Source organism: Thalassophryne amazonica, chromosome 1 (assembly GCF_902500255.1).
Source record: "Thalassophryne amazonica chromosome 1, fThaAma1.1, whole genome shotgun sequence".
NCBI lineage: Eukaryota > Metazoa > Chordata > Actinopteri > Batrachoidiformes > Batrachoididae > Thalassophryne > Thalassophryne amazonica.
Genome location: NC_047103.1, coordinates 34,844,815 through 34,988,993, shown reverse-complemented (window position 1 = coordinate 34,988,993; position 144,179 = coordinate 34,844,815). Strand labels below are relative to the sequence as shown.

The window sequence follows — 144,179 nt, the reverse complement described above, 5'->3', positions numbered from 1 at the left end:
TTTGTGGGACTGTGTTGGGTTTTTGCGTTTGGGAGTTTTTCTTTTCCTTCCGGGGTTTGATGGGACGGTCCCCTGGGGAGGTTTTGGGTGGGTTTTATGTTTTTTGTGTGTGAGTGGACTTGTTCTGGGGAATGTTTTGGGGCTTTTGTTGATTCCAGCCGGCCTTCCAGCTGCGGTGCCTGTCTTGCCATCTGCTTCCTGACGTGGACCCCGGAGGGAGGTGCTGTTCTCGGGCCTGGTCTGTTCGGTCGCCGGGAGGCTTCCCGTTGATGGGGGAGTACTGTTGTGTGTTGGGGGGGCGTGGCTGGATGTTTTGGTGTTCTTTTCTTTTCTTTGCTCTCCAGGTGGCATGAGGGCTGATTTGTCTGTGAAGAAGGTGCTGGCTGAAGAGTCTTCACCCTCATCAACATCATGGAAAGCACCTGTGATTGGTGCTCACGTGCAACCTGGACGACTTGCAGCTGAAGCAGATAATTGGATGGCGTTCTGCATTTAAGTCATGTGTGATTTGAGCAGAACTGCCGGGAACTCGACCTTGTGACGTTCGTTTGTGAGACGCTGAGGACCGCGCCTGGGTTTTGACACATTGAGCCCGTGAAGCAGGGAGGGGTGAGGACACATGCTGTCAGCACACACTAAAGGTAATTAAGTGTTTAAGTAATTGTTGATAGTAACTTGGTGTTTTGTTACACAGTATACTGGAATTGTGAAGAGAATTGTGCAGTTTGCTTCTCACTGCTGTGGCGTGAAGGATAAGTGATCCTCCATTTGTTGTGAGAAGCTGCTCATTTGCATAAAGTAAAAAAAAGGACACTGACCTGAGTGTGTTGCTGATAGCGTGTGTTTATTGGAAGATATAGTTGTATCTGTTGACTTACCTCACCTTCTCTTTGCTTCACAGAGAATCAGTTTGTCGTGTCCACCTGGGGGGTGTTTGGCGGTGGTAGGAAGTCCAGGAGCGCCGGCTTTAATCCTTGCGGGCGCTGGAGAGCGAGCCACGAATCACTCCACCAGAGGGACGTTGTTTTTATGTTTTTACACTTTTAAGCACAGGTGAATAATAAATAGTTTCTGTTTGGAACCGCTTTCTGGTTATTTTTAGCGCTGGGTCCTGTCTGACGCAGGTCCGCTCCTCAACCCGCGTCGACACATTTCAAATGAGCTGGGGCCCAGAGAAGGCGGTGGTGTTTTTTGATGTTGTTGATGTATGGCTTTCATTTTGCATGGTAACGTTTTAACTTGCACTTGTAGATGTAGCGACGAACTCTGTTAACTGATAATTGTTTTCTGAAATGTTCCTGAGCCCACGCGGTAAGATCCTTTCCACAATGATGTCAGTTTTTAATGCAGTGCCGCCTGAGGGATCAAAGGTCACGGGCATTCAATGTTAATTTTCGGCCTTGCCGCTTACGTGTATGTAAAGTTCTCCAGATTCTCTGAATCTTCTGATTATATTATGGACTATAGATAATGGAATCCCTAAATTCCTTGCAATTGAACGTTGAGAAACATTGTTCTTAAACTGTTGGACTGTTTTTTCACGCAGTTGTTCAAAACAGACTTTTGGGGATGCTCCTTTTATACCCAATCATGACACTCACAATTAGTGTCCTCAGTTTCCAAATGCTTATTGAGTGTTGTTAGAAGGAAAGGTGATGATGTAACACAGTGGTAAACATACCATTGTCCCAGCTTTTTTGAAACGTGTTACAGACATCCATTTCAAAATGAGCAAATATTTGCATGAAAACAATAAAGTTTATCAGTTTGAACATTAAATATCTTGTCTTTGTGGTGTATTCAATTGAATATAGGTTGAAGAGGATTTGCAAATAATTGTATTCTGTTTTTATTTACATTTTACACAACATCCCAACTTCATTGTAATTGGGGTTATACAAAACAAACAACAAAGGCCTAAGGACTGAGCCCTGGGACACCCCACAAGTACACTTCAAAAATTCAGAATTTATCCCACCAACATGAACACACTGATGACTATTGTGCAGATAACTTCCTATCCTATCATGAGCTAATCCTCTGGTACCATACTTCCAAAGTTTACCCAGTAATAAGGTGTGATCTATGGTATGAAATGCTTTCTGTAAGTTGAAAAAAAAAAAAAAAAGCACAATATATTGCTTGTTTTCAATTGTGTTCGTAATATGTTCCATGAAATCATTTACCACCAATGAAGTAGTACAATTTTTTTCTAAATCCATATTGCTGTTCATTTAGTATGTGATGTTGGGATATAAAATCATTTAACCTCTTAATGAATACCTTTTCCAGAATTTTTAAAACTGCGATAACAATGAGATTGGCCTGTAGTTTGAAAAAACATGTTTGTCACTGGATTTGAACAGCGGTACCACTTTAGCAATTTTCATTTTGGAAGGAAATCTTCCGTTCTTTAATGACAAATTACAAATATAAGTTAAAGGCTTAGCGACACAATCAATAATATTTTTTTATCAAAAACATATCAAAATTATCACAATCAGATTTTTTTTTTCATTTTAGTTTATGAGCTATATAAATTATTTCATATTCATCAGTTTGTCTGATAAAAATGATCTTTTAAATGATCTGGTTTCACCTTCATCATGAGTGACCTTACAGTTCAGTGTCCACAGCAGCCCTCTGGATCATGGAAGTAATTGTGATAGCTAGATCGTACAGTTGTCAGATCATGTACCTACTTACTAGTGCTAGTTGCTAACCTTCTGAAAGTTTCCCTCCAACTACTAGATCCACTTATTCTTACTTCATTGCCGTTATAAATGCCAACAGTGAAAATACACCTCACAATGTTGCCAGTCTGAGGAAAAATCTGCAGCTGTGAACAGGGCTATAACTAACAGTTATTTTTCTAATCAAATCTATCAATTATTAATTTTCAGATTATTCAGTTATCCTTTGGTTAAACTACGGATAAATCAGAACCATAAATTCCACCAATAACATTCAACCTTGCATTTAAATATTTTGTTATAAAAAGTTTTTATTTCCATCCATTTTCTATACCCACTTACTCACTGGGAGTTTTTTTGTTTGTTTGTTTTGTTTTTTGTTGTTTTTTTTTTTTTTTCAAAAAACAAACAAACAAACAAAAACAAACATATAAAATTTAAAAAAAAATCTCAATCAAAAATGTCCCCACATGTAAAAGTCCCAAAAATTCAAACTGCATTCATGGAAAAAGATATGAAAGAAAACCTTCCATAGCTTTCCAGCTCATCCTGACATGCAAACAGAAAATGAAAACAAAAACAAAAATATTATAATCATCATCATCATCATCAATTAACCATTATCAATTAACTGATCATTTTCTAGATTTCTGGATCATTTTCGAGTGGCCGGCGATCACCTTAGTATTTCTTCTGTTTTTCTTGTTGCTTAATGGTGACAAATTATACTGTATTTGTTGTCTTTCCGATGCCTGATCCTCTTTTTTTTCCCTCTGTTTGAGGTGTGGCTCCATCCAGAGATGGGTGTGTTGTCTACTTCTGCAACCCTACCGTCCTGTGCACTGGCAAAAATTCCTATATATTAGTTTTGTAAAATTTTTTGTCAATTGTGTCGCTAGCATGGCCCAAGCAGAGGATCACCAGTCTGGTCTGCTTGAGGTTTCTTCCACAAATCATCAGAGGGACTTTTTCCTTACCACTGTCACCTGTGTGGTTGCTCTTGGGATTGGTAAGGTTAGACCTTAAAGTAGACCTGCACTGAAATAAATGCAGTCAGATCTTTGGACCAAAAAATGACTTATATTTACACATAAGATCCTTCTGAATGTAGTAAAGTAAATCTGCAAGCCCAGATCTGTCATTCAACAGAGAAATCTTCATTTAAAAATTACAAATTTACAGCTAAAATTTAGCCCTCCGCAAAACTGTCATCACATCCGGGACGCTGCCGAGACGTCAGGGAAAAGACCCTATCCCAGCATGCATTGCACACGCCAACTGTAATTTGTGGATTTACGTCAGTTTGCATCTGCACCTTTTTCTTGTCTTATACGGAAGGATCTACTTTTTTTAAAACTTCATACTGTCTTGCGGCACGTTTGGTGAGTACACATTTCTTTTATTTGTGCTTGAAAATTATTTTGGGGGACTTTTTCATATGCCCGTTTGATTGAGTGGCGTCGCATTGAAAATCTACTGTCTTTCGCCTCCGGTGTTACCGTTGCGGGGTACGGAGGCGGGACCCACAAAGAATTCAAGTCATTAAAAAGATATAAACCTCTCTCAGCGGCCACGGAGCTCTGAGGCTCTGATTACCGAGACGTGCGGCGCTGCGGAAAGTCTGTCCTTGCAGCAACAGGTGTCACCGGCCGCTCCACATCAAAACAGCGAGCGTATTCTCTGGACTTTTGCCAAGTTGGCTACACCTCCATTCAGTAGACAGGGACGTGGTGCCGGCTGCACAGCAGACACGGGCGATGTGAGTGGCCCGCTTCGGCGGTTACCAAGCACGACTCGGCAAGCGCAGCGGAGGCAGAGAGCGAGGCGTCAGGGAAGAACGTCGCCTGCTGTCGATGTCGCCGCTGATCTGAGCATGCAGAGCTGTATCTCACATTCATTGCAGCTTACTTTTGGATGTTGAAAACAGTAACATTACTAACAGATAAAATCAATTTCAATGCGGGATCGGACTGAAGGCGGGAGTGCTCCGTCTTCTGCCGGATGTCACTGCAATGACCCGGATGTACAAACAGTTTTCGCTGAGGGCCAAATTTTAGCTGCAAATTTGTCATTTTTAAATGAAGATTTCTCCGCTGAATTACAAATCTGGGCTTGCAGATTTACTTTACTGCATTCATAAGGGTCTTATAAATACATATCAGCTATTTCTTTCTGAGATCTGACCACATTTATTTCAATGCAGGTCTACTTTAAATGTGTGATGCGCCTTGAGGCAACTTTGTTGTGATTTGGCGCTATATAAATGAAAATAAATTGAAAAAATGAATCTATTCGTTGTTTGGGCCATAAAATGTCAGAAAATGGTGAACAATATCAATCACTTCCCAAGTATTATCCACAGCACAAAGATGTTTCATTTTACTGTCAGAGAGGCGCAAAAGAAACCACAAAAATGTTCACATTTGAGAACCTGAAAGCAGACCATTTGGACATGTAAAAAATAAATAAATAAATAAAAATACTCAAAAATGATTCATTGATAACCAAAATAGCTGGTGATTAATTTGATAATTGATGAATTGTTGTAACTGTAGTTGTGAAGCAATTCTAGACAGGTTGGAAATACTCCCTAATTATCCCTTTATTTACATTACAGTGTCAACGCTACGGTATTCAAGCACATACTGCAGCAGATTATGTGGTAATAAACAGTTAAGTTGAAGAAAGCCACATCTTCTTTTTATCTTTCCTGAGAAAAATACATAAATGATTGGCCAAAGCATATGGAAAGGTCAATCACACCTGTTTTTATTGGCTTGTTTTTAAATGCCATATGAGCAAGGTAAATGTGATGTGACTGAATTTGAAATGTATTATCTTGGACAACATCCAGGATGCAATGTGCCTGTCACAGCCGCTCCACAATCTCTGTCAAACCAGATGAACAAGTACAGTAGGTAACAGCTGACTAGTTAGGGGACTAAGGACATTTAGAAAAACAAATCCAGCAGTTACACATGAAAAGAGGATGTGGAAACCTGTGTGTGTTTCAGGTGTTTTTGTATATATATTTTTTATTATTATTAACATCTTTGTGACTTCATCATGAATTCACTCAAACCAACTGATCACAAATATTTTTAATGATCAATGTGAGCTTTTGAGCAAATCTCTAGCCACACTGACTGCAGATATATTATGGTAAACATGTTTTGGGGATATATTTTGCTTGACCAATCTGTTCCCAGAGTTAAATCATCTGGAGACATGAACACAAGTGATATTCCCAACAAGTTTGGTCAAAATCCATCCAGCCATTTTTTTTCCCTGTTGGGTTACCTACCGGTAGGCTGCTAGCCCTATGTCGTGGTGCGGTGTCCGCCGTAGTCGTTGGTATGGTCCGTTTATTATGATATCTCAAAAACTGACTGATAACTGATCATTTGGAAAGGACGTAATATAGATCATTGGCATTGTCCCGTCAAAAAATCATATTCGTATATTCATTTGTTTGGAATTGGTGGCCATTTTTATGGTAAAAATAGCCATTTTGAGCACTTACAAGCAATTTTCTCAAAAACTGTCTGACAAATTTTTTTCATATTTGTCAAGGGTGTAATATGGGTAGTTGACATATTTCATGTCAAAAAAATATAGCCATAGATTTGTTCATTTGGAAATGGCGGCCATTTTTATGATGAAAATGGCCATTTTGCCTTGAGCTTTAATTGAGCTGGTGACTCACAGGGCGCTTGACACTCCAGTTTTTAAGTGATTTTGTTCAAGCGGACACGCACACAGAAGAGAATAAATACCATCAGCTGGAATCAGTTAGCTTTTCAGTTATTATAGAAAGTCAATATAGTTTTAATTTCAGTTAGCTTTATTTTGTTTGAAATTTGGTTTTTAAAGTGTCAGCATTTCAGTAAGCTTCATATTCCGCTAGACTTATGCTGAGTTAGCTTCAGTCAACTTTAAATTCTGTTTGTTTTAGATTCTGGTAACGTTATAGCTAGGGCAGCAACTAACGATTATTTTCATAACTGAATAATAGTTAGGGCCATAAAATGTGAGAAAATGTTGAACAATGTTTTCCAGGGTCAAAGATGATGCCTTTAAATATATCTAGTTTTGTCCACAACCCAGAGATATTCTGTTTTCCTGCCAAAGAGGAGTAAATAAACTAGCAAAATAAACCAGGAAGAATTATGGGGGGTTTTTGAATGACAAAACAATTGATCATCAAAACAGTTATTGATTAAAATAATAGTAGATTAATCATTGCACATGTATCCACATAGATCTACAGTATATAATGTTAGCTTTACATTCAATAGCTTTCAATTAGTTTTATAATTACTTTGTTTTATACTCAATTTTAAAATTACTGGTAGCTGACTTTCAATTGACTTAGCTTTTAAGACAAAACACTATTAACACGTCTCATCCTGACCTCGTTTTGAAACATCAAACATGCAGACAACAGCAATACAAGAAAGCTGCAGCACAAAATACTAAATTAAATTTGTTTAAATCCCAGGTTACTATATCATGAAATCATTTTAAATAAGCACATTTATATTATCATATAGTCTTTAACATTTTAACTGTTTTGGGGTTTTTTTGCTTGTAAATACTGTACTGTATATATTGTTATTCCAGCATATTACTTGCCTTCTTTGTTTTTTGGTACTAATTTGTATTTTACTTTATCTTCTTATTTATTACCTATCACTTAGCATACTTTGCACAATTGTTCTGTAACTGTCCTTTTGCTGCTGTAACATTGTAAATTTCCATCGTGGGACAAATAGTTTTGATGGCCACAAAATGAGGTTTAGAAAATGAAAACATAACTTGCATAATTTGGAGGGGAAGGGTTCACTTAACTATGTATTTACTCATTTAGCTATCTTAGTTCCACACAGTTTGCAAACTAAACCAAAGTACTTTTTTATCACAAATATGACTGTCATTTCTGAAAGTGTATCAGGTGTCTGAATAGGGCTCTAAACCCATCTCAGCTGTCTACCAACTGTCTGAAATGTTTAGGATTAGTGTTAGAATAAGGGTCTGGGTTAGGGTATAATATTGTAAAATACATTTGGAAAAACAAACACACATTTGAAAAAAAATTGCAAATTCAAACAATATTTCTGCTTCTGGACCACGGCGTTGCACACCAGCACACTTCTGATATGGTCCAGGTCCCATTCAGGAATGGTTCAGGTTCACAAAATGCGGGAAACAGGACCTGGACCATGTTGACACTGTGCTGTTATGCAAGACTCCAGAAGATATGTGAAACCATGGTCTTAACTCCAGAACTGGGAGAATTGTTTGAATTTTCAAACATTTTATATTAAAAGTTAAGCTTCTCTCTTGTTTTACTCGGAGTTGCCACAGCAGATTCGAGGGGAATCTGATGGCCTTCCTCACATGGAAGGTTTACAAAATTTATATCCTAACCCAGACTCTTATTTTAATCCTAATCCTAAAACATGCAAAATAAAATAATTTGCAAAGTTGCTCGGAATGGGACACTGGTTCATAGCGTCATTCTGACCCTGGAAGCACTTCCAGAAATGGCCGCCAGATTCAGAATTAAAAAAATAAATAAAAAATCCCCACATCAGTGTGGCAAGCTCTCTCTCACTCTGTCACACACACACACACACACACACACACACACACACACACACACACACACACACACACAATTCCAGACTCACAAATGAATCAATAAAAGACTAGAAAATAAAAAAATAAATACATAAAACAGATATATATATATATATATATAATACAAATAATGGATGCTAAGTCATCCAACATAGATAAATATTGGATGAAGAAAAGTTATATTGGATGAGGCTACTTTTCTTCATCCAATATTTCTCTGTTGGATGACTTGCCATCCATCAATTGTTATGTTCTCAACCCCCCTCCAAAATTAAGCAAACAACAAAGAGTCAAGTAAATTAGATCAATTTATTTTGTTGTGAACAGCATATGAGTGATTCTGATGCGATGAATGCTTCTAAAACGTCAGTAGCGTGGTTGCTTTGGTATCCTTGGAGTTTAATATTTCCACCAGTTCCTGCTCTGTGAACTCAGCAAACCTCGCTGGCAGACGATTTTCTGCTGTTGCTGACATGTTTGTTGCCATTTTTTCAACCAGCGTCTGTCAGCTAGTTCCTGACCTTCGTATGCTGCGCTCTAATTGGCTAGCTGTTGGCAGTAAGCTCTAACGCTATTGGTCAGTGGGAACCGATCCAATATAACTTTTGGTCCTAGCCTTTTTGGATCCTTCTGGATCCAACATAACTTTCTGGCGCCAAGCATGCCAAAATACAGGTAAATGATGGACAGAAAGGCTAATCTGTGACTGGCTATTGCAATCTGAGTGGAGAACGTTCTCCACTATTGCAAATTGATCTACAAATTGATCTGATATTACAAATTGATCTAATTTACTTGACTCTTTGTTGTTTGCTTAATTTGGGAAGGGGGTGGAGAACACAACAATTGATGGATGGCAACTTTTCTTCATCCAATATTTCTCTATGTTGGACTCCTTACCATCCATTATTTGTATTATATATATATATATATATATATATATATATATATATATATAAATTCAAAAAATTTACAGGTGACTTAACAAACATTATTTAGGTTTATTTATAAATATAAATATTACACTCATATTAAACGTTTCTTTAAATATTTATATTAAATTTATATTGGACTCGCTACACCTCGTCCAATATAACTTTTCTTCATCCAATATTTCTCTATGTTGTACTCCTTACCATCAATTATTTGTATTATATATATATATATATATATATATATATATATATATATATATATATATGTACATAAAAATTAACAAATTCTAAAAATTTACAGGTGACTTGTCAAACATTATTTAGGTTTATTTATAAATATAAATATTACACTCATATTAAACGTTTCTTTAAAAAACGTGTAACTGAACAAATTGAATTTTCTAAATTATCAACTATACTTCCATAAGTCAATGTTCTTCTGTATCGTAATAATAGAAAAGCCTATATTTTTATTATGTACATTTATAATACACTTTTAGCCAATTCTGTTGGGTAGAAAACTTCTGTTTTCTTCTATAAAATAAAATAAAAAATTCAGACAGACAGTGTTGTATTATTTCAGCTGTTCGTGCTGTGTTGTGTGACATATCCCAAACATCAACCTGTCGTGTCGGTGCCTCATTTCGCTCTCACCGCTCCCATGAAGCTCCGAAACAGCGCATCCAGCAGCATCAGCTTCCACGGCTCACTCACGCCGCTCGGAAGCGGAAGATAAACGTAGTAGGCGACCGCCGACAGCAGCACGGCTCCAGCCCAAAGGAGCCTCATCACGGCCAGTTTACCTGGAACCTGCCGTTCACAAGGGGCTCCCTCCCCGGTACAGCGACCACTCACCTCCGCCAGGGAGCGTCGACGGTCAAACACGAATGAAGGAACGCGATTTCAAAATAAAAGAAGATTAAAGGGGTTTTGCGTAAATCCAGTCACTAGTAAATAACATGAGAAGAATGTGGTCTTGCTTTGAAAATATCTTCCGAGGAAGTACAACTCGCATAACTCGTTTTGTGGCCGATGGGAAATGTAGTCGTAATTGCATAGCACTGATTGTGATTAAAACAAAACAACAAAAAAATTGTCAGCTTTAAAAAACAAACCTTACAAATAATAAAGGATTTGCCAATTTAATACAAAAATTTAGAGAGCAGGAAAGAAAACCTAATGAATATCGCACATTTTAAATAAAGCGGTTGCTTACACTGAAAAAAAAAAACAACTAATTTCTATAAAACAAATATACCGGATTAAATACACAAAATAACCTATGGGGAGGGATAAGAGATAGAAAATAAATAAATAAATAAATAAATAAATTAAAAAAATAAAATGGTTAAGCTTTAAAAAACAATACTCAAATTCCAATTTACAGAGGTTAACCAAACAATATCATGTTACTGGTTCCTAAATGTGGGGGCCCTGTCAGACATCGAGCTGCAATGTTGAAAAGAACTGGGCATGATTTTAATGCCTCAATATAATTTTACTTATTCCCCCAGTGTGTCCTGTAATTGTGAAAGAGGATTGGTGTTGATGCTCAACAAGGAAAGCTTGTTATGGCCTTTTGAAATAAATTCCTTATCACACTCAAGGATTTCATTCTTAAATATGAATAAACTCTTTGTCAGCCTTATTGTGATGTGACGTGAACATTTCCTGTAAAATAATGAGGCACACCTGTGTTCAACCAATCGCACCTGTGTCTGATTAAGCAACAAGGAATGAGAGAAAACTTTAAATAAGAGCTGAAGAGCAGGTGTGAGTTTTCAGGCGGGTTCAGTGTGTGGTTTGGTAGGTGTTGGGAAATGTGTCTATGTTTGTCTGAGAAGCTATGGGTGTTTTGTTAAAGTGTTCAAGCAATCTTTTGTTTTGTGTTACCATCCCAGTAGTACTGCATTTAACCTGTGGAATGTCTTTAGGTTGTTGCTGTTGTCCTTCCTAGCTGTAGGATTGCATGCATCTGGTAAGAGTGTTCTCTGTCTTTTTTCCCCAAATGCTTTATGATGCACTAACATTGTGGTTTTAACAGACTATAGAGCTGGTCCTGCAGCCAAGCTTAAAAATGGATATAAATTTACAAACTATCAGACAGAATTGGGCAACTATAATTCTACACAAAATACTGATAGTTCCCAGCAGCCTCGTTACCCACTTCGCTACACAATCAAGCTCCTCCAGAAACCAGCTGTGGGTGGACCCAATGCAAGCAACCAACCTTCACAAAACGCTATGATGGACTGTGTGTCCAAGGGTGTCCAGCAGCTAGTGAAGGACAGCCAAAACACAAGGGGGCATCCTGCACAAAGCCTGAAGCCTCAGCAGCCTAGCTACTTGTCGGCGTATGCGCCCGACTGTGACCAGCAGCCTAGCTACCCCGCCGGCGTCTGCGCCCGAGGGTGACCAGCAGCCTAGCTACCCCGCCGGCGTCTGCGCCCGAGGGTGACCAGCAGCCTAGCTACCCCGCCGGCGTCTGCGCCCGAGGGTGACCAGCAGCCTAGCTACTCCAGACAACCATATTACCATCTCTTTGCCCGAAGGAGTTTTGAGCCTACTGACACAGAATAGTGAGTAACATTCTTGTCTTTCTTGCCCTCTGACTTCTTCCTCTCCTAAAATGTTTTTTTCCCCCCACAGGGGCTGAACACCTCCTTACGGATAAGGATTCTACTTGATCCCAGAGCACCTGTGGAAACAGAACTGAATTTAGAATGATAAAGTAGTGATGCTTAATGGACCAAATGACAATTTCAATTGGGTGTTGACACTGAATCTGCACAAATAAACTAAAGTCAAGTCCTGGGTTTTTGTGACATACCTTTTTTTAATTCAAGTTTTTAATTTTTCTTTTTCACACAAGCAACATAACCCAAAAAAGTAAAACAAACTTTAAAAAAACATACGTGATGTGTGTAAAATAATCAATGGCACAATCATGGTATTTTGATAACAGCAGTCTTGTTCTTTAAGAAATGATATCAAATATATCCACATTTTGCTGGTTTTATCATGGACCTTATGTATTTTGGAGATGAATGCCTCATAAGCCGCAGTCTGACATCAGTGTAATCCAGTCAAGTTTAGTCCTATGGGGGCTCTTCTAAATCTGTAGAATTGATCTGGTGGCCACTATAAATGCAGCCATCAAAAATCTGAACAGTTCTTTCGTAGATGGAGGCAGGAAGGACTAATCTCCCCAACAGGCACAATTGTGGTACTGCTGGGATAGTTATCCCAGTCCATTGTTCCAGGTTTTAATGACCGCCGTCAAAATGAAAAGCCCAATGGACATTCCCAGAGACAGTGAAGGTACATTCCTATATCTGCCACATTTCCAACAAACACTACTTTGAAGTAGTCCCATTTTGAACAGCTTTGATGGTATAAAATATCGACGTATCGCTTTGTAATGGATAAACTTGCTTCTGACATCTCCAGTTGCCCAGCCTATATTTGAAATTATATTACGCCACCTTTCTTCACTAATTTCAATTTGTAAATCCCTTTGCCAGATCAGTTTTAAGCCATTACAAAGTGCACCTTGATTACCCAAAGTCTTATAAAACATTGATGCAGTTTGCTGAGTACCTGGCCTATTCAACCAATCCTGTAATGTACTCTTTCTGTATCTGATTTAAACAAAACACTGAGCCCACGCTACTCCTAATCTGTAAATATTTCCAGAAGTCCCCTTTAATAGCCAAATTAAATGTTTCTTATGTTAAATGACAGTTATCCTTTCTATATAGATGTTCTATTTTGTGCACCCCTTGTTCAAGCTATTTCTGCCGCAGAAAGGGAGAGTTTCCAATACCCACTAAAGGATTATTCCATACCAAAGAATAGATATGTTTGTATGGAGAGATTCAGAATATTTTGTCTTTGCCCATGCCCACTTTGAGTGTTGTATGACTGGGTTCTGTTGTACTGAATTTGTAGCTTTTTGGGAAAGCAATTGAATAACATTAAACGGGGCCGCAATTTCCTTTTCAAGTTTAATCCACCCTGCCTCCAGTTGCTTGCTTTTCCAATGATTAGATAATTTATTCATTTCAAATGCAAGATTATATAATTCCAGGTCTGGAAGAGCCAGCCCTCCACGTTCCATCAAACCTGTGAGTTTTATTCCAATTCTTTTTTTTTTTTTGCCATTCCAAAGAAAATCTCTAAATTATCATTTAAAAAAGTTACCTATTGTTGTTGGTAGACATTTTAAGTGTTAATTTTACCCCAGAGTAAGATTCAACAATTTCCACTTATCTAAATTAATCTTCAATTTTTGTAGTAATGGCTCTATATTTATTGAAATTATGTTGGTCAGTTCTGATCATAACCTAATTCCCAGATACTTCATTTCGACTGGAACCCACCTAAACTGCAATGGAGAAAAGAGGTTGGAGACATCCCTTTGACACTGGCATAGCTATTGACTTTTGCCAATTTTGAATAATTTATTTTTTGCCTGATAGCCCTGAAAATTTGTCAATTGTGCATAAAACCTTTGGAACTGAAGAGGAAGGGTCTCTTATGAAGAGCAAAACACCATCAGCATACAGAAACATTTTATGCTCTTCTGAGCCATGGATTACTCCCCTGATGTTTCTATCATTTCTAACTGCAGCCGCTAAAGGTTCTAAAAATATGAATAATAGGGGACTCAGAGGATCCCCTTGCTTTGTCCCCCTCTTTAATCTAAAGTATGGTGATACTAATCCATTGTTAAAACTGCTGCCCTTGGGTCAGAATAAATAACTCGCCCATCTAATTAATCCCTCGCCAAACTCGAATGCTTTAAGAGTATATTTAAGAAAGCTCCATTCTACTCCATCAAAGGCTTTATGAGCATCCAATGATAAAGCTGCAATTGGAGTGCTGTTATTTCTACTCGCCCACATAAGATGTTGCAGCCTTCTGACATTCAGATGAAGTTCTTCCCTTCACAACACCCACTTGATCTGAGTGAATCAGGCTTGGCAATATATTTTTTTTTTCCATTCTATTGTAAGAGCAATAACCTTAGTCACTATTTTGCAATCCACATTATTCAAAGTCACTGGCCTGAAACTACCTGGATCCATAGGATCTCTATCCTTTTTGTAAATAAGAGAAATCAAAGCCTCATTAAATGTCTGGCATCTTTCCCGATGAAAAAGACGCTTGATAAACCTCAGAACAGGAGCCAGTCTATCTGCTAACTTTTTTTATAGTATTCAGATGGAAACCCATCTAATCCAGGTGATTTTCCTATTTTCATTAGGGATATAGCCTTTTTCACCTCTTCCACTGTTAAACTGTCTAAACCTTTCTGCTGATCTTCTGTCAATCTTGGCAAATGAAATTTAGAAAATAATTTGTCACACATCTGTTTATCATATACTACCTCTGACTCATAAAGTTTCTTATAAAATGTCAGAGACTTTGTTTATGTCACTACTACTGGTCTTAAGTACCACAGTCTCATCTTTAATAGCAGGTATTGTATAACTAGTCTCATTCTTTTTAATCTGCCTGGCTAACAGCCTACCTGTTTTGTCACCACTCTCATAGAAATTACTGTTTCGTCTAAGTAGCACATATTCAACTTTTTATTATATATGTCATTTATCTGTAATTTTAGGTCACAATGTATGTTTCAATGTATCGTCTGAATAATGCGCTGATAGCTTCCTTTCCAGTTCCTTATCCTCCTAGGGCCTGGCATCCACATATGTGGACATGACATTTTTGGTTGTCTAGTGCATAAACTAAGTTTGTTTCATGAGAACCTCCGGGTCTTAGGAGGTTAAGTTTTGTTTCCAGTGTAAACTTTTTTGAATGTTCCCTTTTTTGTCTGCTGGCATAAGCAATAATCTGCCCTCTCATATAAGCTTTTGATGCATCCCAAACTGTTCCAATCTTTTCTGTTGAGCCTATATTCATTTTGAAAAAAACTATCCAACCCATCTTCCAGCAGCTTAAGAAATTCAGGGCTTTGCAACAAAGACACATTTAATCTCCATCTACCCCTTCTGCCTAGATATGGCTCCAAAATCACTCCCAGGTGCACAGGGGCATGATCAGTTAAGGCTGTTGGTCCCATTATACAACCTGACACATTCCTAACCAGATTACGTATTAAAAAGTAATCAATTCTGGAATGTGATTTGTGTTTATGTGAATAAAATGTATACTCTCTTTCCCTCAGGTTGACTACTCTCCATATATCCAATAGTCCAAGTCCATCATTAGTTTAATAGCATTCTTTCTTTTGGTTTATTTCTGGTGAAGGTGGTCTTGTCTAATGCAACATCTAAAACTTGATTAAAGTCTCCCGCAATTATTGTATGATCCCCTGATAAGCCCCCCATTATTTTGTTTAATACCCCTGTGTGATAGATACCTGAGCCAAATGCTGGTAACTTACTGTTGAGTTCTTTACTTAACTTGTTCAATTGCTTTACCTCCAATAGTTCCTTTTGTGTTGACTAGTAGATCAGACTTATCAAACCCTGATCTTGGACAGTACCCATACTGCATCTTTTAACTCTTGAGTTAAACCCGGGTGGCGTCCTGTAATAAAGACCTACTTGGGTACTACAGGGTTGCACACCCTTGCTGTTACGAATGACTGACTTCATATTAAACTTTCTACAATTTCAGTGAATTTTAAAACTGTTCCTGGTCTCATCAATTCAGAACAAATGGCATATTAATCACAGGAAGATCAAAATTGAAGTGCACACATGGTTTCAGACTTGGTTGTCTTGTGTATAGGCTGAAATATTTAAGTTGGTGTTTCATCAACAACGGCATAACCTGCTGAACCCAGGAATCTCCCACAGGGTAGACATGGGACATTTGGCTCAAATTTAGCAAAATGGGGTGCATGATTACTGTCTTGTCAAAACAAATCTTTGAATGTTGGGCTTGTGTGGACAGTCAATGAAGTGGAAACTAGCCCAATCAAATTACCCCAGTCAAAACTAACTGTATCCTTGACAAATTGAATACTTATGATGCTTATGTCTGGAAATTCAAAAATAATGCGGTAGTCAAATCAGTAAAACAAGTGACTGCATCTCAGCATCACCCATAAATTTGTGATGGCATTCAAATTTTGTGGTTTTCAAGCAATAAAATCAGTGACTGACTTTATGCAACAGGTTGGCTGCTATCATGTGCTGATGGTCTTGAAATGAAGCAATATCGCCACCTGGTAGACTTTTACCATTAATGCAAGTACAACAGAATGAAGAGCTCTACTACATACTGGTTTTAACACTACAAATGCTGCCAGTCTGGATTTCAACAATACTTTTGGGCCATAACTTCTAACAAGTGATGCCTCTTTCGTTACACTTTCTGGTCAAACGTCTTTGAAATTGGAACTTGGTAAACTCAAGAACTCCCAAACAATACTAGAGCTGCTTGTGAACCACCCTTTTCTGGTAAAATAATGTGGACTCTGTTATTAAGAAATTCACTGAGTTGCAATTCTAAAGCTTCATTTATATAGCGCCAAATCACAACAAAGTGGTCTCAAGGTGCTTCACATAAGGTCGAACCTGACCAACCCTTAGAGCAAGCACACAGGTGACAGTGGTAATGGAAAAACTCCCTCTGATTTGAGGAAGAAACTTCAAGCAGACCAGACTTAAACGGATGACCCTCTGGTTGGGCCATGCTACTGACACAGTATGAATATACAGGAAATTTTGGGAGTCCATGCTGTTGCACAGGATGGGAGGCTTGCAGAAAAAGACACCACTCCCATCTCTGGATGGAGCCGCACCTCAAACAGAGAGAAAAAACAATCAGGCATTAGAAAGACAACAAATACAGTATCATTTGTCAGCATTAAGCAATAAGAAAAACAGAAGAAATACTAAGGTGATCGCTGGCCACTAGCCCAAAGCTTCACTAAAAGACCCAGACTTTAGATAACGTTGAGGCCGCGGCCCGCTCACTTTACTAATAGAATTGAATTTAAAAGGGTAAAAAGCATAGTAACATACTATGTCAGTAAAATAAGTGCATCTTAAGTCTGGACTTGAAAAGCTGCACAGAATCTGACTGTTTTATTGATGCAGGGAGATCATTCCACAAAGCAGGTGCTTGATAAGAGAAAGCTCTGTGACCCGCAGACTTTTTATTCACCCTAGGGACACAAAGTAGTCCTGCAGCCTGGGAACGTAGAGCCCGGGCCGGTAAGTAGGGTTTAATTAGGTCATTTAAGCAGGGAGGCGCTAGTCTGTGAATAATTTTATAGGTTAGTAACAGAACCTTAAAATCTGATCTCACAGGAACAGGAAGCCAGTGAAGAGATGCCAAAATGGGTGTAATATGGCCAAACTTTCTGCTTCCTGTCAAAAGTCTGGCAGCAGCATTTTGAACCAGTTGGAGACCCCTAATGGTGGACTCCGGTAAACCAGAAAATAGAACATTGCAGTAGTCCAATCTAGAAGAAACAAATGTATGAATCAAGGTCTCAGCATCAGCCAGAGACAGGATGGGACAAATCTTCGCTATATATCACTGGTGGAAGAAAGCAGTCCTCATAATATGTCAAATGTGGAGGTCAAAGGACAATGTCAAAAATTACCCCAAGTTTCCTCACTTTGTCAGTGTGATGTATGACACATGAGCCTAGGCTAAGCGTTAGCTGGTCAGATTGATGCCGATGTCTCACTGTCTCACCATCATTTCAGTCTTATCAGAGTTTAAAAGTAGGAAGTTTTGAGACATCCAGCTTTTCACTGATGCAAGGCAATCTTTTAAGGATTTTATGTGGATGAAACCAGCAGTTATCGGCATGTATAACTGAGTATCATCAGCATAGCAATGAAAGGTAATCCCAAAACACCACAATAAGTGCCCAGGGGGTGCTATATAAAGGGAGAACAGCAGGGGGCCTAAGACTGACCCCTGTGGAACCCCAAATTTCATGTCACTAAGGTTAGAGGTAGTGTTATTGTACAAAAAACAGTGAGAACGACTGGTCAGGTATGATGTCAACCATGCAAGGACATTCCCAGTAATCCCAAAATGATTCTCCAGCCTATCCAGTCGAATATGATGATCCACGGTATCAAATGTGGCACTAAGATCTAACAGCACCAGAACCATAGTGGTGTCCGAATCCACTGCAAGCAGAAGATCGCCTCGGCTGGCGCCTAGCAGCTGACTTAGAACTGGTGCAGACCAGGGGAATCTGACTGTTTAATTAAAACTTTAGTGAGAGCGCTCTCTGTGGAATGGTATTTTCTAAAAGCAGACTGCAATGACTCAAAAAGATCATTCTCAGTAAGGTGGTCCACGAGCTGCTGTGAAACCACCTTTTCCAGAATTTTAGAGTAAAATGATAGATTTGATATCAGCTTATAGTTTTTCAATATACTAGGGTCAAGATTAGATTTCTTAAATAACGGTTTAATCACTGCAGATTTGAAACATTTAGGAACAGATCCACAGGTTAATGAGAAATTAATCATTTCCAACACAGTCGGCCCAAGAGTGGGCCACAGGTCCTTAAACAGTTTTGTTGGTATAGGATCAAATAAGCAGGTTGTGCTTTTTGTTGACGTTACGAGTTTTGCAAGCATGCCTCGAGAGATACACTCAAATTCTGTAATTCTAGGTAATACCTCAGTAATGGCACCCACCTCAATAGCAGGGTGCAGTGGCTGGGTTAAGGTATGCTGGGATATAATTAACCTGATGTCGTCTATTTTCTTCTCTAAGTAATCCAATAAATCTTGTGCTGTAAAAGGAGAGCGAACTACAGGTGGTTGTCCATGAATAAATGTTGCTACCGTGTCGAACAAGAACTTTGAGTTATGCTTGTTTTTGCTGATCAAATCAGAGTAATAGGTCCACTTTGTAGCCAGTAATGCATGCTTATAGTCTAAGATAGCATCATGCCACGCAAGGTGGAGTACTTCTAATTTTGAACTACGCCATTTCTGTTCTAGACCTCTAGCCTTATGCTTGAGGTCACGCAGGTAATCATTGAACCACGGTGACTGTGTTATGGGGGATTGCGGTTTAACAAAGGTGGTGCAATCATGTCAAGTGTAGTTTTGAGCACTGAGTTTAAACTGTCCACAAGACTGTCTACTGATTGGGTATTTGCCAAATGTGAAGCTAAGACATCAGGCAGTCTAGCTTCGAGTTCAGTCTTAGTTGAGGAGTTGATGCATCGCCGTAGTGATATATAAGGTTATTGTTCCACTAAACACGGCAGCGAAACTGTAAACTTAATAAGTGAGTGATCAGAGACCACTGATGTAAGAGGTATGATGTCAATATTCATGACAGCAATACCACGTGCGAGAACCAAATCCAGGGTATTCGTCGAGTCCCGAATGCATTGCCGAAATCCTAATGCATCCACAATTTCCATAAATGAATTGCAGAGGGGATCAGAAGGCTTATTTATATGAACGTTAAAGTCACCAATGATCAGAATGTTATCTGCACTAGCTGACAAGTTAGAGATGAACGCACCAAATTCATCTCAGAATTCAGAATATGGGCCAGGAGGCCTGTATACAGTGACAAAGTAATACAGCTGATTTTTATTCTTCTGACCTTGGCAATGCGTAGTATCCTGAGCAAAGCAGAGAATCGGATGCTCAAACGAGTTATATTTATGATCCCCTACAGCTAATAAGCTAATCCTAGATTTATAAATCAAGGCAACACTCCCGCCTTGCTTCACATCACAAGGGACATGACTAAATGTATATGCTGGTGGGCAGGCCTCATTTAAGGGGAGGACAGCTGTAGGTTTAAGCCAGGTTTCACATAACCCAATCATATCTAAGTGATGATCAATAATTAGATCATTAATCAACAATGATTTTGAGGATAGTGATCTTATGTTAATGAGATCCAGACTAAGGACCTCAGTGGGGTTGACAGTTGAACTGTTTGGGTTTAAGGGTGGTTCCAGAGTAGCATATATAAGATGCCTAGGAGTAGGTTTAAGTTTGAGACATTCCACACGAGTTGTAGGTAGCAGACAATTTCAACATCATCCAATGTAGCAATGGGTATTAAGTTTGCAAAGCATATCCCTCTATGATTTGTATGGTCACATCACATTAATGCAGGGATATTTTATTTGGTACCCTGTCAACCGGAATAAACATGAAGGAGAAGCAGCACACATACACACACTGAATGCGCCATCGCTGACAGTATGTGACATCACAACTATACACACACATTTATTGACAAATACTGAACACAGGGAGACAATCGGGGCTTGTTAAGAAGCTCTAGCTTCACCATCAACAAACAAAATAATAAGAACAAAAAACATACTTGGATGCACACATGCTCAAATGTGCCCGCGCTAGTTTCATTCGGAACAATAACATGAATAAACTATTTACTCATCGCACACACGAAATATGGAGCACGTAATATGGGATAAAACGCATCGGGGGGGGAGTCTGGGGGAGTTATGGTTAGGTTTAGGGGAAGGGAGACAGTTACGTTAAGGTTAGGAGAAGGGGTTAGGGTTAGAAATAGTAAAATAAAAAACACATCACGGAAGTGTCACTCATTTCATGACGGGAGCATGAACAAAAAAGACTGTTAGTCAGGTTGAATGAGTCATGTGTTGAACCAGGCCACCTAGCCACGATGTTAGATGCATTTTCGCATCACGTATGACTTGAACATTGATGGACTGGAAATGTTTCCTATTAAAACAACTAATTCATCATGTGATGGCACCTTTATACCAATATGTGTGTAGTCAGTAACTCCAATTACACTAGGGAAACCGATGTCGCAGACCAAACGGTCCCCCCTTAAAAACTGGTCTGCTCTGCCTTCACTGCACATGTTATTTGGGACCACAGCAGCTCGTCTGAGACTGAGTCTCTACACCCAAAGCGATCAAAGGGAAAATTGTGATCATTAACCATCAGCTGACAAGGTAAAATCTCTTCAATCATCGCTACTGACGCTTTAAAACAGGGGTGGGCAACTTGTTCCAGAAAGGGCCAAGAGGGTGCAGGTTTTCTTTGCAGCCACTGACTCCACCCGGTGATTTCACTCATTAACTGATTCCATCTGCTCAAAGTGATATTAATGAGTGAAATCACCGGGTGGAGTCAGTGGCTGCAAAGAAAACCTGCACCCTCTTGGCCCTTTCGGGAACAAGTTGCCCATCCCTGCTTTTAAATGACAGAGGCACAGTGAACGCAGCAGCAAGCAGCTCATCTGACTGCGGTGCTCTGATTGTTTCCTCCGTCTTTTATTATTAAATAATGCTGAATTTAGGTGGAAATGATTATTGTACAAAAGCTTCAGATACCACCCCAATTCCAATGAAGTTGGGATGTTGTGTGAAATGTCAATAAAAACAGAATACAATGATTTGCAAATCCTCTATACCAATATTCAATTGAATACACCACAAAGACAAGATATTTTTGAACTGCATTGCAGGCATCCATTTCAAAATGAGCAAATATTTGCACAAAAACAATAAAGTTTATCAGTTTGAACATTAAATATCTTGTCTTTGTGGTGCTGGCAGCATGGTGGCTTAGTGGTTAGCACTGTTGCCTCACAGCGAGAAGGTCATGCGTTCAATTCCTGCCTGTGGCCTTTCTGTGTGGAGTTTGCATGTTCTCCCCGTGTTTGCGTGGGTTTGCTCCTGGTGCTCCGGTTTCCTCTCACATCCAAAGACAAGCGGGTTAGGTGGATTGGAATCTTTAAATTGTCCGTAGGTGTACGTGTGGGTGTGACTGTGTTTGTTTGTCTGTTTGTGGCCCTGCGACAGACTGGCGTCCTGTCCTGGATGTACCCCGCCTCACGCTCTATGATTGCTGGGATAGGCTCCAGCCCCCCGCGACCCTTAATTAGACTCAGCGGTTGAAGATGTGTGTGTGTGTGTGTGTGTGTCTTTGTGGTGTATTCAATTGAACATAGGTTGAAGAGGATTTGCAAATCACAGTATTCTGTTTTTATTTACATTTTACACAACATCCCAACTTCACTGGAATTGGGGTTGTATCTGTCGCTCAGATAGATGATGACTGGAGTGCAGTCTTAAGCAGAAACAAAGTGATAATCGGTGAACTGCGGCTGACGCACAGAAATGACACATGCACAGTGAAGGCAGGGCAGACCGATTTTTAGGGGGGATTGTTCGGTCAGCGACAGTGGCTCTCACTGCAAATTTCACTTTAATGTTGGAATGTGATGTACCTGGATGACATTTGATGATTGCGTTCCACACAGCTGGCATGGCTTGGCACAAGGTTGACTAGTACACTCCTGACTGACTGGCCAGCTCACGCTGGAATGCCCCTGTTGCCAGGAAGTCCAGCATGGTCCATGTCTGTGTGTGTACAGATAACCCTTGGCTCCTCGCCGTATGGCACTCTGTGCCAGCCAAAGTGCTGTGCGCAGCTCCAAGAGCAGTAGCCTTGGTAAAGGAAATTAGCTTAACGCAGCCACTGTTGATGCCATTTTACACATCACTTTACACATGCTTTTATGTCCACCCATATAATTGCAAACACTTGGGTGTGTTAATTGCTCATCAGTGTGTCGCTGATGTGCGCATTACTCTGATGACTTCTTGTTTACACACTATTCACAGTGTCCCAGCGTCACCTCTACATGTCGGCAGTAGAACAATAGCTGTAGGTACATGCGTACGCCAGCCAGGATTTTTGTGTGACACACTGCACATTTCCACGGTCATTTCACTTTTGATACATGTGATCATTAGCGTGGAGAGGACTGTATGCCACGTTTTGGTGTGTATGCATGCTTTGTACATGAGGCCCCTGGTGTTTCCTGTCATACTGCATGGTTTTGAGACTTTGATGGTGACCAGTGACCTAAGGTGATAACTTGATGTCTTTGGTACTTTGTCTCTTTGGAGGATCCTTGGTTACTACTGGAGTGACTTTGTGTTATATGACTGGTTACTTTGTGAGACTCAGATGAGGAGTATCATCAATCAAAAACCCTGGATGACAAAAGAGGTCAGGTCCCTGTTTGGGAACAGAGACACCGCCTTCAGGTTTCATGATGTGGATCTGTACAGTACAGCCAGGGTGAACCTGAAAACCTGAAAAGGGGCTTCAGACAGGCCACGCTGGATTACCAAAACAAAATTGAGGACCACCTCCACAGTAACAACTCGAGGCAGGTGTGGCAGGGGGTCCAAAACATCACAAACCCAGACCCAACGCTGTGGATGGTGATGCTGTGCTGGTAGAGGAGTTGAACTGCTTCTTCACTTGCTTTGAACCAAAAACACCAGGTGTAGCTACAGCACATCCATCATCGAACACCAGCCACATCTTCAAGGTGAAGGCGCATGTTAAGAAAAGGGAACCCCAGAAAAGCAGCAGGACCTGATGGCATCAATGGACGGGTGCTAAAGAACTGTACAGACCAGTTCACAGGGGTCTTCACCAAAATGTTCAATCTGTTCTTGGCAAAGGCCACTGTCCCACCCTGCTTGAAGTCATCAGTGGAGACTGTGTGGAGAGGGTCTCTAACTGCAAGTTTCTGGGACTGCAGCTGAATGATGACCTAACCTGAAAACCAACACCACTGCACTAATCAAGAAGGCACAGCAGTGTCTTCACTTCCTGATGGTCCTGAAAAACAATGCCCTAGCCAAGGAGCTGCTGGTGTCCTTCTACAGATGCTCGATTGAAAGTGTATGATGTACTGCATCCTAGTGTAGTTTGCCAACTGCACAGTTCAGGAAAAGACAGCACTCCAGAGGGTCATCAACACAGCACAGAAGATCATCGGCTGTGCTCTCCTCTCCTTACAGGAACTGTAATAGACCCCCCTGCAATAGAAAAGCTGGCAGCATCCTGAAGGACACATCTCACCCATCACTTGTTCCAGCCACTATCCTCAGGGAGGTGGTACAAGACAATAAAGGGCAAAGAAAAACAGCACATATCCCAGAGCTGAACACTGAAGAGTATGCCCCTTCACCACCCTGCACAATAAATACTCTTCAGCTGTATATAACTGTGCAATGATTGGAACTGCATGCAATTTTGTTATAGCTTTTGTATAATGGCAATAAAGATTCTGATTCTGACTTGCATTGTGAGGGAATGTCAGCTATGACATTTAGTCCATGATGTGATGATGTATCACTTGTGATGATGTGATGATGTATCACTTTACCTCCAGCATAAAGTGATACATCATCTGCATATAAAACAAGGTTTTTATGTTTTACTTGCTTTTTTCTTGTGGTAGCATTTTCTGATTAAAAATAAACAATATATTAACTATAATTAATTTAATTATTTCTTGCAGTCATTTGCACTTTTTTGGCATTTGATAGGATGGCTTGCAGAGCTGCTGCTGTTTTATCCTATCCATTCACTTGTATGTTTAAATCATTTTTAATTTTCAGATTTATTGGTGTCACTTATGCAAAATTGTTAGCTTTCTGTGATATTTTAAACTCTCAGACTTTATTTTGTGGGTTTTTACCTTAATTTTATGTATTAAATTGTATGTGTACTGTATGTTGTAGCCAGTAAGAAAGTGTAACAAACTCAGCTAAAGGTGCTTTATTTTGAAAATTGGCTGGCTACATTATGCCATTCAAATTGGCTTCCTGTATGGGTCTGTGCAGTGTGATTCAACCATGTCTACTTTTGACAAATCGTCATAAACAATGTGATTAATTAAACACAATGCTTGGGTAAATTAGATTTTATTATTATTATTATTGTTATTATTATTATTACCTTTCAGCCCCAGTAAATCCTTAAACACAAGAAAATAACTCCCAACTGTCACATCTGGTAAGTAATTACTCTTGCTGGTCAAATAACCTGGACTCTGTGTTCAATTATTAGTTGTGGTTTTAAATTCTCAATCTTTGGTGCATCAAATGCAATAGAACTGTCTGGATTACTATGCTGATAGTGTTGGTTTTATTATAGTAAAGCAGGAAAAGCATCTAAAATAATAACAGTAACAACAACAATTAAAACAAAACTTTCATCCTACGAAATACTCAAATTATTCACAAAAAGTGTTAGCTGTGACCTTGAAAAGTCAAATAAATGGTAATTGAGATATGTATATATATATATATATATATATATATATATATATATATATATATATATATATATATATATACACACACACGAGGTCTGTCAATAAAGTAACGGACCTTTTATTTTTTTTTAAACTATATGGATTTGATTCATATGTTTTTACGTCAGACAAGCTTGAACCCTTGTGCGCATGCGTGAGTTTTTCCACGCCTGTCGGTGACATCATCCGCCTGTGAGCACGCCTTGTGAAAGGAGTGGTCCCACCCCCTCGTCGGATTTTCATTGTCTGGAAATGACGGAATGATTTGGACTTTTTTTCCATCAGAATTTTTTCAGAAGCTGTTAGAGACTGTCAGCTGGAAACCATTTGAAAAATTTATCTGGCTTCGGTGAAAATTTTACGGGCTTCACAGAGAATAAAGACTGTTACTACAGCTTTAAGGACGGCTTTAAGGACGCTCGGCACGCCGCGCTCCGAGCTGCGACGACGAGGCAGAAAACGCCAGATCATTTCTAAACGGATGGCTCTGTGGATACGAGACCGTCGTGTGCACTTTCTCTGGTTATCACAAGAGCTGGACATCACCCATTTTCCGGCAGATTTCACTTTTGACAAGAGATTTTGTCATGGAAAGCCACGCGGAGGCTTTGTGCGTAACGACCGATTCGCTGTTTGAGCGAGACAAAGAATACCTCCGTTTCGGCGTGTCAGAGGACAAGTTGGGACATGCCTATCTCGGCTTTCAATGCTTACCAGTCCAGTAAGTATCAGAGAAATTGTGGAGAGCTGGGCTTGTCCCAACTTGTCCTCTGACACACTGAAATGGAGGTGTTCCTTTGTCTCGCTTCATCAGCGAATCGGTCGTGACGCGTGAAGCCTCCGTGCGGCTTTCCATGACAAATTCTCTTGTTAAAAGTGAAAATCTGCCAGAAAATGGCTGATGTCCAGCTCTTGTGATAACCAGAGAAAGTGCACATGACGGTCTCGTATCCACAGAGCCATCCGTTTAGAAATGATCTGGTATTTTCTGCCTCGTCGTTGCAGCTCGGAGCGCGGCGCGCTGAGCGTCCTTAAAGCCGTCCTTAAAGCCGTCCTTAAAGCTGTAGTAACAGTCTTTATTCTCTGTGAAGCCTGTAAAATTTTCACCGAAGCCAGATAAATTTTTCAAATGGTTTCCAGGTGCCTGTCTCTAACAGCTTCTGAAAAAATTCTGATGGAAAAAAGTCCAAATCATTCCGCCATTTCCAGACAATGAAAATCCGACGAGGGGGCGGGACCACTCCTTCCACAAGGCGTGCTCACAGGCGAATGACGTCACCGACAGGCGTGGAAAAACTCACGCATGCGCACGAGGGTTCAAGCTTGTCTGACGTAAAAACATATGAATGAAATCCATATAGTTTTTGAAAAAAATAAAAAGGACCGTTACTTTATTGACAGACCTCGTATATATATATATATATATATATATATACATATGAGGGTAGGCTGAAAAGTTCTAAGGCTCACTATAATGCAGTTAATGCATTACTCCTTCATGGGGAGCCTTAGAACTTTTCAGCCTACCCTCGTATGTGTGTGTGTATATTTCCAAAGTAACTTGTACCTCCTCAAGTGTGTCCAGATATATAGCTATGAAAATTGTGAGACAAGAGGGGGGAATATTTTTAAAATTAGATTTTTTTTTTTTTTTTCTGCACTCATTTATTGACTTCCAACTGGGCTTCTTGGGAATTAATAGTAAAGACTCTTGTCTTTGAAGTTGGATATTAAATTCAAGGCTCTAAATGAAACAGAGTTCACCAAATATAATTTAAACAGAGAAGTATAGATATTTCATTATAACTAATTATTCTTACATTATCACAGTCAAGGTTTTAATTCTTAAATATCAATAAAACACTCCACGTCTTTTCTATGATTTGCTGTGAAACTTTGCTGTCAAATAAGGAGCCACACTTGTCTTCAATTACTCGCACCTGTGTCTGATTCATTAATGAGGAAAGAACTGGGACATTATAAAGAAGAGCTTCAGAGCTATATGTTTGACTTTTTTAGTTTGGTTCAGTTGTATGGTTTTTGGTAAGAGTTGGCAAATGTGTCTTTGATTGTTTTGGAAGCCATGGGTGTCCTAATGAGGTAAACTTTGAAGAAATATTTTGTATTCAGTGTTGCTGCCGCATGAGTGATGTTTAATCTGTGGACTGTCTTGTTTAGATTATTGCTGTTGTCCTTGCTGGCTGTAGGACTTCATGAATCTGGTAAGCTTGTTTGTAGATGGAGTAATATGGTATGGCTGAAATCTTAAAAGTTGTCTGGTTGATAGAATACTTTCAAATTTTTGCATAATTCTCAATAATACACTTGTTTTTATACTTAACAGTTTATAATTCTGTTCTTGCAGCCTATTTTGAAAATGGATATAAACTTGCAAGCTACCAGCCTGACTCAAGTAGCTATAATGCAACACACAGTTCTTCACAAAACATAGTGGGCCACCAGCAACCACTTGTGGGTCGATGCAATGCAAGCAAACCTTCACAAATAACTATGCCCCAGTGGCCAGTGTACAAGCCCAGGGGTCACAATCAGCCTGGGTACCCAATGGTGTATGCACCCAAGGGCAGCCTGGAGTCTAGTTATATCCCAGTTGATGCACCAGAGCACACCCAGCAGCCAGGTGGGGGTAGGCACAATGCAAGAGAATATCTTGTCCAAAACACAAAGACCCAGGGGCCTAGCTATCTGCCCAAGGATCCCCAGTATCCTAACTACCCACTAGCGTACATGCCCAGGGGTCACCAGCAGCCTAGCTACCAGCCAGCGTACATGCCCAGGGGTCACCAGCAGCCTAGCTACCAGCCAGCGTACATGCCCAGGGGTCACCAGCAGCCTAGCTACCAGCCAGCGTACATGCCCAAGGGGCAGCAGCAGCAGCCTAGCTACCAGCCAGCGTACATGCCCAAGGGGCAGCAGCAGCAGCCTAGCTACCAGCCAGCGTACATGCCCAAGGGGCAGCAGCAGCAGCCTAGCTACCAGCCAGCGTACATGCCCAAGGGGCAGCAGCAGCAGCCTAGCTACCAGCCAGCGTACATGCCCAAGGGGCAGCAGCAGCAGCCTAGCTACCAGCCAGCGTACATGCCCAAGGGGCAGCAGCAGCAGCCTAGCTACCAGCCAGCGTACATGCCCAAGGGGCAGCAGCAGCAGCCTAGCTACCAGCCAGCGTACATGCCCAAGGGGCAGCAGCAGCAGCCTAGCTACCAGCCAGCGTACACGCCCAAGGGCAGCAGCAGCAGCCTAGCTACCAGCCAGCGTACATGCCCAAGGGGCAGCAGCAGCAGCCTAGCTACCAGCCAGCGTACATGCCCAAGGGGCAGCAGCAGCAGCCTAGCTACCAGCCAGCGTACATGCCCAAGGGGCAGCAGCAGCAGCCTAGCTACCAGCCAGCGTACATGCCCAAGGGGCAGCAGCCTAGCTACCAGCCAGCGTACCCGCCCAAGGGGCAGCAGCCTAGCTACCAGCCAGCGTACCCGCCCAAGGGGCAGCAGCCTAGCTACCAGCCAGCGTACCCGCCCAAGGGGCAGCAGCCTAGCTACCAGCCAGCGTACCCGCCCAAGGGGCAGCAGCAGCAGCAGCAGCCTAGCTACCAGCCAGCGTACCCGCCCAAGGGGCAGCAGCAGCAGCAGCAGCCTAGCTACCAGCCAGCGTACCCGCCCCAAGGGGCAGCAGCAGCAGCAGCAGCCTAGCTACCAGCCAGCGTACCCGCCCAAGGGGCGGCAGCAGCAGCAGCAGCCTAGCTACCAGCCAGCGTACCCGCCCAAGGGGCAGCAGCAGCAGCAGCAGCCTAGCTACCAGCCAGCGTACCCGCCCAAGGGGCAGCAGCAGCAGCAGCAGCCTAGCTACCAGCCAGCGTACCCGCCCAAGGGGCAGCAGCAGCAGCAGCCTAGCTACCAGCCAGCGTACCCGCCCAAGGGGCAGCAGCAGCAGCAGCAGCCTAGCTACCAGCCAGCGTATCAACTAGAGCAGACTCCTTTTGGCCAAAGACCCTCTGCCCCTATGGGTTCATACTGGTGAGTAGTAATTATTTTTAGTGGGAAAATTTAGCCCACATTTTCTTACCGATCAAATTTTCTTACAGGTGAGGCAGTATTGGTGGTTCATCTACTTGTCTGGACATGGACTGGACTCAATAGCCCAATGGAAATGGCATCCATTTTGTCAAATTACTGGGCAGTCACAATGATTATACAGAATAAAAGTAACCTGTAAAAGCTGCAACCTCTTCTCTTTTTATTTTGGGGAAACTAACTTTTTCTTTTAAGTCAAATCACTGAAATGATGGCTAGGGGTGAAATTAATGCCTCTTGTACCACTTCTGTGCAGTGTATTGCCTCAAACAATTAACACTAGGTTATCTGACTATTGGGTAACAAATGTCAAGATGGCTGTGTGTGTGTGTGTGTGTGTGTGTGTGTGGGGGGGCGGCTGTCAGTCTATAATGTGCAGTCTGACTCTGTATCTTGTTCTGTCCAGGAGTGACTCTGGTGTGTCTTTACCTTGATACTAATGGTTGCTCTTCACTACTGTACCCACTGTGCTTGCTCTGGGTGTGTGGCTAAGGTTTGACCTTAGTCTTTTAAGTTGCCCCAAGCTGACTTGTGCTGTGAATTGGCACCCAACAAAACTGAATGCAGAAGCTAGCTGAGATGAGCGTAACCTGATCAAATCAGTTTGGGCAATAACTTTGACGCTAAAACATAACTGGTCTATTTAATGCATGGTATATGCTTTGACACCTTTCTCAAGTTAAGAATTTGACTTGAATATGACTATGGTACTCCTGAACACTACATTTGGTAGTAAACGTTTTGCTGGGTAAACCATATAAATTATCAGGTAGGTCAATGAATATAATTCTTACTTACTGTCTGGGTTCCTAATTCCCATTTAAAAATGTTAAGTTAAATTGACTTTAAAGGTTTGTTAAATGCAGACATGTTGAACTTAACATTTTGCTGTGGTCAGTGGGCCTGATGCAAGTAGTCAAAATGTAGAATGACAAACCAGACATGCATTACACAAAATGGCCTAAGCAAACATTTAGGTTTTGAAACATTATTATGAAAGGAAAAGCTCTTGAGAGTTCTACTTGGCTTAACTGACATGTTAAAGGGGCCCTGAAACTTGACGCTAGCAGGTGCTGACCAGAAGTAACGGGCAAGGGTAAAATACCAATGAGAAAATGATGCAAATACATGACAAAAATAAACTAATATAAATGGACTAGAATTTGAAACAAAATGCTTACCATGCTAAGAGTTAAATTTCTCAAATCTCTACAGCCTTAATTACAAAACAAATGGATCAATGATAAATCGAATGGTCGAGTTGTTGACCTCCACTCCAACAGATGGCGCTACAGTTATGATCCGGTGGCTTGAGGGCGGTGCTAGAGAAGCTGACCAAATGATTAGTCTCGTTTCTCCAATTAAATTACAGAACTGTGATGCCGCCACCAATGAAATCATGTCATGGAACTTGTTCCGGCCAGCAGAGGAAGCGGTTGTTAGCTGACAGGTGGAACCGAACGCCTTGACTTTTCAGTCGTTTTCATGAGTTGTTTTATTTCTAATCAGTCTAAACGCCTTCTGGAGGAGACTGTTTTCCGTTTGATCATTATACTCTTCTTTAGGTAAGCCGCCGTTAGCATGAATGCTAAATCTGTGGGTTCCTCCCTGTAACATTCCTGACAAGCTAACTCAGTTGGCTGCATTAAAATGATCACGCATTGACGGTTACTGAATGCGTCTGGAAGATTAGCTTGCAGGCTTTAGAGGGGACAGACAGGGGCCCCTAATGCTGCCTTCAGGACCAAACGGAAGGTCGGGATTTCTAAATTACACAAATGAGATCTGTAAGTTCATAGGATATTGGTTTGCATTCATATATCTATTTAGCGCTCAGTGTCACTCAGTTTTAGGTAGGTTCGTGGTTCAAACCCCAGCCCTGCCACATTTTTGTGGAGTTGTCAGGAAGGACATCTGGTGTAAAACTTGTACCAAATCAACATGCAGGTCCACCTCGGATCTGCTGTGACCCCAGAGTGAAAACAAGGGAACAGCCCTAGAGTCTTACTTTTACATTGCACATTAACAGTACACAGCTCCTTTATTTTCAGATCCATAACATGTTCTGTAGCATTAAAAAAACATTTTCTACCCTTGTGTTTCAGTGCCTTAGTATTTTCTCCTCTCAACATTAAAAAAAATAATTACAATTTGAACATTTTGTTCTCCACGTCTGTTAATCATTTAGCAAATACCTGAATTAAAGTGATGACCTACATGTATTTAACAAATATATATTAAAAGTGAATTATCTCCCGCTCACAGCTTTGGATCACAATTAGTGTCCTCCATACAGATGATCTTCAGAGTGTGCTACCATTGTGTAAGTTTTATTTAGAGCTGCAGCTATTGAATATTTTTGGAATCAAATATTCTATTTTTTATTTTATCGATTAATCGAGTAATCGGTAAAAGTACCTTGTGTTTTTAAACAATATCAGTAGTGGCAGGGCTCTCCCTATAAGCACTGGCACAAGTTGCTGTGCCATCATGCAGATTTTTAAGTTAGGGTGTTCCCTCTCTGTTTTGCTGGGTTATTTATTTTTTTCATATTAAGAGTTTTAGAGCTTTGCCAAACCATAAGATCAGGTAGTCTGTGAAATCTTCAGTCTGCGGACAGGACATTCTTTTTTTCCTTCTTATTGCGTATTTCATTTGCACTTTTATTACTGTAATTTATTCAGTGTTTAGTGTATATTTATACGTGCTGTACAGAGTGTAACAAACCAAAGTCAAATTCTTTTTCTGTGGATACTTGGTGAATAACACAGCCTTTGAAACACGGCTGTGGATTGCAGCGTTTCCACAAAAGCTGCCTGTTGATAAAACTCTTACCAAATCTGAATTAAAGCTTTTTTTAATCATTAAACATGACTCATTTAAAGTGCGCGTCCTTTCACTTCATCTGCGGAGGTGGAGAACGACCAATGGAGCAAACGTGTTTTTTTAAATAATATATACAAAAACACTGCTTCACTTTAAATGCGCAAGAACTCCGTTTCAGACGATCTGCGCAGACCCTTTCTCTTAAAGCTTTATTTTACTCAGCATATGGCTTTGTAAACTTGTAGCATCGCCTGCTACATTGATTAGCGCTATGGTCTTCTTCTGTGTTTTTTGTGGATGCGTTACAGCGCCACATACAGGCCCGGTGTATGTACTGCAGCTTTAAACAAAGCCTCGAGGCCCTTTCGGCTGTCCCCAGTTAGTCAGGGTCACCACAGCGGGTCCAGTACAGATTAGGGGTGCCGGAAAAAAATCGATTCACGTCCGAATCGCGATTCTTATTTATTACGATTCTGAATTGATCCCAAAATGTCCAAGAATCTATTTTTGAAAAGCATTTTTAAAACATTTTCTTGCTTAATTGCTGCGTGTACCGTTTGTCAGGCAACGGCTTCCGTACTACAGCGTCCCCGCGAGGGGAGGGTCTGCTCTAGTGATGGCAATTTCGAAGCCTCATGAACCAATGAGCCACTGCAACACAACTGGCTGAAAATCGACACACTGCTTCGACGCGTTTGATAGTTTGAAGGGTGACATCTGCTGGATTGCTTTGAGAATTACCTTGAGCGAGTGCCCTGACAAATGTTTGCATTAATTCATGACTGATGTGGTTTGTTCTTGAAAAATAATAATAAGAAGAAGAAAATGTCATATGTGGGTGATTCTTAGACTACGGGCACTTATGTCCTTTGATCATATTGTATGAAAAACAGAAAAATGGGAAATTTCACACTTTTATAGTATCTTTACAATGAAAGTGTGTTGAGAAATTTGTTCTAGTAGTCTATAATGACTTTTTCACCTTTTTCGGCATCATTATATGCAAATATTGTCGTTTTGTGCTTGTCCCACACCCAGACTTTTGATCTTCAATGATAAAAATGAATGGTAAAGAAACGTTTTTTCTAATGTTTTAAAATGTCTGAATAAAATATCAGTAAAATAATCAAAACATAATTGGGATATTCAATGTTATACAACTGTTGTGATTTTTTTTAAACAAAATGTAGTTGTCCCACACTATTGCTGTAATTTCCACCACAACACTGTAATGTCCCTAAACAGTTTGTATGAAAGATTGTTTGGGTAGTTTCTATGGAGATAAACAGTGACATCAGAGCACATGTATATAGTGCCAAATCACAAACAGTTTGCCCCAAGGCGCTTTATATTGTAAGGCAATGGTGTGGTGGAAATTACATTTACAAGGCCAATAGTGCCTGTAGTTAAAGAATCACCCATGTATTATGTGTCTTCTTAATGTAATAAATAGTCCCTACAGATGCACACATAATAGTTATGAAAGCCTTTATTGTAGCCTATATGTAGGTTTGTGTTATCATTCCTCAACTATATTTGGATAAAATGTGACGGAAAAGTGAGGAAGGCATGTGCTTCTGCAACTGGTGCTTATGTTGCTGTAATTTGTAAATTAGAATAGAGGGGATAGGAGACGGGTGATTGTGCAACTTTCAACAATTTTTATTCAAAAAAGAATGTCAACGGTGCTGGGCTTTAATCGGCTCCTTTTCTGCCTCACCACCTCTCCAGCTTTGGAAAAGACCCGCTCGCAAGGCACTGATGTTGCTGGCATCGACAAATATTTTTTGCCATTCTCTGTAAATTGGGATAGACTGCGACTCGTATCGCCCAGTATTGAGCAGGTCTTCTCCTCTGGAGGTGGGAATATGTTGGGTCAAACCTTTGTAGCAAAGCCCTGAAGGCTTTGGTCTCCACTATTTTGAATGGTTGTGCATCTTCCACAACATAGTCCACCAGTGCCTCATCCAAATCAGCTTGTCTGCCTTTAATGGAATACAGTATGACATGCTGAGCTATTTTTATGAGTATGTTTTAATCTTAGATAAAGAATAAAATATAGCTTACATGGCCTGATTCCTGCTCCAGGAGCAGCAACAGAAGCAGCAGCCATTGATGTCTCGGGATGTTTGGACCTCAGGTGTCTCAGCATTGAAGACGTATTGTTACACTACCTCAACTCTTGAGCACAAATCAAGCACTTCACCTTTTTGGTGCTTATTAGATCAAAGTGCTCCCAAGCAATTGATCGTGCTCTTTTGGAAGTGGCTCCTCCATGTCCCTTCCTCACCACTACTCACTCTCTCTCTCACACACACACTCACCTTTCTCACACCTTTCACTTCAACAAAATCACAGCTCTTCAGTCACTCAGCTTAGTCTCTGATCTACCTATAATATATAGTCTAACCTATAACCTATGTTGATGTACTGTGTGAATAAATGTATATGAATGGATGCCTGTTGTGTATGGTGTGTGTCTGTCTACGTTAGATCCTATGTGTATGTACTAAATGAACTCTAAACTAGACCTAAATATAAACTAATGCTTCCTTGGCTTCGATTCACGTGGTAATTGGCAATAACAGTTAAGTGTCGCTAGCAATCTCCTCCTCTCAAAAACCCACGGTTTGAGCTGCGATTCAGATCTCATTTAATACTTGGCAAGATTATGCGAAGCTCGACACGTGGTGTGACGTAACGAGGCCTCGCTCGCAGTGGTCACGTGATGGGGGCGTGCTCGAAACGCTGCTCACTAACACTTATGGTTCAGAAAGCTCGATGCTGTGTCGAGCAGACTGACTCGAGCTTAACATCACTAGTCCGCTCTGCTTCAAACATTCGTGAGCTGCAGCTTAGCATGGCGGACAAAGAGCTAGCACCGTCTTTGCTGAAGGCAAATGTTTGGGTGCATTTTGGATTTTTATTATTTGCTGCATAAGAAGGAGCTTGACATGACTTATGCAGTGTGCAAAATCTGCAAAATGAAAGTCAAGTACTTGGGAAACACTTCAAATCCGCAAGCCCACATGCTTCGCCATCACCCGGAGCTAAAAGAGGGGAGCAGCGGTCTCTGCCAACTACTGACCAGCGCTTCGCTAAACTGCCAGCCAACTCTGAACGAGCAAAGCAGATAAGTAAATTTACATCTAGAATCACTTGATTAACCTTGTAAAGCTGCATTTTCTTAAACATAAACACTTTTAAGTAACTATTTCTCAGAGCTCTTTGAATCAAAAATAGATTCTGAATCGAATCGTCGCCCCAAGAATCAGAATCGAATTGAATCGTGAGTACCCTAGTACAGATATTGGTATTTTACACCGGCTGCCTTTCTTGACACAGCTTCAGTTCCACATGGAGAAACCCAAGCAAAGGGTCACCCCTTTAAGTCTGGTCTGCTTCAGGATTCTTCCTCAAATCATCAGAGGGAGTTTTTCCTTACCACTGTCATCTATGTGCTTGCCCTAGGGGTTGGTAAGGTTAGACCTTACTTATGTGAAGAGCCTTGAGGCAGCTTTGTTGTGATTTGGCGTTATATAAACGAAATCAATTGAATTGAATTGAGAAACACATGCACAAACAGCCCCTTGACTTCCTAAGTGAGGACTTCCCAGCCAAGTACTAATCAGTTCCTAGTCTGCTTCACTCCTGGATTTGTCGGGATCAGGTGCACAAAAATCAGATGGACTGCATGCGTCAATCTATATACATACGAGGTCTGTTAGAAAAGTATCCGACATTATTTTTTAAAAAAAACATATGGATTTGAATCACGTGTGATTGCGTCAGACAAGCTTGAACCCTCGTGTGCATGCGTGAGTTTTTTCATGCCTGTCGGTTGCGTCATTCGCCTGTGAGCAGGCTTTGAGTGAGGTGTCGTCCACCCATCTCGTCTATTTTTTATTGCGAATAAATGTCTGAACGATTTGGAGCTTTGCTGCGTCAATTTTTTTCCAGAAACTGTGAGAGACCTCCAGGTGGACACCGTTCGAAAAATTAATATGACTTTCAGGGACGATTTTATGGGGATTAAACAGATTACGGGGTGTTACTGCCGCTTTAAGGACGGCCCACAACTGTTGAGAGCGCGGCGCACTCCCAGCCCCCATCGACAGGCTGACACCCCGCTGGAACAACCAGATCATTTCCAACGTGAAGGCTTTGTTGATCCGGGACGTCATTTGCCTGTGAGCACGCCTTGTGGGAGGAGTGGTCCAGCCCCCTCATCGCATTTTCATTGTCAGGAAATTGGCTGAACGACTGCCACTTTGCTTCATCAAAATTTTTTCAGAAAGTGTGAGAGACAGCCAGGTGGAAACCATTTGGAAAATTCAGATGGCTTTCGGTGAAGATTTTATGGGGATCACACAGATTAAGGACAATTACAGCTGGATTAAAGACGGCCCACAGCGGTGGATGGCGCACCGAGCGGCGATCGACAGGCTCAGATGACCAGATCATTTCCAAAGTGAACGCTTTGTTGATCCAGGACGTCGTCCGAGAAATTGTGGATGAGCTGGACATGCCACAACATGTCCTGTGAGGCTTCATCACGGCGTTGCTTTTTTGTTCTGTGCCCTGCGCCTCCGTCCCGACGCGCAAATTTCTTTTCTAACAGACCTCGTATTCTGAATCCCCATGACATGGGGAACAAACTGGTACCATTTTTTAAAAAAAAGTTTAACTGGAAATTACCCCCAAAATAGCCGGCTGTGGGTATGACCAGGCAGATTCAAATTTCCAGCGCTGTATATGTGTTGGCCATCTCTGTTTATTTAATCCCTTTCTACAGCACAGCCACAGCACACTCAGCAAACAACAACATGCTTAGGCTGAGGCTGTGGGTATGACCAGGCAGATTCAAATTTCCAGCCCTGTGTATGTGTTGGCCATCTCTGTTTATTTAATCCCTTTATTCATCTACTTTGTTTTCAACTGTTAAGCACCTGACTGTCCTGTATAACCCAGTTTGCCTTCCTGTCTAAATACAGTACATTCATTTTATGTTTGTAAAATTTCAATGTATAAACAGTGAAATACACCACTCCCTCAATTTTGATTGATATTTACATTTACTGTTACCTACCTTTTGTAATTTTGTTATAAAGTTGATTGTAAAACAAAGTCTGCATGCAGGATTTCAAATGTGTTTGTCTTTTAACCAAGTATTTCCACTTAGTTTGGGGAGTCCACCTCTTATAGTTCTGCTGGACAAACTTTAGCCCATTAACTATTGTATTTCTAAGATATCAGCATTACAAAAACAAATGTTGGGCAACTGTTTTGATTAAAATGATTGGCATTTGGCTTATGTCTAAAACAGGTTAACTCGGGCAGCGCCGGGTACCCCAGCTAGTCAAACATAAATGGTTTAATGGGCAGGTAGATAGACAATTATAGCTGAGGGGCTCGCTGCTGTTGTAAACAGAAGAAAGGGCCCCTCATCAGCAGTTGACTTGTCATGACTTAGAGGACAGCAGCACTGCAGAATGAAAAGTGCACTAAGCTGCTAACTGTATAATGCCTCTTAACTTCTAACAAGTTTTTCTATTTGGGGAGATAAACATGCACATGTGCCTCCCTAGGGATTCTACCAGCCACATCTGATGTTTTCGGTCAGCCAAGAATCCTGACTGTAAAAGTGATTTTTATATTGAAAATAATCCTGACACTTAAGTTTGTCCAATTACTTATGGTCTCCAATTACAAAAATCAGTTTAGTGAAAACCTGCAAATTTTTGGTTATCCATATCATGATTTACAATCTTTGCCTTCAAAGTTGTTAGCACACAATGCTTAAATGTTCATTTTCAGTGCTTCATAAAATGAATATGGATACCTTCATTTCCATGTCTCAGAGTTGGAGGGTCTGTTTACACAGTTATTGTTGGAGAATCCTGATTGGGTTATTCAATTTAGTGTGTGTTTGGGTGTTTTTTGTTTGTTTTTTTGAAGCCACTTTTCAGTGTCTGTTTGCTGTTTGTCTCCTCAGCGGTCATGGGGGAGGTGGAACTGTCCTGTCGTGCTTACGTGAAGATGTACCTGCACTCGTGTCTGTTTCCACGCTGCAGCATTAATGGGTTGCTGTTGTCCTCCAGCTCAACAGGCGGTGCCGTTTGCGTTACAGATTGTATACCTCTGCTGCACTCTCACCTGTCTCTGGCTCCCATCACTCAGTTGGCCCTCACACAGGTACAGTGGGTACTGAGCCCTGCCCCCCCAAAATTAGTACTTTAATTTAAATAATTCTCAGATGACTGAGTTGGGCTCAGATCTGTGACATGTTTGAATGATCTTGTGTGAGATTTGTCCAGTTTCCTCCAAGTCAGATATCCACAACCACACACAAAATAATATAATCATTAGCATGTCTGAGTTGTAGTACTGCACAGAGGCATTTAGAATTTGATTTGGTTCTGCTGTTTCAGGTGGATGTCTGGTGTTCACAGACTCAGCAGACGATTGTGGGATACTACCAAGCCAATGCCTGTGCAGGAGATAGTAGGTTAGTTTACAATTTAAGTGATCAGAATGACGGTCCTTTTGTTGCTTTGTTTCTCATATCTGCATGTAGTAGTACATGTAAGGATATTGTGTGTGTGTGTGAGAGAACAAATTAAATAGACTAAGGGGTTAGATCCAATTTCAACCAGACTTGTCAGAATGACATTTAGAGGAAACTCTGTTAAAAATCAAGGTCACAGGCTCAAGGTCATAGGCAAAGGTCAAACATTTTGCTCCAGTGCTTACAACTTGCAACAATTAATCAATTATTAATCTACAACTATTTTATCACCTTAAGTCCATTTTTGTTTTACTATACGAATTCTCTGATTTCAGCTTAAATATGAACTTCATGGTTCATTTAAGTAGGGTTTTTTTTTTTTCTTTTTTTTTCTTTTAGTCATCTCTGGCAGTAACCTAAGTATTTTTGTGTTGTGGACAAAACAAGACATTTGAAGGAGTCATCTTGTTTCCAGAAAAGAATGATCGACATTTTTCACCATTTTCTGAACTTAACAACTAATTGGCTACACACACTCATCTTCAACCACTTAGTCTAATTGAGGAAAATCTGAAAATAATTAATTGCCCTATTAAATACAGGGGATATTTAGATTTTTTTTTTCCCAGCGGCTTTGTTAAATATACACACTTGTGGTTAGTAGTTAACGCTACTAACAAGTATCACCTTAATATTGGTAACATGACCAGGTGATGTTGAGTGACTCTGAAAGGTCAAACTCAAGGCATAACAGTTAACTCAAAGTCTGGAGCCAGTGTCCTGGGTAACTAACTTTACAAAATAAATGTAACCTTGTGATGTCATTTGTTGATTACATAGTAACTGAGTAAATAATAAATGTAGCTGACTGACTTACACTAAATAAGGAGCTTAAAGTAACTAACTAACTGGTTAACCTGCGGGTAAGTAAGTAGGTACCGGTCACAAAGTCCTTTACTTCTGATCAAGCTGCTGTTCAGACTAAATGTCTACATTACAAGCACGTGTGTTCTTTTGTTTCTACAAAGTCACAGTCCAAATACTTACGAATGATTTTATGTTTCAGTGGTTAAGTTTTTAACAGAATTGATCAAAAGTTGAGGTCAAACAGAAGCATGGTACAGTATCACTGAATCACAAAATTAATTTGCATGAATCTGCGATATGATGCAAAAGTTTTAAAAATGGTATGCTTCCATCCTTCAATCATGTCTTTTGTTTGACAGCCCAACAACGTGCGCACTGAAGATAGCCGATAAGATTGCTGAGCAATTTGACAGTGCAGTGTTGTTAATGGTAAGCTTTTTGATGCCACACCTGTTTTTAGTAAAAAAACAAAAAGAAATGTCATGCTGAAGCTGTGAGGGTAATTATTTATTTGATTAATGGGTCATTTGTCCCGGTGTTTGCTGATCTGTTCTGTGACAATATTAAAGTAGTTTGAGCTTTGGCCATTTGAGAAATTTTAGAAACCTTATTTAGTTTTGCTCCATGCGGCTGGAAGTCTGTCCTTCTGTTATATTTGTAAAGAATTTAATTATAAAGTCTGATCCGTTGATCCTCTGATATCTTAGGTCCTCCTTTCCTTTGTTTTACTCCACAGCTTGACGGTAGCAAGATGTCTCCAGACTATCGGGTTCCTCCTATTGTGATATACGAGCGTAAAGACTCAAGGTGGACGCTCAAAGACAAACACACGTAAGCTCCAGCTTTTCATTATTATTACTACGAGGTCTGTTAGAAAACTATCCGACCTTTTTATTTTTTGCAAAAACCATATGGATTTGAATCACATGTGATTGCATCAGCCAAGCTTGAACCTTCGTACGCATGCTTGAGTTTTTTCACACCTGTCGGTTGCGTCATTCGCCCATGAGCAGGCTTTGAGTGAGCAGTGGTCCAGCCCCCTCGTCGGATTTTTATTGTGAGGAAAACGTCTAAACGATTTGGAGCTTTGCTGCATCAAATTTTTCCAGAAACTGAGAGACAGCCAGGTGGACACCATTCGGAAGATTCAGACGGCTTTCAGGGACAATTCTATGGGGATCACACAGATTAAGGAGTGTTACAACTGGTTTAAAGATGGCGCACAATGGCGGAGGGCGCACCGCGCGCCGAGCGGCAGGCTGAAATGACCAGATCATTTCCAAACTGAATGATGTGTTGATCCGGGACGTCGTCTGACTACTACAGAAATGTCAGAAGATGTGGACATAGCACTTTTTCGGCACATTCCACTGTTACAGGAGTTTTTGTCATGAAAAGACGTGCAGAGGAATTCGCGTGTCGGGACGGAGCCGCTCATGGCGCGGGACAAAAAGCAACGCCATGATGAAGCCTCACAGGACATGTTGTGGCATGTCCAGATAGTCACACGACTGAAAAGCCACCGAAAGCCGTCTGAATCTTCCAAATGGTGCAAGAGCTGGGCATGTTATAACATGTCCTGTGAGACTAACATGGAGGTGCTTTTTTCCCACGCCATTAGCGGCTCCGTGGCGAATTCCTCCGCTCCTCTTTCCATGACAAAAACTCCTGTAACAGTGGAATGTGCCGAAAAAGTGCTATGTCTTCTGCCATTTCTGTAGTAGTCAGACGACGTCCCGGATCAACACAGCATTCAGTTTGGAAATGATCTGGTCGTTTCAGCCTGTCGATGGGAGCGCGGCCCGCCCTCCGCCATTGTGCGCCGTCTTTAAACCGGTTGTAACACTCCTTAATCTGTATGAGCCCCATAGAATCGTCCCTGAAAGCTGTCTGAATCTTCCGAATGGTTTCCACCTGGCTGTCTCTCACAGTTTCTGGAAAAATTTGATGCAGCAAAGCTCCAAATCGTTCAGACATTTTCCTCACAAAAATCCGACGAGGGGGCTGGACCACTGCTCACTCAAAGCGTGCTCACAGGCGAATGACGCACCCGACAGGCGTGAAAAAACTCACGCATGGTTCAAGCTTGGCTGATGCAAGCGCACGATTCAAATCCATAGTTTTTGCAAAAAATAAAAAGGTCGGATAGTTTTCTAACAGACCTCGTATTATTATTATGATGGTGTTTGTTTTTCTAACATCCTCCCCCCTGTGCCTTGTTTCATCCTGCACAGGATAATGCTGAGACAGTGGGAGGAGACTCGAGAGATAGCCAATCAGATGCTCGAGTCTGGCGATCAGTTACTATTAGTGGATTTTGACAGCCACTTGGATGATATCACAAAGGACTGGACCAATCAGAAACTTAATACCAAGATAGCGGAGCTCGCCTCACCAGCAAATGGAAGCATCTAGACTGAAGAGTCGAACACAGATCTTTGTTTTCCCTCTTTGACCCACATCGTTATCATGTACACAACCGATACAATGTTTTAGGAATACATTTATTTTTAATGCATTTTCTTGAATAAACAGAATAAAAGAACCATAAATAAGAAAATATTACAGCTCGGTAAGTCTTCCACACCCCCTCAGTGTGCCTTGGTCCAGCCCCACACCCCACTCACTGAAAGGAAACATCAACCTAAACAATCTTTGAACAGTGACACAGATGTCTGTGGGATTTCTGGGTCTCTCGTATTTTTTTTAATGCTACTTGACAAAATGATACTTGAGGGTCGGTCCAAATGTGATGTTTCTTTCCTAGGGCAGGCTAAATTAGTTTCGCAAACATCTGAGTAAAAATGTTCGGCTTTTGTTTTTTAAGACATAAGTTACAACAATAGTTTTCTTTGGCACCACTATTATTCCTTAGTATTTAAATAAGGAATTCATAATATGACATTGCCAATATGATCAAAATTGATACTGTTTGAAACTTCAACCCCGATGGGTAGAAAATCAAGCCATCACACGCCATGACCTTCATTTTGTAGTGATGTCATAGATCACGTGCAGGCTCCCGATCTGCACAAGGACGCTGGGAAGGGCACTGCAACAGCCAATCAGAATAAAGAACGGCAGTATGACGTCAGGTGGGTGCTTGGTCGAACAAAATAAACCAAAATGGCAGAAAATGCTCAGAAATGGCTATTTTCTGTATAAATCCAATATGTTTCTCATATTTTGTAAAATTTTGCAAGAAATAAACACTTCTAAAAACACTATTTTTGTAACCAGATAACACCCCTGAAGTAATTTAGAAGACATGTTACAGATGTTTTAGCATGGACGCCCTGGGACAACACACAAGTAAATGGGTCAGGTAACAATCTCAAAACTTAACACCTGCGCACACATGCTTCCTCCTGTAGATGGCGTAAGAATTAAATGCAAATATTCCCTATGGATTTCCACTCAGGTAAATATGTCCTCTTCATTAAAATGAGCTGTAATTTTGCAGCACGTTACAAAAATAACCCTACTTTATAATAGTTGGATTTCAGTAGAAATTAAATTACGTCAGCTTTGTGAAATTTCAAAGGTTGTACAGCTTTGTGTAAATAGACTTAAAATGAAATTTCAGCTCAGCCTGGACATCTTTTGACTTGCAAATCAGTTCTCGATAAGCTACACTGCAAGAGACGTACTGTGAAAACTTGGATAAATGTAGATGTTTAGTTTGCTGGTCGGTTAAGGTGGAATTTTATGTTTCCTCCGTGCACCACTGTGACAGAACAGGATTAAGACCAGTTTATTGCATAATGTAATAAGAATTTAGAAATGCAGTTCAGATCTTCTGGGACCCAAGTTGTGGACTTTCAGAAATAAAGTCATGTCATCTGTATAAAGTTCAATTGTAATGCTTAAAGACACAGATGAGAAATAAGTTCAAATCCCAAAAATACCGATGAGAAACAAGTTCAAATGCCTCAGATTCACTGTTTGAGTTCCATGATGAAAAGTGTTACACAGACATTAAACACTTCTTAATATTGACATTTGTTTTGTGCCACATTGGGAGTGAGCAATATGTTACCAACAAAAACAGTTATGACATTATTGTTCTGATTGTATGGTTTTGCATATTAAGAAACCATCCATGATAAAGTGAACAAATGAGAAATATTTACATTAGAGCTCAGCCCTTCAGCCTGATCAAGTTATTTACTGTAAATGATGTAAACGGCTCAGACGCTGCCACAGGTGATCTCAGGTGTCGGTATAGTGACCAGGTTCAGAGTTATCTCTCCAAGCGGAGACTGGCTGGCCAGAGTCTGCAGGAAGGAAATGGACTGAAGAAAGGACTGTGCGTTCTGGACCTGCTCTTCAGCCCACGGTAAAGTGATCTGCAGAGGAGTGAAACATACACTCAGTCTTCACAACTGCAAACTCTTACTCTTTCAGTTCTGAAGTGTTGCGTAAACATTGACTTTCTGTGTAGGAGACAGCAAGGACATGCCTGCAAAATTCAGTTTTACACCAAGTTACACTGAGTTCATGTTTTGCTTTTATTATCTAAACTTATGTTCAGTTAAATTAACAACTGTTCATAATTGATTTATTTCAGCCAAGGAGATTGTTTTTTTTTTTGCTCTTAGTGAGTTAGCTATTCAGTAGGATATCTCAAAGAGAAAATCAAAATTTGGTGGAGATGTAAAATTGGGTCAAGGAGTGGCTGATTAAAATTTGGTCCAGATCTGGATTAGCGTGCAGGTCTTACCTCTGACCTTTGTTTCTGGCCCCTTAAATCCTGATCCTGCATTTGATCTCTGCTTCTTTGATCCTGATCCTGTTCATCTGAGTTAGTATCGTTGGTAAATGTAACGGAGTAAAGAAAACGGTGAATTTGAGTAACCGTATCCGAGTGATTTTAGCATGCTAAGGGAATTAAAGTACCAGTATCTATAACTAGTTGACCAAAGAGCAACTGACTAACTAGACCCATGTAAGTGAGCAGAAGTAGAAGGGTCAGTGAATTGATTTTGGGCAACTATAAAAGTAACTAAATTATGTAATTGTTTTGTAAATAACACTAACTGGGAAACCTTTCTGCAATGAAAACTGACAGAGTAACTGCTTTATCAGATGATAACTAGGTATCTGTAACAGAGTAAGCAAAAGACTACTTTAATTCTGATCAACAGGCAGATATCGCCTTTGATCTGTGATATTTGATCCTGATGCCTCTCAATCTGCTTGCCGGATCAAAGCAAGACAGAAACATGTTAAGGAAAACAACCACTGTGGCAACATTCAGTGATCACTCACCAACACCAATAATGGGTGACTGATCAAAGATAGATGATTGGGATCAAAGGTCACAGGATCAAAGCTCACCATTCAGATAAATAAAATGGTAAAGGGACTGCATTTCTATTGTTTTCCCCTCAATTCAATGCCTCATATTCACACACACACTGATGTCAGCATGCACTCACTGCACCGGGAGCTACTTCAGGATTTCTTAAGCTTGTTCAAGTTTTGATAAATTTATATGTCCTGAGATTATGATTAGTCTGTGATTTAAAATGTGTATTTTTTTACAACCCCAATTCCAATGAAGTTGGGACATTGTGTATAATGTAAATAAAAACAGAATACAATGATTTGCAAATCCTCTTCAACCTATATTCAATTGAATACACCACAAAAACAAGATATTTAATGTTCAAACTGATAAACTATTGTTTTTGTGCAAATATTTGATCATTTTGAACTGGATGTCTGCAAACGTTTCAAAAAAGGTGGGACAGTGTTATGTTTACCACTGTGTTACATCACCTTTCCTTCTAACAACACTCAGTAAGCATTTGGGAACAGAGGACACTAATTGTTGAAGCTTTGTAGGTGGAATTCATTCCCATTCTTGCTTGATGTACGACTTCAGTTGTTCAACAGTCTGGGGTCTCTTTTGTCGTATTTTGCGCTTCATAATGTGCCATACATTTTCAATGGGCGTCAGGTCTGGGCTGCAGGCAGGCACCCACACTCTTATTATGAAGCCACGCTGTTGTAACTTGTGCAGAATGTGGCTTGGCATTGTCTTGCTGAAATAAGCAGGGATGTCCCTGAAAAAGACATTGCTTGGTGGCAGCATGTGTTGCTCCGAAACCTGGATGTACCTTTCAGCACTGATGGTGCCATCACAGATGTGTAAGTTGCCCATGCCATGGGCACTAACACCCCCCCATACCATCACAGATGCTGGCTTTTGAACTTTGCGCTGGTAACAATCTGGATGGTCTTTTTCCTCTTTTGTCCAGAGGACACAACGTCCATGATTTCCAAAAACAATCTGCAACATGGACTCATCAGACCACAGCACACTTTTCCACTTTGCGTCTGTCCATTTCAAGTGAGCTCGTGCCCAGAGAAGGCAGCGGCGTTTCTGGATGTTGTTGATGTATGCCTTTTGCTTTGCATGGTAGAGTTTCAACTTGCACTTGTAGCTGTAGCGACGAACTGTGTTAACTGACAATGGTTTTCTGAAGTGTTCCTGAGCCCACGCAGTAAGATCCTTTACACAATGACGTTGGTTTTTAATGCAGTGCCGCCTGAGGGATTAAAGGTCATAAGCATTCAATGTTGGTTTTCGGCCTTGCCGTTTACATGTAGAAAGTTCTCCAGATTCTCTGAATCTTCTGATTATATTATGGACTGTAGATAATGGAATCCCTAAATTCCTTGCAACTGAACATTGAGAAACATTGTTCTTAAACTGTTGGACTATTTTTTTCACAGCTGTTCACAAAGTGGTAATGCTCACTCCATCTTTGCTTGTGAACGGCTGAGCCTTTTGGGGATGCTCCTTTTATACCCAATCATGAGACTCACCTGTTTCCAATGAGGTGTTCTTTGAGCATTCATCAACTTTCCCAGTCTTTTGTTGCGCCGTCCCAACTTTTTTGAAACGTGTTGCAGGTATCCATTTCAAAATTAGCAAATATTTGCACAAAAACAACAAAGTATCAGTTTGAACATTAAATATCTTGTCTTTGTGGTGTGTTCAATTGAATATAGGTTGGATATGATTTTCAAATCTTATTCTGTTTTTATTTAGATTTTACACAACGTCCCAACTTTATTGGAATTAGGGTTGTAAATACAGCCCCAGATTTTTACTAAACCAAAGATTCAGCCATGAAAACTGCTGGTAGATGAGGTTTTGATGGGACAAAGAGAGAATCCTTACCTGAACAATAATGAGTTTTTCGGACACGTCGTCATTGTCACTCAGCTCTTCTCCAAAACACAGAGTGATGCCGCACTGAGGAGGCTTGCCCCCATTTGACCTGTAGTGTTCCAGCTCTGTGCAAAAACAAACATCACAGTTGTTTGTTCCCAGTCAAATCATTTACTGCTTACAGATTGTTACCAGGCTTATGAGCTAAGAATTCCAAACCATAATGCCATTTACCAAAAACACAAACTGCTTAAACTGTGAATCCCATCACCCTGTTTTCTTAGTTTTCTCAAAAATGCATTGAATTACTATCTCATATACAGTCAGAAATGTGGAGTTAATGTATGTTCTGGTTTTGTAAATAGGAGGCTGTACATTTACAGTATCCCATCAGTACTTCTGTTTTTATAGACAACCTGGTGGAGGCAGGTGATGGCGGTTTTCCGAGAAGCACGAGAGAGAGACCAAGACATACAGTAGTGTTCAGAATAATAGTAGTGCTATGTGACTAAAAAGATTAATCCAGGTTTTGAGTATATTTCTTATTGTTACATGGGAAACAAGGTACCAGTAGGTTCAGTAGATTCTCACAAATCCAACAACACCATGCATTCATGATATGCACACTCTTAAGGCTATGAAATTGGGCTATTAGTAAAAAAAAAAAAAAAAGTAGAAAAGGGGGTGTTCACAATAATAGTAGTGTGGCATTCAGTCAGTGAGTTAGTCAATTTTGTGGAACAAACAGGTGTGAATCAGGTGTTCCCTATTTAAGGATGAAGCCAGCACCTGTTGAACATGCTTTTCTCTTTGAAAGCCTGAGGAAAATGGGACTTCAAGACATTGTTCAGAAGAACAGCGTAGTTTGATTAAAAAGTTGATTGGAGAGGGGAAGACTTATACGCAGGTGCAAAAAATTATAGGCTGTTCAGCTACAATGATCTCCAATGCTTTAAAATGGACAACAAAAAAAAAACCAGAGACGCGTGAAAGAAAATGGAAAACAACCATCAAAATGGATAGAAGAATAACCAGAATGGCAAAGGCTCATCCATTGATCAGCTCCAGGATGATCAAAGACAGTCTGGAGTTACCTGTAAGTGCTGTGACAGAAGACACCTGTGTGAAGCTAATTTATTTGCAAGAATCCCCCCCAAAGTCCATCTGTTAAATAAAAGACGTGCAGAAGAGGTTCCAATTTGCCAAAGAACACATCAACTGGCCTAAAGAGAAATGGAGGAATATTTTGTGGACTGATGAGAGTAAAATTGTTCTTTTTGGGTCCAAGGGCCGCTGACAGTTTGTGAGACGACCCCCAAACTCTGAATTCAAGCCACAGTTCACAGTGAAGACAGTGAAGCGTGGTGCAAGCATCATGATATGGGCATGTGTCTCCTACTATGGTGTTAGGCTTATATATCGCATACCAGGCATCAGGGATCAGTTTGGATATGTCAAAATACTTGAAGAGGTCATGTTGCCTTATGCTGAAGAGGACATACCCTTGAAATGGGTCTTTCAACAAGACAATGACCACAAGCACACTAGTAAATGAGCAAAATCTTGGTTCCAAACCAACAAAATTAATGCTTAACAGATGTGAAGAAATCATGAAAAACTGTGGTTATACAACTAAATACTAGTTTAGTGATTCACAGGATTGCTAAAAAAGCAGTTTGAACATAATAGTTTTGAGTTTGTAGCGTCAACAGCAGATGCTACTATTATTGTGAACACCCCCTTTTCTACTTTTTTTTTTTTACCAATAGCCCAATTTCATAGCCTTAAGAGTGTTCATATCATGAATGCTTGGTGTTGTTGGATTTGTGAGAATCTACTGAATCTACTGGTACCTTGTTTCCCATGTAACAATAAGAAATATACTCTTTTTAGTCACATAGCACCAGTGGTGGGCACAGATAACCAAAAAATTAACTTCGATAACAGATAAATGGATAACTGAAAAGTTATCTTTGATAAAGATAAACCAACCAAAAAATTAACTTCGATAACAGATAATGGATAACTGAAAAGTTATCTTTGATAAAGATAAACCACCCAAAAATGTATCGGAAGTTATAGATAACCGATAAATTCCAGTATTGTCTCTGGTACATTTGCAACTACTAACCAGCTAAATTTGAGTTTTAACACCACAATCCCTTTTGGAAGCATCTTAAGGGACCAAAGACCCAAACAATGAGCCAGCACTTCTATGTTTAAACATGCTGCCCCCTGCTGGAAGCTACATAGCTACAGCATAGAAGCAGCCTGAGAGCAGCCACAAAGCCAGCTCTCTACCAATCACAATGCTCCGGTTAGGCGGAGGTCTTGAAAAATAAAGGCATACTGACTTATGGTTTTGTGTGAATACTGATAGAATAATTCCATTAATGTCAGGTCTGTCATTTGTACAAAGTTTAAATATAACATATCTTTTAATGTTGAATAATACACTAATTATGAGGTTTTGTAACAAACACAGACAGATCGCAAAGGATTCTGGGTAAAAGTGCCTCTACTAAACACTGATTGGTTCAGTCATTCATTATGTAAACCAACACGTTAATGTGACGTGTGTTGGTGTTTACAGATAAATGTGCTTTTGTAAAATATTCCATTTTTTATTTGTAAAAACAGGCATTTTTACGGAGCCCTGGAAGTGTCATCACAAATGTTTTGCATGTGGAGAGAATATGCGCTCATTTTATTATATTGTTCCATGCGGATGTTTTATGATGTTGAAAACATGCACTCAATATTGTCTTGACACATAAATGTTGGCTTTACACTGTGCGAGTTTTGGCCCTTTTTCAGATGATTTTTCATTCGTGCGAGAATTTTTTGGACTGAGTTTCAGGTTAATCACGCGTCCTGCATCGTGTAGTATACAAGGAGTAACAAGCTGCGTTCAGCATCTCACGACCACCTCCTGATCGGCAATCGTATGAATAAAAAAACAAATCGTCGAATGAAAATCAAATCTGTTTGATATTATTCTGGTCTGGCTGCTGAAGAGCTACAAGCATCCAACCACTCGCACTGTGCATGTGCAAAACCGCAGAGCTGTCTTGTAGTTTTTTTTGTTGTTGTTTTTAAACTTAATTTGTAAAAAAAAAAAAAAAAAAAAAAAAATCCATTTGCAAAGCCAAAAGTTGATTTGACAACCATGTGATATAACCGGGGTCAAAATAAATAGAACACTGCCATCTACTGGTGCCCAGATGCTTAGTACTTAGGGAGAATACTGCCATCAACACTACTGGCCAGTAGATGGCAGTAGAGGCCTTGAAAACTTGCCAAACCAAAATTCCAGATAATCCGTGTCTGCTACATTTAAGATGCGTGGAATTTAACAAACGCAAATACAATAACGTCTATAAACCCAGAGAATATATTCACAAGAGTTTTATGCACTAGAGTTTAATGCTGTTGTCCGTGGAGCCTGAACAGAGTGTCTGAAATGCATTTGCCCTGTCATGAACGTACTGAGATTACACTATCCTACCCATAATGCACTGCTGGACACAGCATGTGGTCACAAAACCTTAAAAATTAGCACATTACTTTAAAACTAAAACATACACCTGATATTTTCACTTTATAAAACTTCAGACATGACAGTAATTTTAGATAACTTGTCCAAAATTAGTTTGGTTAAAATTTTAACCATAAGTTAAAAATGTATGCCTCAGGATGACTTGGGTGATATTGCCAGCATATCAGTATGGTGTTAAAGAAAATGATTTTTGATGATTTGTCTGATGCTGCGTCACATTTTTATGCTGATGACACTAATTTACTGTTTCGCTTCCTCAGCCTTAAAATCCCTCGAGTTGTTGCAGTCGGCCTTTGACACTGTTCAGCTCCGTTTGAAACAGCTCAAGTTGGTGCTGATAAATCAAAGACTATGCTGTTTTCAAATGGTAAGCAGCTTCCATTTTCCCTTCCTAAGTTGTCAACCATTTACAGAGCAGAAATTGAAACGGTCACATCTTACAAATACTTGGGTATCTTAATTTATGATAACTTGTCTTAAATCGCATATTGATAAACTTGTTTTTAAACTGAAACTGGGTTTCTTTTTTAGAAATAAATCACGTTTTTCGTTGCAAGCTAGAAAAAACTGATCACCACGGTCTTTCTGCCCTTGTTGGTCTATGGAGACTTGCTCTTTATGAATGCTCCTCATCAGTTTTTATTGAAATTGGATGCTGTATACCATTGTGCTTTACGTTTTATTACTGGCTGCAGTTATTGTGTACATCACTGCTCACTATATGCCACTGCACATTGTTCATCCTTGTCTATTCGTAGACGCTCTCATTGGCTGATTTTTATTTATAGATGTATTCTTGGACTTCTGCCTTCATATTTGTGTTCATATATGTGTAGAAACCTCAGTGCTTATAGCCTGCGCTCTCAGGACATTATACTGATGCAGGTCCCAAGAGTTAGAACTGAATTGGGCAAAAAGGCTTTTAAAGTTGCTGCCCCGTCCACATGGAATATTTTGCAGAAGGACCTCAAATTGACACATCTTGTAACTTTGGGAGAATTTAAAACAATCAAAGGATAGAGAGTTAAGGACAATTGGACTGTGTAATTGCGTTCTGTAACTATGTATTGCAATTCTGTTTCTTGAATGTGTGTGTTTTGTGTTTGATGTAACTACTTTTCTTTTGTGTTGCCATCTTGGCCAGGTCACTCTTGAAAAAGAGGTTTTGTTAAAGATTTTGTATATATGTTATCACTGTTAAACATTTGTACCTTTGTCTTCTTTCTCATGAAAACGGTGTTGTGCTGTTTTGCACCTAACCCTGAGAATGTACGTGTTATTCAACCTTGTTTTTAGCGTGCTGGGGTCAATCTGAACTGGGAATGAAGAGCTGGATGTACTTATTATTATTATACAACTTTGTTTTCGTAGCCGCTAACGACTGGGAGTGAAGCATGACGGGGTCAGGCTGAACTGGGAGTAAAAGAACTGAAGGTTGTTTTGACTGTTGTGATGTGATGCTTAGTGTGAAGACCAGGACACTCCAGGCAGATGCACAACAGCTGATAACTGCAACAGACGAACGGGATGTGCTGACCTTCGACGATAAGAGTAAAAGAAAGAAACTGTTTTTCCTTACAGCTGCACTTATTGACGTATGTGTTTATGTTACGGGAAGAAACTTGTCTCGCGTTGTCCCCCCCCCCTTAGGACAAGTTTTATGATGTAATGAGGGCTTCTCTAATAAAAAGAGCGGGAGCACAGGCCAGACTTTAGTGTAGCCTTGGTGTACAGCCTGGCTGCACTCCGCGCGAGATTAATTTGACTTTCTGTCTCACTGGTGTTTCTTGACTCTGTTTGTCTTATCAAAGGTTTTAAGAATGTTTGGAGGAGAAAATACCCAACATTGACTGGGGGCTACGTCCGGGATCTCAACAACACCGGAGGTGTCCGGCGGGGGTCGCCAAGTCCAGACGTAAATCCTTGGCCAAGGTCCGATCGATTGATCGTGTCTGCAATTGTCGACCACCGTTGGCATCGTCTGGCTGACGAGATTTTCCCAAAGAAGACAGACAGGAAGTCGAGTCAGTGAGTAGAATTTCTTTGTAACAGTACTGAGTGAGTGGTGATCAGATCACATAAAACAGTTAAACTCCGTAAGCGATGGTGTGGAATCGTCTGTTAATGTAAAGCAGTTAAAATCCGCGAGGAGGGCGGACTCCTCTACGGTTGTGAGGGACGCACGTAGTTAAATTCCGAAGGAGGGTACGGACTCCTCTGTTTTAATACGTAAGGGAAATCCCGGGTAGAAATACGTGCACTGTAAAAAGGCAGTTAAATCTCGCAGGGACAGCGGAGTCCCCTAATGCAGGACATTAGTTAAATTTCACGGGAGGGCGAGCTCCCCTGGCATAAGAATACCTGTACGATTATTAAAAGTGTTTCTATGTGTAAATAGTGTTTTGTGTAAGTGTAAATAACTGTGTGAAAGTGTAATACTTTGGACAACGTTAGTGACAACCGTGTGTGTGGATGCGGAGGCAAGTGATTCCGCTTCCTACGGGGAGGTGAAAGGAATCAACCACACGACGGCAAATTAATTGTCACGTCCAAAGAAAGTGAAAACTTCAGATTTAGAACACCCTAGGTGTGCCCCCGTCTGAAGTCCAAATTATAACAAGGGATAATAAAAATGGGGGGTAAGACGTCTAAAAATAAGGAAAATTTATCAACTGACGACTGGAAATTTATGGAAGCAAAAAATCCAAAAGCAACAAAGAAATTGGAGACCTGGATAAATAAACATGACTTTGACGGACGACTGAACCTGATCAGTATACAGAAGCTAAAGAAGGAGTTAGAACAGGAAGATAAAGGTGATGAGAAAAAGATGCAGAAAGTAGGGGCCAATTTAGTGGCATTTTGGGAGGAGGAAGCAGAGAACAGACGGAAGGGAGCAGAGAAGCGACGATTAGAGAAAGCAAGGAAAAAGAAAGCTGTAGGTAAGGCAGAAGAAGATGTGATAATTCAGCACAGAGAACCAGAACAGCCTCAACAACCACCGCCGGCTGGATCGTCGGTGACAACAACACCTTTATATCCTCCTCTACCAGAGGATGTGCCGCCACCACAGTATGATTTGGCAGTAAAACCTAAGGTAAAAAGTGAAAAACAAGAAAAACCACAAACACGCAGTCAAGCGAAAGTGCCCACAGCCCCTCCCATGGTGGAACACAGTGACCAGGGAGATGCCTATCCTATGATAGAAGTACCAAATCCTCGTGCAGGAACAGCAGGACAGCGATCAACCATGCTCGTATATCGAACATGGAATGCTGATGATATCAAAGCAGCAGTCGACATGATACCATCGCCACATGTCGATATTGAGGGATTTATGCAGGATATAGAAAACATTAGAAATTCTTACCACCTTAATGGACCTGAAGTCCAACAGGTGTGGATGAAAGCATGTGGCCCTAAATGGAGTCAGATACGCGGAGACTGGAATCCTGCAGACCAACAAGGCGTACCACTGACACATGATGATCTAGTCTTGAAAACAAGAGTGGAAGCTATGATTACACGTGCAAAAGGTGTGTTAGGACCAAAGATAAATTATACTGAAATTACCAGGACAACTCAGAAAGAAGGAGAACCATGGACAGAGTTTAGATGCAGATTTGAGAGTGTATTTAGAGTCCACAGTGGCATATTGCCAGGAACACCAGTGTATGAAAACAAATTGAAAAACATTTCACCTGTGAAGCTGACAATGACCGATTTGATTCATGATGGCAACTCAACAGCTGTCATAACAGTGACAGGTGCCACTGAAGACGTTTTAAAATTGAGATTCACAGGTATGCCTTTGCATGTGTCACTTTGTAAGCCATATTTGACAGAATGGCAAGAATTGGGACTGACAGTCATAACAGCTTTGTCAGCCACTGATTGGAGCAGAGTTGGACCACGAACGGAGTTCAGTCCATCAACTAAATTGTATAAAGTGCCAGTTAATGTCTCATTGGTGCTGACAGCTGGAACACACATTGATGTGTCCACTTCACAATCCTGAGTGTTTCAGTTGAGTCCTGAAGAGGATGATCTTCTCTCTTCTGTACCATCAGGATTGTGGACAACAGGTCCTTCAAGACGTAGGACTGATAAAAAATGCACAACCTGTAGTTATAAGACCAAAAACAGAATACAGACCATGTGTAAGACAGTATCCATTGAAACCTGATGCAATTGAAGGAATCAGGCCAGTAATAGAGAATTTATTAACAGCAGGAGTAATAGTGCCATGTCCAGATTCACCATGTAACACACCCATATTTCCTGTAAAAAAGGCTCCGCCCTCAGTAGGGTGGAGAATGATTCAAGATCTGCAGGCAGTAAATGCTGCTGTGATTAAAAGAGCACCATGTGTTCCAGATCCACACACCTTGTTAAATTCGCTGAGACCAAATTCTAATAGTTTCTCAGTAATTGACATAAGTAATGCATTTTTCTCTGTGCCAGTACACCCAGATAGTCAATTCTGGTTTGCTTTTACCTTTAGGGGACAACGATATACATTTACCAGATTACCGCAGGGTTACGCAGAGAGTCCAACTATTTATTCTCAAGTCATGTCAGCATGTTTAGCCAATTTCGTTCCACCGGCAGATAGCCAACTATTGGTGTATGTTGATGACATCTTGATTGCCTCTGACACACGAGAAAACTGCATAACTGACACAGTAGCATTATTATGTTTCTTATTTGATAATGGCCACAAAGTGAGTAAAAACAAAGTTCAGTTGTGTAGGGATAAAGTAAAATATTTAGGACATGAATTATCAGCCACTGGGCGCACGATCCTGTCTGACAGGAAGGAAGCAATTTGCACGCTCCAAAACCACAAACCAAAAAGCAGATGATGTCATTTCTTGGACTGACAAATTACTGCAGGGCATGGATTCCCTGCTATGCAGAGTTGACTAGTCCACTTTCTGATTTGATGTACAAGGATGATATTTCAATGTCAACTGTGTTGGAATGGAACAAAGATGCTGAGGAAGCCTATGTAAAAGTCAAACAAACATTAGTGTCATCCACAGTTTTGGCACTACCAGATTATAGTAAACCATTCATTCAAACAGTTGATTGTAAGAATAAGTTCATGACTAGTGTTTTGGTTCAAGTGTATGGCTCAAAATTGAGGCCAGTTGCCTACTACTCATCTAAATTGGATGCAGTAGCAAGTGCTCTACCACCATGTGTACAGGCTGTTGTTGCAGCCTCTATGGCTGTTCAAAGTAGCAGTAATGTTGTTCTATTCCATCAGCTGACATTGAAAGTTCCACATGCAGTTTCTGCACTTCTGTTGCAGACAAACATGAGCCTTTTGTCCCCAGCAAGACATCTTTCGTGTATGTCCTTGCTATTATCACAACCACATCTTACGGTAGAGCGCTGTACAACATTGAATCCATCCACATTGATACCTTTACCTGAGGATGGTGAGCCGCACAATTGTCTTGATGTAGCTACGGTCTGTACGAAAGCACGCCCAGACCTCCAGGACACACCCATCCCAAACAGTACAATTGTGTATGTGGATGGTTCTTCCACTAAAAACGCTTATGGACAAACACAATCTGGATATGCTGTTGTCACAAATTCAGAAGTATTGGATTCTGCTTCATTGCCATCCTCATTTCAGCACAAGCAGCTGAATTAGTTGCTTTAACTGCAGCTTGCTATCTGTTTAAAGGTACGGCTGTAACAATTTATACAGACAGCCAGTACGCTTTCAGCACAGTGCATGTGTTTGCAAACTGTGGGAAGAGCGTGGAATGGTGACATCATCTGGAAAGCCAGTGACTCATGCCACTCTCCTAACTGCACTACTGAAGGCTGTGAGATTGCCTAAGCAAATTGCTATATGCAAATGTGCGGCTCACACCAAAGGCTCTGACAGTGTTTCACAAGGAAATGACTTTGCTGACAAAACCGCAAAGGCAGCAACAGCTCTTTCTATTTTTCTCCTATATGACACCCCTCCGGATTTGCATTTAGGTCATACACTGCTTGCTGACATGCAACAGCAGGCAACTGAAAGAGAAAAACAAATGTGGATAAATAAAGGAGCTACGTATGCAAATGATTTGTACGCATGACCACAAAAGAAACCCATATTGCCAAAAAATATGTTTAAATGGGCAGCTATTATGAGCCATGGCGTGACGCATGTCTCATCAGGGGGTATGATATCGCAATTGCAATCTATTTTTTGTCTTTATGGGTTCGATGCATATGCAAAACAGCATTGTAGAGCATGCATGATATGTGCAAAACACAACTCACAAGGCAATTTGAGACCCCAAAGAGGCAAATTTCCAACACCACAATATCCCTTTCAAGTGATTCATATGGATTATATACAGCTGAGCAAACATGAAGGGAAGGAATTTGTTTAGTCATAATTGATGCCTTCTCAAAATGGGTAGAATTGTTCCCTACAAAACATGCAGATGCACTTACAGTGGCTAAGGCATTGTGCAAAGACATTATTCCACGATTTGGAATACCAGAAACAGTCTATTCAGATAATGGAGCGCATTTTGTTAATACAATAGTGCAATACGTAGGAGAAGCGCTACAGGTTAATCTCAAAAATCATTGTGCTTATCATCCACAAAGTGCCGGATTAGTGGAAAGGATGAATGGAACAGTAAAAAACAGACTTAGAAAGACAATGGAAGAAACAGGCAGACCATGGACACATTGTGTAGATTTGGTAAAAATGTATATAAACATAACTAGTACCATGGGGTTGACACCGTATGAAACATTGTTTGGCAGAAAATATCGATTGCCATATTATGGGCAAATTTGGGATGTACCTGAGGAAGCCAATTTGGCAGATTACATGAGAAAGATGTTAGAAAGACAACGAGGGAGAGCTCCAAACACTGATGATCCCATTTCTCCACAGGAAGACCCTAAAGTGGTACCTGGAGACTGGGTGTTGATAAGAAGCATCAAGAGAAACACTGGCATTCACCTAAATGGGAAGGGCCCCATCAAGTACTACTCACAACACCCACGGCCTTGAAAATTGGGGAAAGAAGTACATGGATTCATTTAACTCACTGTAAGAAAGTCATTTCTGCAGACACAGACAAACAGTAAGAACAGTAGGACAAGATAGTAATAGTGTGTGAGCTTGGTGTTAAGATCCAGGTTAGACACGAAAGCTAGCAGAAGACATTGAGAAGCCACTGTTCTGAACATAGGTGTGCTGTAGTGTGCAGAAATGGCGAAGGAAAAAAACAAAAGAACAAGGGTTTCTGGACCCCATGGACAGTCCTTGTTATGCTACTTTTCTTTTTTGGATTGGGCTTATTATTAAAAGCCATAAGCACGGGACATGATAATACCCATGACCACTGAAGACGTCACGACATATGCAGCCTCTCTTATTCCTGAAGATTGGCAGAAAGGCATAGTCAGACATAGAGTAAAAAGAGATTGGAAAGGAGTGGGAAATCCAACATATATTGATGCAATAGGAGTCCCCAGAGGAGTGCCTGACGAGTATAAACTGGTTGATCAAATAGCAGCTGGATTCGAATCTCCATCTGTTGGTGGTGTTCAATTAATAAAAACGTGGACAGAATAAACTACATCCACTACAATGTACAGAAATTAGGAAATTGGACTGAGGAAGGATTTAAGGCTGTCCATTCACAGTTAGAAGCCACGTCCCTTATGGCCTTCCAGAATCGTATTGCTCTGGATATGTTGTTGGCAGAGAAAGGAGGTGTTGTGCCATGTTCGGAGAACAATGCTGCACATTCATTCCCAACAACACAGCTGCAGATGGCAGTCTCACTCAAGCCATCGACGGGCTGAGGACGTTGAACAGGAAGATGAAAGAGCACAGTGGAGTAAACACCGAAGGCTGGGATTGGTGGCTGGAAGGGATGGGAAGATGGAGGTCTTTGATTTATTCACTATTAGTGTCTATAGCAGTATTTGCTGCAATTCTAACATTGTGTGGATGTTGTGTATTCCATGTCTCAGAGGCCTTGTAAATAGAATGATAACCACAGCAATAAGTCCAGGACCAGGAGGGGGTCCAGCATCATATCCGCTCCTGGGGCAAGACGACAACGAACAGGAAGATGACTCTCATGACCTGTACCCAGACCAATGAACGTATGATGACCCAGACACCGATGATGATGACAATGATGACGTCACCTCTGGGGTGTAAGCCTACAGAACATACCATGATGAACCTCTTAGTGAAAATCTCAAAAAGAAGTGCTAAGCTGGGGTGATGCCTACTATATGTTTAACAGGCGATAAACAGGAGGGGAATGTTAAAGATTTTGTATATATGTTATCACTGTTAACATTTGTACCTTTGTCTTCTTTCTCATGAAAACGGTGTTGTGCTGTTTTGCACCTAACCCTGAGAATGTACGTGTTATTCAACTTGTTTTTAGCATGCTGGGGTCAATCTGAACTGGGAATGAAGAGCTGGATGTACTTATTATTATTATACAACTTTGTTTTCGTAGCCGCTAACGACTGGAGTGAAGCATGACGGGGTCAGGCTGACTGGGAGTAAAAGAACTGAAGGTTGTTTTGACTGTTGTGATGTGATGCTTAGTGTGAAGACCAGGACACTCCAGGCAGATGCACAACAGCTGATAACTGCAACAGACGAACGGGATGTGCTGACCTCGACGATAAGAGTAAAGAAAGAAAACTGTTTTTCCTTACAGCTGCACTTATTGACGTATGTGTTATGTTACGGGAAGAAACTTGTCTCGCGTTGTCCCCCCCCCCCCTTAGGACAAGTTTTATGATGTAATGAGGGCTTCTCTAATAAAAAGAGCGGGAGCACAGGCCAGACTTAGTGTAGCCTTGGTGTACAGCCTGGCTGCACTCCGGCGCGAGATTAATTTGACTTTCTGTCTCACTGGTTGTTTCTTGACTCCGTCTTATCAAAGGTTTTAAGAATGTTTGGAGGAGAAAATACCCAACAGGTTTAATCTCAATGAGTTTTTTTACCTGGTTAAATAAAGGAAAAAGAAAAAAAAAAAGCACTTAAGTTTCTTATGCCGTTTACTACCACTATCTTTGTGAAACTGGATCTTCAGCACTAGTGGCACTGAAAACAAAGTACAGAAACAGACTAAACGTGAGCCAGATCTCTGTCTAAACTATCTCCATTCAGCCGGACATTGAGACACTGGCAGCCGCGAAACAGCATCATCCGTCTCATTAGGTGAGCAAATGTGGCAACTCTGATGTTTTATTGCTTCGGTGGTGAAGTGATTGTAACACTGTTCGCTTTGGTTCAAATACAAGTGACTGAATTTTGCACGTTTGTGCTTATGCGGGCCATCACATTTAGATAATTGGCTATGGATTAATTCAGGCATTCCCTTAAAATATTATGTGTTCATTATGTTCAAACAGATGTCGAATATGGTGCTTTGACCTGATTACACTTAAGTATTTACATTTTCTACATTACAAATAAATTAAACCAGGTTTGTACATTGGATTTTTGCTACGGATGTTTTATCCGACTTAAATAAATGATCACAAAAATAGACTGTGTTGTTGTTTGTGCTATTTTATAGTCAGTACCGCTGGGGGGCCACAGAGACTTGTCAGGTTTAGAAGGGGGCCGTAGCACTGTTGACTTTGGGAATGGCTGCCTTAGTAGATTTTGAGCAGTGTTTAGGGTCGTTGTCTTGTTGAAAGAGCCAGACCCGGCACAACTTCAGCTATGTCACTGATTCATGAACACTGTTCTCAAGAATCTGGTGATATTTACTGGAATCCATGTGACCCTCAACGTTAACAAGATTTCCAGTACTGCACTGGCCACACAGCTCACAGCATAACAGAACCACCTCCAAATTTTACTGTAGGTAGCAAGTGTTTTTCTTGGAATGCTATGTTCTTTTTCAGCCATGCATACTGCCCCTTGCTATGTCCAAATAACTCAATTTTAGTTTCATCAGTCCACAGCACCTTATTCCAAAATAAAGCTGGCTTGTCCAAATGTGCTTTAGCATACCACAAGTGACTCTGTGGCGTGTACAAGAAAAGGCTTCCTCTGCATTACAGCATCATACAGCATCTCTTGTGCAAAGAGCGCTGTATAGTTGAACGATGCACAGAGACACTATCTGCAGCAAGATCATGTTGTAGGTCTTTGGAGCTGGTCTGTGAGTTGACTATGACTGTTCTCACCATCCTTCCCTTCAGCTTATCTGAGATTTTTCTTGGCCTGCCACTTCAGGCCTTAACTAGTACTGTGCCTGCGGTCTTCCATTTCCTCACTATGTTCCTCACAGTGGAAACTGACAGCTGAAATCTCTGAGATACCTTTTTGTATCCTTCCCCTAAACCATGATGTTGAACAATCTTTGTTTTCAGGTCATTTGAGAGTTGTTTAGTGGCTCCCATGTTGCCACTCATTAGAAGAGATGCAAAGAGGGGAAACATTTGCAAATGGCCACCTTAAATACCCTTTCTCATGATTGAATTCACCTGTGCAAGGAGGTCAAGGGTCAATGAGCTTACCAAACCAATTTTGTGTTCCAATAATTAGTGCTAATGTATTCAAATTATTAAAATGACAAGGGTGCCCAATTTACCGCACCTGCCTAATTTTGTTTAATTATTGCACACTTCCTGTAAATACTAGAAACTTCATTTCACTTCTCAAATAGTGTGTTTGTCTGCTATATGACAGATTTAACTGAAATTTCTGATCCAGACAACCAATGATTTATAAAGAAAAATCATTAGGGGAGGTGATGGTCTAGTGGTGTTGGGCCAGAAGATCATGGGTTCATGGGTTCAAATCCCCGCCTGACTGGAAAATTACTAAAGGCCCTTGGGCAAGGCCTTTAATCCCCCATTGCTCCTGGTATGTAGTGAGCACCTTGTATGGCAGCACCCTGACATCGAGGTGAATGTGAGGCATAATTGTAAAGCGCTTTGAGCGTGTGATGCAGATAAATGCAGTCCATTTACCATTTATAATGAAAATTATCAGGGGTGCCTAAACTTTTGCATACCACTGTAACTTATTAGTTTATGAAGTCTTAAGCCATAAGGTTGTGCAGAAGAAGAGGTCCATTATTTAACGTGGGTAGCCAACGAAAGCACTTTATTCCCAGAAGGGCCCATGGCATGTGTCTCTCATTCCTCCCCAGCACATCCGTTCAAGGTGCCAGCTGGGAGCTTGGCTGCAGTTGGCAAGCAAACCTGGACTGCTGGCATCCTAGTCCAACGCGCAACCCATTAGGCCACCTCGTCCCGTATACATATGCAGGGTATGGCTGTGCTAATTCTTAGTGTTCAGCTGCTCACAGGTCGGTCACTCCTTTGTACACATTTAATGCAAATATGAGAAAATATCAGTTGCTGTGTGGGTTAAATGTACAAACAAACTATTCTAAGAAATCGTCCAGTAGTCACAGTGAATAAAAACTGCTGATTAGCAGGTATTGACAACTCTTATTAACCCTCTGGAGTCTATTGATGCTCACTGCGTAAAGTCACATGACCTATTAAATGGACGTAGCACACGTCCGCTCCACTCTGTCTGTTTGAATGTGTACTGAACATGTGGAATTGAACCTGCACACCACTTTCTAAATTTTGTTAATAAGCCAAGTACAACTTAAATTATGATTAATAATTCATGCAAGTTTTTGAGGTGATAATATTCTCATATTCACTGCATGTTTTGCAGACACCCGCAGCAAAAACATCTCATTTCCTCATTCAGATGGAGGAGCAAGAGGGCTGGAATGAAATACGACTCCCTCACTGCAGCAGGAGAGAGGGGTGTTACACTGGTGGAAAGCTCAGGCGCTAACCAATCACAATCACCAACTCCACATGGGCTTGATGACAACCCACAGACCCACGTGGGCGTGGATGCGCGCGTTTTGCGAACGGGACTTTTATTTGTGTCTCTTTGTCTGCGACAGCAAACAAGTAAAAAAAAAAAAAAAAAAATACACAAATTTTTCTTTATCACTGGTGTAAAATATATTAGCAAATAAACAATGATCCCCAATCCACGTCATTTGCTTGCTGAGAGAAATGTGGTTTCATGTGGAGCAAAAAGCAGACGGCAATCAGTTTTGAAAGTTGTATGAAATTTGCCGTGGTTGGAGTGTGTTTAGTGTGTGTAGCAGAGTGTTTTAGCATGTGTGGTTAATGTGTGGTGTAGTTATTTTATTTATGTAGTGCGTGAAAGTAATCTGGCGTCTGGAACAGCGTGTCAAGTCTTTTTTTTTTTTTTTTTAAACTGCATGATGATGATCGAAGCATGAACTTGTCATCAGAGTCTGAACCAGAGCGTGATCAGTCTGATGATGAAGTGGACTTTATTGTTCAGGACGAACGAGAGTATGTGGATTCACCGATCTGTGCGCACAGACCTCCACAGTGGATCGGGCCGTGCACTTCTATTTCCATCTTCCCCAGGACTCTGCTCCAGCACTGACTCCTGGAACACAGAGCAGGCTCTCGGCGGAGAACACAGGAGTTCAGGTAGGGACCCCCCCACCCCAAATGTCCAAAACACCTTTTTCTACTGTTTTTTTTGGGGGGCGGAGCACTAACACAGTGAGGACAGTCTGTACCAACACCAATAAAAATGCTACAAAAACAAGGAATTAGGGAAAAACACATGGATATTGAGGTGGAATATCTACAAATTTTTTGGGCTTCTGATGTGCATTGGACAGGAATCGTTTTTCCTGAGTAGCACGAATTTGTGTGGCATCTTATGCATGTAAATAGCCACAAAAACACCTGAAGCATTTCCTTTTTTTGATGTAAATTGTTGTATATAACTTTGTTTATGCTACATTTTACATATATTTTTGAAATTCTAAGTTATAAAATGGGTCATTAAATATATTTCTAGTTTTCACAGTAAAAAAAAAAAAAAAAAAAAAAAAACTTTTTCTGATTCAAATTTAGGTTATTGGGGTGAATATAGGGTCATTGTTTAATGCAATATGTCAGAATGAAAGAAAAACTGTAAAGTCACACAGGTGAGGCTGTGCTGGAAAAAAGACACCAAACAAGGCAAGGTAAACAGTTTTTTGAAACTACAAATATTCAAAAAACACCCAAAAATAGACTCCAGAGAGTTAAAGCCACCATCCAGTCTGCAAACATTGTTATTCACTATAATCAAACCAAAACTTTAAAGCTTGTTAGCCTTAGCTAGCTTATTAATTTGAGGTAAGTGGCATGATTGGGCTTCATTTCTCCAACCCACGTCATGCTGACATGGTAAATGCTGCACCCCTTTACCCATTCATGAGATAGCTAAGACGGCAACACCTCGCGCCACCCCTTTCGACTTTCAAGCCTGCTCTTCAGAAAACCCATGTGTGATGTCACAGAGATTTGCCAAGGTCTACGGTGTTGACTCACGTTGTTTGAAGATATCCTTGCTGAAGAGTAGCACTGACATTTGTCTCTCCATCTTGCGCAGCCCAGGTGAGGTTGTATGCGGCCCGGTCCAGAAAATGCGTCCCTGGCAGAACCGTGTGCCGTAAATGCCCTGTGGCGTGGAGGTCAAGCCCATGCCTTTCTCCATGAAGGGCAGCAAAGTCTGTAGAGCCTGTAGATTCTGCCCAGCAGGCAGTGTGGACGGCGGCTCTGGCAGAGGGATACGTGGGAACCTATTTGTCAATACGGCCGGTGTTGGGGGAGCAATAGAAGCAGGTGAGTATGATATACGGACATCAGTGCCCAGGATTTGACGCTTGAAAACCTCTTTCCCCAAATAATGAACTGTCACATTGAAGGAGTCCTGGACTGGAAACACAAAAAGAGAAGAAGAGGTGAAGCACAAGGTTTGATTTTTAATAACAAAAATAAAATATCTTCAATTAACTCATTGAGTGCCATTGACGTTTAAAACACGTCTTTTCAGATAGTACGCTCAGCGCCAAAGACGCGTTATCGCACCAATTACATTTTTTATGTTGTGTGTGTGTGTGGGGGGGGGGGGGGGGGGGGGGTAATCAGCTGATCTAGCTTGTTTAAAAAAAATTAGAGTTGTAATCACAGGGGAACCCATTCTGTGGGTGGTAGCAGTGTGCGTGTGGACCGGAGCGCGACTCGCTCTCCACCGTTATGCGGACGTCTTACGGTTGTACCACTCCTAATCCGAATGGTTTCCACCTGGCTGTCTGTCAAACTGTGATGCAGTCGCGCTGCTCCAGTCGTTCCGTCTTTTCCTTGGAATGAAAAAACGCCGAGCGCACGACACACACCTCACACAAAGGCTGCTTACAAGCAAATGACACAATCGACAGGCTCATGCAAGCACGTGATTCAAATCCATCAGGTTTTTTGAAAAAAATAAAAAGGTCCGATACGCGGGAGCCAGAGGGAAAAGACGCGCCGCCGAGAGAAGAGACAGACGGAGTCCCTCCCCTGACGGTTTTTTTTTTTTTGGGGGGGGGGGGGGGGGGGGGCATTATACAATAGGATCACTTTTCATAATGTTTGAGATGTCACTGAAGCAAAAACAATTACAATCAAAGACATTTTCTCCTTGAAATGTTGCTTGTCACAAAAAGCCAATTTTCTCAGTTTTTTTGTCAGAAATCAGCATTTTTAGTGATACCCACCCATGTTCTGCAGACAATTACTACAGAATGGAAAGAGGTACAAACTAACATTTTTTTCTGATTATAAAGGAAAGTCTGAAGTTTCTTTTGGTATGTTTGTTGTTGACATGGACATAGAACTCAATTTTCTATGGGTCTTGAAAAAAACACTCAAATGCTGAAAAATCCTGGCACTGGGATGTTCTGAACTTTGAAAATGGCTGGCACTCAATGAGTTAAGTGGTTCCCAAAGTGTTTCTGCTCCATTCAGAAGCCCAATAAATAAATAACTCAGGTTCCATCTGCCATCACCCTTCTCTGGTAAAGTGCTTTAATTTTTAATGTGGCTCATGATCAATGAGAACCTCAGCTGAATTTTACATATTTGAAGTCATTTTACATGTCCTGCAGCTTTTCACATTTACACAAGTTACTGTTGAACATGGAACGTGAAAAATGAAATTCCTTGACCTTTGCCAAAATGAATTATTTCAGGGTTGACCTTCATATCAAGTTTGGTAGAAATCACCAAAAGGTATGACTGACCTTTGGCAAATTTGATCTTCCTGGGCAATTCTTGAACGATATGTATATGGTGTGTTGTCCATTTGGCTGTTTCCATTTTTTGTTTGGGGTCACCACAGTAGATACAGCCAGATCCGCAATGATATTTGGCACAAGTTCTATGCCGGATGCCCTTCGTGACACAACTCCCGTTTTAACCTGGAGAAATGCACACAGCCGCTGGTGTTCCAAAGAGGTCTCCCATCCACGTACTAACCAGATGCTGCACTGCTTAGCTTCTGAGATCTGACGGGATCAGGCTGACAGAGCAGATCAGCTGCATATGTATGTGTACCCTGTTCGATCCAAATAGTGGATGAAAACTTCAATTTTGATGTTTGACCCCAGTGACCTTGACCTTTGGTAAATTTGATATGGCCTGGGAAATTCCAGAACCTGCCTACATATAGCTGCCAAGTTTGATGGGCCATCGGAGTAAAAAAAAAAAAAAAATATCTATTTTGACATTTGACCACAATGAACTTGACCTTTGCCTTAAAAAAAAAAACCCTCTGAAGGGTAATTCTGTGGTCAACATACCTGCACATGGCAGGTTTGCTGCAAACTGAGCTGAGCACCTGAGCACAGTCGTGGAACAAACACACACACAAGGCTTCTCAAATTATTATATAGTATAAGTTGAAATTTTAATGCAATTCAGATTTATTCCATTAGATGGTGCTAAATTCAACTGTGGTTGTAAATGCCTGATTTTTACCTTCTGGAGGAGGAGTGACGCTCTCCTTTATCCGCACATCCAGCCTGAGCTCATTTACTACTGGATGGTGAAAACAAAAGGAGATAAAGAGAGAAAATTACGATTCAACTTGTCCAACAGAAAAATAACTCAACTATTTATCACTTCTGTTATTTAAAGGGAAAAATACCAAATATTCTGTTTGCAACATACTGTAACTTTGAGTTTTTGGTTTGAAAAAACATTTGAAGCTGGTGTCTTGAGGTCAGACACACTGTGGAGGGTAACTGTCTACTCTAAATGTTTTCTTCTCGAGGAAGCTGATGCAATAGTGTGGGTGGAGGACACGAATCCTTCCGTTTCACTGATTCTGTAAACAACAAGCTGTCTCACAGTCGGGCTTCATGTTCAACTTGAAAATGTTCCATGGAGCCAAGGTCATTATAGAGTGCTCCTGACAGGTTCTCTAGTTAATTCCTCATTTAATGAGGTAGATTAACTGAGTGTGACACAATGTGAAAAACACTTAGTGCTCTGGTGCAGCTGCAGCCTCCATCATATCTCCGGCGACGTGTCAGAACCACAAGATCTTGTTGACGAATACCTCATCCAGATCGTCACTAAAATGTAATTAACTCTTCCTGTATCCAGTTACCGGCTCTGAAACAATCTCTCCCACTGGGGAAATTAATGATAATATGACATCATGGGTGGCATCTGGCCCTCACGCCCCCAGTTTGAGCTGTGAAGGCTTCATGATATTCTGAGTCAAAGTTTCCTTCAGTCACTGTAATGATGCAGGATGTGGCTGAACGTACCAGCGCTCTGGGCGTCAGCGGGCTGCTCAGGCTCTTCTGTCTGGATGGGCAAGTCACTCTCTAGCAAGATGTCTTCAACACACTGAGAAGAGAACAGGCAGAGGAATTCATTTTAACAAGGTCCAATCATCATAAAGGTTTAAGGGTTAATAAAGGTAGGTAAATCTGCTCAGGCTGCCTGACAGAACGCAAACATTTAAAGTCTGACTGCTCAGATGTCTGGGAAGTCGGTGAATCCTGCACCCGTGGAACAGAACGTACAGTAAAACCTTCAAATTTAGAGCATCAGAATCCAACACATTCTGCTGCTCCGACCTTCAACATTCTGTCTAAAAAACAACAGCACCAGATTAAAAGGGTATTATTAGAGGCTATTTTATGCCATTGCATTTTTGCATGTCATTTGAAATTGCTGATTATTAAATTGTTATTTATATTATTGTCCATATTATTTAAAATCTCAACAACAGGCTGTAAATGATATTGAATTGTAGTGGAGCTGACCAGCTCGTTCAGTGACAGAGGGAAGAGGGAACGATACTGCAGGTTGTTCCTTCCTGCTGCTGTCAGACTGTACAATAGTAATAATAAATGAAATAACCACATGCAATAATATGTCCACAAATCACGTGCAATGTGACTAAAAAGATTAATCCAGGTTTTGAGTATATTTCTTATTGTTACATGGGAAACAGGTACCAGTAGATTCAGTAGATTCCCACAAATCCAACAAGACCAAGCATTCATGATATGCACACTCTTAAGGCTATGAAATTGGGCTATTAATAAAAAAAGTAGAAAAGGGGGTGTTCACAATAATAGTAGTGTGACATTCAGTCAGTGAGTTAGTCAATTTTGTGGAACAAACAGGTGTGAATCAGGTGTTCCCTATTTAAGGATGAAGCCAACACCTGTTGAACATGCTTTTCTCTTTGAAAGCCTGAGGGAAAATGGGACGTTCAAGACATTGTTCAGAAGAACAGCGTAGTTGATTAAAAAGTTGATTGGAGAGGGGAAGACTTATACGCAGGTGCAAAAAATTATAGGCTGTTTCATCTACAATGATCTCCAATGCTTTAAAATGGACAAAAAAAACAGACGTGTGGAAGAAAACGGAAACAACCATCAAAATGGATAGAAGAATAACCAGAATGGCAACGGCTCACCCATTGATCAGCTCCAGGATGATCAAAGACAGTCTGGAGTTAAATAAAAAATAAAATAAAATAAATAAATAAAAGTTAAATAAAAAAAAAAAAAGTTAAATAAAAGTCCCTCTGTTAAATAAAAGACATGTGCAGAAGAGGTTACAATTTGCCAAAGAACACATCAACTGGCCTAAAGAGAAATGGAGGAATATTTTGTGGACTGATGAGAGTAAAACTGTTCTTTTTTGGTCCAAGGGCCACAGACAGTTTGTGAGACGACCCCCAAACTCTGAATTCAAGCCACAGTTCACAGTGAAGACAGTGAAGCATGGTGGTGCAAGCATCATGATATGGGCATGTTTCTCCTACTATGGTGTTTGGCCTATATATCGCATACCAGGTATCATGGATCAGTTTGGATATGTCAAAATACTTGAAGAGGTCATGTTGCCTTATGCTGAAGAGGACATGCCCTTAAAATGGGTGTTTCAACAAGACAATGACCCCAAGCACACTAGTAAACAAGCAAAATCTTGGTTCCAAACCAACAAAATTAATGCCTCGCAGATGTGTAGAAATCATGAAAAACTGTGGTTATAGAACTAAATACTAGTTTAGTGATTCACAGGATTGCTACTTTTTTTTTTTTTTTTTTTACTAATAGCCCAATTTCATAACCTTAAGAGTGTGCATACCATGAAAATTGGAACCTCTTCTGCATGTCTTTTATTTAACAGATGGACTTTGGGGGGATTCTTGCAAATAAATTAGCTTCACACAGGCGTCTTCTGTCACAGCACTTACAGGTAACTCCAGACTGTCTTTGATCATCCTGGAGCTGATCAATGGGTGAGCCTTTGCCATTCTGGTTATTCTTCTATCCATTTGATGGTTGTTTCCATTTTCTTTCACGCGTCTTTTTTTTTTTTGTCCATTTTAAAGCATTGGTGATCATTGTAGATGAACAGCCTATAATTTTTTGCACCTGCGTATAAGTCCTTTCCCTCTCCAATCAACTTTTTAATCAAACTACGCTGTTCTTCTGAACAATGTCTTGAAGTCCCATTTCCTCAGGCTTTCAAAGAGAAAAGCATGTTCAACAGGTGCTGGCTTCATCCTTAAATAGGGACACCTGATTCACACCTGTTTGTTCCACAAAAATTCATTAACTCACTGACTGAATGCCACACTACTATTATTGTGAACACCCCCTTTTCTACTTTTTTTTTACTAATAGCCCAATTTCATAGCCTTAAGAGTGTGCATATCATGAATGCTTGGTGTTGTTGGATTTGTGAGAATCTACTGAACCTACTGGTACCTTGTTTCCCATGTAACAATAAGAAATATACTCAAAACCTGGATTAATCTTTTTAGTCACATAGCACTACTATTATTCTGAACACTACTGTATGTCCACAAATCATGTGCAGTAACAACTTGTTTACAAATCCCTGCACTAATGTCACCTTACCACACCTAAACTCCATTTCACATATTGTAAAGAAGTGTGTGTGTGTGTATATATATATATATATATATACATACATACATATACATACATATATATATATATATATATATATATATACGAGTCTGCGAGAAAAATAACGTACCTTTTATTTTTTTCAAAAACTATATGGATTTGCATCACGTGCGATTACATCAGCCAACCTTGAACCCTCGTGCGCATGCGTGAGTTTTCTCTCGCCTGTCGGTTACGTCATTCGCCTGTGGGCAGGCTTTAAGTGAGGATTGGTCCACCCCCCTCGTCGGAATTCCTTTGTCTGACTTCTTCCTGAGAGACTGGCGCTTTGCTTTATCAAAATTTTTTCAGAAGCTGTGAGACAGATCGAAGTGGACACCATTTGAGAAATTCAGCTGGTTTTCGGTGAAAATTTTAACGGCTGGTAAGAGATTATGGAGTGTTACTGTCGCTTTAAAGGACTTCCCACGGAGCGGGACGTCGCGCCGCGCTCTGAGGCGCTGTCGTCAGCCTGTTTCAAGCTGAAAACCTCCAAATTTAAGCCTCTGTTGACCCAGGACGTCGTGAGAGAACAGAGAAGGTTCAGAAGAGCTCGGGATCAGCAGTTTATCCGGACATTCCACTGTTAAAGGAGATTTTGTAATGAAAGACGTGCGGACGGGATTGGCACGTCGGCAGGCAGCTGGCGCGGCAACACAGGAAAAACACCTCCGTGTTGATAACCATTTGTAAAAACCAGGCGGCTTTTGATGGCTTTCAGTAGAGTGAGTATCTGAGAAATTGTTTAACAGCTGGACATGTTACAACTTGTCCTTAAGGCTTCCAACGGAGGTTCCCACGTATCCCTCTGCCAGAGCTGCCGTCCACACTGCCTGCTGGGCAGAATCTGCAGGCTCTACAAACTTTGCTGCCCTTCATGGAGAAAGGCATGGGCTTGACCTCCATGTCCTGGGGTCAACAGAGGCTTAAATTTGGAGGTTTTCAGCTCGAAACAGGCTGACGACGGCGCCTCAGAGCGCGGCGCGACGTCCCGCTCCATGGGAAGTCCTTAAAGCAACAGTAACACTCCATAATCTCTCATCAGCCATTAAAATTTTCACCGAAAACCAGCTGAATTTCTCGAATGGTGTCCACTTCGATCTGTCTCACAGGTTCTGAAAAAATTTTGATAAAGCAAAGCGCCAGTCTCTCAGGAAGAAGTCAGACAAAGGAATTCCGACGAGAGGGGTGGACCAATCCTCACTTAAAGCCTGCCCACAGGCGAATGACGTAACCGACAGGCGTGAAAAAACTCTTGCATGCCCACGAGGGTTCAAGCTTGTCTGATGTAATCGCACGTGATTCAAATCCATATAGTTTTTGAAAAAAATAAAAGGTCCGATACTTTTCTCACAGACCTCGTGTGTGTGTGTGTGTGTGTATATATATATATATATATATACACACAAACATACATACATACATATTCTATTTCTACCTCATATCTTATGTCTTGTACTGTTACAAGTATTATTATATTGCTTATCCTTGCACACGCTGTTTGACAAACATTTTCCTCTACTTGCACCCACTTTGTGTGTGTTTTTTTTAAGAGCTGACGTAACGTGAATTTCTCCTCTGTGAGATCAATAAAGTTTATCTTTAAATTTAAATCAAAATGCTCTTTCATATAAATTTTATTTCTTGTCTATGAACTTAGCTAAATGGATATTGAATCATTTGGAAATGTTCTTTGATCTATCTTGGCCTGTAAATTAACAACTGACTTAAAATTATTTAGATTTATTTACAAATTTTTTTCCTCTCCCCTCCCCATTCCATTTTAATACAACTGTATTTCACATCTGTGTTGTTAGTTGGCAGATATTTTTGTTACCAACACTTTTTAATGGCTCCAATTTCAGATTTGAATGAACTTTCAGTGTTATAAACATCCCTGTTTCACATGGACTGTGGGCTCACCAGCTCAGAGGTGTCCTCTTTATTTTTATCTGTTTAGACTGACTGATGTTGTCCCTTTCTGATTCACTGCTCTTCCGCTTCTGCCTCCTCGTTGTTTTCTCTCTGTGTTTTTTCTCAGGCATCATCAAACCTAAAAAGACAAATATTTGTTTCAATATATGATGAAAATATCAACTTTAAAAGTAAACAAATTATTAATAAAAGGCCAGGATGTTTGGGTTAGCATAAGAAAGGAGTAGTGAGGAAAAGTTGTTTTAGTTTTGAAGGTGAAGTCCCACATGTGACACCAATAAATGGGTTTAGAGTTGGAGCGTGGGCACGTCTGCCTGTGATCTGGGCGGGATGAATGAAGCTAAAAGGCTAAACTCAGTTCAAATGGAGTAACAGTAGGGCAACTACCATGACACTAAATGATCCCTGCTACGGTGCTAACATCTTCCTCTTTTGGCTGCTCCTGTTAGAGGTTCACCACAGGTCACTCATTTCGATCTCAACCCTGTCCTCTGCATCTTCCTCTGTCACAGTGATCACCTGCATCTCCTCTTTGGCCTCCCTCTTCTCCTCCTGCCTGGTGGCTCCCTCATCACATCCTTCTCCTTTATAACCTGGGCCCCTCCTCTTCACATCTAAAACCATCTCAGTATCACCTCCCTTATTTTGTCTGAAAACCTTCCTACCTGAGCCGTCCCTCTCATTTGATCTTTCCTAATCCTGTCCATCCTCGTCACTGCAAAATAAAATAACATCTTGAAAAATTGAAAATGCACAACACAACAAATGAGGAACGAATGGGAGGAAACTGGAGTCAACGTCTGTGACCGAACTGTAAGAAACCTCCTAAAGGAAATGGGATTTACATACGGAAAAGCTAAACGAAAGCCATCATTAACACCTAAACAGAAAAAAACAAGGTTACAATGGGCTAAGGAAAAGCAATCATGGACTGTGGATGACTGGATGAAAGTCATATTCAAATCAAATCAATTTTATTTATATAGCGCCAAATCACAACAAACAGTTGCCCCAAGGCGCTTTATATTGTAAGGCAAAGCCATACAATAATTACGGAAAAAACCCCAACGGTCAAAACGACCCCCTGTGAGCAAGCACTTGGCGACAGTGGGAAGGAAAAACCTCCCTTTTAACAGGAAGAAACCTCCAGCAGAACCAGGCTCAGGGAGGGGCAGTTTTCTGCTGGGACTGGTTGGGCTGAGGGAGGAGAACCAGGAAAAAGACATGCTGTGGAGGGGAGCAGAGATCAATCACTAATGATTAAATGCAGAGTGGTGCATACAGAGCAAAAAGAGAAAGAAACACTCAGTGCATCATGGGAACCCCCCCAGCAGTCTAAGTCATATAGCAGCATAACTAAGGCATGGTTCAGGGTCACTTGATTAAGCCCTAACTATAAGCTTTAGCAAAAAGGAAAGTTTTAAGCCTAACAGTAAAAGTAGAGAGGGTGTCTGTCTCCCTGATCCGAATTGGGAGCTGGTTCCAGAGGAGAGGAGCCTGAAAGCTGAAGGCTCTGCCTCCCATTCTACTCTTACAAACCATAGGAACTACAAGTAAGCCTGCAGTCTGAGAGCGAAGCGCTCTATTGGGGTGATATGGTACTATGAGGTCCCTAAGATAAGATGGGACCTGATTATTCAAAACCTTACAAGTAAGAAGAAGAATTTTAAATTCTATTCTAGAATTAACAGGAAGCCAATGAAGAGAGGCCAATATGGGTGAGATATGCTCTCTCCTTCTAGTCCCCGTCAGTACTCTAGCTGCTGCATTTTGAATTAACTGAAGGCTTTTCAGGGAACTTTTAGGACAACCTGATAATAATGAATTACAATAGTCCAGCCTAGAGGAAATAAATGCATGAATTAGTTTTTCAGCATCACTCTGAGACAAGACCTTTCTAATTTTAGAGATATTGTGCAAATGCAAAAAAGCAGTCCTACATATTTGTTTAATATGCGCATTGAATGACATATCCTGATCAAAAATGACTCCAAGATTTCTCACAGTATTACTAGAGGTCAGGGTAATGCCATCCAGAGTAAGGATCTGGTTAGACACCATGTTTCTAAGATTTGTGGGGCCAAGTACAATAACTTCAGTTTTATCTGAGTTTAAAAGCAGGAAATTAGAGGTCATCCATGTCTTTATGTCTGTAAGACAATCCTGCAGTTTAGCTAATTGGTGTGTGTCCTCTGGCTTCATGGATAGATAAAGCTGGGTATCATCTGCGTAACAATGAAAATTTAAGCAATGCTGTCTAATAATACTGCCTAAGGGAAGCATGTATAAAGTGAATAAAATTGGTCCTAGCACAGAACCTTGTGGAACTCCATAATTAACCTTAGTCTGTGAAGAAGACTCCCCATTTACATGAACAAATTGTAATCTACTAGATAAATATGATTCAAACCACCGCAGCGCAGTGCCTTTAATACCTATGGCATGCTCTAATCTCTGTAATAAAATTTTATGGTCAACAGTATCAAAAGCAGCACTGAGGTCTAACAGGACAAGCACAGAGATGAGTCCACTGTCTGAGGCCATAAGAAGATCATTTGTAAGCTTCACTAATGCTGTTTCTGTACTATGATGAATTCTAAACCCTGACAAACTCTTCAAATACACCATTCCTCTGCAGATGATCAGTTAGCTGTTTTACAACTACCCTTTCAAGAATTTTTGAGAGAAAAGGAAGGCTGGAGATTGGCCTATAATTAGCTAAGATAGCTGGGTCAAGTGATGGCTTTTTAAGTAATGGTTTAATTACTGCCACCTTAAAAGCCTGTGGTACATAGCCAACTAATAAAGATAGATTGATCATATTTAAGATCAAAGCATTAATTAATGGTAGGGCTTCCTTGAGCAGCCTGGTAGGAATGGGGTCTAATAGACATGTTGATGGTTTGGAGGAAGTAGCTAATGAAAATAACTCGGACAGAACAATCGGAGAGAAAGAGTCTAACCAAATACCGGCATCACTGAAAGCAGCCAAAGAGAACGATATGTCTTTGGGATGGTTATGAGCTATTTTTTCTCTAATAGTTAAAATTTTATTAGCAAAGACAGTCATGAAGTCACTACTAGTTAAAGTTAAAGGAATACTTGGCTCAATAGAGCTCTGACTCTTTGTCAGCCTGGCTACAGTGCTGAAAAGAAACCTGGGGTTGTTCTTATTTTCTTCAATTAGTGATGAGTAGTAAGATGTCCTAGCTTTACGGAGGGCTTTTTTATAGAGCAACAGACTCTTTTTCAGGCTAAGTGAAGATCTTCTAAATTAGTGAGACACCATTTCCTCTCTAACTTACGGGTTATCTGCTTTAAGCTGCGAGTTTGTGAGTTATACCACGGAGTCAGGCACTTCTGATTTAAGGCTCTCTTTTTCAGAGGAGCTACAGCATCCAAAGTTGTCTTCAATGAGGATATAAAACTATTGATGAGATAATCTATCTCACTCACAGAGTTTAGGTAGCTACTCTGCCCTGTGTTGGTATATGGCATTGGAGAACATAAAGAAGGAATCATATCCTTAAACCTAGTTACAGCGCTTTCTGAAAGACTTCTACTTTAATGAAACTTATTCCCCACTGCTGGGTAGTCCATCAGAGTAAATGTTATTAAGAAATGATCAGACAGAAGGGGGTTTTCAGGGAATACTGTTAAGTCTTCAATTTCCATACCATAAGTCAGAACAAGATCTAAAGTATGATTAAAGTGGTGGGTGGACTCATTTACATTTTGAGCAAAGCCAATCGAGTCTAACAATAGATTAAATGCAGCGTTGAGGCTGTCATTCTCAGCATCTGTGTGGATGTTAAAATCGCCCACTATAATTATCTTATCTGAGCTAAGCACTAAGTCAGACAAAAGGTCCAAAAATTCACAGAGAAACTCACAGTAACGACCAGGTGGACGATAGATAACAACAAATAAAACTGTTTTTTGGGACTTCCAATTTGGATGGACAAGACTAAGAGTCAAGCTTTCAAATGAATTAAAGCTCTGTCTGGGTTTTTGATTAATTAATAAGCTGGAGTGGAAGATTGCTGCTAATCCTCCGCCTCGGCCCGTGCTACGAGCGTTCTGGCAGTTAGTGTGACTCGGTGGTGTTGACTCATTTAAACTAACATATTCATCCTGCTGTAACCAGGAGGAAACTCTGGTGAAGGCCCGCAGCGGTCCTGACGTGCAAATCGGTCGTCCGACCTGGGTATAGGGACGAAAGACTAATCGAACCATCTAGTAGCTGGTTCCCTCCGAAGTTTCCCTCAGGATAGCAGGCGCTCAGACGCTCGCAGTTTTATCTGGTAAAGCGAATGACTAGAGGCCTTGCGGCCGAAACGATCTCAACCTATTCTCAAACCAAACAAGATTCAGCGATGAATCTCAAATCTGCATTGGGCAAGGTGATGATGCTGGAACTTTTGTTTGGTGCCATTCCAATGGGATTTAGAAAGATGACTGCCTGAAGAGAACATGTACATTTCCACAGTCATTGATGATATGGGGCTACATGTCAGGTAAAGGCACTGGGGAGATGGCTGTCATTACATCATCAATAAATGCACAAGTTTACGTTGATATTTTGGACACTTTTCTTATCCCATCAACTGAAAGGATGTTTGGGGATGATGAAATCATTTTTCAAGATGATAATGCATCTTGCCATAGAGCAAAAACTGTGAAAACATTCCTTGCAAAAAGACACATAGGGTCAATGTCATGGCCTGCAATAATCCAGATCTTAATCCAATTGAAAATCTTTGGAAGTTGAAGAAAATGGTCCATGACAAGGCTCCAACCTGCAAAGCTGATCTGGCAGCAGCAATCAGAAAGTTGGAGCCAGATTGATGAAGAGTACTGTTTGTCACTCATTAAGTCCATGCCTCAGAGACTGCAAGCTGTTATAAAAGCCAGAGGTGGTGCAACAAAATACTAGTGATGTGTTGGAGCGTTCTTTTGTTTTTCATGATTCCATAATTTTTTCCTCAGAATTGAGTGATTCCATATTTTTTTCCCTCTGCTTGGTCTAAAAAAGTAACCGTTACTGACTGCCACAATTTTTTTTTTCCCCCCTGATTTCTTATAGTGTTTCTTAAAGCCAGAAGTTGCCATTTGAAATGACTTTAGTTTTGTGTCATGTCTGTGATCTGCTTTTTTTTTCTACAAAATTAAACAACTGAATGAACATCCTCCCAGGCCGATGATTCCATAATTTTTGCCAGGGGTTGTAGGCAGAACGCCAGCTCACAAAAGAGTGACTTTTCAGTCAATACTGGACGAAAACAAAGTTAAAATTTGGATGACTGCGTGAAAGTGGCTGTGTGTTTAAAGCCGCAGAACAAATTACTCCTGTGAAGCCGCTAAAAGCAGCACAAAGCTGTGCAGCCACACAGAAGGAGAGTGCAAAAGACCGATTTTGAAGACATAACACAAAGGTAAAAGTTGCATCATGGTGACTTGTAAGCTGCGGAATTATATACCACAGGTGTACACAATTAAAGTGGCCACCTCATTCTGTATGCAGAACGGCACCACGCACAAAAGAGCGATTTTTCAGAAATAAACGGACAAACATAAAGTTAAAGTGGGATCACAGTGTGTGTTTAAAGCCGCAGAAGAAATAAAGCCAGCGATCTGCCGAGCCAGCGAGGAGCACAGAGGGGGCTCTCCAGGAACCCGTGGTTCAGTTCTAGCTGGTCTGGTGCATTACAGGTGGATAGGAGCCTGGCGCACAGCGCACAACCGAGGTACTGTACTGGAGCATCTACTTTTAGACTGGATTTAAAAAATGTGACATCTTTAAATGCTGGTGTGAATCTGTGAATTGAAAACCCAAACTTTAAAGGGACCAGGTGTCGGAGGGCTGGATGTCTGGACCAAACCCATGCCTAAACGTGCGCTAACATGGCGTTATCTTGGCACAATCACAGCACTACGTGGCTTAGTGTGGCTGATAAGCCATTCGAGGCTCTAATGACAAGTCCGTCGTGGTTCACTAGAGGCTGCTACGTGGCACATGCAGGGTAAAGAGAGGCACATAGAGGCACCTTCATAGCAGATACGCGATAGATGAAAACGTGGGTCATTCTTCGACTAATCGCTGACACACCCATGCGTGGCTCATTATTCATCCTTCATTATTCGGTGGGACCCAGACTTGAGGTTTAATGGGGAAAATTTGTGTGAAGTATTGTGGGTGAATATTAGCACATCCAAATGTGAGAGCACTGCTGCAGACCAGTGGATGTGCTCCTTCCAGGTAGGGAAGGTAGTAAATAAATGGTAAATGAAATGCACTTATATAGTGCTTTTCCACCTTAATTGGAAGCTCAAAGTACTTTACAATGATACCTCACACACACACACGTCAGGGTGCTGCTATACAAGGCACTCAACTGCACACCGTTTGGATCTGGGGGATTAAGGACCTTGCCCAAAGGCTCTTAGATGTCAACATACAGTCCCCTCACACAGAAGTTTTGGAAAGTGAAAGTTGGAAATGTGCTGCTGTTTCTGGAAGCATCAAATTTAGTCAAATTGAATGGTCAGTAAAATGTGGTGTGATGCATTAAATTGTTGCCACTGAAAACCGAGTCCACAGACCATTTTCAAGATGGGGGAGAGAGAATGGATGCCAGTCTCGCATACTGAAGGTCAAGGTTTCTTTATCCATTATTTGCATTTTGTTTCATAGCCAGCAGTACTAAACAACCCCAACAACAAAGGACAACACAATAAAAATGAAAAAACAACAATGAATACATTACCCACATGTTTTTAAAAGGCCAATGACAGTGGGGACAAATGAGTTTGTGTGTGTTTTTCATGCATCTTGGTAAGGCATATCTGCGGTGAGACGGACACAATATGAACTCGCCATACAGGGGGTGACTAAGATCAGCCATAACTGACTTGGCCTTTTCCATAGACATGACATAGTGCAGGTTAGGGAGGTCCATTAAGGCAGTGCCTGCTATTTTTTCTGTAAATGGTGGACCAATTTGGTGTCCAAAGTAGGTTTTTGACTACAGCGAAGTAAGCCCTATACAAGCCATGCATCGGCTCAGTGCGTATCCCGATATACCAAGTCATGAAGCAGATGGGCGTCTACAACCCCCCGTGAATGGGACGACAGCCCATAACAGGGTACTTCCCCAACTAAGGACACAGGTTGCGGAATACAGAATCTAACTGAAGTCTATATATTTGGTAGGGAGCACACTTGGCATGGTGACGTAATGCTGCTTGAGTTGAGAAATGGCTTTTGGAGATCCAAATTTGGTTTCTACGTGGTTAAAAAGGTTGATTTGATGCTGCAATCATCAATATTGAGCAAGTCTGTGGATATTCATCACCAAAAGAAGATCATTGAAAATCATCATTTCCACAAATGGACATAGCCCTCGTGTGTTGTTCAACATAATTAATTCGGTTGTGAACCCCCGCACCCCTCATTTTGAAAATGCCACTGTTTCTACCTGTGAGGATTTCTTACACTTTTTTGTGGATAAGGTGATGTCAGTGAGAGCACTGAGAAGCTGCAGTATCAATCTGGAGGAGTCTGTTACTACTGTGCACTCTGCAGTGCTTGATCATTTTGATCCCATCACTCTGACATCCCTCACTGACATTGTTAAATGCATGAGGGTCACTAACTGCCCTTTAGATTTTCTTCCTGCTAAATTACTGAAAGAAGTGTTCACCACTGTTGGCCCTTCCCTTTTGATTTTAATTAATATGTCTAAGTTCAGGATGTTTTCCTGACGCTTTCAAACATGCTGTGGTGAGACCATTGCTTAAAAAAAAACCACGCCTTGACACTTCTGTTCTATCTAATTTTAGACCTGTGTCAAATTTGTCTTTTATTTCAAAAATGATTGAAAAAGCTGTTTTTAAACAGTTGCAAGTGTTCTTAGATAGTAATTTTATTCTTGAAAAATTTCAGTCAGGGTTCAGAACAAGGCACAGCACACAATCTGCACTCCTCAAAGTCCACAATGATGTGGCCCTGTCGCTTGATGCTAAATGTCCAGTTCTTTTAGTGCTTCTTGATTTGACAGCAGCATTTGATACTGTTGATCACAGGATTCTCTTGTCTCGTTTAAAGCACCATGTTGGCATTTGTGGCACAGCATTAAAGAGGTTTAGTTCCTATCTAATGAACAGAACATTTTCTGTCATGATAGGTGACTTGTCCTCCTCTGTTGCAACCTTGTCTTGTGGAGTACCCCAGGGTTCCATTTTGGGCCCCATTTTGTTTTGTCTTTATATGTTACCACTGGGCTCCATTATGGAGAGACATAACATGTCTTTTCATTGCTATGCAGATGGACCTGCAGATTTATCTGCCAGTGTCTTCAAATACAAATGACGCTATCAGACGTTTTTCAGACTGCATGGCTGATATAAAGCTGTGGCTACAGCAAAATTTTCTCCATTTGAACGAGGACAAAACTGATTACATTTTGTTTGGTGACCCTGCTCTTCTAGGTTCTGGTTTGTTGTCTGCGTCTTTGAAACCTATAGTAAGAAATCTTTGGGTGGTATTTGACAATTCTTTTAGATTTGACAAACAAATTGACAGCGTGGTAAGAACAAGTTTTTGTCAGTTGCGTCTTTTATCTAAGGTTAAACCATTTTAAACCACACTGACCTTGAAAAAAACTATCCACGCTTTTATCAGCTCTAGAATTGACTCTTGTAATGCCCTTTATGTTGGACTTCCTCAGACATCTCTGAGTCGTCTCCAGCTGGTGCAAAATGCTGCAGCCCGATTTTTAACAAACATATCAAGACGTCAGCACATCACCCCAGTTCTTTTTAATTTGCACTGGCTTCCAGTCTCTTTTAGGATTGATTTTAAAATTTTGATGTTTGTCTTTAAAGCCCTTAATGGCCTGGCCCCTCCTTATTTAACTGAGCTTTTGCATCCTCGTGTCTCAAACAGGTCTTTGAGGTCTGTAAATCAGCTTTTATTGGAGGTGCCCAGGTCCAGGTCTAAACGCTGGGGTGATCGGGCCTTCTCTGTTGCTGGGCCCAAACTTTGGAATAAATTGCCCCCTGAAATGAGAATCATCTCTGACTTGGAGCTTTTTAAGTCCAGGCTCAAGACGTATTTGTTCAGGCTGGCTTTTAACACTCAGTAGCATGATGGCGCTTTATTTTATGTTATTAAATGTGTTATGCATATTTTATTTAATTGTTTTTGTAATGGTTTTACTGCTGGATATTTGTTTTTACCATGTTTTGTTTTTAAATTTTGTTGTAAAGCACTTTGGTCATTTGAGTGTTGTAAAGGGCTCTAGAAATAAACTTGATTGATCATTGAAAATGGCTGTCATTAAGAAAATCTGAGTAATGTTTAACCCTCAAGCGACTGAGTGGGCATATATTTTTGTGGAACCATTTTTCTAATTTTAATTGGTAAAAAGTTTCCTCCCATGAATTTGTCAATCTATTTGTCCTGTATTTGTTCATAGAATTTGCAAGGATCAGCTGATCTATCTAAGTAAAAAAAATCCAAACTTGTGTGAGGTCACTTATGACCCCGGGAAGATCTATGAGATTTGACATTATATCTTCAGATGGTATTGTAACTTGCCAACTCTAATCATTATATTTTAAGGTTTTGCAAGGATGCATGGCCAACAGAACTGGAATAGCAAGATTTACAGCTACACAAGCACTGAGACTGATTCTTGATGCCCAGAGTGAGGATGAAAAAGGATGATGGACAAATATATTAGAGAGTGAAATAAATATGAAGAACCCTAAAACAATCATTTATAAAGAAGTATCCAATATAAGTCAATGGGGTCATAAATAACCCCAGTCTATCATATTAGTATCTAAAATAGCTTGGTCACTTGAGGGTTAAGGATTATTTTTGACAAATTTGGTGCTTGTACCATCATTTGAAAGATTCCCCGTGAAATCCGCAACTCTTGTAGATGTGACCGTGTCTCACCTTGCTCATTGGAAGGAACAAGCCGGTAAACCTTGTAGGGCTCTGAGATGTCCAGCTGGGCTCGGTCCGACACCTCTTCAAACTCAAGGCTCTTGTTGAGAGCGCATCGCAGACGGGTTTTCCAGGAGGCGGGATCATCCCGCCCCCCATCAGTCAGCTTCCCTTTGAACTCTGCCCATGCCTGTGGACGTTACATCACTGTCAAGAACTGCTGTGTGTCATGTCTTACAATCTCAGCGATTTATTAATAAGATAGCATCAACAAACACACCTTGAAGATGGCAGCATCCTCATCTTTGCGGAAGTCTTGTTTTCCTGCATGTTTCCCACGGGATACGGAACATGGTTTTGGCTTCATCGTCCCAGACCAGCCCGGGATATTTCCCACTGCTGACCTGCAACAACCAAACACACAAAAATTCCCAAAACCTAATTAAGAGGATACCTCGCTGCAGCGCCGATTTAGTTACAAAGTTCACCTGGAAGGAGGATACAATCCCTTGTCTTACATAGTTTTGGTTTTGGCTGTCACTAGTTGCTTAGGATCTGGAGTTAGATCTCAGTGGATTTCCGCCATATTTAGTATGACATTAGCACTGAATCCATGCCTGACATTCCTCATATCAAAATCTGGATAGGTGGTGCTTCTGCTAAATGTTGACATATTGTTGTTGACACATTTTTTATTTTCATTTATTTATTTTTTAAGATTTTAAGAACTATTTGGTGGATTTTCTTCATATTTCGGTGTGATGACAGGACCTACAACTGTGGTGTGGATTATAACACCATTTTGAAAGCAGCCATACTGCTAATGTATGACCATGAAATGCTAAAATGTCCAACCGTCAGTTTTCATGGACACCTTTACTGCCCCTTACTGACTATACAATTACCACAACATTTAGGTTATTTAAGGCTCCCAGTGGAAAAAAGAATGAAACAGTATTGACTGAACTCATTTTCTTCAACAAAATTACTCTGATCATTGAAAGTGAAAAAGCATTTTACAGATGCACAGGTGACACCTTCATATATCTTGTTGAGCACAGCCAACAGACAAACGCTCCCCATATTCAAGCTACAGTCATCTACATCAGACTTCAGCTCTGCTTTTAACACCATCATACCAAACTCACAAACCTGGGATTATCCCCATCCATCTGCCAATGGATTATGGACTTTCTTACCAACCGACCTCAAACAGTGAAAATAGGCAAACAAATCTCATCTCAACTTACACTCAGTACTGGCTCCCCCCAGGGCTGTGTACTGAGTCCTCTGTTGTATTCTCTGTACACTTATGATTGTACCCCCACCCACCCTACAAACACAATCATCAAGTATGCGAGCGATACAACTGTCATCGGTCTCATCTCAGGGGGAGAAGAGGCCGCCTACCGAGAGGAAGTCCGCAGACTGGTGGGGTGGTGCAAGGACTGCAATCTTATCCTTAATACTTCCAAAACAAAAGAAATAATCATGGATTTTCGCAGAAAAAAAGTCAGCAATGGAGCCCCTTTACATTATGGGGAATGTGTGGAGAGAGTTCCTGCTTTGAAGTTCCTGGACATATACATCACAGAGGTAGGAGGCGTGTGGTTAGGTTTAAAACTCCAGCTTTTGCGGCTTCTGTTTGTTCTTCTCGACAAGTGTCAGACAGAAGTCAGACTACTAGAGCAAGAATTTTAGCTGAGGAAGCTTCTGCGATTTGAAGTGAAACGTCCTCGCGTCAAGCAACCCAGTCCAGTCGAAGATTCAAACTTCTCTACTATGGAAACCACCTGGACAACTGAGAGCCTACACAGAAAACATCACAGAGGACCTCACTTGGTCTGTCAACACCAACCACATGGTCAAGAAGGCCCAGCAGTGACTCCAGTTCCTGAGAATACTCAGGAAACACCACCTGGAGGAGAAACTGCTGGTGTCCTTCTACCACTGCTCCATTGAGAGCGTGCTGGCCTACTGCATTTCCACCTGGTATACCTGCTGCTCAGCAACAGACAAGAAGGCTCTACAACGGATTATTAACTTATTAACGTTGCCCAAAAAAATCATAGACTGTGTCCTGCCCTCCCTGCAGGACATCTTCATCTCTCGCTGCATCACTAGATCTGAAAGCATTTTGAAGGACCCCTCACACCCTGGTCATCATATGTTTGCACTGCTGCCCTCTGGCAAATGTTTTAGGTCCATCAAATCATGCACAAATAGATTCAAAAGCAGTTTCTACCCCACTGCAATACAGACACTGAACATTTCCAATCATTTTCACACATGGCCTATCTAGATCCGAGAGACTGAGCCCTTCTGAAGGTCGGACTGCATGTACTTTATGCACTTATGCACTTTTTCCAGTCTACCTTATCTGCTATTCTAATTGAGTATGGAGAATGTTATGTGTATGTATGTGGGGTATCTGAGGATAGGGGAGGGCAGTGAGGGGAGATGTACGTGCAGGTTTTTCTTTGCATTGTCTTATATTATTTTAGTATTTTTTTTATTATTTATTTTAGAGCACCAAGAGGATTGCTATCCAATTTCATTGTATTTTGTGCAATGACATTAAAGAATTCATTCATTCAAAAAAGAAGCAAATACTTGGAACCAGTAATGAAAGACACTGGAAGGGAAACACAGACCCTATGTGTGCACATAATAAATGTTTTTGGGCGGGATGTTTTAGTGATGTACACATGTAATGACAAATGATTAAATAGATAAAGCCTTCTGATCACCTCTCGAGCCCTACAGTTTTGTGGAGATACTTTCTTTTTTTTTTTTTTTTTACAATTTACAACATCATTTTATGTTATTGTAACACTCCGACCATTTAAACACAAGTGATTTACTGACTGATAGAAGCTTTGTATTGTCTGTCTAGCCCTGTTGGTTGCGGCGACATCTTGAAAAGTGTGTTTTTGGACTATATTTTGGATTACCTTGAACCTGACCTTGATCTTTGGCTGAGCTGCTCCTAAAGCTAATCATTTGGAGACACCCACCCAAGGAACATTCTAACTAAGTTTGATAAAAATCTGCTGAGTGAATGAGTTATTCTGTACACAGACACACATGAGCAAATACAATACTCTGCACTATGTTTGGCCTTGCAGGGTAATTACAGGGTAATTACTATATCACATTCATCAGACTAAGCCATCAATGTTCTGTCAATCTGATTAACAATTTATGTTGAGGTCAGGATTTTGTGTGTTTGACAAACAGGCATTTCTACTTTCAGCTAGCTCACCAAATGATCACCCCCCCCCCCCTCCAAAAAAAAAAAAAAAAACACACCACCATTAGCTACTTGCATCAGCTGAAGTCACTCTTTTCTTACAAGAAGTGTGGAAAAACATGTTTGTTGGGGAAAGAGGGTATTTAAAAAATATTTATTTAAACAATAAATATTTTTATTTAAAAAATATCCATAAAAATCAATATAATAATCTAGTTTTGAAGAGGCGATATTTTATTCAATCAATCAATCAATTTTATTATATAGCGCCAAATCACAACAAACAGTTGCCCCAAGGCGCTTTATATTGTAAGGCAAGGCCATACAATAATTACGTAAAAACCCCAACGGTCAAAACGACCCCCTGTGAGCAAGCACTTGGTGACAGTGGGAAGGAAAAACTCCCTTTTAACAGGAAGAAACCTCCAGCAGAACCAGGCTCAGGGAGGGGCAGTCTTCTGCTGGGACTGGTTGGGGCTGAGGGAGAGAACCAGGAAAAAGACATGCTGTGGAGGGGAGCAGAGATCAATCACTACTGATTAAATGCAAAAGGAGAAAGAAACACTCAATGCATCATGGGAACCCCCCAGCAGTCTAAGTCTATAGCAGCATAACTAAGGGATGGCTCAGGGTCACCTGATCCAGCCCTAACTATAAGCTTTAGGAAAAAGGAAAGTTTTAACCCTAATCTTAAAGCAGAGAGGGTGTCTGTCTCCCTGATCTGAATTGGGAGCTGGTTCCACAGGAGAGGAGCCTGAAAGCTGAAGGCTCTGCCTCCCATTCTACTCTTACAAACCCTAGGAACTACAAGTAAGCCTGCAGTCAGAGCGAAGCGCTCTATTGGGATGATATGGTACTATGAGGTCCCTAAGATAAGATGGGACCTGATTATTCAAAACCTTATAAGTAAGAAGAAGAATTTTAAATTCTATTCTAGAATTAACAGGAAGCCAATGAAGAGAGGCCAATATGGGTGAGATATGCTCTCTCCTTCTAGTCCCGCTAGTACTCTAGCTGCAGCATTTTGAATTAACTGAAGGCTTTTCAGGGAACTTTTAGGACAACCTGATAATAATGAATTACAATAGTCCAGCCTAGAGGAAATAAATGCATGAATTAGTTTTTCAGCAGCACTCTGAGACAAGACCTTTCTAATTTTAGAGATATTGAGTAAATGCAAAAAGCAGTCCTACATATTTGTTTAATATGCGCTTTGAATGACATATCCTGATCAAAAATGACTCCAAGATTTCTCACAGTATTACTAGAGGTCAGGGTAATGCCATCCAGAGTAAGGATCTGGTTAGACACCATGTTTCTAAGATTTGTGGGGCCAAGTACAATAACTTCAGTTTTATCTGAGTTTAAAAGCAGGAAATTAGAGGTCATCCATGTCTTTATGTCTGTAAGACAATCCTGCAGTTTAGCTAATTGGTGTGTGTCCTCTGGCTTCATGGATAGATAAAGCTGGGTATAATCTGCATAACAATGAAAATTTAAGCAATGCTGTCTAATAATACTGCCTAAGGGAAGCATGTATAAAGTGAATAAAATTGGTCCTAGCACAGAACCTTGTGGAACTCCATAATTAACCTTAGTCTGTGAAGAAGATTCCCCATTTACATGAACAAATTGTAATCTATTAGATAAATATGATTCAAACCACCGCAACGCAGTGCCTTTAATACCTATGGCATGCTCTAATCTCTGTAATAGATCAACAACAGTCAACAGTATCAAAAGCAGCACTGAGGTCTAACAGAACAAGCACAGAGATGAGTCCACTGTCTGAGGCCATAAGAAGATCATTTGTAACCTTCACTAATGCTGTTTCTGTACTATGATGAATTCTAAAACCTGACTGAAACTCTTCAAATAGACCATTCCTCTGCAGATGATCAGTTAGCTGTTTTACAACTACCCTTTCAAGACTTTTTGAGAGAAAAGGAAGGTTGGAGATTGGCCTATAATTAGCTAAGACAGCTGGGTCAAGTGATGGCTTTTTAAGTAATGGTTTAATTACTGCCACCTTAAAAGCCTGTGGTACATAGCCAACTAATAAAGATAGATTGATCATATTTAAGATCGAAGCATTAAATAATGGTAGGGTTTCCTTGAGCAGCCTGGTAGGAATGGGGTCTAATAGACATGTTGATGGTTTGGATGAACTAACTAATGAAAATAACTCAGACAGAACAATCGGAGAGAAAGAGTCTAACCAAATACCGGCATCACTGAAAGCAGCCAAAGATAACGATACGTCTTTGGGATAGTTATGAGTAATTTTTTCTCTAATAGTTAAAATTTTATTAGCAAAGAAAGTCATGAAGTCATTACTAGTTAAAGTTAAAGGAATACTCGGCTCAATAGAGCTCTGACTCTGTCAGCCTGGCTACAGTGCTGAAAGAAACCTGGGGTTGTTCTTATTTTCTTCAATTAGTGACGATTAGTAAGATGTCCTAGCTTTACGGAGGGTTTTTTTTATAGACCAACAGACTCTTTTCCAGGCTAAGTGAAGATCTTCTAAATTAGTGAGACACCATTTCCTCTCTAACTTACGGGTTATCTGCTTTAAGCTGCGGGTTTGTGAGTTATACCACGGAGTCAGGCACTTCTGATTTAAAGCTCTCTTTTTCAGAGGAGCTACAGCATCCAAAGTTGTCTTCAATGAGGATGTAAAACTATTGACGAGATACTCTAACTCACTTACAGAGTTTAGGTAGCTACTCTGCACTGTGTTGGTATATGGCATTAGAGAACATAAAGAAGGAATCATATCCTTAAACCTAGTTATAGTGCTTTCTGAAAGACTTCTAGTGTAATGAAACTTATTCCCCACTGCTGGGTAGTCCATCAGAGTAAATGTAAATGTTATTAAGAAATGATCAGACAGAAGGGAGTTTTCAGGGAATACTGTTAAGTCTTCAATTTCCATGCCATAAGTCAGAACAAGATCTAAGATATGATTAAAGTGGTGGGTGGACTCATTTACATTTTGAGCAAAGCCAATTGAGTCTAATAATAGATTAAATGCAGTGTTGAGGCTGTCATTCTCAGCATCTGTGTAGATGTTAAAATCGCCCACTATAATTATCTTATCTGAGCTAAGCACTAAGTCAGACAAAAGGTCTGAAAATTCACAGAGAAACTCACAGTAACGACCAGGTGGACGATAGATAATAACAAATAAAACTGTTTTTTGGGACTTCCAATTTGGATGGACAAGACTAAGAGTCAAGCTTTCAAATGAATTAAAGCTCTGTCTGGGTTTTTGATTAATTAATAAGCTGGAATGGAAGATTGCTGCTAATCCTCCACCTCGGCCCTTGCTACAAGCATTCTGGCAGTTAGTGTGACTCGGGGTGTTGACTCATTTAAACTAACATATTCATCCTGCTGTAACGAGGTTTCTGTAAGGCAGAATAAATCAATATGTTGATCAATTATTATATCATTTACTAACAGGGACTTAGAAGAGAGAGACCTAATGTTTAATAGACCACATTTAACTGTTTTAGTCTGTGGTGAAGTTGAAGGTGCTATATTATTTTTTCTTTTTGAATTTTTATGCTTAAATAGATTTTTGCTGGTTATTGGTGGTCTGGGAGCAGGCACCGTCTCTACGGGGATGGGGTAATGAGGGGATGGCAGGGGGAGAGAAGCTGCAGAGAGGTGTGTAAGACTACAACTCTGCTTCCTGGTCCCAACCCTGGATAGTCACGGTTTGGAGGATTTAAGAAATTGGCCAGATTTCTAGAAATGAGAGCTGCTCCATCCAAAGTGGGATGGATGCCGTCTCTCCTAACAAAACCAGGTTTTCCCCAGAAGCTTTGCCAATTATCTATGAAGCCCACCTCATTTTTTGGACACCACTCAGACAGCCAGCAATTCAGGGAGAACATGCGGCTAAACATGTCACTCCCGGTCTGATTGGGGAATGGCCCAGAGAAAACTACAGAGTCCGACATTGTTTTTGCAAAGTTACACACCGATTCAATATAAATTTTAGCGACCTCCGATTGGCGTAACCGGGTGTCATTACTGCCGACGTGAATTACAATCTTACCAAATTTACACTTAGCCTTAGCCAGCAGTTTCAAATTTCCTTCAATGTCACCTGCTCTGGCCAACGGAAGACAATTGACTATGGTTGCTGGTGTCGCTAACTTTACATTTCTCAAAACAGAGTCGCCAATAACCAGAGTTTGATCCTCGGCGGGTGTGTCGTCGAGTGGGGAAAAACGGTTAGAAATGTGAACGGGTTGGCGGTGTATATGGGGCTTCTGTTTAGGACTACGCTTCCTCCTCACAGTCACCCAGTCGGCCTGCTTTCCCGGCTGCCCGGGATCTGCCAGAGGGAAACTAACGGCGGCTAAGCTATCTTGGTCCGCACCGACTACAGGGGCCTGGCTAGCTGTAGAATTTTCCACGGTGCGGAGCCGAGTCTCCAATTCGCCCAGCCTGGCCTCCAAAGCTACGAATAAGCTACACTTATTACAAGTACCATTACTGCTAAAGGAGGCCGAGGAATAACTAAACATTTCACACCCAGAGCAGAAAAGTGTGGGAGAGACAGGAGAAGCCGCCATGCTAAACCAGTTAAGAGCTAGTAGCTGCGCTAAGCTAGCGGATTCCTAAAAACACACAAAGTGAATAATGTGTAAATAATTTAGAGGTGATTCAGCAGAGGGAGTGCTTTAGTTAAAGCACGTGAAGATTACACTGTGAAACAAATCGTTATCTAGTTAACTAGATCAATCTAACTGCGCAGATTAAACAGCTAACAGATACAGCAAAACACCGCTGTGCTCCAGAACAGGAAGTGATACAATACCGCAGTGAGAGCCAACCACCAAAAGTTTGTTTTATTAAAAAAAAAAACTTTTTACACAGTTACACACAGCTGAAGTTTAATTTGGCATCAAACTCCTATAATAGGCAAGCGACAATTCCCAAACAAGGGCTCTATTTTTCTATTTATCTACAACATACACCATTTTAAAGGTAAATGTATCTACTTTAAGAATATGCTTGTTGTGGAATTGTGAAAACTGCATTTTTTTTTTTTTTTTTTGTATGCACGGTTGATGAACTGAATAACCCAATGTGACAAGTGCCCTGTTTTGTTTTCAGATAGATTTGGCAATAAAGTGAGATTTTTCAACAACAGTCAATATATTGTGTTAGTGGTGTTGAAACTATGACATTTATTAGCACTTTGACTAATTCTAATAACCAGTCAGTAAAATGAATCATTGTTTTTACTAACTGGTTATTATAATTATAATAGAATAATTAAGTCAAATTTTACAACATTTCCTAATAATTTGACAAAAGCAGGATTAATGTTTGTTTTAAGGCAACAAGTATTTTACTAGCATGTATCTTGCTCTGGTAACATTTAACTGAGTCCAGTTCCCCTTTGTGGTTATTAGCTATGAAGAAAAGAAATAGACAAATTTAGTGGTATGATTCACACCAGTGACAAAACGCCCACTTTGGCCTGACCACAAAAACTGCCACAATTTGCATTTACATTTCAACTGTGGTACAATTAGCTTCACAGAACTTGTAACATTAGAGGAAGTTGGCATCGTTGTATGTGATAATTCCAACACTACCTGGAAGCCAGGTTCATCAAAAACCCGGCTGACAATGAATGAACACTAGAGAATTAATACAGTAATAAAAAAAAGCAAAAAATTAGGTTTCAGCAGTAGGCAATTGGTTCAAAATACAGATTCGGAAAAGATTATAGGATTTCATTGGCAAGTTAGATTTGATATTGTACCTCATTCAGTGAATGTAAATATAAGAAAATAATCTCACCTTTTTAATTTTCAATTCAACTTTATAAATAACAGAGGCAGGTGAACGTAACTTTTAACTGTTACCAGTAATTATGGTGATATTCCAAAGTAATTGTGAAATAAATTGTATTTTACACTTTATGTGAACTTGCTTGTACAAGAACATTAATTCAGCAGGAAAAGATTTAATGATCTTTTCTGTTTTTTTTGTTTTTTTTTGTTTTGTTTTTTTTTTTAAGTTTATGAAGTAGTTATCGCCAATGCAGTAACCTAACTAACTAATGGCCAAGTTACTCATATTGAACAGATTTATGGACCAGTAAAACATATTTAATAATAAACATGTTATTTCAAGTGGATTTTTTGTGGTGTTGGGTAACTGTAGTAAATTATCCACTGGTCAAAACTGTAATACACACCAATGCCACAACAGGCATTTCTTAAAAGTAGAGGCAATAACCTTTTAATTGATGTATGTTGTAGCTTTGTGTAGAAATGCTGCATTGGATTTGAAAATTTCTGTTATCTGCCGCTCGCCAATAATTCTCTGCCTGTGAATGTAGAAAGTCGCATGCTGCAAGCTAAATTTAGGCAAGAAATAACTATTTTTATAAGTCACAGCAGTCCATATATGGATTCGTCCTTGCTCTCTGACACACACACACACACACACACACACACACACACACACACACACACACACACACACACACACACACACACACACACACACACACACACACACACACACACACACACACACACACACACACACACACACACACACACACACACACACACGCAGAGGCTGTGTCTCAAATTATGGACCTTCCCATTTCAAAGGCTCCTTGGAATGCAGCCTTCTTTCCCCCAAAACAAATAACACAACAGGTATAAGACAAAATAGTTGGTCTTTTTTTTTAAGGGCAATGTGTGCAATTCTAAATAAGTAATGACAAATAATACACTATAATACACTATGGGTTACGCCCACTACACTAGCTTGTTGCGTGCAGCTGTCAAGGTTGCCATGAAACAGAGGGTAGTGGCAAGAAATGGTTGGTTCTAGCCTCCACTGTTTCTGAAGGCCAGATAGGATGCAGCCTTAGAAAGATGTAGTCCCTGAATTGGGACAGCAAGTGGGTTTCCATTATCCTCCAAACTGCACAAACTGAAGTAGCAAACTGAAAACACGCTTCATGCAAACGTATATTGAAAAAACTCAAATATCACAAAAATGTGATCGCATGAGGTGGTTTTTCAGGTGTTTCAGAAAAGCCTTATTTTGAAAAACTGCACAGAAAATACATTTTCCTCTATTACATGGCATTTTAAAATACATAACACGATACGTGGGGACAAGGTAAGGCACAGAGAACTTGTTAAACATTATAAGAGACAACGAATATTGGCTTTAAAAATGAGAATATTTAGGGCTTACCAGAATTCTACTAGAATGACAGTTATCGCAAAAACACAGAACCTAGTCATCACATTCCATCAGTTTAAGATGTACCACAAATGCATTTTTTAAGATTTCAGCAATAAAAAGAATTTTCTTTGGCACCACTATAATTTTATTCCTTAGCCTTTTAAATAAGGGATTCACAGTCTGACATTGCCACTATGATCAAAATTATTCCCCTGAAGGGAGAAAATTCAAACAAACAGACTACATTTGGTAGTTGTATGAACTACATACCATAGCACCATTATAGCTCACATGACACCCCAACCCCCCCCCCCCCCCCCGACGTGCACAAGGGATGCTGGGACACATACGGTGACAGCCAAACAGAGTAGAGAAAGGCAGGGTTACATTAATTTGCTCAAACAAAATAAATCAAGATGGCGGAAAATGCTCCGATACACCTTATTTCTGTATAAATCTAATAGGTCTCATATATTTTGTAAGCATTAGCCACAAATAAACACTTCTAAATCTAAATCAGCCGTTTCTGAAACCAATAACTTCTCTTAAGTGAATTACAAGACCTCTTAAGGAAGTTAGTTTGTACGCCCTGTAAACGCGCATCACACAAGGTCAAAGGTCATTTTAAAAGTTCATGCATGCACATACACACTTCCGCCTGTATAAGGCGTTAGAAGGAAATAAAAATATTCGTTATGGAATTTCTCCCTGGTAAATATATTGTCATCCCATCAGTCTATATGGTTTGCCCATATTTTGTACAGACTGAAGTCATTTTCCACCCAGAACAGTGTGCACAGTGAAACAAAAATTTAAAGGCGTGTTACTGCACGTCAAATACTTTTTGAAGTGCAGTAACTGGGTTAGACGTCAATGCCTTTGGAAAGTTTGTTTTTTTTTTGCACGGTTTAAACAATACCAGACCAACGCCAAGGAAAGTAGCGCTATCAGCACATCAACTGCACACGATTAACTTCTCTTACTGTGAGGAATTTCCTGCTGCTCTGGAACACATGTAGGAAAAATACATATTAAATACTTTCATTACCAATATTAACTTGCTTTAATAATTGTCATTGTTACATCTCAAATGTGAAAGTTTGTGCTTCTACCAACATTCATGCTCCGTTTGGGTTTAACAATCATTAATTAACAGCCTCTTCAAACTACAACAGGTTTAAAACTGATTAAAAATGTTTGATTCATGATGTTTTTATCCAGCTTTTAATGTTCAATGGACAGATTTAAAATGAAATGGTTTTAGATCCAATAAGATAATCATTAAAGTGGTCATATTGTGACAAACTGCCACATTTTCATGTTTGATATTTAATCAGATTTTAAAATATTTTCACATTTTCCTTTTTGTCAGTCTCAATATTTCAAAACTTATTGCTTTGTTGCCAGTTCATTGCTTGATCTTTATTCATTTTTCTTCTTTTTTTTCTTCTAATTTTATGCTCCCAATTTCGATAATTGAAATCAATGAAATGTGGACACCACAGTCATCCATAAATAATATTTCACAATAATATTTAATAGTGTTATAAATTTAGTGTTATAAATTTAGTCTAGGTTTAGCAGTTTCCAATGTTTTCTCTGACCACACTTATTGACTGAATATAATCAATATATAAAATCAGACATGTGATGTCAAGGTCAAGGTTTACTTTATTGTCCCAAGGGAAATTTGTCTTGAGCTTGCAATGCCATAATTAAAAAGTAAAACCACATACAATCATGCAACAACCACATAATATACCATTACATAAATAAAAATAAAAAAATCACAGGAAACAGTCAGTTAAAATTAGATAATCTTCAGTGAGGCCCCTCAATGTCCGGTAATGCGTCTGTAGGTATTATCCAGATTTATTCAACAGAGCAATAGACAAAGGAACAAAGGATTTTTTAAAACTATTGCTCTTATACCTGACAGCCCGATACCTTCTCCCTGATGCAAGAGCTCATATTCACTGAAAAGCGTGTGGGAAGGCTCCTTAAGAATATTTTTAGCTTGCGCCAGGACCAAGGTTTCAAAAATTGTTTTTAAAGAAGGATACTCTCTCTTGCCAATAATTTTCATGGCATATCGAACTAGTTTCTCAATTTTGGATTTGCTCTGGACAGTAAGAGAGCCGAACCAAGCTACCATGCCATATCTTATTAGGCTCTCCAGCACAGCATTATAAAGAAAGCCAATATTGTTGAACTCACACCAAACAATCTGAGTCTTCTTAAAAAATGAAGCCTCTGGGACAATTTGCAGCATAAAAAATCCACATGCACATTCCACTTGAGAAAACAGTCCACATAGACACCAAGATATTAAAAGACTCTACCTGTTCTATCTCACTACCTCCAATAATGACCGGGTCATGGAACAGCAGCCCTTTGGGGTCAAAGACCATCTCTTTAGTTTTTACAACATTAAGAGTCAAGTGGTGCCTCACACATCATGAATGAAAAGAGTCTATTTCATCCATGTATATGGACGGACTCTCACCTGATGTCAGCAAACTCATAATGATTGTGTCATCAGAGAATTTCAAAATTTTGTTGTAATGTAACAAAGATTTGTTGTAATCTTTGGAATAAATTGCCCCCTGAAATGAGAATCATCTCTGACTTGGAGCTTTTTAAGTCCAGGTTCAAGACGTATTTGTTCAGGCTGGCTTTTAACACTCAGTAGCATGATGGCGCTTTATTTTATGTTATTAAATGTTTTTATGCATATTTTATTTAATTGTTTTTGTAATGGTTTTACTGCTGGATATTGTTTTTACCATATTTTGTTTTTAAATTTTGTTGTAAAGCACTTTGGTCACTTTGAGTGTTGTAAAGGGCTCTAGAAATAAACTTGATTGATTGATTGATAATCTGACTGTTCACTCCTACACTCATTTGTATACAATGAAAAAAGAATAGAATTTACAGCTCCTTGGGGCACTCCAGTGCTACATGTTTTGGCTTCAGATAAAGAATTATTTACCCTCAGCTGTTGTGACCTATTTGTTAAAAAAGAATAAAACCACTTTACAAGAAAAGGGCTAACATTTAGGTCAATTAATTTCTGCATAAGTAAGTAAGGATGAACTGTGTCAAAAGCTGATGTAAAGTCGGCAAACAGAACACGTGCATAAGCATCTGGCTTTTTCTAGATGTTTACAGATCATATGCAACATGTTAACAATGGCATCAGTCGTGCCAATACCCTCTTTATATGCAAACTGAAAATGATCCAGGTGAGGAGACACTTCTGATTTTCAACCTGTTCACCATAATTTTCTCGAAACATTTCATGACAATACTTGTCAAGGGCCACAGGTCTATAATCTTTGTTTGTGGCTGGACAAGAAATCTTGGTATAAGGTATGATAATTGACTTTTTTCCAGAACTGTGGAACTAAACAACTTGTGGCAGGCATTTGAAAAATAGGGCAAAAGGCCTTAGCTACCTACTCTGCACAGTTTTTGAGAAGAAAGGCTGACAGACCATCTGGACCAGCAGCCTATTTTACTGGAGACTTTGCTAAAAATAGCTTGAGTCTCCTGTAAATCAATGTCAAACTTTTAATATCCGTGTCCACCATTAAATCAAAAGCAAAGTTCATGTCATTCTCAACATCAAACCTCAGAAAAAAATAATTTAAACTGTTAGCAAATTCCTCATCATTCATAGTTATCAAGTGCTGTTTGTTTGTGTTCATGCCTATAATCCTCTTCATTGAGCCCCAAAGTTTTTTATTGTCCATGGAGCTCAGGCTCCTTTCCAAGCGTTCATGCTCCTTTTCTCTTGCATTTTTAAGCACAACATTTAGTTCCTTTTGGGCTACAGCTGCTGCTATTCTATCCTTGTTTTTTAAAAGCCAGTTGCTTTTTGTTTATGCTGTTTTTTACTTCACTAGTTACATAAGACTTATTATTAGCAAAGTGTGTAATTTGTTTCTTTGATACAACAATGTCCATACAAAAATTATATAGTCTGTAATAGTTTCTGTGGCTTCATTTAACTCCAACTTGAGAAAAATGCTCCAGTCCGTGCAAGAAAAGCATGCTTTCAGTGTCTCCACACTGTCCTCAGTCCACACCAGCACAGATTTGTGCTGTGGCTTTGATGATTTAAGCACAGTTTTATATGTGGGCATTAGCTGGACAGTGGCATTACCCAGGCGGAAGTCACCGAGGTGGTTAGAAAGCTCCTCCGTGGCAAGGCTCCTGGGGTGGATGAAATCCGTCCTGAGTACCTTAAGTCTCTGGATGTTGTGGGGCTGTCTTGGCTGACACGCCTCTGCAACATCGCGTGGCGTTCGGGGACAGTGCCTCTGGATTGGCAGACTGGGGTGGTGGTCCCTCTGTTTAAGAAGAGGGACCAGAGGGTGTATTCCAACTATAGGGGGATCACACTCCTCAGCCTCCCCGGTAAGGTCTATTCCAGAGTACTGGAGAATTCGACCGATGGTCGAACCTCGGATTCAGGAGGAGCAGTGTGGTTTTCGTCCTGGTTGCGGCACACTAGACCAGCTCTACACGCTCCATCGGGTGCTTGAGGGTTCATGGGAGTTTGCCCAACCAGTCCACATGTGTTTTGTGGATCTGGAGAAGGCGTTCGGCCGTGTCCCTCGGGACACCCTGTGGGGAGTGCTCCAGGAGTACGGGGTCCTTTGCTAAGGGCTATCCGGTCCCTGTACGACGCAGAAGGAGCTTGGTTCGCATTGCCAGTAGTAAGTCAAACCTGTTTCCAGTGCACGTTGGCCTCCGCCAGGGCTGCCCTTTGTCACTGGTTATGTTCATTATTTTTAAGGACAGAATTTCTAGGCGCAGCCAGGGTGTAGAGGGGGTCTGGTTTGGGAACCACAGAATTTCGTCTCTGCTGTTTGCGGACGATGTGGTTCTGCTGGCTTCGTCAAATCAGGACCTTCAGCATGCCCTGGGACGGTTTGCAGCCGAGTGGGAAGCGTCCGGGATGAAAATCAGCACCTCCAAATCCGAGGCCATGGTTCTCGACCGAAAAAAGGTGCCTTGCCCTCTTCAGGTCGGTGGAGTGTCCTTGCCTCAAGTGGAAGAGTTTAAGTATCTCGGGGGTCTTGTTCACGAGTGAGGGACGGATGGAGCGTGAGATCGATAGACGAATCGGTGCAGCATCTGCAGTGATGCGGTCGCTGTATCGGACCATCGTGGTGAAGAGAGAGCTGAGTAGGGGGGCAAAGCTCTCGATTTACTGATCGATCTACGTTCCGATCCTCACCTATGGTCATGAGATTTGGCTCATGACCGAAAGAATGAGATCGCGAGTACAAGCGGCCAAGATGAGTTTTCCTCCACAGGGTGGCTGGGCGCTCCCTTAGAGATAGGGTGACGAACTCGGTCACTCGGGAGGAGCTGGGAGTTGAGCCACTGCTCCTCCACGTCGAAAGGAGTCAGTTGAGGTGGCTCGGGCATCTATTCTGGATGCCCCCTGGACGCCTCGCTGGAGAGGTGTTCCGGGCACATCCCACTGGGAGGAGGCCCTGGGGAAGACCCAGGACACGCTGGAGGGACTACATCTCTCGGCTGGCTTGGGAACGCCTTGGGGTTCCCCCGGAGGAGCTGGGGGAGGTGTGTGTGGATCGGGAGGTCTGGGCGGCTTTGCTTGAGCTGCTGCCCCCGCGACCCGACTCCGGATAAAGCGGAAGAAAATGGATGGATGGATGAATAATTGCTGTCTGAGGTAAATGGAGTATAAACATCATTTCTACACTGTGACATCAATAAAGTATATCTCATCTCACACTTCTGGAGGGTTTTTTGTTTAACACTGTGGCATTTCTATTTTCACTTGTGGAGATGCAGTGACATGCGGTTAGGGGAGGCAGGGGAGGCTGTGCCTCACCTGTCATCATGGAAAGAAAATGTAAATGAAAAATAAATTATACAATATTATCCAGTGATTTGTACTATAAGTTATTTTCTTTTAACTTCACCAGTTTTGGATTATTTTTTATTCAAAATCGCTGAATTTTCACATTTGCCATTCAAATACTTAGAAGAGATGCGCGGTGAGGCAGCAGCCAGCTGTGCCTCACCTTGGATTGTGCAATCACTGGGCTAACTGCTGGCATGCTGTGCAGTGAGACACTCTCTGTATGTTGCTACTAAAATGGTCAAGCACTTAAGCTATATGAACTTAAATTCCACAGTTTAGCTGATGTACATAATGTACATTGTTTTTTCTCAACAGCTGTATGTGTGTGTAACATGTTTCGTGTGCTGAGCGATCATAAAATGGCTGCAAAAAGGCACTAGATGAGGCATGCAGTTCTCCTGCCTCATGGTAGGGGGCACTATCCCAGGGATTCTTCTTGCAGCATCTACTCAGCTGCAGAATAATGACAGCAAGCTACAAGAGCAGCCGTTCATTCATTTTTTTCCTCTCGCCTGGCCTTTAGTTTCAGAATGGAGGATTACATATCCAAACGGAAACAATTTTCTAAACTGCACTTTCAAATGAAGCAGGAGATAATAATTACAAGACGACCAAAGCCGGAGCTGAAAGGTATGCTTCAGACTGTGGTACAGAAGACCCGTTCTTTTCAAACAGAGTATGGTACACGTAAAGTCTGGCTGTGTGGACGTCCAGCAAGAAACTGCCTTTTCCTGCTTTATTTTCCTCAACTTTTGACAATGTCTGGGCTCAGATGGGATACTGTGACCGAATGTACAAAGAAATCTCATCAAACACGAGCGGTCGACCACTCACATTCAAAGCCAGAAAAGGCTCAAAACATACAATCAGAACAGGACTGATGAAGAACGACTTTCATCCCTGGCAGTGGTCTCCACTGAGACAGAGATTTTAAAACTGAAGGAAGCTAATAAACTTCTACAAACAAGTCATTGATGTTTTTGTTCAGAAGGAGCGGCACATGGACTTCATTTATAAGTAAAGCTAAGTCCATAACAGTGGGGGTTTTTTTAATTAAATGTGCTTTTTGTGTGCTACAGTTTGTATGGGTAAAGAATGCTGATAACCGTTAACTGCTGTCAATCAAACGATGAATAAGCTACTCTGTGGGGTTCATGTTTGTAAATCTGACGCATGTCACTGTGGAGAGGATTTCAGTACTCTGCTGTTGCACAGAAAATGAAAATACACTCCTGACTGCAAATAAAGGCATCTCTCTCTCTCTCTCTCTCACTCACACACACACACACACACACACACACACACACACACCACACACACACCACACACACACCTACCTGTTCGACCATCCAGGATCGCAGTTTGCGCGTGGAGCGCGTTCTCCCTGCTGCCATGATTCTGAAACAAACAACAACAACAATAAACAAAAACAACGCACGTCACCTGTCTACTTGCCTGAATACCGTCGGCAGAATTCATCTTAAATTGAAAACTATGAAAATAAATTACGTCACGTTATAGCGAACAGTTCAGAGCAAAAAAAAACAAAACAACGACTCGCTGGACGCTCCACTTTACCAAAACATTCAACCACGTTCTGGCCTCGTCCGACATATTTGTGTAATTAAATAAGTCCCTTCGGCTGCTCCTGTGTTTTTCAGTCGGGGTCGTATATTAAAAACAGCCACTTTACCGGTGAACGCAGGAAGTAGATTTTAAGTTTCGTTTACCTCGCTTGCGTTTCCTCGCGCGGCTGCCTGTAGGCTGTGCGCTCGTGCTCTCCGTCAAGTGCTCACGCAGCGCCCTCGAACTCCTTTTCCCGTAAATCACGTGACTTTACAGAACCCGTCTTCGCTTGGACCAGCAGGGGCGACAACACACAGGTGAATAAGAGCAACAATAACTTGAAAAATAACCTCAAATAACTTGAAAATTACATTTACATACCAATAAAACCACGAATAGTCGCAACCGTTGCTGCTGCTACTGGTAAAAAATAATAATGTAACAGAGAATTATGAAAAAAAAATATAAAGCACTCATAATAGCAGATTTTTAAACTATAAAATATTTTGTGAAATACAGTTGAGTCAATAAATATTTGGACTTTGACAATGTTGCTTTTATTACCACCGCCAACAAAGTTGGAGGAGGTTATGTTTTCGCCCGTTTGTTGTTTGTGAACAGCCTGAAACCCACATTTTTTCATATATTGTTATGAAATGTTTATGATGATTCATATCCTGATAGGCAAGAACTGATTCAGTTTTCAAGGTCATAGTTCAAAGGTCAAAACCAGGAAAAATCTTGAAAAATGTTTCTGTGTAGGCTCTCAGTTGTCCATGTGGTTTCCATAGTAGAGAAGCTTCCAGTCGAAGATTCCAGCTTCTCACTTGAAAAATTGGAAAAATCCTAACATTGAATGAATTTTCAAAATTCATAACTTAGTCAAAAAAGATAAAAATTTCTTTCATATTGAGATCATTATGTAGGATGGTATCCTTTATTGCCTGACAAAGTTTGATCCAGATCTAATTCAGATTACAGATTTTTGTGGCCATTTAACTTTAACATTGAAAACCCCATTTAATGTATATTTTACATTATTTCTTAATCAAACTTGCCCTGATCACTCTCATATTTCAAAGTGCAATGCAGACTGGCACTCACTATCGTCTCACAAAGTTTGATTCAGATCTGATCCGGACTGTGGATTTTGTGGATATTTGAATTTAATATTGAAAAGCCCATTTGGTGTACATTTTGCATTACATCTCAATCAAAAGTCCCTCAATCACTCATTTGTGACAATGAGGTGCAAACTGGCACTCTCAATGAACAGACTAAGTTTGATCCACATCTGATCTGTATTGCGGCTTTAGCATTTTTTTTTTTTACATTTTAACATTGAAAAGCCCTTTTGATCTATATTTTGTAGCTTATGAAAAGCCACTTCTAACAGGACTTTGACCTTGAAAATGTTTTCCAAGGTAAAAATTTTGTAATTGGAAACTGGTGTTGGTGGAGGTTTGCACTCTCTGAGTTCTAGTTTTAACGGTCTCTCACAGCTGATTTGAGCTGAAAGCACACTGACTATGAGCTCTAAGCAGACTGGCAGCTTTACATCCACAAGGCCAATTGCTCAGTTACTAAAGGTAACTGAGCAATTGGCTGCAGAACTGTTTCACATTAAACAGCATACCTGTACTGAAATCAACACCACAGTCTCCTACAGGTTTTCCAGCCCAACCCTGGTTTGATGTTGCTGATTATGAGTGGGTGTGATTGGAGATATTGTCCCTGCAAGAGGATGACTGCTGCAGAGTTTGCCAGAAGGCTTATGCAACTCCTACAAAGTTGCTGTTGGCGGCTTTCCTCATTCATCTCCTTAAGATCATGCAGTTATTACAAATGCCCCACTGTAAGATTTATCTTACTTAACATACACTTTACATTTCTTTAGGAAATTGATTTAACAGAACTCGGAGGGATATGCAACACAGAAAAGCCACACTTGATGTTTTTCCTGCTGACTTTGTTCAAAGTGTTTGGTTCTTGGCAAGGTGGATCTCTGTAACATCCTGAAAGTCTGTGAGATCCCAAGAAGTTACCAGACATCATAGACAGCTAGTATAGAAGTACTGCAAGTGCCTTATAGAGTGGGAGTATTTTTTTTTTTTTTTGTTAATACCGGTGTTCCTCAGGGATGTCTTCTGGCTCCTACACTGTTCACTGCATGCATTGGTCTTAGGAAACAGTAAGTCCCTTCAGCTGCTGCATTGTTTTCATTTGAGGTCGCCACAGCAGATCCGAAGTGGACCTGCATATTGATTTGGCACAAGTTTTGTGATGGATGTCCTTCCTGATGCAACTCCATATTAAGAAAAGGAGAAATGTGGTAGGGGTGGGCTTAAACCAGGAGCCTTCTGCACTGAAACCAAGCGCACTAACCACTTGGCCACCACCCCTGGCCCAGAGGATGTGCTCCCACACCCGACCTGTTCTTCTCAATGGAAAAGAAAGGAAAGAAACAATAGCAAAAACAGGGGCCTGTTGAATAGTTGTATTTTAATTTTCACTATTAAAAGTTTTCAAAAACCTTCAGAATATATTTAATGTGACACAAATTACCTAGTATTTTAAAAAGGGCGGGGGGTGGGGAGTGTCCATAATAAGAAGACTATATCAACACTTTTTTTTTCCTCATTTGTGACTTCAAATGTCAATGAAATCTATTTTTCAAGTGCTAGTAAATAATTCTGCTTACAGATAGTTTGAATCAAATTCACTGATCCAATTTCATAAAACACATATTTAAAATAAACAATTTTTAAAAATTCCTGAAAACACAAGAATGCCAGATTTCAACACCCCTCATTTAGAAAGCAAGTCTGTATGATGACTTAATCTTGCCTGACACCGATTCAGCAGTGGGAAACTGAATTATAACACACAACACACACACACACACACACACACACACACACACACACACACACACACACACACACACACACACACACACACACACACACACACACACACACACACACACACACACACACACACCCACCCACACACACACACATCTTCAACTGCTTATTCCAATTAAGGGTCGTGGGGGGCTGAAGCCTATCCCAGCAGTCACAGAGCGTAAGGCGGGGTACACCCATGACAGGACACCAGTCTGTCTCAGGGCCACAAACAGACAAACACAGTCGCATCCACTTGCACACCTACGGACAATTTTAAAGATTCCAGTCCACCTAACCCGCATGTCTTTGGATGTGCGAGGAAACCGGAGCACCCGGAGGAAACCCGTGCAAACACGGGGAGAACATGCAAACTCCCACAGAAAGGCCACAGGTGGGAATGGATCCCATGACCTTCTCACTGTGAGGCAACAGTGCTAACTACTAAGCCACCATGCTGCCCTGAATTATAACATACATTTCCAAAATTCAGGATTCATATCCAAAATTGAGACACTAAAAAAAAAAAGAAACAGATGCTTCCTTCATCACCAAACATTGACATTCTCACTACATTGAACTCTATAATACAGATGCAATCTTAGCAAAATACGATGAACTAGAAAGGTCCAGAAAGGCACAATTACAGAGGAAATCAAAACCATTCTTACCACACAACACACACACACACACACACACCAAAAGAATGTCTCACTGCTGCACAATCTCTACAACAGTCTGACATCAGACCCTTGTGTGGAGTGAGGACAAATTCCCACAGACAGATGTACAACAGAGCTGCAGTTCCAGAAATCTGGATCTTGTCATCATTCTTCAGAGATATATGCTCACTGAACAATCCACTGTCCACTACGAAGGCACAGCTGATCCTCTGCGGGTGATTTCAACAGATTGACCTGATTTGTGTGAATCCATTGAAAATGTTTTCAGGTATCTTATTTTTTTCGAGGAACTTTCTCTCCAAGTGGAACTTCCATTAGTTTCTGTGAAGTTGGGGAGGTAAGCAAGAGTGAGGAGGGGGGAGGAAAGAGACAATCAAGGCATATAAGTTTTATATATTCAGCCCATAATGATTTACTGTATTATAAAAAACACCAAAAGTTTGTCTTATTTTGGTCATAATGAGTTTATCCACAAATCTCAGCTTGTTTTCACCATTTGATGTTTGAAGCCGTTCAATCAGCTGATGCTGTGACTCTTGAGTCTAATCAAGTTACTAACCTAAAGAAGAATCAATGAAATGTTTGAACTCAACCACAGCATCAAGCCATTGAACTTGACCTCTGACCTCAGCAGTTTCTCACCTTGAGGAGTTCGAGCATGGTAAGTGTTGTTGTCCTCATTCTCTGCTTTCTGCGTGGCCACTTGGTACCTGTCGCAGGCCGAATCAGCTCCTGGACATCGTACAGCTGGGCGGGGTCCAGAGAGTGTGCATTGATTAGACTGACCAGATATTCCCTGTAGTGGCTTCCTGCAGCAAACACAAAGAACTTTTGTTAGACACTTCGACCAACACATCCCAGTTTGTCCCCTGAAATGCAGCTGTAAATATTTTACCCCTCACAGGCATCAAACAACAAGGCCTAAACAATCAATCTTCCACCTGATGCAAAGGTACCACGAGGTCATTTGTAATTTCCACCCGACGCAGTTAAGCTTGTCATGCCCAGCGCCCATGTTGTATCAACAGCAAACGTAATTGCACTAATTTATGCATCCATGATTGTGTTGGTCTTAACATGACATGTGGTTAGGTTGCAGTCCCTGTGCACATGGTATCATCTGGAGGCGAATTCACAAATCTCCCAAGGTGCTTCACAAGGACATGTCTAACCTTACCCACCCCCAGAGCAAGCACAAGTCATATTGTAGGAAGAAACCTCAAGTCGATCCGACTCAGAGGGGTGCCATCTGCTCTGGCTAACACCAAAAAAAAATATCAAATAAACAGTCGAAGTAAACAAAGCACAACAAAGAAATGTCAACAGGCTCAACAGCATGGCGGCACGGGGATAGTGGTTAGCACTGGTGGCTCACAAGAAGGTTGTGCGATTGCGTCCCCTCCTTTCGTGTCGAGTTTGCATGTTCTCCCCATGTCTGTGTGGGTTTCCTCCCACAATAATAAAAAAAAAAAAAAAAAAAACATGCATATTTAAAGTCTGCTCCTTTCTCTGTCCCTGACCAAGGTGGTGTCTCTACATCTGGAGTTGGTCCCCTGGCGCCAGACTGTCGTAGCCTCCTGCTCCTAGTAGTTGGATTGTGTCTAACTGTAATTAGGATGGGTTAAAATGGAGAAGAGACAAATTTCTTTGTATATATGTACAGCGACAATAAAGGCTCTCTTCTTCTCTCCTCGGCACTGACGGCACTCAGCATCCAGGCACTCGTACAGTCCTGTGGTCATAGTGACCAATTAGTTCCAATGTTAATGTGTTAAAAATCGAGGACCCATTAATAGGGCCCATCAGTCTAATGACAATTTTAAAGTCCCCCAGAGAGTCCACATCCACGTGTTTCAGGCCCCGGCCCTCAACCATCATCCTGATCAGTCCACTTAAGGTTAAATCCAAACACCCATCCTTCAATCACCACTGTGGTGATTTACCGCTGTGTTGCCTTTGGTACTAGTGATTGTGTCGTTTGCAAAAGAAACGGCTCTTAGAGGGCTCTTTGAAGTAACGATCGGAGCTGGCTCCTGTCTGGGAAATTCATTTGCGCAACAAGAAAACCGAGGAGCCATAAAGCCCCTTTCACACCGGGCCCACTTCCAGTTGCGTCGTGCGGCACATGAGGAAGCCACGTGGAAGCAACCCCAGTGTCGAGACGATGTAGCTCAACGCCACAACAGCGCGAGAAACACAAAGGACGAAGCGAATCGGACGCAAAAAATTAAACGTTTAATTTTTTCTGCATCGAGCACAGCACGCAGAAAGGACAGTGGTTTCAGTGCAAGTCAGAGCACCGTGATGGTACTCATGTGACTGGAAGCCAACCTTCACAATACAATGTACCGATGCCAATTTATGATTCCTGCTGTGATCCGGCAGCTCCTTGTTCTCCCCTCAAACTCTCTCATCACTGTGTTAAAAGAAAGGACAAAAAAGGACACAAGTCCTTCTCACAGACTGATTGCCAGAGCCAGGACATATCCACATAAGTATAACTCCAGACATCTCCACATTTACATGCAGCTCACGGTCAAAGGAAGAAAGATAAACTATAACAGAACTCAGAGTGCAGACCTGCAGCCTGCACAAGAACAATATAAACTAGAAGAGAAATCAGAGTGCACAGTCTGGCTGCAGTCACAACTGTGCACTCTGATTTCCTGTGCAGAGGCAGACTGTCTGCAGGTTTCCCTCTGCATCCTCACCTCCTCTCTGCCCCCCTGCTGCACGCACCTCACGCAGACATTCCTACGTCGTCATGACGCCACAGGAAGCAACTCGAAGCAGGCCTGTTAAAGCCCCTTTCACACCGGCCGTGCTCCCGGTTGCTCCCAGTTGCGCCGTGGTTGCCATACTCCCGGTTGCTCCCAGTTGCGCCGTGCATCATTATGACGACGCCGCGTGGAAGCAACTCGGTGCCGAGACGAAAAAAAAAATTAAACCTGTTTAATTTTTTTTTGTCCTGTGCTCGATGCAGAAAGGAAGTGGTTCCAGCGCAAGTTGGGGCAAAGAGGCGTAATTCGGGGCAAAGAGGCGTTACCCGGCGTGACTCGAAGCCAATTTATGATTCCTGCTGTGTTACACTGTTCCCACAGTATAAATCACGCAGGATTGTTTTTATACTGTGTAATGCAGCAAAAACTACATGCTTAAGAAAAAAAAAATGGAGAATGATTGCCAGAAATATCCAGTAAAATGTCCGGACATCTCTAGTCCACTCATGAACGTTCGTTCACGCGCGCACATGTGAACAATTAAAAGAAAAAAAAAGTCTGGCTGCAGGCATCTTGTTCTCTGCTCAAACTCTCACATCACAGTTAAAAAGGACAAAAAAGGACATAAGTCCTGAGACAGAACTCCAGACATCTCCACATTTGCTTGACGGTCCGTTCTCGCGCGCGCATCTCGCGGTCAAAGGAGGAAAGAAAAGAAAAAAAGTGTCTGCAGGCAGTTAGTTCCTTTCTCTGCTCAGACTCTCTCATCACAGTTAAAAACGGACATAAGTCCAGGACATGTCAACATCAAGTACAACTCCAGACATCTCCACATTTGCTTAAGGACGGTCCATGCGCACACGCGCACATCTCACGGTCAAGGGAGAAAGATAAACTATAACAGAACTCAGAGCGCAGCACTTCAGCTCAGCACAAGAAGTAGAAGAGAAGTCAGAGTGCACAGTCTGTCTGCAGCCAAACTGTGCACTCTGACTTCTCTGTGCAGAGAACCTGCAGGCTGCGTTCTCACTCCCTCTCTGCCCCCTGCTGCGCGCACCTGATGCCGAAATTCCTGCGTCGTCATGACGCCACAGGAAGCAACTGGGAGCACCCCCGGTGTGAAAGGGGCTTAAGAGCAGGAATTCCCATCACTACTGGCACAACTGATTGTACAAGAGGGGGATGTTATAGCAGAGCTGTCAGATACTCACTCGCACAATCCAGCCTGTCCTGGCTGTGTCTGGATGCCACATGGTGAATCAATTTGCTGACCTGCTTCATCTTTCTGCTCCATCACGCCACAGCCATCTGAGTCACAGAGAAAGAAATCGATTTAAACAGATTGTTTGTCTTTAATTAACTATGGCATGAAACATTTCTTTTTCATTTTCATGCCTTTATTTACAGCAACCTATATAATCTAAAATGCACCCAGTATATCTTAAAGCATGACTAACTGACATCTGTGGGGGGGGGTCTGACACTATTTCTTTAATCATAGAAGCTTTTGTCTTTTTATTTTATTTTTTAAAAAGCTACAGAGAGGTTGGGGAGGACAGCTGGAGTATTTCATCAATGTGATTAACGACGGAGAGGAGGAAGCTGATGGCCATAAACAAGAAGCTGCTTTACCCATCTGTGTCTCATTGGATGGTTCTGTGTTGAACTCCACGCCATTCCGCTGCGCCAAGACAGGAAATAAAGAATACACTGTTAATTACATTTTCCCTTTTTGAATCTTACATGATAGATAGGGGGTGAGATCAAGGAGAGTCAATCACATGAGGGATGATGATGACATTTCTCATTGCATTTTACCCGAGGCCAACATATGGTCTTTTCAAAAGCTCATATTCACATATTATGTAAAAGCTAGTGAAAAATAAACACTTTCGAAACTGAAAATGCTGTTTTTGGAACCTAATAATTACTTACACAACTGCAAATTATAAAGAACACAATGCTCATACGGCCGAGGGTATTTTAGCATTGCATTATATTTACTTTATTGTCCAGCTGCAAGCACACAGTGTCTGATAAACATTCTCAGGTCAGATACAAAGAGAAATATGAATCATCGAGACAAAGATCAGGTCTTACCCAAAAATATCACACTATTGCAGTTATGCTGCAGCACCAACACTCCTTAGCAATAATTTCGGCCCAGGTTGTGTACTGTTGACCGGAAGTGTCCTCCTTACCTGCAGCAGTTCCTGTAGTCTCAGCGGCTCCCGTTCTCTGAGGTAGAAGAGACAGATCTCTTGGGTGATGGGCATGCAGACCAGTGTAGTTACAATGAGGTGTCTTAATCCTGTCTGCAAAAAGAGCAGAACAAAGATCACTCAAGAGCCAGAGATGTATGCAAACAGGAGGTTCCTGAAAAATCAAAAACATAAAGGACCCTCTTTTATTGGTGCACAGAGGATACCGAGATAATAAGCAGAAAATTCGAGAGCCAGAGATGTGCACCTTTACGCATGAACCACCGTAGCTGTAAATTAATTTATATTTAAATCTTACCAATCAGTGAAGAGCTAATGTTAATGTTCTGTTTTCTTCTACACATCCAAAACATCTCCAGTCCATGTTCACATTAGTGAAAATCAATGGGACTAAATTTACCTGATCAATCTATCAGAGCTGTTTAAAAATCTATATAATAAATATTTCATCCATCCATCCATCCATCCATTTCTCTGCTTTATCCAGAGTCGGGTCGACGGGGGCAGCAGCTTCAAGCAAAGCGCCCAGACCTCCTGATCCACACACACCTCCCCAGCTCCTCCGGGGGAAACCCCAAGGTGTTCCCAAGCCAGTAGAGAGATGTAGTCCCTCCAGCGTGTCCTGGGTCTTCCCGGGGCCTCCTCCCAATCCAGCGAGGCATCCAGGGGGCATCCGAAAAAGATGCCCGAGCCACGTCAACTGACTCCTTTCGATGTGGAGGAGCAGCAGCTTCGACTCCGAGCTCCTCCAGATGTGACCGAGCTCCTCATCCTATCTCTAAGGGAGCGCCCCGCCACCCCTGCGGAGGGAAATCATCGCGGCTGCTTGTACTCGCGATGAGCCAAATCTCATGACCATAGGTGAGGATCGGAACGTAGATCGATCGGTAAATCGAGAGCTTTGCCCCCCTACTCAGCTCTCTCTTCACCACGACGGTCCGATACAGCAACCACATCACTGCAGATGCTGCACCAATCCGTCTATCGATCTCACGCTCCATCCGTCCCTCACTCGTGAACAAGACCCAGAGATACTTAAACTCCTCCACTGAGGCAAGGACACTCCACCGACCTAAGAGGGCAAAGCACCTTTTTCCGGTCGAGAACCATGGCCTCGGATTTGGAGGTGCTGATCTTCATCCTGGACGCTTCACACTCGGCTGCAAAACCGCCCAGTGCACGCTGAAGGTCCTGATTTGACGAAGCCAACAGAACCCACATCGTCCGTAAACGCAGAGACGAGATTCTGTGGTTCCCAAACCAGACCCCCTCTACACCCTGGCTGCCGCCTAGAAATTCTGTCCATAAAAATAATGAAATAAAGTTAATATTTTAGCTTCTGAATTTTTTATTTATTTTTTGTATAATAAATTATTTCAGAAGCTAAAATATTAACTTTATTTTCACTGGAGATACATCTGTCCTGTCAGTTGTATGCAGTAACTACAGACTTCGTTTTTATGCTTAATATTAATGATATTGTGACAGAGTCTGATTTTTTTTTCAACTCCACTGTGTGGTGTACAGTACAAATGGAAATAAAAAAAATGTGGCACTGTCCAAATCTATGTATTAAAAGCCAAGTGACGTCTGTGTACATGCGTCTAACATCGATCATGGGCAAACTGGGGAGAGCTGACATTTGCCGTTTGGTGTGTTTATGTATTTGGGTCAAGAATGAACGCCGCGAAAACACAAAGTGATAGGACAATATTTTGGTGAAATTAGGGATATTAGTTAACGACCATGAACAATGGATATGATAATCACCATTAATCAGTCCCTGGTAACCGACAAACTGTTGGGAAGGTGTCGTAGCACGGACCCACAACAGGGGGCGCAAATGAACGGACAATGAGTAAGCCAAAAGGTAACAATTTAATGTTGGACAATACACAACTAAACATACAGAAATTGTAAAGTCAATTAACACCAGGTGACGTGCGGGCAGGCTCGAAGATAGAAGACCCCGACGAGAGAGAGGCCGCGTCCCACACGGCCTCCACCACCAACGGTCTGAAGAACACCGGAGCCGCCAAGTCCCGAGTCCCCAGGTGACCTCTGTCTTCGGCTGTCGAACCTGGTACTGCTGGCAAAAAGCAGAGACAAGATGAATGAGTGTAAGCCCTTACACTCAGTGGTCTACAGTCTGTACACAGTCAGGAGGAGGACCTCCACCTCCGAATCACACACTCGTGCAGCTCTTTGTTTAACCACTTATCTGTGGCGCAGTCGTCGTCGTCACGCCACAACGCCAATTCCCCAGATAAGGGCGAACACCACAGGGATACCGGCTGCAACAGAAGTTCAGAAATTACTCAACGATATGAGTCAGCAGAGAAATTACCTCTCGGTAGTCGATTTCTTGGCGGGGAGGTGGAGTTGCAGTCCGGCTTAAGTACTGGTGTAGATGAGTGACAGCTTGGTGTGATGAGTGACAGCTGTCACTTCCTCTGGGTCTGGCGCCCTCTCGTGCTTGGAGCCCCGCACTCCAAGCAGGGCGCCCTCTGGTGGTGGTGGGCCAGCAGTACCTCCTCTTCAGCGGCCCACACAACAGGACACCCCCCCTCAACGGGCGCCTCCTCCGGGTGACGTCTGTAGAAATCGGCCAGGAGGGCCGGGTCCAGGATGAAGCTCCTCTTCACCCAGGAGCGTTCTTCAGGTCCATACCCTCCCAGTCCCACCAGATATTGGAACCCCCGGCCCTTACGACGGACGTCCAGGAGCCTGCGGACCGTCCAAGCAGGTTTCCCCGTCGATGAGCCGGGCAGGAGGCGGCGTGGGTCCAGGTGTACAGCTGGGCGAGGTGTGGTGCGGTTTGAGACGGGACACGTGGAAGACAGGGTGGATCCGCAGGCGAAGCCGGAGACGGAGCTTCACTGCGGCTGGGTTGATGATCTTGGGATAGGGAATGGTCCGATGTTATCTGTCCTTCAACTTGGTTGAGTCCACACAGAGGGGGATATCCTTGTTGACAGCCACACCTCCTGCCCGGGCTGGTACGTGGGGCCGGGGACCGTCGGCGGTCCGCATGGGACTTGGCCCTCGTCCGGGCCTTCAACAGGGCAGAGCGGGCGGTCCGCCACACCCGGCGACATCTCCTGAGGTGGGCCTGGACCGAGGGCACACCGACCTCTCCCTCCACCAGCGGGAACAATGGGGGCTGGTACCCCAAACACACCTCAAAAGGGGAGAGGCCGGTAGCAGACGAACTTGGCTGTTGTGGGCATACTCGATCCAGGCCAGATGGTGACTCCAGGCCCCCGGATGTGCGGAGGTGACACACCGAAGGGCCTGCTCCAACTCCTGGTTGGCCCGCTCTGCCTGGCCGTTGGTCTGGGGTGGTACCCGGACGAGAGACTCACGGTGGCCCCCAGCTCCTTGCAGAAACTCTTCCACACCTGTGAAGAGAACTGGGGACCACGATCTGAGACGATGTCCGAAGGTATCCCATGCAGCCGCAACGTGATGGACCAGGAGGTCTGCTGTCTCCTGGGCCGTTGGGAGCTTCGGGAGGGCCACGAAGTGGGCCGCCTTGGAGAACGGTCCACTATCGTGAGGATTACGGTGTTGCCCTGGGACGGCGGGAGGCCCGTGATGAAATCCAGGCCGATGTGAGACCAGGGGCGATGAGGCACTGGCAGGGGTTGGATAGGCCCGTCGTCCTCCGATGGTCTGCCTTGCCCCTGGCGCAGATGGTACAGGCCTGGATGTAGTCCCGGACGTCGGTTTCCAGGGACGCCCACCAGAAGCGCTGCTGGACTACTGCCACGGTCCTACGCACTCCGGAGACAGGAGAGCTTGGACCCGTGACAGAAGTCCAATACGGCAGCTCTTGCCTCTGGTGGGACGTACAGTCTGTCCTTGGGGCCAGTCCCCGGGTCCGGCTCCTGGTCAGGGCCTCCCGGACGGTCTTCTCCACGTCCCAGGTAAGGGTGGCCACGACAGTGGACTCGGGGATGATGGTCTCGGTGGGGTTCGACAGCCCCGCTTTGGCTTCTTCTTCGTGCACCCGGGACAATGCATCTGATTTTTGGTTCTTGGTCCCGGGGCGATATGTAATCCGGAAGTCAAAGCGCCCGAAGAACAGAGACCAGCGGGCTTGCCTGGGGTTCAGCCGCTTGGCGGTCCGGATGTACTCCAGGTTCTGATGGTCAGTGAAAACCGTGAAGGGCAACGACGCCCCCTCCAGCAGGTGTCTCCACTCTTCAAGAGCCTCCTTCACCGCAAGAAGTTCCCGGTTGCCAAGTCATAGTTCCGTTCAGCTGGGGTCAACCTGCGGGAATAAAAGGCACAAGGATGGAGAACTTTATCAGCCTCTACGCTCTGGGACAGCACGCTCCTATCCCTGAGTCAGGGGCGTCCACTTCTACTATGTACTGGCGATCAGGATCAGGCTGCACCAGAACTGGTGCAGTCGAGAACCGGCGTTTCAACTCCTGGAACGCGGCTTCGCACCGATCCGACCAGGTGAAGGGGACCTTGGTGGAGGTCAGGGCAGTCAGGGGGCTAACTACCTGACTGTAACCTTTGATGAACCTCCTGTAAAAATTTGCAAAGCCGAGGAACTGCTGTAGTTTCCTGCGGCTTGTTGGTTGGGGCCAATCTCTCACCGCCGCAACCTTAGCCGGATCAGGGCGACGGAGTTGGAGAGATGATGAACCCAGAAAGGACAAAGATTGCGGTTGGAACTCGCACTTCTCGCCCTTCACAAACAGCCGGTTCTCCAACAACCGCTGTAGGACCTGACGTACATGCTGGACATGGGTCTCAGGGTCCGGGGAAAAGATGAGTATATCGTCCAGATATACGAAGACGAACCGATGCAGGAAGTCCCGCAAGACGTCATTTACCAAAGCTTGGAACGTCGCGGGGGCGTTAGTGAGGCCGAACGGCATGACCAGGTACTCAAAATGACCTAACGGGGTGTTGAATGCCGTCTTCCATTCGTCTCCCTTCCGGATCCGAACCAGGTGGTACGCGTTTCTAAGATCCAATTTCGTAAAGATTTGGGCTCCATGCAGGGGCGTGAACACTGAATCCAACAGAGGTAACGGGTATCGATTGCGAACCGTGATCTCGTTCAGCCCTCTGTAATCAATGCATGGACGGAGTCCGCCGTCCTTCTTGCCCACAAAAAGAAACCAGCACTCATCGGGGAGGTGGAGTTCCGGATCAGCCCGGCAGCTAAGGAGTCCCGGATGTAGGTCTCCATTGATTCGCGTTCCGGACGTGAGAGGTTGTACAACCTACTGGACGGGTACTCAACGCCCGGGACTAAATCGATGGCACAATCATACGGTCGGTGCGGAGGAAGAGTGAGCGCCAGATCTTTGCTGAAAACGTCAGCAAGACCATGGTACTCCTTAGGCACCGCCGATAGATTGAGGGGGACTCTGACCTCCTCATTAGCTGTAGTGCCGGGGGGAACCGAGGATCCTAAACACTCCCGGTGGCAGGTTTCGCTCCACTGCGTCACAACCCCGGACGGCCAATCGACCCGGGGATTGTGCTTCACCATCCATGGAAAACCCAAGATCACTCGGGAGGTAGATGGTGTTACATGGAACACTATCTCCTCCCTGTGATTCCCAGACACAACCAAGGTCACTGGTTGTGTCTGATGTGTGATTAATGGAAGCAGGGTGCCATCTAGTGCTCGCACCTGCACTGGTGCCGGCAGAGCCACCAGAGGGAGCCCTACTTCCTTTGCCCATCTGTTGTCCAGCAGATTCCCTTCTGACCCCGTGTCTATCAGTGCTGGGGCGTGAAGGGTTAACTCCTCACAAAGGATTGTTACTGGGATTCGTGCCGATCTGCGGGTCTTTCCGCGTGTGTGTTATGGCCCACCCTTAGCCCAGTTTCTAAGGACGGGCGTTGTAGTTTGACCGTTCAGGGCAGTCCCTCTGCATGTGCTCACAAGAGCCGCAGACAAAACACTCCCCGCGGGCCAGTCTCCTTTGTCTGACATTTGATCTTACTTTGGCCCTGCTCGTGTCCATAGCCTCCTCAGCAGGGGGAGCTGTAGCCACACGGGGCTCTTGGCAGTGAAGCGTGGGGACGACGTCATTGTCGGAACCGGAAGGGGGAGGGACGGCTCGTGCCCGGTCACGCCCCCCGGCCTGCTCCCGACGATGCTCATTCAAACGGTTGTCTAAGCGTATAACCAAATCGACAAGCCCGTCAAAATCCCGCGGTTCCTCCTTAGCCAGTAGGTGCTCCTTAAGGACCGGGGACAGCCCACTTATAAAGGCGGCGCGGAGCGCAACGTTATTCCAGCCGGACCTCGCTGCCGCGATGCGGAAGTCGACTGCATACTCGGCTGCGCTACGGCGCCCCTGTCTCATCGACAGCAGCACGTTTGAACCGGCCTCGCCTCTGTTGGGATGATCAAACACTTGTTTGAACTCCCGTACAAACCCAGTATAAGACGTTAGGAGCCGTGAGTTCTGCTCCCAAAGCGCCGTAGCCCATGCGCGTGCCTCTCCTCGAAGCAGATTAATAACATAAGCTACCCGGCTAGCGTCTGATGCGTACATGACAGGGCGCTGTGAAAAGACGAGCGAACACTGCATGAGGAAGTCCGCGCACGTCTCGACACAGCCCCCGTACGGTTCCGGAGGGCTTATGTATGCTTCAGGGGACGGTGGGGGGTTCGTTGAACGACCAGTGGTACGTCTGATTCAGGCCCAGGACCAGCCAGAGGAGGAGCTGCAGCAGCGCCCTGATCGTGCGCTTCCACCCTGGCGGCGAGAGCCTCCACTCTCCGATTAAGGAGGACATTCTGCTCGGTCACTAAATCCAACCGAGCCGTGAAGGCGGTTAAGATCTGCTGCAGCTCACTCAACACGCCTCCCGCTGACGCCTGCGCCCCCGGCTCTTCCATTGGCCGTTCACGCTCGAGCTGACGCCCCTCGGAATCCATGGCGATTGGCGAGAAATCCTGTTGGGAAGGTGTCGTAGCACGGACCACAACAGGGGGCGCAAATGAACGGCAATGAGTAAGCCAAAAGGTAACAATTTAATGTTTGTGACAATACACAACTAAATATACAGAAATTGTAAAGTCAATTAACACCAGGTGACGTGTGGGCAGGCTCAAAGATAGAAGACCCCGACGAGAGAGAGGCCGCGTCCCCACCGGCCTCCACCACCAACGGTCTGAAGAAACACCGGAGCCGCCAAGTCCCGAGTCCCCAGGTGACCTCTGTCTTCGGCTGTCGAACCTGGTACTGCTGGCAAAAAGCAGAGACAAGATGAATGAGTGTAAGCCCTTACACTCAGTGGTCTACAGTCTGTACACAGTCAGGAGGAGGACCTCCACCTCCGAATCACACACTCGTGCAGCTCTTTATTTAACCACTTATCTGTGGCGCAGTCGTCGTCATCACGCCACACGCCAATTCCCCAGATAAGGGCGAAGACCACAGGATACCGGCTGCAACAGAAGTTCAGAAATTACTCAACGATATGAGTCAGCAGAGAAATTACCTCTCGGTAGTCGATTTCTCGGCGGGGAGGTGGAGTTGCAGTCCGGCTTAAGTACTGGTGTAGATGAGTGACAGCTGGTGTGATGAGTGACAGCTGTCACTCCTCTGGGTCTGGCGCCCTCTCGTGCTTGGAGCCCGCACTCCAAGCAGGGCGCCCTCTGGTGGTGGTGGGCCAGCAGTACCTCCTCTTCAGCGGCCCACACAACACAAACTCTGTACAAAGAAAATATCTCAACCGTGCCAGTTGTAAAACATGACATCAACTACATTTGCCAAATAATAAATACAATTATTTCACAAACTTTCTCATTTTAATTTCCTGCACTTTCAGTTAAAATCATTATAGAAACTTTGCATAATTTATTACTACCCTTCAAAAATGTCAGCTACCTATTTTATAAACACTACCCAATCTAGAGCCTGTGGATCCCCACGGACAACACACTAGTATTTACTTAACTGTGTTACTACATGGGCAGTCACATGCCGACAGTGTAAACTCAAGTTAGAGAGCTTTTAACCAACCAATCTCCAAATCATTGCTCATTGAACTAAGAAAATGCGAACCGTCAATGGAGGTAGTGTTTGTCAGCTTTTGCACGGCCGTAAATCTGCACCAGTGTGTAGATAATAATCAATATTGCTCATTCCACTGAAAATAACAGTGTAAGATATTTGTACACCACATAAAATCTGTCAGTAATAGCATAATTTTTAGTGCCATACCGTTTTGCTTCACCCCATGGAGACGTCAGCTGCACTCACCTTGTGGTAAGGGTTGTTGCAGCCACTGCAGAACTGATAACGGCACTGGGAACAACTGAAGTGCATGCAGCCACCTTTGGTCAAAGCGTACTGGAACCTGCAGTGAGGACAGGCTGAAAGAGGACACACAGAAGAGCAAATCCAGTTAATGCAGAGAATATCATAAAATAAGGTTAATGAATGGTTTGTTTGAAGCAGCACAAGAAGACTAGCCTTTCTTTAACAATTTTTTTAATAAAACACTGTAGCGATGTTGTGATAGTTACATCTCTGCACTTTCATCACACCAGAATATCAGGTCTTGTGTAGTGTACAGTTTAATCACATTTCAAACGGCATATGATTTTTGGGGCAGTGTTTCCCAGTGAAGTTTTTGTATTATAATTTTAATTGTCTGTTGATGAAACCACAGGTTTAGTGGAATAGCAATTTGGGGATTGAGGACTTTGGACAAAGACACATTCGTATGTCATCTGTCTGACTAAAGAATTAAACCAATGACCCTATCAGTGGTGGGCACAGATAACCAAAAAATTTACTTCGATAACAAATAATCAGAGAACTGATAAAGATAAAACGATAAACCACACAAAAATGTATCGGAAGTTACAGATAACCGATAACTGATAAATTCCGGTATTGTCTCCGGTACACTTGCGACTACTAACACGCTGGTTTTAGTTTTAGCACAACGATCGCTTCTGGTAGCATCAAAGGCGACGACAGACCCAAACAATGAGTCAGCACTTCTGTCTTTGAACGTCTTGCCCCTGCTGGAAGCTCCAGTTTACTACATGGCTTCCAGCACACATGCAGCTGAAAGGAGCCACAAAGCTCAAGTCTCTACTCAATTACAATGCTGCCGTCAGGTCTTGGAAAATAAAGCAATGCTGATTTATGGTTTGGTGTAAATAAAATGAATACTGATAGAATAACGCCATTAATGTCAAATCTGTCATTTGTGCAAAGTTAAGATATAACATATATCTTTTAATGTTGAATAATGCACTAATTCTGAAGTTTTGTAACAAACACAGACAGATGGCATTCTGGGTAAAATGTGCCTCCGCTAACACTGATTGGTTGATTCATTCTACGTAAACCAACACGTTAATGTGAAGTGTGTGTTGTGCGTTGGTGTTTACAGATAAATGTGCTTTTGTAAAATATGCCATTTTTATTTGTAAAGAAAAAAGGCATTTTCAAAAAAAAACAAAAAAACAAAAAGCCAAGTTGTAATTAGATAACCATCTGATATAACCGGTGTCAAAATAAATAGAACACTGCCATGATCTACTGGTGCCAGTGCGAGTTTTGGCCCCTTTTCAGCTGATTTTTCAGTCGTGCAAGAATTTTTTGGATTGCACCGAGTTTCAGGCTAATCGCGCATCCTGCATCGTTTGGTATACATGGAGTAACGAGCTGCGTGTAACATCTCACATCCACCTCCTGATCGGCAATCGTATGGTCAGATGAAAATCAAACCTGTTTGATATTCTGGTCGGCCGTCGTGAGGGTATCCTGCTGCTGAAGCGCTACAAGCATCCAACCTCTCGCACTGTGCCTGTGCAAACACCGCAGACCTGTCTTGTAATATTTTGTTTGTTTGTTTTTTTTAAACTTTGATGTCTCCCATCAAGAGTTTTTGTAAATTAAGTTTGAAAAAAAAGCTTCTGTTTACGTTTTGATTCTGGAAACACGAGTCCGACGTGTGGTTTTTGAACGTACAATGTGGGTGAGAACATAAATCATGCGCTCTGAACTTTTACACCGTGCGGTTCTGTTGTACAGTTTGAGCTGGAACCGAGTACAGTGACTGAAAATATCAGCCCAGCTTCAGGGCGAATACTGCCATGAACACTACTGGCCAGTAGATGGCAGCAGAGACCTTGAAAACTTGCCAAAACAAAATTTTAGATAATCTGTGTCTGCTACATTTAAGATGCATGGAATTTAATAAACGCAAAAACAATAATGTCTATAAACCCAGAGAATATATTCACGAGAGTTTTAGGCACTAGAGTTTAATGCTGTTGTCCGTGGAGCCTGATCAGAGTGTCTCAAATGCATTTCTCATGTCATGAACATACTGAGATTACCCTATCCTACCCATAATGCACATGGACACAGCATGTCCACACTAAAACCTTAAAAATTAGCGCATTACTTTAAAACTAAAACATATATCTGATATTTTCACTTTATAAAACTTCAGATGTGATGTTAGTTTAAATTATTTGTCTGAAATTTGTTTGGTTAAAATTTGAACCATAAGTTAAAAATGTATGCCTCTGGATGACTTGGGTGATATTGCCCGCGTACGAGTATGGGGTTAAAAGAAATGAGGGTTTTTTTTTTTTTTTTTGGTGACCAGTTCTCCTTTGCCTGCAGAGGATAGAGCGGTTTCTTCTAGAAGCAAGCTCTCCTCTGTTTGCAGAGGAGGGAACTAGACATCTGCTACAAAAAAATTTAACAGGTAGGTGCTCAACTGATTTTAAATTTTATAAGTGTTTGTAGCTGTTCAGCTTTGTTTACCAAGTTAACAGTCTAAAAATTCATTCATTCATCTTCTACCGCTTAGTCCAATTAAGGGTCACGGGGGGCTGGAGCCTATCCCAGCAGTCATAGGGCGTGAGGCGGGGTACACCCAGGACAGGACGCCAGTCTGTCGCAGGGCCACAAACAGACAAACAAACACAGACACACCCACACACACACCTAAGGACAATTTTAAAGATTCCAATCCACCTAACCAGCATGTCTTTGGATGTGGGAGGAAACCAGAGCACCCGGAGGAAACCCACGCAAACACGGGGAGAACATGCAAACTCCACACAGAAAGGCCACGGGAATTGAACCCAAGACCTCCTCGCTGTGAGGCAACAGTGCTAACCACTAAGCCACCATGCTGCCCCGGTCTAAAAATTATCGGACAAAAAGTTATCGGAAGATAATTAGTCCGATAATGGTTTTCAAAGTTATCTGAAAAGATAATCCGATAATGAAAACATTATGTTCGATAATTATCGGTTATCGGATTATCGGAACTGTGCCCACCACTGGACCCTATGGTCACAAAGATGTTTCTCTAAACTTTAGGACATCACTCCTCCACCCCTCTGTTTTCAGTGCATTGGAGCACTGAAAACAAAAGTGTTTTGTTTATCAGTTAACTTTGTGTCAAGCCTCACTGATGCCGTTGTCTCTCAGGTATCCTGCTAAACCCTGCTTCTGGTACTCTGGATCATTGTCTCTCTTCCACTGCTGGAACTGCTCACAGGACAGGTCGTGGTGCTGAGGCTCCCACTGTGACCAGATAAAACCAGCAAGAATGAGCAAACTGTTTGGGAATGCTAATTTTTAATAAGAAGAAAGATAAGCTCCTGAATATGAATGAAATATGAATGCAATACGCACAGGTTTCTTGCACCGAGTGCAAAAACTCTTTTGACAAGATGGACAAGTGACCTTCAGCTGGTCCCCATCATTGATAAACCCTGAGGTGCACTGCAACAGGCAAAAACATGTTGTCAATATAACACTAACAATCAATCATGTGCAAAGTACCAGAAAGCCACATCTGAGTAAAAGCAGATGCTGTACGAGAAAATGACTCTGGTAAAACTTTGTCACCTGTTACAAAATTACTCCAAAGTGCTAACAAACACAAAGTAAAGCAGCAATAATTTTGTAAATGATGACATTTATTCTGTATGGTATTGTCTTATGGGTGTTCAAATGAAGAGAATCTACAGTCAGGTTTATAAGTGTTTGGATAGTCTTAAGTTTTACAATTTCACCTCTGTACACCGTCACGACTGAGCTGAAATGAAACAACATATGACTGTAATGCTGGCCTTTAGTTTTAATTCAAGGGGTTTAACGAAAAATATAACTATCTAGGAATTACAGACATTTTTATACACACTCCCTCTATTTTCAGAGGCCAAAAGTAAATGGACAAAATAATCTAAAGAATGTTGCTGATGTGAATCCTCACTTTTAAAGTCCTTTTTACATATCAGGTGATGGATACCTGAACACCAGTATGGTACTGTATGACAAACCTGTATGGATCAGTCAGGTCTCAAAAAGGAGGCTAGTGAGGGAAGCCACAGATTTAAAGGCTTCTGTGGCTGTGATTGAAGAAACTGCACAGCGAAACTTTTGTCTGTTGCATCTCAAGGCACAGCTTCATTGTGAAGTGGATCAGTGAAGCATTTTCATGCAATTTAACTGATCAAATCTAGGAGTGAATCTCCCATATCGTCACCTTCCTAACATAATGGCTTAAGTCATGTTTTCATGTTTTTGAGAAAACACGAAGGAAAACACAAGCGCTTCAGTGGCTGAGTAGAGTTTCATTTTCCTGAAGCAGTCGCCATTTTGAAAAGCTTCTAAAATTGCCTAAGTCACATACTCTTTTGACTTAGGCAAAATAATATGGCCTAAGTCACACTCTTGAGATAGGCCATTATACAACTGGGGTGGAACTGCATGATCTCCTCAACTGAAAATGTAAGCGATTTTACCACAGGTGGCCAGCATCACAGGAAGATGATTTAGGCAAAAAAAATTCACTTTTGGAAAAAAATGACTTAGGCCATTATTTTAGAACTGTAGCTGACATTTCATGTATTTTTTTTTTTTAAGAAAATCCTTCTCTCTTTCACTCCAACATGAAACTGTATTAACTGGTTATGAAACAGACAAAAAAAAACCAACCTGAAATAATAATAATAATTAAAAACACAACATCAGGAAGACAGATCCAAGGCATTTGCGGAGTATTGACTGATACTGGTTCTGATGACAATACTTTTTTTTTGGCATTTCTTTTTACTATTTAATAATTCTTACAAGCATTCCATAATGTTACATTACAGCTATTCACATATGTGAATACCTGCAGTTTCATCATATTCCAAAAGTAGTCCCATTGTACAGACACCTCATAAAAACTGTAAAGAATTACTGCAAATGTGAAAACAGACCACCAGTACTTATATTAAACCACAAACTGGTTGGACTGTGATTTCTGGGAAGGACAGCTGACTCACATGGCAGCACCACAGGAACTTCGGGTCTTTCATTAGAGCGTGCTCAGTCAGCTTCTTGTGAAACAGCTCATACACATCACGCTCCAGGCAGTCCCGTAACTGAACAACAAATACACAAGTACCGTTTCAAGTTATTACGACAAGAATATCTTCCATCATCTTTACACGCTTGTTAGCACTACATGAGTTTATCACATATTTGACTTCTGTGTTACTGCTATATCATTAACTCATTGAGTGCCAGCCATTTTCAAAGTTCAGAACATCCCAGTGCCAGGATTTTTCAGCATTTGAGTGTTTTTTCAAGACCCATAGAAAATTGAGTTCTATGTCCATGTCAACAACAAACATACCAAAAGAAACTTCAGACTTTCCTTTATCATCAGAAAAAAAACATTTGTTTGTATCTCTTTCCATTCTTTATTAATTGTCTGCAGAACATGGGTGGGTATCACTAAAAATGCTGATTTCTGACAAAAAAATGAGAAAATTGGCTTTTTGTGACAAGCAACATTTCAAGGAGAAAATGTCTTTGATTATAATTGTTTTTGCTTCAGTGACATCTCAAACATTATGAAAAGTGATCCTATTGTATAATGCACCAAAAAAAAAAAAAAAAAAAAAAAACGTCAGGGGAGGGACTCCGTCTGTCTCTTCTCTCGGCGGCACGTCCTTTCCCTCTGGCTCCCGCGTATCGGACCTTTTTATTTTTTTAAAAAACCTGATGGGTTTGAATGACGTGCTTGCATGAGCCTGTCGATCGAGTCATTTGCTTGTAAGCAGCCTTTGTGTGAGGTGTGTGTCGTGCGCTCGGCGTTTTTTCATTCCAAGGAAAAAGACGGAACGACTGGAGCAGCGCGACTGCATCACAGTTTGACAGACAGCCAGGTGGAAACCAGTCGGATTAGGAGCGGTACAACCGTAAGACGTCCGCACAACGGTGGAGAGCGAGTCGTGCTCCGGTCCACACTCACACTGCTACCACCCACAGAATGGGTTCCCCTGTGATTACAACTCTAATTTTTTTACACAAGCTAGATCAGCTGATTTACCCCACCCCCCCTCCCCCCCCTATAAAAAAATGTGATTGGCGCGATAACGCGTCTTTGGCGCTGAGCGTTACTATCTGAAAAGACGCGTTTAAGCGTCAATGGCACTCAATGAGTTAAAAATCTTTTACTTATACGTACAAGTTCCAGGCAGGTCCCTATTCAAACTCAAACAGTTATATATTCATAAGGGGAAGCAGCCAAGTACATCCAACCTGATCTACTGGCCATCAAGCAGCTCCACTGGAGCAGTCAGGCTTCATTTATCTAAAGTAACACTCAATTAAAGTCTGAAACCTTCAATGACACAGTCAACCCCAGGCTGTGGAAGAAACTTTGAAGCAATGATTTTTATTTTTATTTATTTATTTATTTTTTGTGGACCCAGATCTAAACCAGCAGACTAGATCTTGACCACAAAAGATTGACCTTTGGCAAATTTAACCATGCTGGGCAATTCCGGAACCAACATCTGCATGTATTCCAAGGTTGGTGGACATCAGTGTGTGTGTGTGTGTGTGTGTGTGTGTGTGTGTGTGTGTGTGTGTGTGTGTGTGTGTGTGTGTGTGTGGCAGAGCAATTCTGGGATTCATACACATATAGATCTGGTAGGAGCAGGGGAACAGACAGAGAAACTTTGCTCAATTTATATCTCAATGCGGGGTTTTCCAAAAGGTCTGCTCCAATTCCACAATTACTGTTTTAAAAAAAGAGACATTACGAAAGCCAACCGTGATGACGGCTGTATGTATGTCTGGGGCGGGGTTTTTCACACTTGTCTTGCTGTCTCTGTCTACCTGTATATCCAGAGTGGAGAAGTAGCTGTCGAGCTGCTCAGGGTCGTTGATGTCCGGCTCGCTGCAGACGAAACACACCATGTCCCTGATGTGTTTGTCTCTCACAGCGATGGTGAAGTGCTGCCTGAAGCAATCGTGACACACTGAACACTGACAGGAGGTCAATGACTGCATCTGAGATGAAAAGAAATTAAATTTTCAATCACAGAATTGCCTTTTTAATAATCATCTATAATTTAGTGAAATATGAAATAAAATAGACAATGGTGTAATTTCGAGTGACAAATCGGCAAAAAAAAACCTGTCCTTTAATTTGTCTGAAAAGGTATTGCAATGACATCACAGCGCTTTTCTGAAAAGTTCAGGGATTTTCAGCTTAAAAGCACTCAGATTTGGTTCACAAAAAAAACAAAAAAAAAGACAACACTGGGTGCAGCTTTTTTATCTGCATGCAGGTGCAGGTGCTCTGTTCTGATTTAGACTTAGACTCTCTCTGTCTCAACATAAGTTAACATGCAGCTCAAAATTAGTTTGTCAGTTTCATTTTCAAAATCTGGTGGCCACCAAGGCCTCACTGTTGCTTGATTAAAGTGTATTTCCAGAAATCTTAGAATGTAGTGGAAAAGCAGAGAAAGAAAAACCGCACAGTAAATATTACATCAAACATACTGTGCTGTACATGGCGCGTTAAATCTGATTTATTTTTTAAGAAATGCAAATTAATTTATTTGTTGTTATTGTTTAATTCGCACTTCATGATCTCCACAGAATGGCGGTGATGGAGCACGGTGACTAACTCACCTTGCTCCGGGGGAAGATGCTCAGACAGCCGGGGCATTCGTTGTTAAGGAGACGCCTGATGAAATCCTTGTCAGGAGACTCTTTCACCGCTTGCACTACATCTTCCAGTGAGTAGGTGGCATCTGGCTCTTGTAGCAGTGAGAGGACCAACTCGCAGCGCCCCCAGCTGGGTAGGTTGTACAGTGCGAGTAGACGGCGGCACATCCTCTAAGAGGAATATGTAGCAAGACGGAAGGAGTGTGAGATATTTGTGAGTGAGGACATAAAAATAAAGAGGTAGAAGAAGCATAATTTTTTATTTATTTGATTGCACATTTGAGGCTCTATAAGGTGTTTTCTATGTAGCCCAACCTGTTTGTCAGGGTGATTGGGATCAATCGGTGGCTCGGGCTGGTCAGTCCAAATGTGCTGGTGGAAAGGCTCCAGAAGAGGGCGCTGAAGAAGAGATAATGCTCCCTTGACATCCCCGCCGCTCAGCCGTAATGCTTCCTCGCACTGGATCACATCGCGGAAACCCAGTGAGTGCAGCTCCTTTATCTGCACACACGGACAGACAGGTCAAGAAATGTGAATCAAATGCATTATATAAGTAGCAAATTCTATGTGGAAAACAACATGTTTTACACAGAGACTGTCTATATAATAGAAAAATCCTGTGACATCACCAACATTTTTTGCTGCAACGCAGGGTTTGAAGCTCAAAAGGAATGGCACCAAATGTCGTAATCTTGACAGTCTCTGACTGCCAAAGTCCTACTCAACCCATGGGTAAAGAGGCAAAGCATAGGAAAGACCATTTGTGACCTAGGTGGGAGGACAGAGCTCAAACAGGCCCCTATCTTCAATTTTTCAATTTTCAATTTATTTTCATTTATATAGTGCCAAATCACAACAGAGTTGCCTCAAGGCGCGTCACACCAGTAAGGTCTAACCTTACCCCAGAGCAGCAGTGGTAAGGAAAAACTCCCTCTGAGGAAGAAATCCCTAGCAGACCAGACTCAAAGGGGTGACCCTCTGCTTGGGCCATGCTAAGACATAAATTACAGAACAATTCACAAAACAAATATACAGGAAATGCTGTTGGTGCACAGGACAGGAGGGTCACCAGCACAAATACAACTCCCATCTCTGGATGGAGCCGCACCTTAAACAGAGAGAAAAAACAGAATCAGGCATCAGAAAGACAAAAAATACAGTATAATTTGCCAGCATTAAATAAGAAAAACTGGAAATACTAAGATGTTCGCTGGCCAAGTTGAGGCTGCGGCATGCTCCGTTTCCTAATAAAATTAATTAAAAGAGTAAAAAGCGTAGAACTATACTATGCCAGTATGCTAGCCATATGAAAAGGGAAATAAGTGCTTCTTCTGTGGAGACTTGAAAGTCTCCACAGAATCTGACTGTTTTATTGATGCAGGGAGATCATTCAACAGAGCAGGGGCACAATAAGAGAAAGCTCTATGACCCGCAGACTTCTTATTCACCCTAGAGACACAAAGTAGTCCTGCACCCTGAGAATGCAAAGCCCGGGCCGGTACGTAAGGTTTAATTAGGTCAGCTAGGTAGGGAGGTGCCAGTCTGTGAAAAATTTTAAAGACTAGTAGCAGAACCTTAAAATCTGATCTCACTGGGACAGGAAGCCAGTGAAGGGATGCCAAAATGGGTGTAATGTGGTTGAACTTTCTGCTTCGTGTCAAAAGTCTGGCTGCAGCATTTTGAACCAATTGGAGAGCACTAATGCTGGACTGCGGTAAACCAGAAAATAAAACATTGCCGTAGTCCAATCTAAAAGAGATAAATGCATGGATCAGGGTCTCAGCATCAGCCATAGACAGGATGGGATGGATCTTCACTATATTTCACAGGTGGAAGAAAGCATTCCTCGTAATATTTCTAATGTGGAGGTCAAAGGACAATGTAGGATCAAAAATTACCCCAAGGTTCCTCACTTTGTCAGCGTGATGTATGACACACGAGTCTAGGCTAAGCGTTAACTGGTCAAATTGATGCTGATGTCTCACTGGAACAAGAACCATCATTTCAGAGTTTAAAAGTAGGAAGTTTCTAGACATCCAACTTCTCACTGATGCAAGGCAATCTTCTAAGATTTTCTGTGAAATGAGATTACCAGTTAGTGCATTATAATTGAGTATCATCATATAGCATTGAAAGGTAATCCCAAAATGCCGCAATATGTGCCCAAGGGGTGCTATATAAAGGGAGAAAAGCAGGGGGCCTAAGACGGACCCCTGTGGAACCCCAAATTTCATGTCACTAATGTTAGAGGTAGTGTTACTGTACAAAACACAGTGAGAACGACTGGTCAAGTATGACGTCAACCATGCAAGGGCACTCGAAGTAATCCCAAAATGATTTTCCATCTTATCAAGTAGAATACGTATGATGATCCACAGTGTCAAATGCAGCACTGAGATCTAACAGCACCAGAACCGTAGTGGTGTCCAAATCCATTGCAAGCAGAAGATCATTCACCACTTCAGTGAGAGCCGTCTCTGTGGAATGATATTTTCTATAAGCAGACTGCATCTTACAGTTACCAAACAAACGAAGTTAAGATAAGGCGACCAGGCTAAGTGTGGTTTGCCCGTTTGATCAACACATATTTTTGAGGACTGGGTAGTGGCCATATAATGGGTGGCTTTGCTATTATTATTATTATTATTATTAAAACGTATAACCAACATACTGTCTTAGTAACTTAGTACCTACCAAGTTGTGCTAATATAGTGTTAATGTATAAATTACATAATACTAAAATTTCACTCAATGGAAATACTGCAGCATCGACTACTTGATGGTCCGTTAGTACAATTAACTGCACAGCAAGCCATATTGTCTTAGACATTTGCAGTAAAATGCTCAAAAAGGGAAAAACAGTTGACTCGACAGGGTCGAGTCTCCAACAGCCCTGACAACAGGAACCTCACTCCAGCACACACCTGTCACTCTAAACAACACCATGACACTAAGTATTCATACCTTCCTGTCTTAAAATAGTTTTTGTTGTGAAAGTGTAGGTACACGGACCCACAACAGGGGGCGTTAATGAACAGACAATGGATAAGCCAAAAGTAACAATTTAATGTTGTAAATTGGCACAACGGAATACAGACAACAATCACTGTGGACTACAGTCAATTACACGTTGGGTGACGTGTGGGCAGGCTTGAGGATAGGAGACGCCCGTCCAGAACCGAGCCGGATCCCACACGGCCCTCACTGCCAACGGATCTGAAGAACAACCGGAGGCCGCCAAGTCCTGGGTCCCCAGGTGGTCACCATCTCCAGCTGTCAGACCTGGTACTGCTGGCAGAGAACAGAAACAGCACAGGTGAGTGTGAGTACGCACACTCAGTAATCCCACAGTCTGTGTTCTTTTGGGAGGGAGCACCTCCACCTCCAGTCACACACTCGTGCAGCTCCGGTCTAACAACTTATCTGGTTGGGGTGTGAAGCGAAGCGGTCGCTGATCACACCAAACGCCAATCCCACAGATAAGGAAAACACCACAGGAAAACGGCTGCAAAGAAGTTCAGATTAGACTCAATGTTAAGTTAGCAGAGAATTACCTCCAAGGTAGCTGATTTCTCTGCAGGGAGGTGGAGTTGCAGTCCGGCCTTTAAGGTGGTGGTGATGTGGATGAGTGACAGCTGATGCTGATGACGAGTAACAGCTGTCACTCCCGGTTGCTATGACGCCCTCTTGTGCTTGAAGCCCGCACTTCAAGCAGGGCGCCATCTGGTGGTGGTGGGCCAGCAGTACCTCCTCTTCAGCGGCCCACACAACAGTTTTAAGTGATTTTTTTTTTTTAATCACCCTCCAGTTCAGGCATCATGAGGGAGAAACTAGCTTCAAAACTTTTCCCTTTTTGTAGCAAGCTGTAAACATTTATTTCTGTTCTAAAATTGAACATTATAACATGGGCTTCTATGGAACGACTTGCTTTTAGAGCCAGCCTCAAGGAGTCATTCAAGGAACTGCAAGATTTTCCACTTCCACATTGGCTTCATTTTTCAGTACCAGAGGTTCGGACTTGACACTTCACCCTGGAAGTCAAATGTAAATTACACCTTAAGGAAGAAGTAAGTCTTATATAAGCTCTGAGGCCTAATGGACCTTTTTAATATTCTGGCAACTAAATGTAGGTTAACATTTGTCATGCTTGGCTAATTGTAGCACATTTACATTTTGAATATTCTGAAAACATTGTATTTAAATCAGTAGGTTTTCTCACCTTGACCTGCCGGTTTCTCAGCAGCTGTTTCACTGCTTTCTCAGTGTCCTCCCCCTGCTGTCAACCACGCCACCCTGGCCTCAGCTCTGGACAGCTTCACACCAGTACATGTGAGAGGGGAGCCGCTCTGTTGCATTTCCTCTCCATCTCTTTCACTAGCGGGGTGGTGTCCCAGAATTCCCAGTTGTGCCAAGTGGATAGACAAGGCCGCCATGGCGCAGATTTCATCCAGCAGGTGAGGCAGCTCTGACGCCAGCCATCACAAGGGTTCGTGCTGCCACAAATGCAGAGAGCAGCGTACACCTCCTCAGGACTGACACCACACTTTTCTGCCTCCTACAAAACAGAATGCGTCATAGTGCATGGCCGATTTTGTCTCTGTGTCACAAGCTAATATTAGCAAACTGCAAAGCTGGAAATAAAGATGATTTTGAATTGTGATGCATCCTGAATGTAAACATAGTAGTCACATACTAAATGATTTCTACTCTACCTAATGCTGAAGAATTTATTTAAAGTCCAGTAAAAAAACTGTGATTACCTGGAGAGGTGGGGGTCAAGAACAAAAATTATTTGGTCTACTTAATCATCATTTATTCGATCATTACTGGTATCCATTGAGGTGGTCTGGTCTGTTTACACCAGATGCCCCTCCTAACAAATCTCCATATTACATGGAGAATAAGCAGAGATGGGGTTTGAACCAGGAACCTTCTGCTCTGGAAACAAGGTGCACTGACCACTTGGCCACCACCCCTCTTTCTTGCAATTTGTGTCATAAAATAGAGATGAGAAAATGCCTTTTCTGTGTCTTTACTCTTATGAGTTGGCACACAACATTTGCATGAAATACATGAGGTTGAAAGCAACCCCTGGACTCATCAGGTCATATTTGTAGATTGTGAGAGACTGGGTTTTTTTTTTAATTTTCAATTAATTTTCATTTATATAGCGCCAAATCATAACAGAGTTGCCTCAAGGCACGTCACACAAGTAAGGTCTAACCTCACTTGAGTGAACCAACCTTTTTCCTCACTACACAAATCAAAACCCTGATGGAGGCATCTTTGAAGTGTTAAAATTGATAAGAGTAGCTTTTGGTTTGGATGCGTTGCTGTGAGAACTTTCAGAAGCTGATCACCTACTCTTATGTACTGGATGAGTTTGGTGCCATCTTCCCTCATCAGCGTCTGTCTCTGCAGCTCCAGGTGGACCCTGGGCTTTGGTTTGGGCTTCTTCCCCGCCAGGGACAGATCCTGTGTGATAGACAGAGTCTGCCGGAGCGACTGGGGAAGAGAGGCTGCAGCAGAGTCTTTACATCCTAAGTTGCACACCGCACACACCACAGTGGGTTTCGTGTTCACGTAGGTGCAGTGCTGACACGTCCACTGGAAAGAGAAAATAAAAATATGGTCATTAAATACACAAAATAAACACACGCATGTAAAGCCTTAATAGAATTTACAGATAATTTAGAGATAAGGCCATCAGTCTGAGGATTCGGGCTGAGAAATGCACCTGGAGCAAAAAAACACAGAACAACTGCTTTTAAAATACTACATTTCTTCATCCACGACAAGGATCAAAGTATTTTCAGACGTCATTTTCCAAAATCAGGACACTTTATGTGGATAAGTTTTCATCAGGCTGTGATGATGAATCTGACTGAAACAACAGGTTAGATTAAGACTTTATATTTACAACGTGTGTGAATGGTTTTAATATTTGAAACGGTCTGAACTGTTCAGATGACTGCAGCTTTGAGCCAATCAATACACAACATCAACGGATGCATTTCAACTTATGAATAATTTACAAGAAACATGCGTAAGGGCCCCTTCACATATAGTGCAAATTTGGTCGATTTGGACATAAAGTGCGCATGAAGCAGGAATTGTGTGCAAAATGTCTAAAATCGTAGCTGCGTCGTACACCTGTTTCTAGAACTATTTGCGCACACCAGCGGCTGAAAGACAGTGTGTGTGCTGTGCGAGCCCATCAAACCCTCTCGTGGCAGGTGTCGGCCAAATTCTAGTTGACACTCACGAACATCAAACACCGCTCGCATGGCACTTAGAAAATGTGTGATTTTTGTCTAAGTCAGGGGTGGCCAAGTTCGGTCCTCGAGAGCCACATTCCTGACACTCTTAGTTGTCTCCCTGCTCCAACACACCTGAATCCAATGAAAGACTCATTAGCAGACTTTTAATGAGCCTTTCATTGGATTCAGGTGTGTTGGAGCAGGGAGACAACTAAGAGTGTCAGGAATGTGGCTGTTGAGGAACGAACTTGGCCACCCCTGGTCTAAGTGCTCCATGAGTGTGGCTTTGCAAACAGACACCGTGACACGTTGATGTGTGTGCTGAACTGACAGGATGTGTGGCCGCCCACAGGAGCAGCTGTGGGGAGCTGTGGATCTGGACGTCACGGTTGGGGACATCCAGAACGTCACGGCTGGGGACGGCTTTCCTGCGGCGCACCATCCACACAACACGTGTCAGGCAGGACATGCACAGGGCTGGCTACACACACCGACAGCAGATGTGGACATAAGAGCACCCTGCTTCTCATTCATGTCATTTCATGACTGTATGTCTGTGACCATGGGTCATCTACAGAGGAACAAATGGATCATACTTGTTTTGTCCACTTGATAATAGGGATTCAATACAATGTGGTGTTTTTATATGGTGTGTGGTTTTATTTTTTTTTAAATACATCCATGTCCTTCCTGATATCAGGCAGTTCCCCACACCATTCACATGACAGCGATGGTAGCTCAGTGGTAAAATTTTTGACTGGCAATTGGAGCTTTTGGAAAGTGCGAGTTTGATTCCCATGGGTGGCGTGTAATTTGCATTTTTTTTAATTTTTTTTGTGAAAAGCTGCTGTGTTCCTGTGTGCACATAAATGTCGCATGTATTTTTTATTTTTTTTATTGTTTCTTCACAGCTCACACTGTGTTCCCGTGTGCACGAACTGTCGCACTGGAATCGTGCACGCCTGCCCGTCGGCGCGATGTTTGTGTGGTTCGCTCATACAAGCTGTTATGATGTGAGTCGCCCTGAGTTGTACATATTCGCAGTATGTGTGAAGGGGCCCTAAACAATCGCATAACTTACCTACAACTTATGGGCTGTGTATGCAGGACGTATGAGACATATGTCGGCATGCCTGGAAAATATTGTGCATGCCCAAAATTTTTCAATGAACTCGCTGAACTACGACGTATACCAGCAATGTGCTCTTAACTTATACAAAACTTTCCCATAATGTATTAGACGAACACCAGTGTATTTGGCATATTTTTAATACAATGGCGTGCGATGGCTAAATCACCAAGGTGTGACAGGGTCATAAGAATGGTGAAAGGCAGACAGTGAGCAAGAGATGAACTATTAAAATGCAAAGACAACAGTTTTGAATTAGATAAGCATGAGTAATTTGTGAATGTTTTATTCATTTAATGGGGGGGGGGAGTTAAGGAATAGTATCACAAAAGATTGATATTTTAAGAAACCATCACAGTCAGAGGTTTCGCTTTTCATATAACGTGCAAAATGTTAAAACTCTGTATCTTTCAATTATCATGTCAAAGATCTTATGAAACTGCACTGATGAATTTGGTGTCATTACATAAGCTAGGCTCTATTTTTAGAACAACCTTTAAAAATAGAGCCCAGATTGAAACTGTCAACCTTCCATTTTAACAAGTACCATTTAGTCAAAAATATCAAGTGCTTGGTTTTAATGATCTAGCAGTAACTGCACTGTAAACCCTCAATTTGGAGACTCCTGGCAAATAAAGTGCATGCAAGAATTTTTTTTTAAAATGACGAAGCTTAAATAGTCACAGGCAGTGGTGAGACAAACCTTTGCAGCGATGTCAGACAGCGATGCTAGACTGGGTAGTGCCGGGGACACAGGTGGGCGAGTGGACAGACGGGGGCGCTCACACACCGCACACAGAATGCTGCTGCCTTGGTTCATAACTGTGCAGCTCTTACACTGCCACTCTGAGGCAACAAAAGCAAAAAAATCAAACTGTGTTACTGATAATATTCTGTCTTATACTAGGTATACAACACTACTAGAGATTTAGGCATTTACATTTAGGCATTTGCAGTACAGATACTATTTCGCTGGGCTCATTTTTTTCCCCCCACTTACATCATTATGTCAACTCTGATCAAAATATGAATTATTGTCTGGATCCAAATGCAACCTCACCTGTTCTTAGATATTAGTAGTGTTGAAAAACTTGAGTCTGGTCTTGGTTTCAACTCGGTCTTTGGGATTTTGGAATGTTGGAGAGTAGACTGAGTCAAGACAGAATCTTTGGAAGGGGTGAAGATCAAAATGTCTTTGGTCTTCATCTGAAATGCCTAAAGGGTACCTTTAGGCATTTCAGGTGTTGGCAAAGGTATGGACTCACTAAGTGCCGGTCTTGTTTCTACTAATTTCTTTGTGCTCCACCTTATTTTGTTTCATTTCATTTTACAATCCCAGGAAAAATATATATACAATATATACAATAATAACTAAGAGTAGCAGTTTTTAATCTCTGCGTGAATGTCTAATGAGCTACTCTGTATGTAAATTTGTCAATGTAAAACATCTAACCTGTGTTGGGTGATGAAGACATGGTGGTCAAACTTTCCTGAACATTGGATGTAGGTGTGGCAAGACGAGGTCGTTCGCAGGTTTCACAGAGCACAGCTTTCATCTCATTCACTGTGGTGCAATGAGCGCATTCCCAGGGCGAAAGAGATGGACTGGAAAACAACAGAGAAACAGAAATTGCATGCACATTCTGGTTTACAGCCCCAACAGGTTCTGGTTGAAGATCACAATCTCTCTGTGGCAAATGTTTTGGTTCTGAGGTTTTCACAGTTTATGTCTCAAATTCATCACATGTTAACACATCAACTCACATTGAAATTTGGTGCAGAAGTAGACCTTGTGTTTGAGCAGGGTGCTGGGTTAAGGTGCCCTGATATTTGCATGACTTTGATCCGTGCACTGCACGCACGTCATCGTGACGATTTCACCCGCTGTGTTCCCAGATGGACGCAGCGCTTTGTTCCACTGGCTGCCACACACTCTGCGCTGGACGCTGCGTATATAATTATTTCGTAGTGAATTACTCATTTTCTCTGCAAGTTGGCTGCTGAAAACAGCTCGAATCGCTTCTTGAATCACAGAGGACCGCTCCAGCCGGAGCCGTTCGCACGATGAACGAGCTGGAGAAAGCCTTTGGAGCCATCTAAAAAGGTAATTATTTCCCATGTTTACATTGTCGTGGCTTGGTAAAACAGCTGCATGTTCTTTCCTTCTTGTGTGCAGCTTTAAATGTATATTTCTGATGGATTTAACATCGTTATAATCGTTCAGACGAGCTGCGCTCTGATGCGATGCACTAACGCAACCACTCGGTCTGTTCACTCCACTTTACTCAACTTCACGAGCTGCACATAGTGTTGGCAAGCAGATCGCACCACACTGCACAACATTTATGCATGAAAGATTTTTTGAACATTTCAAAATTCTCTTTGCGCAGTTACACGCTCCGGCACCCCTCTCACGTTCAGTCTACACCTGTTAAAGACAAGTTTACTCTCCTGCATGACACAGGGTGTGCAAGTGCGTGCATCAAAGTCATGCGAGTGTCACCGCACCTTTAGATTCACAGCCACACTACCTGTCGGTGTCCTTTTCAAGACACTTCATCTGCACTGTCTCAGTCAACCCAGCAGTGAATGGGAACCTGCTTTTTTTGGGGAAGTAACCTAAATACCATCCAGGAAGAGGCAGCAGGGGGCATAGTGGTTAGCACTGATGCCTCACACAGCATCACAGTGTCTCTTACTGCAAGGGCCTGAGTTCTCCAGATACAAGAAAGAGATAAATTAATCTTTTAACAAGTTCAACAGTTTTAACAGGTCAAACAGATGCACTTCTGATGGCGATTTCAGGAAGCCTATAAAAGCCTCTTAGTCTTGATCCAGGAGAATCACAAACCCCAGGCAGTCCGAGTCCTCGGTCAGCTTCTCAAGTGCTGCAATCAGGGGATGTATTCCGCAAACACCACAGCATCCTCCACCAATCCACAGTCAGTGAAATGAGTTTCCATGTTTCACGCTGATGTTCAAAGTAAGGAACTGATCTCATATCTGAAACCTCTGATTGCTATGGCTTAACTCTGTCTATTTTTTCCTCATTTACTGCAAACCACTGACACCAAAATGAAATAAAAAAAATAGGGTTTATAAATGAGTGTGTTAAAGTTCCTTTTCTCCTCACCTGGATATTTTGGCAGGTGTAAGGACTGTTCTGTTGTGGCTTCGGCGGTCAGGGTGAGCGTGGAACAGTCGGTCACAGTTGAGACACAGCCTCTGTACACAGGTGGAACACTGAGCGTGCACAGCAGAATGGCCACAAATGGAACAGGAGTCTTTAGGTATAAACAAAAACAAACATGGTTTAAAATGCAGACAGTAATATTAATAACCAAAGATGGAAAACTCCGGCTTCAGAAAGTAAAAGTCTAACCACATATTTGTTCGATCTTCCTAATAAACCAGCTGATTGTAATTAGTTCAACTCTTAAGGTAGGTGGATGAGCTAATTATTGAGATCACCTGTTTTCAGGGCATAGGTAAAAGCAACACATGGTGGGGTTTTTACTTTTTGAAGCCGGAGTTTTCCACCTCTGTAAAGTTGGCCTTGTGATTTATGACTTCTGAGCTGGCACACCCTGTTTGGTTTGCTGTATATTGTCTCTCTTGTGATTTGTTCTGGAAGGGTGGCGGTGGAAAACGGTTGTCACATGCGTCACAGAAGAGCTGACTATCACAGGCTTGGCAATGAATGGAGGAAGTTCCACCACACAAGTGACAATTACTCACTGCAGGAGGTTCTGGAGAGAAACAAAAATATTGAAGTTTCTAAGTATAAAATCTGTCTATCAGTGTTGATGAATCTGCCCATCTTCAGTTCACTCTTTATTTTCTGTTGTTATTACTGGATTATCAGTTTACTAATAAATTTTCCCTCACCTAATCAAGAACGATTTCTGTTAAAATCGCAGTAACAGATCAAATTGAAATTTGTGCAGGAAAAGCAAATAAGTGTTTAAGTTTTTACTATCTTCCTCACAAATAACTAAAGCAGGCTGTCAGGTGTGGCAGCAGCTCACCTTTTGGAGGTTTTGGAGGTCGGTCATGCCTGGGGCTTGGAACAGGCTTTGAAGGAGGTAACGGATCCTGAGGTTTGTCTTCAGGTTGTTCACCGGGTAGGACAGCCACAGCGTCGTAAAAAAGCTCTTCCTGAAGAAACGAATATTGCAGACCAGACAATTAACACTTTTTATTCTTAAAAACATTTTTTTCTATAAACTTTTGTTTTACTCTGATAGTGTGTGTGTGCTTGAGTCTAACAACAACACAACATACAAAAACTAGGCATCACATGGCAGCTGAAGTTGTCGGTTTATTCCCATTTCGTCTACAGTGAAATTCCCATTTCGTCCTAGGCAAAATTCCTGTTTGGTCTACACCCATTTTGTTTCGACCACTATTCGCATATTGTCTCTCCTAGTTTATCGACTACCCAAAAGTGTTGAACTTATAAATCAATCAAAGAGTGATATTGCCACATGAAATTTTGTAATAACATGTTGTGAGAGGTGTAAAATGATTTGCTAAGGTGTGATAATTATCAGTCACACCTATGTGTTTAATCTAATTATTACTCAAAGCTTAAAATCAAAGGTTGAAAGCTTTCACACCTATGTTCTGCATAAACATAAAATAATAAAAACTGCACTTTTAGACAAAGGTAGATGAAATGGGAAAACTGTCAAAATCGTGTGTAGATGAAACGGGAGTAGATGAAATGGTACATAGATAAAATGGAAGTAGACCAAATGGGAAGTTACCAACTTGTCAATCCTTGGTGTTGTCTCCTTTTCCCTTGTCCCTGTTCAGCCGCTTCCTGTTTGCACAACTAGCATGGAGACTTGATCTTATCATAGGCTTCAGTAAATTTTATAATTGTACAGCTGTAATTTCTCAAAGACAAAACTATTATAATCAAAACCATGATCAAAATGAAAGATTTAAACTAAATTGTCACACCTTATTACTCAAAAAAAAAAAAAAAAATCTGTTAATGATGTAACCCTTTTAAGGTTGACACCATATTAAAAACAGGTAATGGGGAACAGATGCTGCAAAATGTCACTAACCCATGTACTTACGCATACATACTACTATTGAACATCACATTTGAAAATACATTTAGTGTTGGCAACTTTCAGAAAATCTGCAAGTTCTTTGGCTTCTCCCTTGTTTTTGCTCAGAGTTTCCCCAATAGACCATATGGATTTTGCATGTTGATTTGGCAAACTTTTATACAGGAGTGCCTTCATGATGTAAGTCTGCATTAAATGAGTAAATGAGCCAAAACTACTTTTGACCAAAACTGTACCACTTAAGGGGACTAAACACAGTTACAATCCAGCCTCACTACCCATGGCTGACACAAAAAATCTATGATACTCTTGCTTGCCAGAGTGGAAGCTAAGTCAGCCAGGTAAGGGTCAATGAAGGATTCCAGAATAAATTATGAAAATGGTGTAATCCCATTGGAAAGTATACCACATTATTTGTCTGATCATAAAGAGTCCAAAAAGGCATAGTTTGGACAATCTATACGAAAGTTATGGCATGATGGGGTAAATACAAACAAAAATGTTGACCAAAGGTCAATTTAAATTCGTACAGGGTACAGTCAAAATTTAACTTGCTTCAATTTTGGTTAAAAAAAGTGATGCAATTATTGGCTGAGCTAACAGGAATAATTAATGGAATAGTTGTTGACTGTGTTGAATGCTTAATCTCTAAAGTAATGGTCAAACAAGACAACGTCCATTGCATTCTTATGACACGTACTAATTAAGCAAGATGGTACAAACTATTAATTATTAAAACTATATAGACAATATGTAGCTGACTTGAAAAGGGTTACATGCATCAAGAAACTTGCATTTACCACATACCAACTGAACTAGTTCAAAACCAGGTCTGCTCAATATTCCCTTTTAGCTGTTACTTTGGGCATTGCTTTAAAAACCTTCATTGGTCAGAACCTGATGTCTCAGATGTCATGAGTTTAACCAAAGTGCCCAACAAGTTCAGATCCATGTTACCTATAAGAAAGGGTTATGAGACAGGTAGGCAGTATAGAGTAAAGTTGTTACAAACGTTTGTATTGGGCCTGCTGCATGACTGATGGGATGATATCTTTGAAGTGTTCTTGGTGAGGATGTGTGCCCTAAACAAACAAATAAACAACACACACACACACACAAACAAAGATGAAATAAGAGAGGATATGATATGGAATGAATTCCACAAACAACTATGAGCTAATGTTCATCACAGACCTTCACAGCATTCTGGTGAGTGCTTATGAACAAATACGAACCTGAATGAGCAGATCCACCTCTGCACCAAAGTCATGACCTCCAGCGTCACTGCAGCAACTTTGTCAGCATCTGGGTCGGTGATTTCCTCTGGAAAACTGAGGCCATCTATCTGCTGATTGGTGTAACCATAGAGATAAAGGACTGTTCGCCCTCCCTGTGGAAGGAAAGCATGACTGAAATCATTGTTCTTGATTAGTCTAAGCAACCAATTAAGGCAGCTAGAAACCTGAAGAAAACAGGAAGCTCTTCAGACCTTCTCTTCATAATGTGTGCCTCAGAGACTTATCCACAATAGACATTAAGGTGAATGATGCTAGGAGTCATGCAGGTAAATTTTTAATTATGAGAACAGATGTTCACAGTAAAGCTATCCACTGGTCAGGGCTATGCTCACCTTCACGGCATCCACGGTGGCTCTGAATACGGGGTTATTGTGTTTGACGCTACGCCAGTATCTGGGCCTGGTGGGGCTGGTCAGATTACAGCCATACTTCTCTAGGATACTCAAGGCCTTGGCCAGTCGACTCAAAGATGCGGCAACCTGTTGTCCAGATAAATTTGTTAACTTAATAATGTCACTTTTCACTGTATTTACTATAGATAAACAAACAGTAAATGTAGCATTTGTGCTCAAAGTTTACATACCCTGGCAAATTTTTTTTTTTTTTTTTTGGCCATTCTTCAAGAATATGAACACTAACACAAAAAATTTTTTTTACTCATGGTTAGTGGTTGGGTGAAAGCCATTTATTGGCAACAGACAGTGTTTACTCTTTTCAAATCATAATGACAACAGAAACTACCCAAATGAACCTGATCAAAAGTTTACATACCCCCCTTCTTAATACGAGGGTAGTGCCCCCTTTAGACATCATGACAGCTGGAGTCTTTTGTGGTAGTTGTGGACGAGGCTCTCTGATGGGAAAAACTGCCACTGAATGTTTCGGACTTTATTTACTTCAATTACAAAAGAAAATACAAACAATATGGCACTCTATGGTAAACAGTGTTGCCACAGTTACTTTGAAAAGTAACTTAGTTTACTTTTACTGATTACTCAATTGTAAAAGTACTAAGTTAGATTACTAGTTACTTTTTTAGTGACTTTCCCCAGCTGCCGACAACAACCCTCTGCCACCTCAACATGACAATGATACCTGTTTTGCCAAAACTCACTTTATAGTCACCCTTTCTTGACTTCAATGAAAATAAATACTTGTTTTATAAAAAGTAAAATAAAGACGCCTTTCTTGACCTCATATTTAACTGTTGACAGCACTGTAACAGTAAAACTTGCAATTTCGAGCCTACATTGTTTATAAAGGTAACTATTAAATTCTAACATTTTTGTAACATTTCAATTCTCTCTAAACATTTTACTTGTCGAAATTATTATTATTTTAAGCAATATTAGTTGTAGTAAAAAACGGCTTCAAAATTGCACCTTTAATCTAGGGGTGTTGTGGGGGAGGGGGCACATCCTTGCCCCACGCCCCATTCCATCTAGATTCGCCCCTGCTTTGGCGTTTGAGCACAAAGAATGGATAACATTTATTTATGCAGAAAACAGGACCAGATTTACAGGTAAGAAAGTTTTATTGCGTTTTCACATCATGTGGTCCTCAGAAAGAGAGTTTAGGTGCATTTGAGTGGAAAATAGTGTTAGTTGTTGACGCGTCGCGGAGGATCAGCTGTTTTTAACGAGACGATACGGAGCGGCTCAGCTCAGAATTCTAAATAAAGGAGGAAAAAAAGTATAAAAATGTCTTTGTAAAGCTCAGTGCAGGTGTGCTGATCACCGCGCTTTAAGAGGTGAGGACGAGTCGAGCAGCTGCAAAAAACCGCAGATTAAAAGCTCACAGCTCGCTTAAAGTAGGCAGTTCAGTCGAACCCCGACCTCCTGCCCACGGACCAAGTTTAATGCTGTTATCGACCCACAATGAAAAATAATAGTAACGCACAGTGACATGGAGAAGTAACTTTAATCTGATTACTGATTTGGAAAGATTAACGCGTTAGATTACTCGTTACTAAAAAAAGTGGTCAGATTAGAGTAACGCGTTACTAAGTAACGCGTTACCGGCATCACTGATGGTAAATCTGCGTGGAGTAGACAGTTCTCAAAAACTGAGTGACTGTGCAAGAAGTAGAAGAGTGAGGAAAGCCACCAAGACACCCAGACAACCCAGAAGAAGTTATAGGCTTACGTGGCTGTGACTGGAGAAATTATGCACAGTGCAAGCTTTGCATTTTCTATCACCAGTTATCCATCTTCATGATGAAGTGGTATAGAGGAGGATTTTCTTAAAAAGAAGACGTGAAACTTTAATTGCCAGAAGGTACATCTGAGATGCAAGCCTGGATTTGATCTGTTTTGGTGAAAGAAAATCCTTCTCTGCTCTACTCCACTATGAAACTAAGAGTAGTGATGCAAAATGCAAAGCTTGCAGTGAGCACAATTTCTCCAATCACAGCCACATAAGCCCATAACTTCTCCTGGGTTGTCTGGGTGTCTTTCATCACTTTTCTACTTCTTGCATAGTCACTCAGTTTTTGAGAACTGTCTACTCCATGCAGATTTACCATAAAGTGCCATACTGTTTGTATTTCTTTGTAATTAACGTAAATAAAGTCCAAAACATATTCAGTGGCAGCTTTACCATCAGAGAGCCTCGTCCACAACCACCACAAAAGACTCCAAGCTGTCACTGATGTTAAAGGGGGCACCACACGGTATTAAGCAAAGGAGTATGTAAAGTTTTGATCTGGGTCATTTGGGTAGTTTGTGTTGTTGTTATGATTTCAAAAGAGTAAACACAGTTGTCTGACAATAAATGGCTTCACCCAACCACTAACCATGAGTGAAACAAAGCTTTTGTGTTATCATTCATATTCTCTGAAGAATGGCAAAAAAAAAAAAAAAAAATCTGCCAGGGTATGTAAACATTTGAGCACAACTGTATCAGCTGACAAATCAATCTTGAGTGTAAATACAGCATATATATATATTTATTCTTTCATCTCGTTCGATCTCGTTCTTTCATGACCGAAAGAACGAGGTCGCGAGTACAAGCGGCCGAGATGAGTTTCCTCCACAGGGTGGCTGGGTGCTCCCTTAGAGATAGGGTGAGGAGCTTGGTCACTCGGGAGGAGCTCGGAGTCGAGCCGCTGCTCCTCCACGTCGAAAGGAGTCAGTTGAGGTGGCTCGGGCATCTTTTCCAGATGCCCCCTGGACGCCTCGTTGGAGGGGTGTTCCGGGCACATCCCGTTGGGAGGAGGCCCCGGGGAAGACCCAGGACACGCTGGAGGGACTACATCTCTCGGCTGGCTTGGGAACGCCTTGGAGTTCCCCCAGAGGAGCTGGGGGAGGTGTGTGTGGATCGTGAGGTCTGGGCGGCTTTGCTTGAGCTGCTGCCCCCGCGACCCGACTCCGGATAAAGCGGAAGAAAATGGATGTATGGATATATATATATAAATAAAAGAGATTAAATTATGATTAGCTATCTGAAGAATCTTTTGATTGGATCCTGGTGAATAGATGAAGAAAACCTTTTGGGGTTTTTTATTGATTTGTTCATCCATGCCTGTACAATGAGTTTTTTGATGTACAGTGTAAATAAAATAGCCTTGCATGTGCAGAAATTTCCTCTGCGATTTTCTGCCCCCTAGTGGTAAAACAAATCCAATTCAGAAAGGTTTATTGTAGCCCCAAACCTGTGTGCTGAAGACACCATTCTATAACATCATATTATGTAAAGACTTGAAATTTTACTTTTGTAACTTTGTTACAAGTGAGGTTGCATTTAATAGTAGATTTAATTATTGGTTAATATTGATATCATATGATGCAGTGGCACCCTTAATTGGTGTAAGCGGGTATAGAAAATGGATGGATGAATGGATGGATGGTGCAGTGGTAGTGTTCTTGCCTCCCACAAAAGTCAGTCCTCAGTTCAAAGTTACCCATACCTTGGTCAAATCGACTTGATAACCCATGCTCTACAGAACAAACGTTTCAGGTATATTTCAGTCTCAATGTTATCCTTTGGAATCTTGGTTTATAATAATATGGTTAATAATATGCATAGTTCTTACACTGACAACTTTCTGGTAGTCTCTCCATTCCACAGAATTATTCAAGTGGATTTCTAGTTTTTAAGTTTCACGTTCTGTTGAGACAGTATTATGGGTAAAACTATTTAATCTGCATGGACAACAAATATTACCTCCTGAGTTTTGGAGCCTGTGGAGTTCTCCTTCAGCATGGCCTCTGCTGCAAGATGACAGTACTTCTCCGACAGAGGCACAGGGAGGCTGGCCATGGCCTGGACATCAGCCCTTACACTCTGGGCTGAGCCTGAGGACGAGAGGAGAGACTGGGCTCTCCTTCTCACCTCATCCATATGGACAGATGCAGAAACACTGGTCATTGCTGGTGGGACAGAAAGATGATAATTAAAGGGCTTCACGTGGGTGAGAATTTGATTGCAAGCAGACTCATGTGATGAGTGTTTGTTCTGAAAAAGCCCCAATTTAAATCAATTTTTCATGCTGCCTCATGTGATCAACATATGAAGCAGCCATAACACTCACATTGCGCTGAGTGAAAGACAGGCCAAGCCCCAAGACATATTCAGTGACTTAGAAATATTTATGTAACAACTCTTAACTTGTCAAACCAAACTGGCTGTAAAAGTGCTGATTTGATGTGCAGAGCAGGTAGATCAGTGGGAAAAGGAGATGGGCAATCAATATGTAGATGCAGGCTTGAGTATAGGTTTACACTACTTGTCTGTGTCATTGTACAAGACATTTCATCTACGTTGTCCCAGTCCACCCAGCTGGCCCTGGGTGGGGAAGAAACCTATGTTAACCTGCCATCCCATCCAGGGGGAATGGTAGACTCTCAACTGCTTCATGTTACAGAATTTGGAGATTAACTCCAGCGCCAGTGGGCCTCAGAATCTAAATAGGACTTACATTTTGATGTTGTAGAGATTTGTACCCATTGTAAGATTAAAGAGCATAATTTTTATAAGCCTGAATTCTTTTTTTTTTTTTTGCCTTTAAACAAACCATGCTGTTAAAAAAAATTACATTTGTAAAAGTCACCGGTGCCAACATCTCTCTTTTTTTTTCTCCAAATAAAGCTAGAAATGTCAAGAAAAATCGTTTCTTTACATTTTGTGTAGCTATTACATCATTTTGTGTTGTCGCTGTTCTCATGAAATGGACACATTTTCAGTCTAGCCACTCAGAATTCATCACTCCTCACACAGGGAACACTTGGGGCTACATTTGAAGACAAGAAAAACGCTTCAGCTTCTTCTTTTCACTTGGGGTCGCCACAGCAGATCAGATATGGATGCACAGTATCATCTACAAAACCAAATTAAGACTTAACTCTGTTTTGCATATACTGTATAGAATTAACTTAAATAAATCAACACATAATTTAGCAAAAATAAATAACTAAAATTACTGCAGCCACAGTCAAGAAGCTCAAAGGTCCAAGAAAAACTTACAAACATGTAGTAAACGTCTAAATACGAAGTTATAAACAGCAATTTGGAGAGCTTTGTGTAATTTATTCGGGCACTTGTTGAAGCTATCTATCTTATTTACGCACAGTTGAAACCGAAACTTCTTGAAAGACAACATTTCAGCCACATACCGCTAAAATTAACCGTCTTCAACACTTTAAGTACTTAACTCTGCCTCAAAATAAAGTATTTGTTTATTAATTGATAAGGGTTTTTTATTTCCCCGAATTAATGTTGTCTTACCTGCCTGTTCTTCATGTCAAGCTAGCTTAGCTTTAATACGGAAGTCTTAGCACAACAACAACGCAACAATCCTGTCAGAATTTCCTTTTCAAAATAAAAGCCATGTGCCTGCGAACATTTTTTAAAATATATTTGTTATTACTATTAATTATTGATGTTATAGTTCAGTTCAAAAAGACACGTCATATACAAGATAATAAAATTCACAACAGAAACAATGGAACGAGTGGCGAACCATATCAAACACTTCTTGAACAAAAAGGAAAACTTACAGAGAAATATTAATAATTTTAACTGAGTGCTGCAACTACTACAGAGTGCTTTACAACATCAGTATGATACTAGGCATTTACACACTTAAAATACAGAAAGGTTTAAAACACTAACATTAAACAAATCAACTCATTAAAAAATAAAACAGCATAAAAAAGAATAATTTTGAACTATATAATTTATTGAGACTCATAATAAAACCACAAAAATTTAAATCAAATACTATTAATGT

General features: G+C 41.6%; 4 protein-coding genes and 1 long non-coding RNA gene across 6 annotated transcripts in view; 2 read left to right on the top strand and 3 right to left on the bottom strand.

Annotated features, from left to right (window-relative positions):
• LOC117508067 (neutral cholesterol ester hydrolase 1-like) overlaps positions 1–10,315 on the bottom strand; it is a 36,165-nt gene extending 25,850 nt beyond the window's left edge. The window contains exon 1 of the mRNA XM_034167732.1: positions 9,926–10,315. Coding sequence (XP_034023623.1) covers positions 9,926–10,060 — 135 coding nt within the window. The 5' untranslated portion in view covers positions 10,061–10,315. The remainder of the gene's footprint in view (positions 1–9,925) is intronic.
• Positions 10,316–30,903: 20,588 nt separating this feature from the next.
• On the top strand, positions 30,904–42,238 carry emc9 (ER membrane protein complex subunit 9). Of its 2 annotated transcripts, none has more exons than XM_034167731.1 (6): positions 30,904–31,040; positions 38,297–38,496; positions 38,733–38,809; positions 40,036–40,105; positions 40,413–40,507; positions 41,911–42,238. In XM_034167731.1, exons 2-6 carry the CDS (start codon positions 38,302–38,304, stop codon positions 42,089–42,091), a joined length of 618 nt encoding a protein of 205 aa, XP_034023622.1. In that variant the 5' UTR covers positions 30,904–31,040; positions 38,297–38,301; the 3' UTR covers positions 42,092–42,238. The 2 variants fall into 2 exon arrangements, with proteins under 2 accessions (XP_034023622.1, XP_034023619.1); XM_034167728.1 differs by having other exon boundaries at positions 30,946–31,040; positions 38,271–38,496.
• Positions 42,239–42,384: 146 nt separating this feature from the next.
• Positions 42,385–99,916, bottom strand: irf9 (interferon regulatory factor 9). The gene is given in 12 exon segments (XM_034167725.1): positions 42,385–44,025; positions 46,872–46,987; positions 63,853–64,239; positions 66,322–66,381; positions 67,119–67,200; positions 71,715–71,737; positions 71,740–71,844; positions 81,694–81,874; positions 81,965–82,018; positions 82,020–82,088; positions 99,422–99,482; positions 99,815–99,916. Coding segments are annotated over 11 exon segments (1,293 nt in total). The 5' UTR covers positions 99,479–99,482; positions 99,815–99,916; the 3' UTR covers positions 42,385–43,866.
• LOC117508056 lies at positions 69,989–76,086 on the top strand. Its single transcript, XR_004559970.1, has 3 exons — positions 69,989–69,999; positions 72,096–72,100; positions 75,874–76,086. It is a non-coding gene; the product is annotated as an uncharacterized LOC117508056 (long non-coding RNA).
• Positions 99,917–102,900: 2,984 nt separating the features above from the next.
• On the bottom strand, positions 102,901–143,736 carry LOC117508013 (E3 ubiquitin-protein ligase RNF31-like). The gene is given in 27 exon segments (XM_034167721.1): positions 102,901–103,560; positions 103,882–104,048; positions 107,171–107,267; positions 107,592–107,640; positions 108,161–108,274; positions 116,437–116,549; positions 119,628–119,742; positions 119,854–119,943; positions 121,497–121,595; positions 123,343–123,516; positions 124,144–124,350; positions 124,495–124,680; positions 128,399–128,446; positions 128,448–128,659; positions 128,662–128,734; positions 129,544–129,786; positions 132,272–132,414; positions 133,022–133,173; positions 134,702–134,852; positions 135,155–135,218; positions 135,220–135,317; positions 135,597–135,726; positions 137,665–137,734; positions 137,888–138,042; positions 138,283–138,429; positions 142,115–142,320; positions 143,675–143,736. Coding segments are annotated over 26 exon segments (3,435 nt in total). The 5' UTR covers positions 142,319–142,320; positions 143,675–143,736; the 3' UTR covers positions 102,901–103,426.
• Positions 143,737–144,179: the final 443 nt, after the last annotated feature.

Excerpts from the sequence above, each read along its gene's own strand:
- emc9 (XM_034167728.1), top strand. The coding sequence starts at position 30,961 with ATGAGTTGTTTTATTTCTAATCAGTCTAAACGCCTTCTGGAGGAGACT. Across the intron at positions 38,497-38,732 it reads CTCAGTTGGCCCTCACACAG|GTGGATGTCTGGTGTTCACA; the intron begins GTACAGTGGGTA and ends CTGCTGTTTCAG. Across the intron at positions 40,508-41,910 it reads ACGCTCAAAGACAAACACAC|GATAATGCTGAGACAGTGGG; the intron begins GTAAGCTCCAGC and ends CATCCTGCACAG.